This window comes from Dromaius novaehollandiae, chromosome W (genome assembly GCF_036370855.1).
Source record: "Dromaius novaehollandiae isolate bDroNov1 chromosome W, bDroNov1.hap1, whole genome shotgun sequence".
NCBI classification, from domain to species: Eukaryota; Metazoa; Chordata; class Aves; order Casuariiformes; family Dromaiidae; genus Dromaius; species Dromaius novaehollandiae.
The window spans coordinates 17,707,161-17,816,319 of record NC_088130.1 but is presented as its reverse complement, the minus strand read 5'-3'; the positions used below and the strand labels follow the sequence as shown (position 1 = coordinate 17,816,319).

Sequence of the window (109,159 nt, the reverse complement as noted above, 5' to 3'; positions counted from 1 at the left end):
ATGACTGGGAGAGACAGAGGAAAATAGAGTGCTTCGAATTCCTTAGATTCAAGAAAGGCATCTGATCAAAGGAAATCTGGAAGCCTCAACTCAGCAGTGAAAGTTCAGTGCTGAAACTGGAGGCTGCAGGAAAGAAGAGTCCATTTCGAGTGCACGGAGTTGCAGCGTGCAAAGGCAGGGCTTCTTGTAGGCAGGGGTATTGCGCATGCAGCAGCTAAGGATAAATATTAAATTTTGAGTCTGCCCGCTCTTGAACTCTGTCTACCTTCTCCCAGGGGTCGAGTCGCTATAAAGGCAGCTATGGAGGCACAAACATGGACAGTCCAGCGCCTTTTGCTTCAGTTTGCAGAACACACAACACAGTGCAGACACTTGGGAGCACGGGTGCCTTGCAGAAGGGGACTGAGCTTGCTCTGATAATAAGGATGTGGGCAAATAACTTCTTTTCATCTCTGCTCTTGCTTCCCAAAATTGCCTATACATTTATATATGCATTCCAGGCTAGGCTATTTAGTCAGAGCTTAGAATTTGTCATCATCAGATGTTTAACCAACAGTCTTTGGATACAATCCACCTCTTAATGAGTGGCTTTAATGAAAGACAGAGCATATGAGTATCTTGGACTCTAAGAACGGCTCAGCTTTAGGTAGCTAATACACTCACACAGGCTAGCCTGGCACTTCCAAAAAGTTTGAGAGTTGTCTCTTTTCTGCTTACAAAAACAGCAATGTTAACAAAACCCTTGGATCTCAAAGAGCATGTGTAATTATATTTTAAACAGCTGAACAGCTTAAAAATGCAGCATTACAGTGAGACATGTATGTTTTATAATTTAATTTGAACAGCTGCTATGTACAGCAAAAATACTGAATGAAACTTCTCAATTGTCCCTAAAATTTAGTCATGTAAAACTGCGCGTATGCAAGCAATCTTGTTTCCGAGTTTTATAAATACAGTCAACAAGGCAAACATTCCTGGAGACCGAATGCTGTGTATTCACTGGGAACAGATGACTGCACAGACAAAACATCCCTGCCCAGCCTTATCAGCAGTAATAACACATGCTATAAAAATCTCAGCCATTCTGACTCAATTGCCAAAAAAGTGCCAATTAGAGTAGTGATTTCTGTGACAAGATTATGTTTTTATTGTAATCCTTAGTGGCAAACATACTTCCTCTATTACTAGAAAACATGCTAGTTGATAACTTCACTGCACAACCCCACCTTGATTGGAAACTAATCTTATCCCTGGTGCAGGACCTTGAAACTAAATCAGACTTCCTCCAGTACTTCAACACATGGGACCCGAAACAAAGCAGATAACCGTTTCCTCCCTCTGTTTCAGAGCACAGATAGGTCTGGGCACACCACAGTAAAACAGCCCAAGAAGTCTGTCGTGCATTCATATATTAGTCCAAGCCCTGCAAAACAATTGCTGCATCTCCCCTAGCTTTCATGCAGGTCTACTTATGCATGGTATGTCACCTTACCTGTACTGTTTGCTATAGAATAAAATTAAGTAACTTAAAATACTGTGTGCCTTTTATAGCATCTTCCTCATTTAAGACAGCATCAATGGAAATAGTGACAGCAGCTAAGTAAGGGATATTATCTGCTCACAAACAGCTTCATAAAATCCTGGTAGTCCAGTCTGATCTCTTACATTCTGAGACACTTCAAAATGGAGCAGGAATTTTTGCTAACTCAGCAATATATTATCACTATTTCTGCACAATTTTTAAATTGTAAAAAAACAGCTAGCTATAATGTAATTAACAATAAAATGGAGGTTTCTAAAGATATTTCCACAAATATGATGCAGTAATAAAATACTGTATAAGAAACATTTATCTAGATAAACTGTGCTTGCCCCTGAATAGCTGCCTTGTGTTGTAAAAAGAGAGGTTTTCCATGAAAAGAAGGATTTGGAAAGCTACTTTGTCCTGTCCCTCTCTGGAGAAAGTACAACACATTAACTAAAACAACCAAGTCTTTTCCAGGCCTTACTTCAACATACATTTCAAACCCAAAACTGATTAAAAGTCTTGCATGGGCAGATATTCTTAAAGTGAACTTGTAATCTTTCCATTTGCACCTTTTTGCGACATTTAACATCTCTGCATGCTTCTTAAGTTACAGAAACAACTTACAAAACAGTAAAAAGAGATGGACAAAGAATACATGAATTTAACTTTTGGCATGAAATAGAACATTTTGCCTGAATTTGCACTTTGAATAAATAACAATGACAGGTTTGGTATGATTACAAATTTGCTGGGATTACTGGGAGTCTGAATAACACATTTGCAGTGCTCAGCACTGGTGCCTAACCTCTCTGACAGCAGATCACTCATCTTATTTCAGTCATGAAATACTCTACACAAGTACAGAAGGCCCAGCTTCCTGAGCATGTATAGGTTTGGAATATGGTGCTTTCACCAAATGACCCCTTGCTTCTTTTTTTTTGTTGTTTGTTTGTGGGTTGTTTCTTTTTTTTCTTTTTTTCTTTTTTTTTTTTTTTTTTGAAGTTCAAAGGTGCCTAATTACAGGAGGCAGTGAATCCCAAATGGAGGCTGATGTTCCTCTGACCTTTACAGCAAGGCATTTAACCACCAGTGAGGGGTATCCTGTCCTTCACCTTTCCTATGGCCACTCTCCTCCCCACCCCATCAATCTCATTCTCAAGTTCCTAACCGTCCCCTGCCCAGCATGGAAACCTCCCAAACCTACCTCAGGGCTCAAGGTCCTGCTCTGGGGCTGGGCACCTAAACAGGTAGAGAGTGTAACACTGTGTCACTTAGTGACATCAAGCCATTTCATAACTTTTCTAGCAATATACTATCACTGAACTCTAACTACATGAAGTTTTAGGCCACGCAATAAAGAGTGATGCCACTAAAGACGGACCTACTCACAGTAACTACTGTTCTTCCATTGCCTTCACAAAAAGAGATGGCAATACATCATCATTATGGCCATGCTCACCTCATTCTGTTTCCTCCCCTCTGGAGCATTTGTAGCTGGCCTCAGGTGAACTAATAACGCAACAACTGTATTGTCTTAAAAGCACAGCTGATTTGATATAAAGCAGAATGTGGAAAATGCAGTTATAAACACACAAATAGATATTATGACTATTACTAAGTTATTGCATAAACTCATATTACAAAATATAGTAAAGTTACTTGCAGTATGGTTAAGTATTTGTTTGTATCTACCCAAAGGCCATCATCATCTCAAAGCTTTCTGGTCAGAACTTATGAATATCACTAGAAATATTTGAAGCATGCCCAAGAGAGACAAAGTACCTTCTTTTCTCTTCATTTATTACATATATCTATTTTGTTTCACTTAAATTGATAAATACAGCTTTTAATGACCTAAGATAGAGCTTGTTGTCCAAATTTTTATTCTAAAAGAGTTTATTGTCCTTAAAGTCCTGAATTATAATACTCTTTTTGAGTCTAACTAGCCTGATAGAATGCAGGTGCTTTTCCTTGTTTTCTTTTGACTTCTTTCCCCCTATCCTTTCACTATTTCCCTGACTACTACCTCATGGGTAATAAAAGATATACTTTGTTGAAACATTAAATAGGATGTGATCTGATGGCAGTCTGTATAATATTTCATTACCTTGCTTCTCTGCTTCTTAGAGAGAACTCTTTCTTGTTTCTAACTATATACTTTTATACATTAACCTAAGAGTATATCATCAAAATAATATCTACAGTAAACATACCAAATGTGTTAAATACTATAGCTCATATAATTATTTGAAAACTGGTTTTACATAAAGTTAAATGATCTATTAAAACTTTATATATAATGATTGTGCATACTCAAAGGCAGTGCATTTTAAGTTCTTCATTCCATGCACATCCTGTATGCACGTTCTCTCTGTTTTTAACTCTTCCTATTACTGGCAGTAGGATTTGGACAAAGATGCCCCTTCTCTCACTTTGGTAATTGTTACAATTCCATGAAACACCATGGGCAGAGTAGTTACAGTATCAGAAGTGGCATCACATCACCTCTTCCTTCTCTTTGGCGGTTTCTATTAATTCTCATAACAAAGATCTATTATTTGGCATTAATTAGATATTTAAACAAGGAGAGCCATGTAACAAAGTTAATCTGCAGCCTGGTCTTTGAATGTCATTACAAAATTTAACATGTACATTGAGGTAGCATAGAATAATTACGGAGCTATTTAGTTACTCAGTACTGTCTTTACTGCCTTATATCAATTGACACTGTATACTATTATATGTACTGAACTCTAATGTTAATTCTATCAGTAACTGGAGTTCCTAAGCAAACACATGCTACTTGAAGCACCAACGGCTTTGGAAAATTATGAAGGGCTTTCACAGTTTGGTTTTGGGGTGCAATTATTTTAATAAACCAGCCATTTTTTTCCCCCAAATACATTTTACAATATCTCTCCTGTACAACCACTCCACTGCAACATTATTTTCTTACAGGAAGTTTCTTCTCCAGGTTATTTTTAGACCTGAAGCTTTTAAGTGTGACAGAGCCAAGTGTATGAAGACCTGTGTTGTCATTCTGGTAATGAAAGTTACAGGCTGTCATGTTTTCCGTCTGACCTGTTAAGTAATTGTTATAGTAGTAGTAGGACTGTCACAAGCAATACTGAGTTTCAGAAGCTGGGGATGGACAAGAATTTACCTAAGTAGTAATTAGTGTTTCTTTGTTTGTTTGTTTTGTAACAAAAGGGTAATTGTGTCAAACTGAACTGTCATTAATAACAAAAGGCTACCTATCTCTGGATAGGTACTGAGTATTGTAGCCCAATAGTAGGCTCTACATTTTAAGAGGATCAGATAGGGGTTTCCTATTTATCTGGAGGAGGTTTAGTTAGTAGTCACACACTGCAAGTTTGCTTCCCCTGCATTTTCTTGTTCCTGCCAACAGTGTGGTTGCTAACACTCTTACAGGGCAGCATCCTGCAGCATACAAACTGCAAAGAATAAATCCGAGCAGAGAAAGAAACTTTAATTAGTTTTACTTGGCTTCCTTACGCCTTTGATAGTGGAGTCAGAATTTAGCTACTAGTGTAAACAAATATGAGTTACTTCTTTCATAATTGGCAACTACTCAGTGCAACTCACTATGATGATAAGATGGTGAGAGAAAAAGTAGAATATTACTTTACTATTACTAGTTATCTTCATGTTAAAAGGCCTGAACCAAACACCAGGAGAAATGCCCTCCTGCATTATATTAATGAGGTCTACTGCTTAACAAAATGCATAAACGCAGCATAAGATAAATGAAGTGCAGCTGTATTTTATCATAAAGCCAGTGTATGTTTTTATTTCAAGTAATCAGACTGCAAAAGGATTTAGCAAATGAGGCACAACACCTAGCTTGAAATTCAAAAGCCAAACACATGACTGATCTTTCAGGTTTTTACCAGATAAAGCTAGATCAATGTATTCCACTGTATTACCATATTATTCCTCCTTATCACCAAATCTTTCAGTATTCGGCCACATTTCTTCTACTCACGTGGATCCAGTAAAAGCTGACACAGATCCCATCATCCTGTGCTTGCAGGAGCCTTGCATCCATGTGGAACTGCAGTCTCTGTTCCCAGCTGCAGCAGTTTGTGCTAACAGATGGGAGAGTTTGACTGGGTCTTAGTTTCAAAGGATGCAAGCTACAAATTTAGATTCACAAATACCATGTTAGTAACTACAGCACAAATAACTAGACAGCTGTATTAAACTGAAATATTAAAAAGACAGTAGTATGATATTAAAATTAGGAACTTTTAGAAAATTAGGATTAAATGTACTAGATACATTTCAAAAACTTCCTCATTCACACAGATTTATTGGAATTTATGAAGCAATGGAAATCCGGGGCTAACTCCATGCAGGTGCTTGCCACCCAGCTCCTACTGACTGCCTACACGTTTGGGACTCATGCCCCACTCAGTCCGCGGTAACATGTCGGTGTAGGTCAGGCTGTCTAGCGGGAAGCCTGTAAGGCAGTCCCGCCCGGACCGCGCACGGCCAACCACCGCGAAACAGCACCGCTCCCTGCACTGACAGCGTAGGACCCGCCAACTTGGACGCGGCTGGTGCAAATTACTTTAACGGAGCGGGGGGGGAAGGAGCAGCCGAGCCGCTGATGCAGCGCCGCGGCCTAACGCCGAGCCGGGCATTTCCCCCCGCGCCGCAGCCGCCCCCAGCGCCAGCTCCGCTCGGGGGGAGGCGGCACCCGCCGGCTCCCGCGCCGCAGCACCGCCTCACAGGGCGCGGCCGCGCGCTCGCGCCTCGCAACGGCCGCCGCGCGCCGCAACGGCCGCGCCGCTACCCCCCCCCCACCGCCGCGTGCGGCCCGCAGCCGCCCCCCGTCGCTGAGGACTGAGCCGCGGCAAGGGAAGGCCGCCCTCCGTGAAGGGCACAGACCCCGGCCCCACCCTGCCGCCGGCAGCGGGGCCCCACCGCCCAAAGCGCCTCTCCCCCCCACCCCCGCCACCAGCAGCGCCTCTTCTCGCCCCCTCCCGCCGCCGCAGCCGCCCCTTTAAACCCCGCACGTGACGCGCCGCGCCGCGCCCCGCCGCGAGCCGGGCGCGCCAGCGCCCGCGGCCGCCGCGATTGGCCCGGGAGGCGAAACAACAACAGCGCGCGCCAAGCTCGAGCGGGCGGGCCGGCTCCACCCCCTTCGCCGCGGCGGGCCAATCAGCGGCCAGGCAGCCCCCGCGGAGGGGAAGCGGGCGGGAGGCGGGAGAGGCGCCCACCCGCAGCCCGCGAGCCCAGTCAGTTTCGAATTCTGCCAATCGTGCGGGCGCCTGGCCAATAGGGCGGTAGGAGGGAGGGCGGGCTCCGCCCCCGCGGGCGTGGCCTTCCCGTCCTCCCCGCGCGGTTGGCTAGCGGGAACTGCCGCTCGGTGACGCCAGCGCCGGGTTCGGTGATTGGTGACGCCCAGGCGCGAAATGTAACGCGGGAAAAGCTGGGGCTCGGCCTGGGCTGTGGGCGCGGAGGGGTCGCGGCGGCGGCTCCTCCTCGGGCGTCGCCGGGACCAGGGGCGCGAGCGGGAGCCGGCGCCGCTTCGGAAAGGTGCGGGGAGGCTGCGGCGGCTTCGCCCCGGGCGTCGCTATGGCCGGTGGCCGCCGCTGACTCTGCGGATCGGCTCGGTGGTGGCCGGGGAGGGCGGGAGGCGCCGGGACCCCGCGCGGAGCCGCCGTCTCCGGCGATGAGCGGCTGAAGCGGCCCCGGTGGCACCCCCGCGCCTCGCCTCGCCGAGACGCGGAGAGCGGGGCTGAGCCGCTGCGGAGCTTTCCCCCCACCCCTTCCCGTGCCGGTGCCCGCGAGGGGGCGGCGATGGCGGAGCGGCCGCCGCCGGGCCCCCCGGTGATCTTCTGCCAGGACTCGCCGAAGCGCGTCCTGGTCTCCGTTATCAAAACCACCCCGATCAAGCCGTCCTCCGCCGGCGGCGGCGAGGAGCCGGCGCCCGTCCCGCCCGTCCCCACCAGCCCGGGCTTCAGCGACTTCATGGTGTACCCCTGGCGCTGGGGCGAGAACGCGCACAACGTCACCCTCAGCCCCGGCGGCCCCGCCGCCACCCTCGCCGCCTCCCCCGCCCCGCCGCCCCGGGGCGGCGCGGCCGGAGCCTCCGCCGGGGAGGACGAGGAGGCGGCCAGCCCGGACAGTAGTAGCAGCAGCAGCGGCGGCGGCGGCGGCAGCGGCCACCTGAAGGTGAGCGCGGCGGGGGCGCGGAGCGGGGGGGGGGGCCGCGGAGTTAAAGGGGGACTCGCCGCGCCCGCCCCTCCCCCTTCCCTCCCTGCCCTCCGCGCCTGGCTCCTCCCGGAGATTTAAAGTGAAGTCACTTCCGGGTGCGGCGCGCGCGCTGCGCTGGCGTCACGCGCGGGGGCCGGGCCCTGCCCGCGGGGCGGGGCGGGGCGCGCCTGGGCGGGGGCGGGGTCCTGCCGCGTGCCTGCGGCGGGGGGGGGAACGGAACGACTCCTAACGGCCTGCGCGCGGCGGGGGGCCGTAACCCGCCAACGGCCGCGCTGGGGCGGGGGGAGGGGGTCCCCCCTCGGCGGGCAGTGGCGCCCCTAGGCAAGGGCGAGAGCGACCGTTGGTGGTGCCGCCCGGGCTGTGTGGCTCGGCCCGGTTCGTGCTGGTTTTTCCGTCCGTGACCTCCCGGAGGCGGCTGCCTCAGTGCCTGCGGGCTGTACCGCTGCTTCTAGAAGCTACTGTAGCGGCTGCGGGAGGCACGCCAGGCGGAGCGGGACAGCTGCGGGCTGCCTCCGCGGGCACGTGTCGGGGGGAGAAGACTAAAAAACCTGCTGCTGCCATCTGGTGACTCCTCTGAGTCATAAGCTGTATTCTTAAGGGAGTTCAGGCTTCGGTTGCGCAGCTCTGCTGTATCACCCGTCTTTGGGCAGATCTACATGACGGCTGTACAAAAATATTTTTGGGAGAATGCTATATGTGTTATTCCTGCGCCGAGGTCTTCCGTGGAAAAAGCCTGTGCTCTCCCGTGTATTATTTTAGCAAGTCCTCCAATTATGTTGAGTTTATGCAAGAGTACCCGTATTGCTGTATATTTTCAAAAACTGCATTTAGGTTGTACCACTCTGAATTTTGCTTTTTGCTGTCTGTGGTAGACTAGTTCAGAAATACGTAATTGCTTGGGTCTCTAATCAGTTTGGTTTAAAAACTAAACTGGGAAAATTTTTACACCATTCTTCTGTTGAATCGGTAACTTATGTGTAAGTTCCTGCAGGGAAAGTTGTTCCTGCCTATAAAGGGTTGGATGGCTTGGGCGGGGGGGAGGCTAAATTGCTTACATGGAAAAGCATGGTACTTCAGTTTCTTAATTACTTTAACGCAGGATGGGATAAGACGTGGCCGACCAAGAGCAGACACAGTTCGTGACCTGATAAATGAAGGAGAGCATTCCTCTAGCAGAATACGTTGTAATATCTGCAACAGGGTGTTTCCACGAGAGAAATCGCTGCAGGCACACAAACGAACCCATACTGGTAAGTGAAGAGACTAAAAGGAAGATGTGACTAGCTGATATAAACAATTTACAAAGAGCCAAGGACACGGGGGGGAACCCTTAACCAGTTAATTTTTTAACATAACAGTTAAATTAATTGTACTCTCCTCCTAAGGCATGATAGTGTAATCGGGGAAAAATAAGTCTTTGTGTAACTTCTTTTGTCAACTGGGTAACTGTAGTAGCAATTTGGCAAATAGTGTAAATATTTTATCTGCTATTGTCAGAGATTTGCTTAGCAGGAGGAAAATTTTTCCAAAGCTTGGTGTTCTGCGCTTGACAATATTTTTCATTCTGACTGCCTGTTCTATGTAAGCGAGAGCCAGTTTCCTTTATGTTTGTGTAGTTTTCACATAGTAACTGAAGAGTATCTGTTAGAGGAGAACATATCTTAAAAAGAAACTGGCAATTTGGACAATGTAATACCTTAATTGTGTAGCTTAAATGTTGAGAAAAGACTTAAAATGCTTAAAATCACTGTTCTGTTGTCTTCCCTTACTATCTCCTTATTTAGAATTTATTTCCTGGGCTGGAAGTAGTCACTTTAATTTACCAAACTGTAAATATAAAGCATCTCTAGAAGGCAAATCACGGTTCAGTTAAAATGCAGTATCAGCTCACTCAATGCCCAGTTGAACTTGGACTGAATGGGAGATGTTTTTTACATTAAGTACAGGTTTTTTTCTTTACATTCTAACAAGACTCTGTGTTTTTGCAATAAAGTCTGATCTATCATAGACTTTTAAAAAGAACAACATAAAGCTCTTGGTTCTTGTCTTTTTTTTCTGACTAAAATAAGACAAGACTGTGTATGCTAATAATAAAGGCTAGTTTCTTCATGCTTTCTCATCAAAAGATGTCTTTATTTCGCTTGCTTGAGTTATGTGTCGAACTGGGAATTAAACGTGGACTACTTAACTGAGAATTCACCCTCGTGTTTCTCTGCTGACTTAGTAAGGCCGCATCACCTTCTAGTTGTCTTTCCTGAAGAGTGGTGGCATGGGACACTTTTGCAAGCATGCACCCAGTCATACTTTCTTGAGAGACAGGGAGGAGATACCTGCTATCTCTGTTCTTCCCATTCCTGTTGTTACAGTTTCCATATGAAAGTCCTCCTTCATGGTTGGCCTAAGAGAGCTTTCTTGACTGAAGTCTAGAAAAAGTTTGTCCCTCTGTTTATCCATTTCAGTTTTTTTAAAAAGTCCAATAATATTCTCTAAGATAATGCTTCTGCAATGTTATACATCCCTGTATTGTTGACCTCAATTATTGCCCTAGTTCAGCTTCCATTAATGATAAAACATACTTGGTTATAACTTGAATTACATTACTTGTTTGTAATTTTGTTCTGTCTATAACCTGCTCTACTGTAGGAAGCTATGTATACAATATACTGTGTGTGTTTCATTCCACACAAGTTTAATAACTGTATTATTTGTAGCTATACCAATGCTTTAGGAAAGATTTATGTCAAAAAACTTCTTAAACAAAAAGACCCCCCCCCCCCCCCAAAAAAAACCTAACTATCATGAAAGACTGAGGACTTAGACTCTGAAGAGCAAGATGCAATGCTCAGAGGGAAAAACATCACCAAATTCATCTCTTCTCTCAAATTGCCATTCCTTATACCAAAAGTGCTGAGATGCTGCCATGACTGTAGTTCTGCAGCCTTACAGGAAACCAGTACACTATTAAGTTTTCTTCCTTAGTAGTTTTCAAAGGTAGAGAACAGTGGTATGACTTGCCACTGCATCGCCTACTCAAATTGAACAGAAGTAAGGATGGCTCTATGATAGAGCACTACACCAACTGCAAATGCAATGTGCAATGGTTCTTTTTCTGCCTTACCCAAATTTCTACTGCACTCAAAAAAACCCCCAAACAAACAAAAAAACCCACCCAACTTGACAGTGGCATAGAAGGAAGTCCATTCTTTTCACAGAGGAAAAAAAGTGAGGCCTGCCATTTTCTGCATGGTCCTCAGCCCCTCCTTTTTATGCCTTTTAGGGTTATCTTCCACTTCAATCCATGTGAAGCTGACTTTCAGTGTGACTGGAAAAATCCAGTAGCATTTAATATGTACTTTGACATAAATATCTGTTTGGGGTAACAGTAGGTCTCTGGTGTCTGGTATACAAAGGCTTTTTGAGTAGGCACGAGTGTCTGAGGGAGTAAAAGGAGAGCCTGATTGTGTAAGTCTCAAGCCAAGGACCACTATGGGATACTATGATGACTCTTCTTTCACAAATCTGTTCTGTCATTGTTTTGAAGGTGAAAGGCCTTATTTGTGTGACTACCCAGATTGCGGGAAAGCCTTTGTTCAGAGTGGGCAGCTCAAAACTCACCAGCGTCTTCACACAGGGGAAAAGCCTTTCGTCTGCTCAGAGAATGGTGAGCCACCGGAGGGTAACTTGTGCGTTCAGAACTAGGGTCAATCTAGTACTGGGAATGTATGCATGCTCATGTGGCAGCACTCAGCTTTGGACCTTAACTTTGGAGGAACATCTAAGGAAGGGAGGAGCCACGCAAAATCTGTGCATAATCATGCAGACTTATATGTAAGAATTGCATATATTATACAAGCAGGTTGTCAGCAATTGCATCAGTTGATATGGATGTAAAAAATGCTTGGGCGTGGTGTGGGCATGCAAGTTGAGCTTGCTGTTCTCAGTAGAATGCAGGTTTTTGTGGAGTGTGGAAGGTTAGATTCAGCAGCATCTTCATCCCGCAGATGTTAGGCTTTTGTGTTGGTTGACTGCTTTCCTTAACATGCTGTCCATTGGTATTTTCTGTTTTTTAAGGCTGTTTAAGCAGATTCACACATGCAAACCGTCATTGCCCCAAGCATCCCTATGCCCGGCTGAAGAGGGAAGAACTCACAGACAGACTCGGTAAAAAACAGACAGCTGATAACAAAGCTGTGGCTGAGTGGCTAGCAAAGTAAGTTCTCCTTACGCTGTGATCTCTCTCTAAAGTCCTAACAGTGGCCTGAGAAAGTCACTCTGTGGCTTATTCTTAGGGGCAAAAAACCCTAACAATCCAAAACTGGCTATTCCTTAGCATGATTCAGCCCCGTCTTGCCTTTTCTTTGAGAAGTGTTGACTGCTGGTTAAGACAAAGTTCCTCGTGGGGCCTTTTCTCATCTGTTTTTGCTTCTTCACTTCTGTTTGTTTGAAGAGAACCTGCTAAAAATGCTGAGCAAAGGAGGCCTCTGACAGCTTAAATACCACCATAGAAGGGTTGAAAGATAAAACCAAATGCATTCATTAGTCTCAGTACTAGGGAGGTTTTTGTCAGCTTTGAATGGTAGTTGGTGCGTGAGTTCTACATAATTTAAAAGCATTCTCTGCCTTTGATTTTTAGATACTGGGAGACTAGAGAACAGCGTGCTCCTGCTTTGAAGAGTAAAGCAATCCAGAAAACGGATCAGGAACAGCAGGACCCAATGGAATATCTCCAGTCTGATGAAGAGGATGATGAAGACAAAAACGGCGCTCATTCAGCTGCTCACCGCCGCCGCCTTCAGGAACAGCGTGAACGCATGCATGGCGCATTGGCTCTCATTGAGCTTGCAAACCTAGCTGTGGCACCACTGCGACAGTAGTATAGGAACAGGGTCTGCCTATACAAAATGTACTTCCTGGTGGTACTTAACCAGTTAGATCCTGGGCATAAGCTAAGCACCTTATTTGCTTATCATAGGCTGCTATTCTGTAGAATTTATGAAGAATGTTGTTGCCTCATAACATGGGGTGAGAGAATTGCACTTTTTGTAAGGTAAAAGATAGATGTAAAGTTTTTAAGTATTTTGTAAATATGGGACTGCATAATGCAGGGTGGACAAATTACATGTTGTGAGAAGCTAGATTTTGCAAGGTTAACTCATTTATTTGAAGCAGTTTTCACAGGAAGCACTTTCTGAACCCAGTGTTTGTGGTTAGCAGAATGGTACGTGTGGCCAAAGAAGGCTGACAAAAGGAAAAGTATTTATCTGACTATTTAAGCAAAATTATATTAAGTGGCAGGTGTGAAAATACTGTAAGCAGCAATGGAACCATGTTTTCTAACGTCAGTATATTTTTACCTAGTATCACTAAGGCAGAAGGCAAAGCTTAGATATCTCAACTCGTAGAGGGGAAGAAACTGCTTCATGCAGGAAACTAAGATAGTTCAGGATCTTCACTGTGACTGCTCAAGGTATGAGACTTGACTTTGCTATTTTATGTTTTTTGATTTGATCTCAGCAGAATCTTTTGGTTTGAGTAGCACTTGTTATTCCTAACATATGATGTTAGGAACCTTTGCACATTGTTGGGTTTATCTGAAAATGATTAGTCTTGCAAAGTCTAGACAAAGGTAAACAATTGGTAATATTTTTTGAGATATTTTTGGACCCTGTAATGATTTGGCACTTGTTTTTGTTAATAAAGGGGGTATTTACAGGGTGGTATTGATTTGTAGTAAACTATTTTAGATCTCTTATTAGCAAACACTAAGTTTTAAAGTATTGCTTTTATATGATTATTAGCAAATAGAAGCCTCCATACTTCCTGTGCATAAAGCCACCTTATTGCTTTACTTCAGGATAACATGCTGATTTTGTGTTCACTAACTGTAGCACAGCTATCAATTAAACACTGCAGTTCACTATACAACTAGAAAATAGGCTTCCAAAGGTAGTTGCAGGTGTGCTAACTATGTGATTTCATATATTTCCCAAGTAAAGGACGTTGCAGAACACTGCCTAGTACTCTCAGATGCAGATAGAAAATGTTTAGCAGGACATCTTGTCACCTCATGAATACTATCTACTTTCAAATACCATTGTCTCACATTATTTTTTTTTCTGTATTTTGCTTGGAAGGCAACCAGAGATTCCTAATAGGCTAACAAAATTTTGTTTTCAAATTGGATGTGCTCTTTTTTTTTTTTTCCCCAGTGGAGCTACTGCTTTAGGGGTGTTAGTAATTCATATTTACTGACCTGCTTGCTCTTAATTCCTCCCTCTCATTGAAGGTCAGGAAATTCAGATGAGAAGGGAAGCCACTTTCCCTCTTGCTTTATCAAGAGGAAAAAATTGTTCAATTACTTGATATAGACTGACTAGATGCATACAGCTGTTTAAGAAATATAGTGTAATTTTACAGCAGAAACTGCAACTATTGGATTATGTTCTCTGATAATTGATACCTGCTGTGGTAGAAAATTGTATTAACCTCGTTTGTTTAAAATCATTTATTGATGCACTTAACTAGAGAATAATCAGATTTTTTTAAAAAAAAATCACCTTCATTGAATGTAATTAGTTTTTGCACCAATGATACGGTTTAATTTCTGTTTTCAGTTCCTAAACTTTGTCGACTTCAGGCTTATTTGTTTCTCTTTCGAGTCTTTTGGGCTTAAGGAAACAAAACACTTTGTAATCCTTCTGGGCTTCTTAGCCTATGTAAAACTGCCTGGCAATTGATGGGTGTCAGTTCAGAACTTTTAGAACCAATTAAGTCTTTTTGACCATTCAGTTGGTTGCATACAAATAGTCTGATCCTAATATAAGTCCTGAGTGTTAATCTTTTGTACTTGTGAATCTTGAAAATTGCTTCTGAGTACTATTTCACAGGGCACGAGATTGTGTAATCACCAGCCAGTTGCAGGTTGAAGTCGTAATTTATTTCAATAAATTGATCTTCCTAATCAGCTGTAATGCTTTGGACAACTTGCAGAATATTTGTCCAGCGTGACAGGTATACTGAATTCTACCTAGCTGTAGACAAAATCCAGACAGCTCAAGCATTTTTGTCTAAGTGACATGTAGGATGTAAAATACCAAGTAAAAAAACTGAGGTGTGGAAGACTGCTTTTTGTTTTATTAAAAAGTGATTGCATACAAGATACCTTGAAGTGTTCTATGCTTCATAAGATTAAGTTGTAGTTTGGCATGACTTAACAACAGAAGAGTAAATATGCTGTCATTTTAATAGGTGCTTTGAATAAAAGGCTGGTTTAATTTTCAAGTTTAGCATGTGTGTGGTATTTGGTAATTCTTAATACTTCTGCTCTTCCTTACTTCTATAATCTTATCAGTGTGACACATAACAGAACATAAAGGTATTCATTTTTCCTGTTTGCTGAAATTTCACACATTTATAAGTTAACCTTTTTAAAGTGTGTTCAGAGGCCAATTCTTTCGAGTTCTTTGACAAAATTTTGAAAATTAATTTGAAATAAAGAACAGGTCTGATGTGATGCAGCAACCAGAAGCTGGTAAGCAGGCAGGGGTTAGAACTTCTTGAAACCGCTTTAACCTAGAGATGGACAGCAGTACTTCAGCTGTCTTTTTTTTCTTTTTCTACCTCTTTTTCTACCTTTCTACCTCTTTTCTGCTTTTCAAGAATGCAAGTGTGTATAGATGCTGGATTTCCCACGTACTTATAGTTGAGAGCTTTTTTTCTGGTGAGAGTGGGGTGAGAGTAGACACAAGTGTAGTACTACTTTGACAGCTAACTCATCTTCCCCATCAGACCATGTATTACGCACTTTGAAACTACAGAATCAGCAGCATTTTGTCATGCTAGATTTTTATCATGCACAACCTTCCCAAAAGAACTGAGCCAGCGTCTGTGAGGAAATGCTTGGCAGCAGGGATTAAATCTTGATAGTTCTCACTGTGGCTTTTGCGATATTTTATACCTTCATGAATTGGAAAAAAATCTGTTTAAAAAGCAAACCATTGAGTTTGGGATTGCTAGCACTCTCGTTTCCTGTTTTCCTCTGGAATAAACCCATGCATAAAACTCAGGTTTTCTGTAACAGCCCACCGCCCCTGGGGGGGAAGAAGGTGAAGCCGTGTGTGTGTGTGTGTGTGTGTGTGTGTGTGTGTGTGTGTGTGTGTACATATGTATCTATACACGTACAGGCACTTGTTCCCCGAGCGGCCCCGCGGTGCAGCCCTGCGCACCGGCGGCGGGGGAGGAGGCTGCGCCCTGCAAATAGCGAATTAAAAGTTGGGAGACGAGGGAGAAAGGGGCGCGCTAGCCCCCAGGCTTGGCTTGGCGCGGCCACCCGGCCGCCTGTGAGGGAGCGTTTTAAACCCGCTTTTACCGCCACCGCCGCCTCCCCGGAGCGCCGCCCCGCGCCGCCAGGGGGAGCCCTGGGGCCGCGCGGGCGGGCGGGCGCCTTCCTGCCGCCCGGGCCGGGCCGGGCCGGGCCGAGCGGGACCGGGTCGGGGAGGAGGGGCCGGGCCGGGGCGGCTGTACTTGCGCTGCCCGCGGCGGGGCCCTGCCCGCCGCCGCCGCCGCCCGTGGTCCCGCGGCCGGTGGCCATGATCGCCGGGCAGGCCGCGGGGGAGCCGGCGGCCGCGGCGGCGCTGCCCAGGGTGCTCTCGGCGCTCTTCTACGGGACGTGCTCCTTCCTCATCGTGCTCGTCAACAAGGCCCTGCTCAGCGCCTACAGGTGAGCAGCGCCCCGGGGGGCGGGCTGGGCCCCCCCGCCGCCGCCGCCGCCGCCGCCGCCGCCGCCGCCGCCGCCCGGGGCACCAGGGCCGCTGAGCAGCCGGCCGGGAAGCGGCGTGTGCCGGGAAGCGTCGGCGTTTGCGCAGGGCGCTGCGGGGCGGCGGTTAACCGAGCTCCGTAAAACGGGTCGTTTCAAGAAGTTTCTGGAGACTGGGGTCAGTCTGCTCAGTTTAAGCTCTGATTTATGTCTAATAGGCAGCGCGCCTGAAAAGCAGGCTGGTAGCAGCGCCCTCCGCCACCGTATTTTTGAAATATGTAATCTTTTTCCCTTAAGATCTCTTGTTATTTTGAATGTCGAGACCGGTGTTTTGCTGACCGAACGCTTTAGCGGAGCGGGGGCTCCGCGAGCAATTCCTGACGAAATAACGTGCCTCAAGTGCCAGGAGAGAGCGTCTTGTCGGGGGGGAGCTCGCCTGCCCTCGGCGCCCCGACGTGCGGCCCAAGTCCTTGGCTGCCGAGCTCCCCGCGGTCCCCGTGAGGTAAATCCAGGCCGCGCTGGAGGTCCTGGTCCGAGGCAGAAGCTCAGTAACATAGACCCCAGGTGTACCGATTTATTTAGAAAGCAAGGTCAAATGTGGAAGTAAGTAGGTCTCACTTAAGTAAAATAATCTGATACAAAGTCAGTGAATTTGCCTGGACGTGGCCCCAGGCAGCCTGCTGCAGCTGACCCTGCTTTGAGCAGAGGGGCTGGACCGGGCAACCTCCGGAGGTGCCTCCCGACCTCGGCAGTGCCGTGCGGTTAGTGTATTTATTAGTGTAGTGATCTTGTCACCGGCCATAACACGGGAAGATCATCGAAGCTGTTACCTTCCTCCTTATACATGGAAAGGAAGGATTCGCTCCATGATTCAGAGCCTGCAGATCTCATGGGCAAAACCTCTGCTCAGTCAGATGCAAAAGTAGTGCTTTCCTAATAGGTACATGTTTGTTAAAAGCTAGTTAATGTTTATGTACTGATAGACTGGGTGGACAGTCACTTGCATAATAGGAATTTTTTCAATCATGAGTCACAACTATGTGCAAAAATCCAAGCAGTACATTCAAATTTTAAGCATGCTGCTGCACTCTAAAATAATTAGCCTGGGCTCAGTTGCAGTATGTGGCTTCCAATTCCACAGGGTCAGTCAGTGACAGCTTCAGGCTCACTCTGTGCTCCCCTGAAGAGCAGAGACCAGCATTTAGCTTGGCAGTTTCTAACTGTATTGGCTCGTGCTGCTGATGCTGACAATCTTGGTATCTTCTTGCAAGAACCTTTCTGTTCAAGGTAGCTGAAAAGTGAAATCGAGAAAACCTCTCCAATCATAAAAGCGCTACAGGTGCTACGTCATTGACTTGATGTGGAGTCCCTTGTGGAATCATAGCCCTGCAGCTGCGATCTCAGCATTTTTAAAGCTATGTTCTTGAGTTAAGGCTTCCTATGTTTTGCTGCATTTTAGTTCATTATGAGTTCCTAGTACTTAACAAAAGGAGGGGAAAAACAAAAAGGCAAACAAAAGCAAACTTTGCTGCTCTTTTCTAATATTCAGTGCTATTTGAACAAGTAAGTACTCTTTGTCAGCTGTCTCCTAAATATGATATATAAGGCAAGTTTTGTTTTTGTTTTATAATGGTTTTCATCTTATGATCCGCAAATCTCTGTAAGTCCCTGGCATACGTCTACCATGTCTGTGAAAGACAGTCAAGGAAAGCAAGACCATCAGTAAGCCTAAACTTTGTCTAAAGAGCCTACAACACTGTTGGGAAGTTTTAGGGATCTGCAAATCAAAAAAGTGTGGAAACAACTGTCTGGTATAGGTGAATAAAAACTCCATATGTTGCATAAGTACAAGCTAAAACACAGGTTAGGTGTAACATGATTATAAATGGAAGCTCTGCTTTTTCTGCTCTTCTTTTTTCTAATACCTCTATTTCCTGAAATCTTTTTTCTGCTGGCTTTTCCTAACCCCTTATCTATGTTATGGCTCCAGTGTCCTTATGACCTTCCTGCCGTGGTTTGGAGTGTTTCTTTCTTTTGCTAATACTACGTTCCCATTCCAGTGTCACTCGCTTCAGAAGTACAGTTCTCAGCACACCAAGCAGCCTTTTAGCAGTTCTTGGTGACCTCTGCAATACAGAGCCACAGCCTCAAGGAGTTTGTGGTAATGGAAAATTACAGTTTGTCAAGAAGGCAGGAACTTCTTAAGGCATTCCTTTTTACAGGCACAGGAGAATAAAAGATATTTTTATTTCAGATTCCCTGCATGTAAGTTCATGTGTGACCATCCACGAGAACGCGGTTCAGCAAAACACTACCTGATTTCTGGAAGGTAGCAACTGTCATGTTCAGGGAGCTCCTCGACATCTAAAGCTTTTGGTCAGAGAGGTTCTAAACTCGACTGGTTATCCATACTAAATAATTTCTTTGCTTGTATCTCAGTATGCACACAGAGAATTAGCACTTACTGCCACAGCTTTATTGTTGTTTTAACTTGATGCGGATTTAGGAAAAAAAGCCATCCTGGAGGCTCTCAGGTTCTTCCAGTGTCCTGCTAAAGCTTTTACTTTCTTAACATTCGAGCATCCATGCTTACAGCTGAAGCTAACTGAAAGGGTGAGGTAGGTGTTTGGCCTTTTTAGGAGCGAGTAAGTGTTTCTACAGCATTTGCATAGGTACTTTCCTTTTATGAAAACATACTGTTAACCTGGTCCAGCTGTGAAGACAAGCTTCCAAGTGAAGACAAGTGCAAGAGATTTAACTGATTGTGCAGTTTTAGGATATTTTATGTATGTGAGGCCTCTCAAAAATTATGCTTTTTTACAGTTCTCCAAGTATGAAACCTTTGCTTATAAATATACCAGAAACAGTTGACTCTCTTAAAATTGGTCAACAGTGTATATGCTGTATTATTTTAATGTGGCTTGTATCTTGCTGCAACAGTAAAATACTAGGACTCTAGTAAGTGTTGCAGTTCCTCAGCTTTTCTGAAATTCTGGCCAGTCATCCATATGTCCAGTTGCTCACTTTGGTGCTTCGGTGCTAATTTTGAGCTTGTCTTTTTTTTTTTTTTTTTTTTTTTTTTTCCTCTGTATTAAATGTCTGTTTATATTTTTCAGCTTCCCATCACCAATATTTCTTGGAATTGGACAGGTATGTTCCCAAATAAAGCATACTAAGTTTGTTGATTGTGTTGTAAATTAAATTCATTTAGCATAGAGATATATTTTAGAAGGATAAATCCCTGTTATAATACACTGCTACTCTTCTGAATTAGTCACGCTATAAGGAAGAGTGATTTGTTTTAGTGAGGTGGAGGAAACTTCAGTTCAAGTCAAAACTATTGCCTAGGAAAAGTCACGTAAAGGACTGGTAATGCCATTAATCTTCATTTGTAGGATTCAATAATTGAGAAATCTGGCCTTCAAAACTGTCAAGCTTCCCAGGAAGTGCACAGGTCTTGGGAGAATTCTTGAGCGTTTGTGAAATATATGAAGAGGCAGCGCCTCTGTATGTAGACAGACTGCCTATGTATTTCCTCATAAATCTTCTTCATTCCATTCCATTGCAGTTTTTTGTTAGGACTGGCACGCAGTTTTGGTTCTGTGTCGCCTTATTTGCCTGTAAGCAATTTACAGTGCTGCAACAGAAGTAAGATTTTTGTTGGTAGACGTCATTGTAAAACCAAGGTTCAAACACTTGTGCATATGGCCCATAAAAAAAAGAATGGGTCACTCTGCAAAGGGATGCCTAGGAAAGCTGGAGCCTTGAAGTAAATATCGTTCAGACAAATACATGTAAAAGAAAAGATTTATTTTCTGTCAAGGTTACATGGTAATGAGTAGGGAGGAAGAGGAGAAAACAGGTTGCTGCAGTTCTGGTATCTGCTGTATGGTGTTGAAGGCAATAAAATTCCTTATCTTTGCTGTGAAAGGTGGAGAGAAAGAGGGTTTGGTATATCAGGGTGTACTTTAGGATGACTCAGGGAGCCACACGTCCTTGGGAAGCTCATGTTTGAGTGGAAGGCAGAGTGGAAACTGTGGTAATACTTCATACCGAGGGCAATGATACAGCCTTGTTTCTTTACAGAACCTAAGACTCAATGGCATTTCCATGCTTTTTCACTGACCCATTCCCAGATTTCCCTAAACACTTCGAAAAGAGCATATGAGATGATTTAATCTCTAGATATAGTCTCTAGAGCACTGTTCTACCCCCTCCTTGCAGATTTACAGTTATTGTATTTTTATATAAGGAAAACGTAACTATTTTTTCCTCTTCGTGGCCAACATTAAACTCTGGTGGCATGTATTTGCTCAGATACTCTCCTTCATTCTGATTGTATGTCTGTTTTTTGCCCACTTGCCAACAGACTGATCCATGAGTGGCCCCCTCTCACATTACCGAAAAAGCCACAAGAGTGATTCCACAGACATGACATAACACTCTGTGTGAAAATAGCAAGATTATTCTGGGGTTGAGTCCTGTTTCATTTTCTCAGCTGCTTAATGAGCCTGTGTTGTTTCACAAGGTGCCACTTATTTTCTCAAGCCAGTAAAACATATCATATTTATATTGCACTTTTAAATAAATAACAGGCAAAATTGGTAAGACAAAAAGATTATCCCAGTTTATTCATTGCAGGCTGTGTCATTCTTTGAAACGTGTAATATCCAGTATTTGTCGGAAACATAATGATTTTGTCTTTGAAGCAATGCATTAGGATTTTGCTCTTACATGAGTTCTTTTTTCTTTTTGTTTAGATGGCAGCCACCATACTTATCTTGTATGTGTCAAAATTAAATAAGATTATTCATTTCCCTGATTTTGACAAAAGTATACCTGTAAAGGTAAGGATTACTTAGGTCTTCATGTTAATAAGAAAATGTTAGCTCTTATGACGGTGTTCTTTCTGCAGGCCTTTAAATTTTTTTCTAATGGAGACAGGATATAAAAGAAAAACAGAATATAATTTGTTTATCAAGTGTGATTGTCTATATCTTTGTTTCATTTCCATATTGGATTGAATCATTTTAATTTCACTGTAATATTCTTGCCATCTGCCTGTAGAGAAATCTAGTATCACTTGGTTATGTAGTACATGGAAAAAGATGCTTTAGAGACTATTTTCACGTAGCAGGATGAACTTTTTCAGATGGCGGAAGTATTTTTCAGCATTTGTACAGCTCCCTGTGGGGCTGATGTGAGATCTGTGTTTAAGAGAGAATTTTGGTCAAATGCGTAGGATGAAGAGAGAAGTGCTGCTTGGAAATGTGAATGGGCCTTGTGAAAAACCAATAGAAAAAGAATAAATCAGTGACTAAAATCCTAAGGCTCCATGTTTCGGCTCCATAGAAGGGGCTAAAATAATGCCTACTGAAAACACTGCAGGTAGGGGCTAGCTGCATTTTATAGAGAGAAAGGTATTCTATGTGGATATTACTGTCTGCAAGGACATCCAAACCAAAATCAGGATTCTAGTATGTTAGTTGCTTTACATTGCATATAGGCAGAAACAACCCTTGTTGCTAAGCATGTACGGTCTAACTGGGCAGGACTGAGAGAGTATGAGAGAGGATTTTTTAGTATCTCAGACTGGAGACAGGTCTGAATTGACTGCTGCCCTGTTCCTGCATGTAAGTAGATCTTTGCATCCCTGTGCGATGTTACTGAAGGTTTGCTGTGGTGCATAAGCCTGCATTTGTCTGTCTTGTTGCAGGATATTGGCCAGTGTTTTGCTCCAGGATATGGAGGGAGTTAGCTCCCAGCTCTGCTGCAGAGCTCAGGTTTCCCAGCATTTCAGGCCAGAATCTTCACTGCAGAATCTTTTTTTACTATCAGTGTGAGTTTTACTATGAGCAGGTCACAGCCTAGGTGCCTGATTCGGTGAATGCTGTATATTTTTAATGCATGTTGAAGTTCCTGGGATCTCTGCTTGTAGTAGTCTTGTAATTGTCAATAATAAGCATGGGCAAATCTTTTTTTTTTTTTTCCTCCCTTCCCCTTAATATGAATGAGGAAGTTGTCCCAGTTGGTAGTTTTGAATTCCACACTTAAAACAAACAAACAAAAAAACCCACCACTTGTCCAAGCCCTGAGAGATTTCCCCCGCACATCCTACCTAATCCTGTTACACTTCCTACTGGAGACTTTACCCTAACCTGTATACAAAGACATTAAAAAATGTGGTACCCATTTTGTTTTTCCTAATAATATCTATCCTTTGAAAGAATTTACAGGTTATGCTGGGAGCAATCAGCCCTGCAGCATTCAGCAATTGCGTATGGCTTGCAGTGCAGGATCTGGCTAGTCAGAGTAAATCAGCTTTGCTTTTTGATTTCTTTACTTTGTAAAGTACCCTTTCACCGTAATAAATAACTACAACGTCCTGCGTTCACTGGCATTATCATCCCTTTTGACTCCCAGACTGCTTTACGGCCTCAGTGGTTTCAACTAGAGTTTTAAAGCAGCAAAGTGCTTATTTTGGTGAAAAAGTTTCGGAGTTCTTGACCCTTTCAGAGTAAATATTTCACCGATCTCTGAGGTTGTGCTAGATGAAGGGAAGGTGATTGCAATTTTGCCTTTACAGCAGACGAATTTTAGAGGAAAGAGAATGTAATATCAGCTCTGTTTTCATCCTGTATATGAATACTATTTTAGTCTGCAGAAGAGGCAGTGTATTACTATGTTGTTGCAAGCTCATGCTTCTAGGCTGCATATTTGTTGCTGTTCCTTTTCCCTTCTCTCCTCTTTGCTGTTTAAAAAAAAAAAAAAAGGCATATTTTTTTTTCAGGTAGGTAGAAAGCAGCCCACTTCTCATAGTGCTTTTCCAGCACGCAAAGCTTTGAAACAGCACGGCCTCTAACAAGCACAGTGTCTCTTGAGGACGTCCAGGCACCGCAGCCGCAGCTATCGCACACGTTGGGGTATAGGGTGTGTTTTGTCTTTCTGCCAGCTCCACTGGCTGATATCGAAGGGGAATATATGCACGCACCACCTTTGTCCCTGTTACTTACCTTGGCTGATTTTAATCTTCTGTAGCTTTTGTGTAGTGCAAGATGATGTACTTACTTGGAACTGTAGCTGACTCTTGCGGGGGATCCCTGTCATCTTAGGTGTTTTCTTAACGCTGTGAAGTTCTGTTATCGTTTCTCTGTATTGTGCTAGGGCCCATATATTCCTGTGAAAGTCAGTGTCATGCTAGAAGCTGGGAATGATAAAGCTTTATCTAGCCCTAAGTATTTATCTGCCCTTTTGACTATCTTGGATAGCGTAATTCATTAGCTAGATTTAAAATGATATCTCTTCCAGGCATACTAATATATGTGGAGTACCCAGAGAAGCATAGCATACTTGCATCTTACTCATTCTTTTACTCTCCCTGTTCTCTTGCTTGTTTTATTACTGTTACTAATATTACTTTTAACCCTAAATCCAAACATTAGAAAGGGTATTAATCTGAGGGTTATAGTAATTAAAATAAAATCTATATAATTTAATCTAAATAGACTCTAAGTCTCATTAGAGGTGAATTGCTGTTGTTGCACTGGAATCAGTGAAGATAGGGTCATAAATGGCCCATGAACAAGGGCTGCAGATCAGTTTTCACCATAGTTTGTTTTTTTCTTTTAACACCTCCCCTTCTTCCTGCTAAAAGTACATCTGATATTACAGATGTCAAATTCTATCAAATAAAGTTTCTCAGCAGTGCTTCAAAACATAGATCTAATCTGAGTTGTGCTTTTAATTTTATCACAGTTGTTTCCTCTGCCTCTGATTTATGTTGGAAACCACATAAGTGGATTATCAAGTACCGGCAGACTCAGGTACAGTAAATAGAAGTTATAAGTAGACTCTTTGGCTTTCACCCTTTTTTGGGGAGGGGGAGTACAAAGTGAAAACTAAAAAGAAGCATCGCATAAGGACTTAGACACATATTCATTTCAGTGAATGATGTATGTCTAAACCCCTGGTATTACTATGAAACTCTTACCTAGACATTTGATCTGTTTACAAGTTATATGCTTCTGTTGAGGGGGCTGAGCATGGCCTGTACTGAGAGAAAATCAAAATTGTGCAGCGAAGGAAGTGCTTTCCATTTTTTCCAGCTTCTTTTGCCCTCTTATCCAAGTGCCCTGCTTTTCCTGGGTGAGCTAACCAGAGGGATGAAAGCTGTAAGAAAGACCTTTTTCTTTTTTTTTTCTTTTTTTTTCTTTTTTTTTTCCTTTTTTTCTTTTTTTTTCTTTTTTTCCCCCTTTTTTCTTTTTTTTTCTTTTTTTTTTCTTTTTTTTTTTCCCTTTGGAAGGAAGTAGAATATGTAAAATATTCATGCTGTGATATTAGCACAAGTTATTGAGGACAGTCCGAGTGATGGAAGAAGTCCTGTGCAGTGGCGTGGTGGCGGCAGCGTAGCTCTACCAGGGGCAAAGAGACTGCTGATGGGCTGGTGGGCTCCTCCCTGTAAGCCGCTCTCACACTGTAACTGCGCTGTAAATATATGCATTTCATAGAGACCCTGCTATAATTGATTGAATGACCAAATTTTCCATGGAGGAGGAATGCAGAAGCATGATGGCTGTAGCAGTATTGGAGGTTACAGCAATACCGTTGGGGCAATTTCTTTTATGTTATTACAGGCTCCTGAGGATTTGATAGTAAACTAAATCAAAATTGCAAATTTTGTAGGTTTTCGATACTTCATAACTTTGAGAGGCTGGAAGAGAAAATTCATTGCTTTTTATCTAACAAATGGATTTTCTCTGACTAGCAATGTGAGGCACCTAGTTCAGCACATCTTTGTCTTACACGTTCACAAATCACCGCACCGAAGTGACTTTTTAAGCAGATAAAAGGAGTTCAGCAGTATTGTTCCAAGTAGCGCTTTAGCCAATGTGAATATGGAGATATTTTCAATCCTGTAAAAGTGTAATTTATGGGCTCTTCTTAATTTATGCATTCTTCTTCCCCCTCTTCCCTAACTGTAACTTTAAAATAAAAAAATAGATTATTTTAAATATAAATGCTGAATCTCCTCCTATAATATAATTGTTAGATTTACTATTCATAACTGATTTTTGTAACAAAAAATAAGAATGGCTGCAGTGTTTCTATCATTAACATTTTGTTATGTTATATGATGATTGTTTACATTATGGAATTTTCCCCCTTGTTTGAAGTGTCTAGAAGGTGTAGATGAACTCTGCGTAATTTCAAAATGTCAATTTGTTGTAATATAATTAAACTCAATGTTATGATTTGTATCATATATTAATGCAGTTACTAATAGTTATCTTGTAATGGAGGATTAATTTTTCCAGCTGGCCATGCTGTCAGATTTCCAAAGTATCAGATGCAAGTGTTTTCTCAAATTGATCCAAAAGGTTTCCAACTGCATCACTTTGAGCAGACCAACAATATGTTGTTCAAATGTAGCCATTTGTTTGATAGTTGCAGTTGGCCCCTCCTTTCATGTATGCTCTTTATTTTCTTCTTGTGGATTTATTTTACATTTTTCTAAAGTACAACTTGTTTGCTAAGTATATTTGCTTTGTATTTTATTTCTGGTATATGTTTTCAGAGACGGGTTTATTGCTTGTCCTTTAAGTTTACAATAAAGATCTTTGTTACTTTGCATAGGATTTCTGCAGAAAGAATTATTTCACTGGGGCGTTGATAGGCAGAAAATAGCCTTTGTATTCCCTTTTTCTGATATAAAGGGAATTCTTAGGAGGTAGTCGGTTATGGTTGTTTTAAAAACTGGCAAATCTCATTATTTTCAATGATTTGTTTATCTAATCTGCCTCTAGTGTCAGACTGACATTTTTATGTATGCTAAGAGGCTGAGAATTTGTTTTGGTTGCTTATTGCTGGACTAATCTTTTCATCCTCTGCTTAGTAAAATTAGATAAGAATTAGAACATACAAGTGCCATTAATCTGACCCTGTGCTTGGATTTTTTTTTTTTTTTTTTTTGACAGTTTGCCGATGTTTACAGTGCTCAGGAAGTTTACCATTCCACTTACATTACTGCTGGAAATCATCATACTTGGGTGATTTTTTTTTCCATTTTAAGATACCTTTATTTTAGGTCATATCAAATTGTGTGCTTGTGGCATCTCATCAGGTTATTTGATGACTGACTTTTACTGTCAGATAGAGAGAAGCAAAGAAAGTGGTTTTATATAGCTTTTTGTTTGAAGGTACAAATGCATGTACTTTAGTGAATATAGGAAAAAAATTGTGCTTGCTCTCATTTACACAGATCAGTCTCTTGACTGTTGCACAGTAATAAGGTAAGCAGAATGTGACTCAGTCTTCTTTTAGGCATTGTCATTTGCTGTTTTAAATCTTGGAGGCCCCTGTGCTGCAAACTGCTTCAAGCAGCCAGATCCTTATGTCTCAAACCAATGATGATAGTATGGCAGTCTGCTTATACAGAGCAGCTTTCTGGGTCAAGGTCTTAACACGGGCCAATTTAATGAAGCAAAATGGTATCTAACAGTGTGCTTAGGTTCCTTCAGAAAAATCTTTAATTATAAATACATCAGTTTATATTTTACGAGAAATAAAATTTTAAAATATTGCCACTTGGGATCATTAGTTTCAGTTGTACTATGGCTTGGAAGAACAGATATATGAATATACAATAGTTTCTGTTACCAGCATAGTTCTATCCAGATGGCTTGTGCTTGGATAAAAATAGGTCACAAGGGGAAAAACAGCTTGCTGAAGCTGAACCCAAGCAAGATGAGGGCAATGGTCAGAGGAAAAGCTTTCTGAAAAGTGCCCATTAGATTGCCATCTCCTTTCGCTTGAAGCAGCAAATGGTCAATTTGATTCTTATTCCAGGATGTTCCTGGATTCTTTGCTGAGTATAAGTTCTCATAGGGAAAGCAGAAGTTGCCGTCTCCATCTGTTGGCCTGAGGACACCCTAGCAAGGGAGGAAAACATCTCTCAGCAAAGCTGTCTTCAGTTCTCAGCTGGGCTGCAGCAATGTGGTGTATGAGTGCAGACAACTTCCTAACCTAAGAGAGGTTTAAGAGCAGGATACCATGCTCGTGCAGAATGCCGCAGTGTATTTTCTCAGGGCTGGAAACAAGAGGACACTGGAGAGTCTCTACCAGCTTACCTCAGGATTTCAAAAGCAGTCATGGTTTGAGTTGTTACCTTCAAGGTTCATTAGGATCAAGCCTAGTATGTCTGAGGACTGCCCATAGCTTTGTTGTTGAGACAGTGGTCCACAGCTGTCCTCCTTTGATACACAGGATTTCTCTGAGAGCAGTACACACTCATTTTTGATGGATTTTTTTTTCTCTCAGGCCAGCCCAGAGCTATTGAATAAACTTGTTAAAGAACCAGGAGAATGCCTGTATGAACCATTGCAGTATGGTATAAAAATGCTAATGACATTTCTAAATAAAGTAGTGCAGGTATAAGAAGCAATACAAAGATATGCTTTGCCCTACTTTGTAGCAGGGCTAATGTAGACATACTGAAGAGCATCATAAATGTCAATGCTTTCCACTCCAAGCGCAGGGTTTCAATTTGACTTCAAAATAAGTGTATGTTTTAGAAATACCCCAGATGCTGTGCTATATAGCATCTTCCCCAGGAAAGGATGAGATGACAAACCACCCAAGAGATGTGTAGTGGTTTTCCTTTATTGAATTACTGGAAGACACTGAAATATGTCTGTTATGAGTACTAATATAGGGTAGGTGACAATTTGTTCCAGCACTCACATTTTAAACCTTTAATCTTTATTCTGAGAATTATCTCATAGCAGCATGTTTGTGGCGCTTTATCAGTCTCTGTTCTCAGGGCCAAAGTCTGACACTGTGAAAGAGACAGAGCTTCCCGTAGTCAATAATGTCGCTTCTGTAAGGCTATCAAGGCTGTGTCCTTCCATTAAATGTTCTGTGATTACTGATTGCATTGAAACTTTTCAAGCAGACCACCATTTAATCTCCTTTTTTAATAACAAAAATATGAACTGTCCAATTTTCGTCTACAGGAAACGATATCCACTAAGTATTATAGTCAGCGTATTTGCTATCATTCTCGGGGCCTTCATAGCAGCTGGGTAAGGCTTTCATTTGTTTCTACGAAGTATGATGGCAGGAGGGTTTTCTTCCTTGCTAAGGGCCAAGTGGCCCTAAACTGAGTTCGGTTACTCTGGGTGAAGCTGATTTGGAAAACCTGTTTACGCACATCACTGGGAGATACAGGTACACGAAGAGGAAAAAAATCAAACCCCAGCTGGAAATATTTGGGGGCTGCTTCCCCCACCCCCACCCCGATATTCCATGTTTGCAGAGATATAAATGAAGCAAGTCAAAACGGTGTGAGAACTACTGCTTTCCTTTCATAGTATCAGTATATTTTAATCTTAGAAAAAAATATTCTTGTTCTGGGTAGAAAGAGTGATCTTTTAGTTGTCAGATACTGTTTCGAGTTAGGCAATGTCTGCTTCATTATCACCTTGAAAAAGTTCAAATATGAGATAAGTTCACAAAATACTTATCTGTTAGTCTCTTCTGTTTTTTCTATTTGAGAATTCATTTGCTTAAATGGAAATGTAATGTTGTTTTTACATTTTTTGGCTTTGCTATGTGCAAAGGTAAATAATTTCCATGTGATGTGACTTGGATAGAGCCACTTCCTATTAAATAAATTACCCTATGTCCATGAGGTAACTAGTCAAAACAGAAAAGATGACAATATGTCTGGTCTGACTATGAAAAACAAGTAGTCAGATTTTTATTTCCTACTTCTTGTGTTAAAAGAAATAGATAAATACATTCAGTAATAACTGGACAAGTTGTCAGGATTGAGACAGATGAAAACTTTCACCAAATGAGAATCAGACTTTTCTTGTCACCATACTGAGTTCTGGGAAGTCTCTGATGACTTGTTTGTTATTTTGATGTGAAAGGAGAAATGTGAAGTGTCTTGATATACAAAGATGACTTCAGGCAAAGTCTGTAACTTGCTGGAGTTCTCAGGATTTGCTTTTCCTCATCTGTGATACTTCTGTAGGTAAACAAGGTAGTGAAATGTACTGTATACTGTTTGTTTATTTACAGTATATTTTTTATTTTCAAGGTCTGATCTAGCTTTTAATCTGGAGGGCTACACCTTTGTATTGCTAAATGATATCTTCACAGCAGCAAATGGAGTTTACACAAAGCAGAAAATTGACCCAAAGGTAACTGTGGAGTGATTGGGTTGAATTTAGCGTTATGAAAATATGGTAACAATGGTTACCTATTTTATGACTTTATGAATGTACTGCTATGACCTAATGAATAGTTTAATTTGCTTTCATATTTCACTTGATATATACATCATTAATATGGAACAGTCTGGGGAAAATGTCTTATGAGTATCTTGGGCTAGGCTTAGCGAACAATGTATTTTATTTTCTCCTGAGTCTTTCAGGCAGAGGTTATAGTGGCTTTAAATTGTTGCTTTTGTTAAAAATACATATATATATAGTGTGTGTATGTGTGTATATATATAGTGTGTATATATACACACACATACATACACACACATTATATATATATACATAGATATATATACTATCCCCAAAACAAAAGCACATTATTTACCTCTAAGCATGATATATATCTGAGAAGTGCAACTTTTTGACCAGAAATACACTTTAAGTGAGGTTTATGCAAAATAAACTTAAGATGAGGAATTGTGACCTCTCAAGTTTGAGTTAACAAGTATTAATACCATCGCAGCCACAACAACTGATACCTTTATTGACTGTCTAAAAGCAAATCTACACCATACACTGATATGCCAAAGAAATAGATGGTACCTTGATCCATTATAATTTAAATAAATGTTGAACAGGCTGCTTTTCAAATACAATGCCAAGAAAACATAGCAAGCTGTAGCAAAGAGCAGTCTCGGACCGAGGTTTTGTCACTGACTTTAGAGAGTCAGTCTGTACGGTGAAAATATATATCTTTTAATAATCTCAGAAATCACACTGAATCCAGACTCTGTATTTTGCTTTATGAGCAATACTTAATGGCCCCATAGGTTTCTGGAAAATAGAGGTTTTCATTTTAAAGGAAAAGCTGAGCCCCAGGGATTTGCTAAGTTGCATGGCTGAATCTGGAGGAAGGGAAGGCTGCTTTTGCACTCCCCTAATCCTCTTCTGCCTTTGCATCAAGCAAGTTAACCAACAGGGCGTAGAGAGTCCTTCAAGCTGCTTGAAGTGGCATCGGTTCCCGGTGACTCCAGATGCTCCGTTTAGGAGCCAGGCTTTATTCCTTTTCCCACTCCAGTGGCTCTAGGGAGCGCCCCCCTGCTCTACGCTTTTGGGGTGGAGATGAGGTATTTAGAACAGGTAATCCCTTGGCCGGGCTCTGCTGCGGTCTAATGCAGAGCAGTTCTGGACCTGTGCCTTGGGAAGTTTCTGACTCGCTGCTGCTGTATAGAAATTTGTGAAAGCAGAGCAGAGCAGTAATAATGTGCTGAGCATGCAGACAGAGTGACTGAAAAGGAAGCACGGTTCAGTGTTAAACACTGAACCCAATTGTCGCGAGCTTGTCTCTTAAATCGCAGTGCATTATGTTTTGCGGGCTCACTGACAAGAATGTCAGAAGGATTGCCAGAGCCGTGTTTGGTTTGTTGCTCTCAGATGGCTCATATTTCCAAACACTCTTTCGTGTCTTTTTTTTTTTTTTTTATACAGGAGTTGGGAAAATATGGCGTCCTTTTCTATAATGCTTGTTTTATGGTGGTTCCAACAGTTATTATTAGTTTTTCTACTGGAGACTTTCAACAGGTAAGGAGCAATATTTCATATCTCAGATTGATAGTGGTATTTTGTTGAGTTGTTTTGGGTTTTTGTTGTTGTTGTTGTCTGTGTTTTTTTTTTGTTTTTTTTTTTTTTTTTTTTTTTTTTTTTTTTTTAAGAGGTAATCCTACCTCCATCTTAGGGGCTACTATCTGTAATTATGTGACTTGGACTTTCCCTCCAAAGGAAGGAACCTGTAACTCTTTTCTCCAAGGAGAAGCTGGAGCTGTGTGATAGCCCTTACATCAGTCATGGTGCAGAATCAACAAATGAGTGGGGACTCTCAGCTAGAGTGAGTGGTTGAGAATCCAGCTGCACAATGAGATTTGCCACATGCTCCAAAATGAGGCTACAAATACCAAAAAACAGGCAGTTTGCAGTCCTGCTCTCATTCTGATACACAGAAGAGATTCCTATTTAGTCTTGGTCTAGTTTAGTAACCTACATTTCATGTTCTCGTACAACTGCCACATGACCCTCCATAGGTAATCATAGTAAGGTATAATAGTGTAAGTAGTATATTCTGGCAGATAAAGTATCAGACCAGGAGATTTGTGTTCTTTTGCTGGCCCCTCACAGACTTGCCGAGTCACCTTTTTCTTATCTCTAAAATGAGGCTAATGATTTTTATTCTTCCTTTGAAATACTTGATATTTGCTGCTGAAAATCACTGCAGAGCTTGTAGGTGTCATGAATCATTCCAGTGTCCTTTGCTGTATGTTGTTGTGCCCTCAATTCGCGTTATGCTTTGTTGTTGTGTTCTTAAAAGTCTATTTTACCTGGAAAAAATCATCAGTCCCTGAAAAAATGTGCTTTATGTATGGGAAATGCCTTCCTGTGACGTCAGTCCAGTATGACCTTGTGCCAGCTTAGGACAATGCAGCTGATGCCCTTGCTGGGACTCGGCGTAGGCCGAGTTTATATGGTCGTAAGGTTTCAACTGCTTTCCCACCAAACAGGATTGGAGGCATTTTGGGAAGACTGGACAAGGAAGTTTACTTTGTCGCTAGGTTTATTCTGTGGGAAAAAATAAAGATTGCATTGTGCCCACCTGTTGATTTGGCATAAACAATTTAATGCTCAATTACTTGAAAAGAAAGAATAAATAAATATCAAAGAAATGCATAGTGCCTGTTGTGTACGTGTATGGGCTCGCTTGCTTAATATCAAGAAGTCCAATTACATGATATGGATGACTGGTGTCGATGTGACGTATATTGATTCAATCACAGGAAAAAAAGGAGAAAACAGAAAAATGCTGATGAATAGTAAACAAATAATTTTAGATAACAGCTGTATTTAGCAAATTTTCAGGCCACAGGAGTTGGTTTGCTTCTAGCCTAGGAGAGCTTTTTGCCTTAAATCCATCACAGACAATGCACAGCATGTTCCAGTCAAAAAATATGTGTAGCCTGTCTATGCGATGGGAAGATTGTGGCTGCTCCTCTAGCTAGTTCTGGAGCAGTAGCTACTACTACTACATCTCGTAAAGGCTGCGGTTGTGAGCATCCCAGTTTTTCACTTGTCCTTTGCCAGCTGGCTGGCTAGGAGGACAGGAAAGCATGAGTAATGGAAGAGAAATGAAGCCCCACAGTGTCTCTCTGTAACACTTGGCAGTTTGTTGCCGCACGCCAGCGCAGCTCTAGCGGAGTGAGCAGGTCAGGGCTGCCCAGAGTACACCAGGTCTAATAGCTCAGGTGCTGGAGGCTGAGCTAGCTGCAGCTCAGCATGGACCAACAGCCTTAGCACTCACCCTGTTTCTTTTTGTTTGCTTTTATCTCTTCTCATGTCATGACTATTTGTAATAAAATATTAATTGCAGTGTTGATATCTCCATCAATAAATAAAAGGCACAAATCCCATATAAAATACATATTTGTATTCACTGCTTGCAGTGTGCAGTTTTACATCTGTCCTGCTATACCTGAGACAACTTAAAAATGTGTCTAGGTATCATGGGTGCTGTTATCCTGTTGTTTCTGAAGCTAAATGCATCAAACTGTTTCTAGTAGTAATATAATTCTAATAAGACTCTCATCTCTTTTGTAATTTTGCACACTTTCACTTTAGCTATGTATTCTCTTTGTACAGTTCATTATATAGCATATAATTCTTTCTATTGTTTTTTAATAGGCAACTGATTTCCAGCACTGGACAAATTTTTTGTTCATCTTTCAATTTCTTCTTTCTTGTTTTTTGGGGTAAGACACACAATGATCAAGTAAGAAGTTTCAATGATCGTATTTCAAATCTCAAATGTAAGACTTACTGACAAGTTGTGTGGGAATTCAAAGAAAGTGTATTTTTCTCCCAGGCTTCTGTCTTGCCTTTTAATGATTTCTAGTAATATAAGTAACTGTTCCACTCTATCTGTGTTGTTGATCACGGTACTTGTGAGGACAATGTGACATTTAGCTTTTCACCTTCTGTATTCAATGTGTCTGTCTCTGCTAGCTGTCTCTTCTGATCATCTGACTTTCTTTGCAGTTGAAAGAGTGTAAGGCTGTTAGTGTAGGAACTGTTCCAATGTATTTGTTCTTTAAAGTACCTGGAATAGTATGGGGGACATAAGTAATGAAACAATGCTTTGTTCCTGTTGGCACTGCAGTGCCAAAAGAAGAATAGAAAAGTGAACCGGTTCCTATTCTATTCTCTTTCACATGTTATCAACCAAGGGGTCAAACTATCTTCAAATGTGGATGTTTCTATTGCTAGCAGTGATTAAAGAAGTACAGAGAACACAGATAACTCTCTGCTAGAGCTCTAGCAACATACAGAAAGACTTTCTTTTTAGGCTGTGTTTTAAATAATCTGTACATGCACATCACTGACTTGAAATACAGGTCCACAATATCTTTTTTTTTTAGGGTTTGGAACAGGTAGGATTGAAGATCCCAGTAAAACATTGATCCTGAAAAATGTTGATTATTTCAAAGTGCTTATAAACTTGTTAGCTCCTATGGGAGGAACTTCAAAAATGTGTTGCTTTACTTTAGGTTTCTCCTGATGTATTCTACTGTCCTATGCAGTCATTACAATTCTGCACTTACAACAACAGTGGTTGGTGCCATCAAGGTAAGTTACAGAGTGGAAGAAGAACACTGAAATGGGCAGGAAAAAGCATGGCCTCAGCAAGCATCCTGACTATGTTTTGAGCTGGAAACTCAAAAGGAGGGCTGATCCTGTGACACTGCTTATGCCATAGTTGCGTTTTGCACTGTGAAGATCTACACTACAAAATGATTTTGTTTTCTTCTCTTTGAAACTCAGGTGTACTCTAGAAAGAAATGAGACTGTTAGGGTTTTTCTGTTTGTTTGCTTTTTCCTGCAAGAGGCACTTGTACGAGTTTAATTAAACTTGTACATTCAACCACATTTATCTCTATCATACTGTCACCTTCTTTAACAAGTTACTGTCAGTTAACTGAGTTAGCCTAGGCAAATGCATGGCAAACTGATGCAGATTAACCCTCTTTCACTGTGGCCTAAACTTATTTTCATTGCTGCTGATCAAGAGGGCATTAATCAATACTAAATAATGGCTAAACTGTAGTAGGAAGTTTATTGCTTTGTGGTAACTTGCTTCTGCCTCTGTGTGGGAACTTGCATTTTAGCTGAATGTACTATTTCATTTTCATTTATATCAATTCTGGTCAATTTGATGAACAGTAAAACAAGCCTCTGTTAAAAACTGAAGCTATTGCCCTCGCAGTCTGTTTTCTGTAGCCCAACTTAAAGTAAAACCAGTGCAACTTCCTTTGTGTTGATGAGGCCAGAGCTTCCAAGCTGGGAGGATCACTGACTGCACAAGCACCTTTTTGTAGGCCAGTCTGGGGAGAAGCACAGAGCTGGAAGCATTTTACTGAAAGATTTATCTTTTGCTGCTGTGGATGCTGACAGTTGTGTCATCCAGACTAGCTCAGGTACAGGAATAAGAGTCCTCAGGGTGCTCCCTTGCGTAGATGACAGGAAAGCAGTACCTCCACATGGCAAAACCTGCAGAAGTAAGACAGCAGTTCTCTCTTCACAGTTGTCTCTTTGCAAGCTAGCAAGATTGATGTAGTAGCCTTTCTTCTGTGGCAGAACACCTGAAGGTGTTCTTTTAAATTTTGTGTGTCTGCATTGAACCATTAAGATAGAGCAATGCTATTTCTATTTTTCTGAACAATAATTACTTTTTGAGAAGTTTTGGATTGCTTTAAAGTTGAGAAGCACTTTATGACTCAGTAGTCCCCAAAGAAATTATGTCATTGACCATTTCTAGCTGCTAAAACATATGAAGTCAAAGTGTTGGTAAAATGAGCACGCAGTTCTATAGCTTTCAGTCTGTCTATAGGGGGCAATTTTCATTTTCTGAAACTTGATGGCAGGGGGGAAAAAAAAAAAGAAAACAACCCTTTGACTCAAAACTGTGCCGGCATTGAACTTGAGCCAAGTGCTTTCCCTGCACTTTTAGGTGTCAAAGCAAGGAGGTGACCCTTTTAGAGCAGCAATAAAGAGCTTTTATTATAACTTTACAACACACTCTTTTATGCTTGGAGAAACCAAAGCCTGCTTTTAGGAAATGGGATTTGAAATGAGTTTTCCAAAGTCTTGAAAAGAAATACATTTTCAGAAGGTGGCCTTAGTTCCTTTTGTGCCTAATGCCAAATAGCTAATTTTTTTCTTTGTTTCTTCAAAAAGTAACTCTCAGTGCCTTGCTCATGTTTAGAAAACACATTGATTTTATTTTGCTGTTGCATTACCCACTAAGTTGACATGCCATGAAACTAATTCAAATGCTAATTTTAGAGAGGCCAACAACTGAGTATAGCTGTTTGCTTAGAAAAGTGAATTAATTGGTATCATTTATATTCTTGGAGATGAAAACTGACTTTAATAACTGCATGACTTTTTGCTTTCTTTTCAGAATATATCCATTGCTTACATTGGAATGTTGGTTGGCGGAGATTACATATTCTCTGTGCTAAACTTTATAGGGCTTAATATTTGGTGAGTGGAACTCAAACTTGGCCTTTATTTGTTAAAGCTGAAGATTTCTCAGTGAGATATAGTTTTATCTTTTGTTTAATTTGGCCCATTTGGCTGTTGCAGTTTTGAAACTCTTAGCCTGAGGAGGCACTGTATACTGCCTCAGGATGTAAAATTCATTACAATTAGTTATGCTTTTCATGTCTGTTTACATATATTGAGTCCTATCCTGGTAGGATCTTAACTATGGAATTATGCCTGTGGATGTACTATTTGGGGCTGTGAGTTCATCCTTTTTTTTTTTTTTTTTTTTTTTTGAATTTTTTTTTATTAGCAGTGTTGGATCTGATTAGTTCTCAACTCAGAGGCTTCCTAGGAAAAGCCAAGTGGTGTGGGAAGTGAGAACACTGATTCAATGAATTATGCTCTTCCATACGAGTTATTACTTCTGAACTGTTGTATTTTGTGTTTGGATGAACTGTTGCATCTGCTCGTATGAATCCATTGGAGCAACTGGTTATCGATCGTGGTGCACTCAGGGCTAGTTTCTCAGATGGCTTACATCTACACAGCTCTGAGACGCTCTAATTTATGCTGGCTGGCATTCCTTGATCCTTTGGAAGGGAAGTTACGTACCCATGAAATGACCATGGGTATACTATAGCAGGTGTATCTGACATCTGTGTTAATTCTCTTTTCTTTAGTATGGCAGGAGGACTGAGATACTCATTTTTAACCTTAAGAGGAAGCAACAAGCCTAAGCAACCTGGAGATGAAGAGAATGCACTTCTTGAGTCAAAGAGTTAGCAAAAATGCCTGCCTTGAAAAAGACTGAAGATGCAAGTTTGTTTAGCGCTGCTGAGAACTTAAACAAGTGTATGCTGGAACATATTTGAAGCAAGAAAAAAAATCTACCTCAGTTGCCATAGATGTGAACACATCAATTCAGAAATATTTTTACACACTGTGGTTTTTTTACCTGTGGACAAGTTTCATTTTAGCTGTTTTTACACCACAAGCTGATTTACAGGAAAGAATGCCATGAGCAATTCTCAAGTTGTGAATTTCTTTATTCTTCTAGACTTTGGAGCTATTTATACTCAACAAAATAGTTCTGTTTCTGTCGGTACTCTTTGAGGCAAAACTCTCTGTAAAGATCATGAGGCTTGATTCGTCATTGCCTTATACCATATGTGGTCTTTGATATCAGTGAAGGGATGAAAGACGCTAGTGACTCGGAATGATTTCACATACACATTTGCCTGTGTGCAAGTGACTGTAGACTGCATAGGTGAAAGAGGAGCTGCACTGAGATTGTTCCCTGTGTATGTTTTGACTGAAGAACACGGGATATGGCCTCGTGTGTGTTGTATGTATTGGGTAGTCATTCTCTCAATCCTTTTGGTATCCTCAGTAACGTCATGGTCTTCTGCTGCAATTGTCACTGTTGTTGTAAGTGGATCCTTATAACTTTGCTGCAATATCAAAGGAAGAAAGAGACAGAGAGGCATTTTAATGTTTAAAAAGTTTTTTTGTTTGTTTTGTTTTTTTGTCTGAGCCAGTACCATACGGGTAGTTAGGAGAGATAACAAAGGTAAATTTATTTCTGTTCAGGTACATTCACCTTTTGATATCAGTCCCCTCCTCTGACGTTTTGTCTATAATTATTCTTTTAATACTGCACAGAAATTACACTACGATGTACAAATTACAAGAGGGGAAGTGACTGGTGTGTGGAAGACTGACTGTTGTGTTTTGTTGAGGAAAAAGGGTCAGTGCCCTGTTGTGTCTTATATATGTAGTGAAAGCTGATCTGGCACTATTTTATGTGCTGAATTCAGAACAAGGAGCCATTACAAGCCCAAGGGGTTGCTACAGTGGGCAAGGCTAATCTCATGGTTAAAAAACAAGATCTGAAATCTGGTGGGCTGGGTTATTTTGGGGACAATAGTGGTACTGTGCTGTAGCTTTATTTCCTTTGCTGCAGATACAGCTGATTGATACGTACCTGCATCCCTGAGGATAAAGCATTAGTCTTTGAAAGCACCCTAGAAACATTGCATTGCTGGAGGACAGCAGAGTAATTCATCTTGCTGGAGTTTTTAATTCCAGGCAGGCATGAGCCAAGATTTTTTTTTTTTTCCCCCCTTAATAAATTAAAAGAAGAATGAGATTTTGGAAGACTTTGACATGGAACTGGGTGCATGTCATGACTTGTTTTGTCTGAGTTGGGTTAAAATACAGCAAAACCTGAAAAGTGTTATTCTGTGCATAATGTATGAACAGCCAGACTGGATAAAATCTAAGAAGCATGTGAGTAGCTCATACCAGAAGCTTCACTGGAATAACCAGTTTCCAGCAGACTGAAGTTCTTGGTTTCATGGCCTCCTGTGGCAGTGATTTCACAGTACAATCATGTATGCAAAAAGATTTCATATAGTGTTGCTGCATTTCCTTCTCTTTTTTAGCATTCTTACAGCATTGCTTTCTTCTGTTGTTACTGAGAAAGGACAGAAACTCCTGATCTACTTAGGTATACCACTGTTTCATGCCTCCTATTCATCTCCTCTCTAAAATCTGCATAGTTTGTAAAACCTTGTAAAATGAAACCACTGTGTTTTGAGAAGTACTAGGAGCTACCTTTTTTAAACAGGATTTTTATCAGCTTAGCTATACTGGAATAATTTTATAGGCATACATCTGTTGAGGTGAATGTCTTCATATTGGCAAGACCTGATACAGAAGTCAGCATGTGGCTTCCATCTATTCCCTGCTACAAACCATTAAAAACTCTTTGGGAAAATAGGTACAGTTGCATCATTATGATGCTCAAACACCCCATTTGTCTCATGCTTTTAGAAACAATTCCTCTTTTGGAACCGAATGCCGAAATTTTAGACTCTGGGAGATGATGTGGCTGCTTCAGCCCAGAAGGAGAACAATGGAAGCTGTTTGCAATCCAGGTTTGGATTTCAAGAGCCCTTCTATAGACTAGGCGTGTTGTTCAAGCTCAGATATGCTACCTACATTATATTACATAATTTTAAAAACCTCAAACCGGGTTGCTTGTTTGTGATGTGCATTTAAGCCACTGATCATTAGTTTCTATCTACAATTGACAGTAGTCAGTGTTAGTAGATGCTTGCACTGATTTTGATGGATTTGCATCTGGCCCTGTAGCAGTAATACCCTGATGTCTCCATAACCATATCCTGGCTCTTTACTGTTTGTACAAGCTGCATTCCTTAAGGAAAAAGAAGATTTTGGGGTTGCTTCTGCTTCTTGCCACTAGAAGTCAGAGCTCTGACCAACCTCAGAGGAAGGACTGGGTTCTGGTGGACTGCTGGGCTGTCCGTGGATTTGAATGGCAAAAGGAGGAGTGATTGCAGATTATTAGAAGTGGCAGATCCTAGAAATGGAAACAAAAGTCTGGATTTTCCAGTTGCCCAGAGCTGGATAAGAGATGTGACTTTCATTTTTTTTTAACTATTAGGGGGATGGGAGGGTGAGGGCCTGTAAATATTTTGGAGAGATCTTTGGTTTTAAAATATGTCCTATGTACTTAAAAAGCTTTCAGTATGTTTGAGTATTCTTTTGTAGGACTCCTCTTTCTCCCAGTCACCTCTACCTCCAAAAGCTTAAATACTGAGCCTCAACTCTCAGTCGTGGGACAAGGCAATAAGAAAGTTTTCATCAATTACTAAAAGATTATCAAAGCGATTTGATTGCAATACTAATGAACAACCTAATGGCACCTACTAATTAAGAAAGATGTAGTTCCTACAAAGGAACAACTACCAAATGCATTTTAATTGATTATGATTTTGCTATACCTTTTATAAATAAACAGATACAAAGTATGTTTTTTAACTTGCTTTTTATTTCTGTGGTATGGACAAGGAAAAATGCTTTCAAGCGCACCTGTGTACACAACACATTTATGCTATAATTAGCTTCTCTACTATAGTTGAAGTAGTTTTGTTCATTCTGTATTTTAGTAGGAGTGATTTGATTTAATTTGTTGTTCATATCATGTTTCTGAAGCCCTTCTGGCTTGGACTTCTTCGCTAAAATACAGACCTCATTCTGACAGTCTTTATGATAATATTACTCAGAATGGTTTAGCAGATAATTTAGAAATAACCAAAAATCAGTACTAACTAAAAGAGCTTTCAAGTGAACTTGATGTCGAGTGTGAAAATGAGCCAAGGAAGGAAAAAAATTTCCTGTCATTCCTTTCAAAGAGCAACTTGACTTCAATCCCTTAGTATTCTTCCTCCTTATCTGCAGAGAAAATATTCATTCTTCTGAATTAGCTGGTTGAAACTCTGATTATATGGACTCATTTGGACCTAATTCTCGTGTTAGAATTTAAGCAACGATTGAAATGTCCACTTCATCCAGAACCTCTAGTTGACTAATTGTGTCTTTCAGCAAATAAAGTAGTAATTTAAAACTGATTCATCTTAGGAAATATCTGTTGATAGTCCTGATCTTAGTTTCCTACAGACTTCATGTTAGCGTAATCAAATACTAAATTAATTGTAAAATCGCATGACTTAATTGCTGTGTAAAGCTTCATTTTCCTTTCTTTTTGAATGGAGGAAAAGATGGTTACAAAGAAGCATTAGCCTTCAGAATGCATATTTAGGCATTAATAAGTGCCCTACTTTTAAAAATATTGGATTGACTTTTGAAAATCATGTTCCCTGCAAACAGGTTCCAGTTAAACAGTAATCAGTTTGGAAAGGAATATTAATCTGTACAAACTGTAATATTATAGGGGTTGCTTAGCAGCAGACTAGCAGTAGTGGGAGGGAATTAAGAGAAAAATACAGCAACTATCACAAGCAGCTTTCTAGCCGTGCAATGTGTAAAGTTCTTGAAATGATTCCTGTGAAAGAGAAGCAATAAATACCTCAGGGGAAAACTTGGACTGGGCTCAAGAAATAATACCTCACATTCGTAAGCATTTATTTATTTATTTATTTTGGTATCTCAGCCTGTTTTGCGAATATTAGGCACATGAAGTATTGGAAGACCAAAGTCTCTGGAAAAGCAGATGGCCAGGGTGGCTTGGGAGCATGGGCAGAGGTAAAAATGCAGCAGAGGATGCTGACAATTGCAGAAGTTTGGGCTGTGGCTCCATAGTCAAACAGAAGGGATTTCTTTTCAATTAAAGGAGGTATTCAGCATCCTCGTTGCATGTGAAAAGTACAGTGCCTCTTATCCAAAGCTAAAATATTCCCTGAATAGCAAATGATTCTCTAGAGAATTTGTGATTGTTTGTAAATACTTTGGGAAATTTAATATTCAGACCTTTTTTTTATGTTCTGACTGACCTTACAGAGTAAAACGAGCTGCTAGGGTATAGAAATTTGTAAGTATACTGAAATCTTGTGTGTGAAGAAACTGAATTCTTGTTAAGCTAAATAGTACTGGTTTTTATATCTTGTTACAGACAGACTTAGTGCTACATTCCTTGTGGCTCAGGCATGACATTTTCTCTGCAGTGCATCTGCGTGTTGTGGTTTTCTGGCTGAAGGTGACATGTGACATGTGCTGCTTCTCTTCAGGTGAAGGTTACTGGGTGTCAGAAGTTGAGATTAAATTTTAAAGATGCCCCATGTGTTAAAGATAGAAGACTATCATTAGAGCATACACACTACTTTTATCTTGCTTCATATTAAGTGCATATATAAGCAGCAGTATTTTTCTGCTCTGGTTTAAACTGATCTTTGAAGAATGAAAAATCTTTCAGATTACTACAGGGAAGAGTTTAGGTTGTCTCTGTGCCTTACCTGAGAATTTCTATATGTTAACTCTTTTGATCTTTTTTTTTTAATTCACTCTTTTTCTAAGTTTCATTAATTTCAGACTATTTTTCTTGCAGTAAGCATTCTTGTAAATGTTTGTTTCCCCTTAGGATTTTGGTACCTGTCCTCATTAATACTAGTTCAAACAAATTTTTTCAAAAGAGTTGAAAGTCCTATTCCTCTTTAAATATATTATTATACCTCTTCACGCCATAACTTCCCCCTTTGTAAAATTGGTGTAATGATATTAATCTCTTTTGGAAAAGCTCTTTGAAAAGTTATATGATATTGCTTTCTCTCTATAGAAAGAATTAGTTATTGTTATTACCCTTGAAATTTGAAGATAAATCCCTTTTTTTGGCCTTAGCACAAGTTCAGTGTGAACTTGCCCTGGAAGTATCTGGACTAGGGAGTTTAACTTCTCAGCACTGTAATACGTCGTGCTGATGTGTATTAACCCCAAGGTTTGGAGTATTCTTATCCGGGGTTTTGGTTTAGACCTGTCTTTAGCCTCTCTGGATCTTAAACAGTGACAATAAAAATATTTTTCTTCTTTTTGTTCTTGGGTAGTTTCCAGAAAAGGAGCAAAACCTTGCCTCAGAAGCAAGCACCAGAAATCATTGTTTAGTGTGGATTTTTTCAGTAGCTTACAAATTTGGGTGTATTGTACAGATGTTATTCTAATCTAAACTCCGGACACTCCTTGAGAAGAAGAAGAAAAAAAAAGTCACGTGATTTGATTAGACGCCTCACTTCTAGGCCGGCGCTCGGAGACTAGCAGTGCACTAGGAGGCATTTCTCAGGGAGATAGGGACTGTTTCATCCCAGCTCCCTGACTTTGCCTTCGCCATGGAGGAGTTCCAGCGTCAGCTGCTCACTGTTTTTGGGGCTCTGATCTGTTTCCGTACTCTGGTAAAATGCATCCGATTTCTGAAATATATTTTCCCACATACTTGGAATGCTTTGCCTCAGGGTTTCTTTCAGTCGCTGGGAGAATGGGCAGGTAAAGGAAACTTCCTCACGTTTTTCTTCTTGTAACTGAGTGATGAACTGTTACATTACTAATTGGGAGAGGTTTTCCTTGCTTTTCCTTATGCTGTCCCTTCAGCACAGAACACACCTTCCAGTAAGTGTGGTTTGCTTCATTTCTTTTTTCTTTTTTTTTTCTTGTCTCTTATAGTAACTTTGGTTTAAGAACCAGAAGGTTCTGCATACTTAGAGTAAGTAAATAACCAAGCTGATAAAAGCTCACGCACCTGCTGAATAGATGCAAATTCCTCCCCCAACTTCTGATGTTTTTTCTCTACTGCAAACGTTTTAGTTTTAATAATATTGCCTATATCCTCGGTTTCCTGGTATGTGAAGCAACTAGTTTATGTTTAGCATATGGCTCCGCTCTTCAAAGCAACTTTTCTTTGTTCCTGGCGACTTTGCTCCAGTCCGGTTTTCCTGAATTGGTGGCCTGTCCTTAATTGTATCATTAATGAGGCAAATCTATTTTTGCCTAAAAACTTCAAAGACTGCCACTTGGCAGTTCTATTTTAGAGATATTACAAGTTCTCATAAAAATAACAGAAATGTTTAATAAACACCTTCTTCCTACTGAATGTTGATATTTTTCTTAGGATTGTTAGATTATTGGACTGAAGTAGGAATGAAAAACTACTGCATTTTCTGCCACCATCAATGGTGGCATCTTGCTAACAAGGGACCTCTATCAGTACTTTTGTACTTCCCCTCTTGCCCCCACATTAGAGCATTGAATTCACTGGATTTAATAAGCATTTCATAAGCACATTTCACAGTGGAATAATGTAGAGTGAAATTCGCTGCTTTGCAGAAGAGGTGCCTAAGGACCAAATATTTCAGAAATAACATGTAGGCCCTATTTGGATTTAAGTGAGGCATGGGCCTCAGACCTGTGCATGAAGAGAGGGTCACTGAGTGGAAGTTTCTGTACAGAAATCTTGTTTCCACTGAAGTTTGAGAGACTGTTGCTTCTCTCAGTGGACTCACCTTTTATGCTCTGTCCTTTTAAAAATGTATAGTCTTCTGGACACAGTGAAATTCATAGGTTTGAATGATTTGCTGTATCACATGGCACATGAGATGCTGAGAATCACGATAATTAAAGTTGGCAGGTGGAAACTTGTTTCCCAATAGACATTTGCTTTGTATCTGCTAGTCTACTAGGAACATAAAAAACCATCTGCAGCACAGAAGCATTTTCAGGTACTGACTAATAATCCGTTTTGCTCTGAAAACTTACCAGGTTTACCTTGGAATTGTGTAGTGTTTTTCTACTGTATTTCTTCCTTATGGTGATAAATAATGCTTTCTTTCTGTATTTCGTCTTTGGTGTTTGTTTGCGTAACTTCTAAAGTTCAGGGTGCTTTACATATGCCAATACTTGGTTACTTTCTAAGTATCACTTTCCCAGTGATATGAAATCCAGAAGTAGACTGTGAGTAGGAAAACTCTGGAAGAAGAGCACTTCGCAGATGGTGGTAAACTTGCTGTGGTGTTTCCTTACAGACAGATTTCTTGTGAAGGAAAGATGTTACATCAGCTTCAGGGGACCAATTAGTACTTACCTCCTGCCATTCTATCACCAAAATATAAGTAAAAAACTTGCAAAGCAAAACTTGTAAAAACATGCATATGGAAGAAATTTCTACCACCCTGTAGTCAATTGGTTTGTGGCTGTGTTTCTCCTTATTGAAAATGAGAAAAATAATTACCTAGTGTACAAGTTGGGTTACAGTGGGGAGGGATTTGCTAATATCAGTAAAATGCTTTGAAGAGGAAAAGTGCTAAATTACATGACAAGAATTGTTAGATGAAAAAGTCACAAGGAAATAAATTTTAAGAAAAGGTTGATTCTGTGCTTTAGAAGTATCATTTAGGTAGTAATGGTCAAGAAACTCAGAAGATGAAGATTAAAGAATCCAGGAAAGAACAAGCTAAAGCAGAGCAACAAATGTAATCCCTCTTTTTCTTTTTCTTTTTTCTTTTTTTTTTCCTTTCTACTTTCTGCAGTGGTCACAGGAGCAGGAGATGGGCTTGGAAAAGCATATTCCTTTGAGGTAAGATAGATTACTTACCTTTTGATTTTATTTTAACTAAATGGCAATTACTACCCCTCCACCAAACTCTGAAAGTTAGTAAGGTTATTCTAGGATTAAGAGCAGGTATGAAAAACATGGTACTAATCCTTCTCCTCTGCATGTGCAGAGTAACACTAATCAACTTCTGAAAGGAAAGCAGTATTGCTTTTCAGAGGAAAATCATTTATGCCCCAACGCTCGCGTCAGACCAGGAAAATCAAATGGAAACACTGAGTACTCCAAAAGATTTTGTGTTGTCTGTCCAGAGCAGGAAGTGTCCCGAGTTGGCTTTTTTTCCTAGTTTTGCCGCTGCTTTGCTACATGTCTTTCAATGGGGCTGTCTAGCATTAAACATACAGAACATGGAGTCATTTTGCAGCCCTCACAGTTGCAAAGAAAAGCTTGGCCCATGTGTCTGAAACCACAAATAAAAGAGAAATCTATGTAAATGAAAAGCAACTACAGGTTAGGAAAATCATAACAAAAGCTAAAAGTGTAAGGAAGAATCAGCAGCTCTAAGAGTGAGAGGAGAGTGAAGGGAGGAAGGGTGAAGCTGAGAGCTGCCGTTGGCTCCGTGGTGATCAGTCACTGCTGCTGTGCAGAGTCACTAGGGCAGCCCCTTTCTATACCCCTAATCAACATCCAGGGCAGGGCGGCCTCTTGGATCATCCCTGCTACTAGTGATAGCAACTGAGTGGTAGATTTTCTCTTTGATGTCTTCATTCAAGAGTGGCTTTCTGTCTAGAAGCTGCACGTCAACAAAACACAAGTTACTGCCTTCAGGGCTGAGATGACCAGGTGAAAATTAGCAGCCTCTAATATGTCAGCATTTAGATTAGATGTGATCCCTTCTGATCATAAATTATATATATATATAACATATATCTCAGAAGAAAGGAAAATGAGTTTACTTTTGAATTAATTGATGAGAATTTTAAAGCCAATCTTTTAAAGCATATGCATTATTTACTTTAAGCACCTACCTCATGATTTTGATTTCTGGGAGTGGCAATATAATAAGCACTTTTGGAAGTGCGTTGAATGTAGGAAGCACAAGGACAAATGCCAGGTATTATAGTTTAACATTCAACATTCATCATAGTTGTGATAAAGATCACAAGCTCTTCTGTGGGAGAAAAGGGAAAATACTGCCTTCTGTTTTCTCACTGAATTGCCCCAGCGATCAGCAAATGGAAAGGACTTGAGGAATGAATAGGTTGGGGAAGGATGGGATGGGTGAGAGAAGGAGAGAGGATTTAGCATAAGTGCTTAATTGTACCTTTAAAACCACACCTCTGGGTGTAGCCACCTGCACATGCAGGTTGCTGAACTAACCTTTTAAGTAAGCACCTGGTGATATTTCACGCAGGTGAAGTCTGCAGGCACCTATGAATGTCTAGATCAGGATCTTTGTCGCTCTCGGTTTCCTTCATGCTATTTGGGTGATGCAACAGTAAGTCCCACTAAAAGTCAGTTATTGCAGAATGGCTGCCTTACACCATGAGAAAGAATAAGACAACTACTATGTTTTCTTGAAAAACTTGGCTGGAACAGGCAAGTTTTTGTGGAACATTTGTTAATTATTTTTGGCTTTGCAGGATGATGGAGAGCCATCCTTTATCTATGCTGAGATGTACCTTCCTCCCCAGGTGGTCTCTTTGATCTAAATTTTGCTCAGCTACTGCACTGTGGGGTAGATCCCAAGCCCACACCACATGAGCTCATAGCTTGGCACCTTCATCTTGCTGGCGGAGGTCAAAGCACGCACTTGTGTGTGGCTTGTGGATAAATAAATCTGACCCTGCTGTTTTAATGTCTGTGTGCCTTTGGAGTTTCTGGCTCAGCTCTGCTCTCTTGCTGGTCTGATGTCAGGGCACAAAATGCTCTGATGTTCTTCTGGCGTAGGTCCCTCTGGTGTCAGGGGCTGCCGTGAAGGCAGACCTTGTGATGTGCGCCCTCCCCACAGGTCTTGTTTGTTGGCCACAAGATGATTGCTGATGCCAGTTCCTCTGGAGTCTGTGCTCTGACGCTAAGCGATGGATTTCTGTGATATCCTGAGCTCAGAAAAGGGCTGATAATTCACAGACTAATGTAGGGGCTCCATGCTTGTTGGCAGTATATGGGACTTCAGACTAAGGAGAACAGTTTTTGGCTTTTGGAAGGCCAGTGCAATGTGGCTTTGTCTGTTCAGTGTTTTATGTGGAAATCCCAGTAGGTGGCTCATTAGGTAGAGCTGGCAGAGGTCCAGGCAAAGAACATTACAATATTTACTGGTTCCGTACCCTTTCTAAGGTTTATAGCTAATACAGGTTGCTGCAAAACTTATCAAGCTCAGTAGCTGGCTGAGCTTGTGCGAAGAGCCAGATAGCTGTGAGGTGTTCCAGACAATATATGCACACTGCTTGGTTGCTTTCAGGACACAGATTTTTCAGAGCAAATTATTGTCCCTCTAGTTTCCCGAGCTTCTGTTGACAGGCAAGCACACAAACACCTTGAGCTTATTCTCTTCTGAATGAAAGTCCAGGCTTCCACGAAGGCAGTGTCAGTATTTCTAGCACATCAGGGTGATTTTAAAGGCCTGGCCTTCTTGAGCACATAGACCCAGTTCCTTAAACCAGCTGTGATCTCAGGGTACTGGGATGTTGGCTCTAATTTTCTATACCTATTTCAAAAGACAGGTTTCTGTTAGATTTGGTCCATCAGTTCTTGGGCTGATGGGATTCAAACTCACCAGACTTCTAACAAGGCAAAAAAATGTCATCTGCGAGTGTGCTGCTAGGCTGTCACGTCTCAGAGCTCTTTGACATCTCCCCTTGCTGTTAGCCTTTCATGGTAGTGCTGCAGTCTCGATGGTTCTGTTTTTTCCTGAGGTAATAACCACAGATCTGCTTCAGTGACTATCACTGACTTGGCACCTCAAGCTTAATGGGTTTATGGAAGAGGCTATACCATACTCCGAGATTTACAATTTATCGCCTGCAGACTTCTCATTTGATGTCGAGACGCAAGCAGAATATCGGTCACTCACGTCCTCACCTAGCTGGCTGGTTTAATGAATATTTGGGTCACTGTTATTGTTAATAGTGCATAACTTTCTTACAAATCAGGCCACTGCTTATGTTAAAATCAATGTTTCAGCAGGCCTTTTTGAGGCATGCACTGCATTCATTTATTAATACATTTTCTCAAATCTCAAAACTTTGTCTCATTTTCTGAAATTGTGCACAGTATTACCAGCAGTCTAATGCAAGCTAAATGTGATTTGGGTTATCCTGCTCCAGTTGCATCCATATTATAATTTATCCATTTGATCCTGGATTTATTCTTGCAGATATCGCTATCCTAGTACTGTTACGCAGGTGCAGGGCTAGCACAAAGTGTGCAGCATCCTGCTGCTCTGCGGTCTCAGTCCTGGTCTGCTGGACCAGAAAGATTTCAGAGGTTTGAATCACAGAGACCCGGCAGGTCTGAACCCCAGGGAAAGAAAATGAAAGAAGCACTGAGATGATATCAGTGCAATTCAGGAGAAGAGAGAAAAGCCTTACTTAAGAGAGGTAGAAATGTAAAACTACAGCTTCCATAAAACATTATTAGGGGTTTTAAGTTATTAAATCTAATGGTCTGTGTAGAGTACCAGCAATCTGTGAGTGAAACTGCAGTAGTTACGTGCATGGTTTGAATCCAAAAATCCGTGTCTTGTCTTGTGTGTAACTTTTGTTGTTTGAAAATTTGTCTCAGACTGAGCTGCAAAAACGCACTAGAAGGTGTACAGTGGGGTTTTTTTTTTTTCATTAGTTTAATCTGGATTTAAGTTTTTAAATAGTGGCTTTGCGAGATTCTAGAAAGTAGATTCTGCTTGACCTTTTTTCATTAACCCAGTTTCTAAATGCTAAGTTATCATTATTTGTTATGACTGGAGGCAGTAATAATCTTACATTTTAGTCTCAGAAATTCAGAAGCATTATAATCCTTTGCCACTGGGAGTCAGGATTTCCTAATACATGTGGGTTCACACTGCACACTTCTGGGAGCCAGTGCTCACTCTTATCTGTGATGGGAAATTCCATCCTCTAATGTGGAAGCTTTTGTGTGGTAGCAAAATGCTTTGTGCTAAAGACATCTACACTAAAAGTTACTTTTATCTAGAATGCAGTGGTGTTAAAGCTGATTTAGCCATTAGTGTGGATGGCCAGGAAATCACAATGCTTTTTGCTTGCCTTGAAGATGCATTTGAATCTCCTGGTAGTTAAAATGTCCTGTGAAATCTGTTTCTGAAAAGGAATGCTTGTTTTCTATGTGGGTGAGCAAGCAAAAGAGTAGTCAAGTGCAGCTTCTTTTGCCCTAAGAAATGGCTGCTGCAGCCTTATAGTTCTGGTTAGTCTGGTACACAGCAGCAAAGGAAAGTCCACTTCTCTCACCTGACAGTTAACAATTTTATAAAATTGCCACAAATATTTGTCTTTAGCTAAGAAACAACTCATTAGGTCTTAGTAGTAGGAAATTTACTTAGTTTTTTAGAAGGAGATTTTTCTACCAAATGACACAAAAGTATACTTGAAATCATATTAAGAAGCCCAGGAAAATAGATTGTTGCTTTTGTTTTGCTTTTTGACATGGCTGATATTTGGTCTTGGGTCTGCACGCTAAAAAATTAAAATAATCCCCATCTGAACATCCTTAAATTACAAATAGGAATAAGTGACCATGGAAACAGAGACCATGTCTCCATTGCTTTCCAAATGGATTGGAAACAGCTTGAGTCAAGCTCATTGTGGACAAAGGGAAATTTGCCAGTATGTAGACAATTAGAGTTCTCTTCCTGAGTACTTCAAATGCAGCCCTTCAAATGGGCTTGCGAAACTCCAGAGTGTCTAAGTGTTTGCATGTCTCTTTGGAGCACCGGACAATTATGTAAGAGGGTCTCCAAAAGCAGCGGATTGTGAGCGTGGTCTTTGTGCTGAAAATGCAAATGGTTGTGGCTGATACATTTAATAGACAGTCTGCCCCTCATACTCTCGATATAGCGAATTTTTAAACAAAGCTCCTTATTTCTTAACATTCTTTTCATTGTTTCAGAAGAGCTCAATGGGACAAACTGTTTCCCTCAAATAGGTTTAAGGAGAAAGCATTGCAGGGAGTCAGCGACAGCAATGAATGGGTGTTCAGTGTGTGGGCTTCGCCAATTCGTTTCTTGTTCTAAGCAAACCTGGTACTTTCAGATGAAGTTGGCTTTCTCTTTTGTGCTAACTAATTTAACTCTCTTTCTCTTTGCTCCCACGGACATTTTTCTAGTTTCAGCTCTATCTTTCTTTTCTTTGTGCGCGCAACTCAGTCCGGCTGCTGCTTGTTAATAACCTAGTTTCACAAGTTGGAGGCATATTTCTGTCTCAAGCCCTGCCTAAAACTCAAACTGACGGGAATGGAAGGAGAAAGGGAGAATACCCCTCTCTGTTTGTGCTGCATTTGTTCTGCACATGGTAATACGAAAGTGACTATAAATGGACTGTTGTGTTAAATAGTGTTCACAGCTGTAAACTGCAGCTCTTGCCAACGTCTTTGTGGATGCATCTTTGTGTGACTGTATTTTGAATTTTTATGCACGGACTTCTTCATCTTTTTTCCTTTTTTTTTTTTTTTTTTTTTTAACTTTGCCTCTAATGAAACAAACACTTAAAATATAGCTATCTGACCTGCATGAGATTTTATTTCTATAAAACACATGAGTAAAGTCCAAACCCCTTCAAACTCTTTTGAAACTTCAGTTCAATGTGTTTAATCTACTTCTCAGAGGAAAAAAAAAGAAAAAAGAAAAAAAGAAGAAAAATAAGTGTGGAGAGAACTCATGTAAAATGACTAGGAAGACATTAACATATTTGGCTTTCCTTTTCCAAGTAAAAATCCTTTTTCTGGGAAATGTCAGATTGTCTTCACTCCCTGTAGACATTCATTCATTTGCAAAGTGTTTATTATTTATTTGGGGTCATATTTTGGGGGGTTTGGACAACAGTCAAGTATACTTTTCTTGTGAAGGTCCAAGACTGTATGGTGAAGGAGATGTTTAGGCATACTGTAAGAACTCTGATTAATGTTTGGCCTGGTTTTAACATTTGTTGTTTGCCCATTAGGCAGGTGATGGGTGAATGAAAGCAATTACAAAAAATCCATAATTGTTTTTGTTGTAAAACTGGGAAAATTTATAAAGATTCTTGTCACCTCACTGTTTTCTCTAACAACTTTTATGTTCCTCTATTGTAGCTGGCAAAACGTGGACTAAATATAGTTATGATAAGCAGAACTCTTGAAAAACTTCAGAGAGTAGCCACTGAAGTTGGTAAGTGCTTGTCTCAAACTTATCTTTGGGTTTAGCAGGCTGGCTTCACAGGGATCTGGAGCTGATTTCCTAGGTTCGCTGGCACAGTATCTAGCACAGGGTGGCCCCAGATTATAGCTACAGGTATAGCCCCAGGTATGACTGCAATGCTACAGATTATCTGTGGTAATGCTCCCTTGCTTGAACCTTTCCAAACGAGTCATGGATAGCTTTGAAAATACATGCTGCAATTCAAACAGTGGCATGGGTTAGATGCAAAAATAGATGCAAGTTCTCTACGGGCTTCACCTGACCTTAAAAACTGTAAATGCAGGCCAATGAGATGTAATACTAGGTTTGTCTAAAGAATCTACTAATCAGTTTGTGACTGGGAAAGAAAGGTTGTCTTTAGGCTAGTTTTTTTTTTACTCTGAAAAGAAGTAACTCACCTAAGAAAATTAACATAAATGGAACACAGAAAAGTAGGAGTAAAAATCAAATGAATGTACTTGCTTGCTTTTTCTCTATAAGGTGTACAAGTTATATTTAGCTTTTGGTAAAGCAGTTAAATAGTATATCTTTAGAATTAACATTCCCTTTCTTTTCTTCAAAGGAGATTAGTTTAGGGAATGGCTTGTTTAAAGACATTGAGATCCAAGGCTGGGATTTCTATAGGAGTCAAAGGAGTTTATATCCTCCACTGACTTTAAAGATTGCTGTAATCAAGGTTATTCTTCCCACTGTCTCTCTTTCTATCCATGCAGAGTGTTTGATTTACAGATTCCTGTGTTAAGTGTGTGTCACTCCAAGATCATACCTCTGTCAGAAAGACTCTCCTTTAAACAGGCTTGGCAGCTGGCTCCAACAGAGTATCAGGTCAAGGAACTCATCTGCAGAGAGAGCAGTGCATCTCTCAGAGATATGACAGACTTCAAGTGGGTCAAGAAATCTGTAACTGAACCTGAAGCTACTGAAGTCAAGGACTGAGCTCCTAAATTTTCTGCCCGTTTCCCTCCCTCAGTGCTAGGGATAGACCTGCTTTCCCTCAAGAAGCAAGGAGTTTCAGTGGAGGAAAGCACCAGCTCCCTGTGAACAGTCTCTGTAAGCAGCCACACCCATGAGGCCAATGTGACTGTAGCCTACATTAGCTCCTCTTAAGTAAACGGTCATAAAAAATGAACTTCCATGGGAATTAGGCCAGCTCCGCTGTCATTGTTGCATTTCTTTGCAGCTAGATATTAAAGAATTAAAATAACAGAATCCTTAAAAAAGGCTAAGGAGTTCTTATAGTTTCTTTGTGTTATAAATTATAATCAGAACCAAAGAATGAAAACAAGAAGATTCATGAGACTTACATAGCTAAGAAGAGAAGTAGTGGTGGAGGGCTGGAAAGATAACATACTGTAAATTCCTCTGTACTCTGATTTATTTAAGGCCAGCCACTGCCCCCCTTCCTAACTGAGGCCCTGCTGTGCTGAGTTCTGTAGAAACACGTAACAGGAGCCTGGCCCTGTCCTGAAAGGTATCGCTCAAATGGCCTGTCCTGCAAATGCTCCTGCATCTCCTGCAAGAGCAGCCTATGACTTTTTGCATGTGAGGAAACCTCGTTGACTTCAGCAGCGTTATTCATGTAATCTCTGGTGCGGGGAGGCGGACAGTTTGACCCCAGGAGCTCAGGCTATGCTGATTAGGTATCTGCGCTATATTCAGCTGGGTTGTGGGCACACAGAGTTTTCCCCAAAGTCTGCTGAAATTGGTGGCGAGTCCCAGCAAGAGCTTTCCATTGTTTTCTGTGGGTTTTGGCTGAAGCCCAGAGTGACTCATGTGTTATTTATTGTGTCAGGTTAGAAATGAGTACATAACAACAAGTAGATGGCACAAACAAAAGGAAGGGGAGGAAGACAAAGTGAAGAAAAGCACAGAGTGTATGATCTGGAGGCCATTAAATCAGCAGGGAGCTCTGGATCAGGCCTCTAAATGCATGCTTATGTTAAAGCTTTGGAAATGTTCCCTCTATTTTCAGCTTGCAAACTTCATCATAGTTAAGCTAAGCAGTCATCAGAAAAGAAGAAGGGTTAAACTTACTGTGATTTTATGTGAGTAAATAAACAATGGAAACCAAAGCTGAAGCGGAAATTTAACCGGAATGATTTTACTGTTTGCTAAATTTTCTAACTCTTACTGATTTTTTTTTTCTTTCTAAACTGCTTAAACAAGCAGTGTCTCAGCCTGAGCAGTTATCATTATCCCTAACTGACATGCAAGGAGATTAAGGCATAGAGAGGTCTAGACAGAAAGTTTGCTTTAGGCTACATAAATAAGTTTTAGGACTGGGCAGTTATTCACATTTCCTCTTCCTTAACTGCTACACCATGTATCTTTTTTCAATGGGTTGGACATCGTAATTAAGAGAGTTGCCTCCCTCTTCAACCTGACAGTATTATTTGCCTAATCATAGGGTTACATTCAATTTTGATACTGAAGAGTATAAATGAAAGGAGATTAAAGTGTGGATAAGTCCAGAGATCTCAGTATTTGGCTTTCAAACAGTCCTGTGAATCAGAGGTGTGCCAGAGAACGTCTCTCAGAACTGGAATTTGGAGCAGGCAGAAATCCACAATAAGAAAAACACTTCTCTAAAGAAGTGTTGGAATTGAAAGCAAGATTTCCACCCATTGAGACAGGAAGACTTTTTCAGAAGGTGAGATAAAAGGTAACAAAACAAGTCCTGTGGTGAGCAGACAAACAGAACAGTTGCATCTGGTATACTGCTCATTTAACACATTTTGTATTCTGGTGAAACATTGATCAAGCCATAAAAACAGGTGATTAGCAATGGAGGCATGCTATTAACTGCACTCCTTCAATTTCTTCTGCCTACACCTCCTAAGCAAGCTATATGGAGGGGGTTGATCCTGATTGAAAAGTTGCATGCTAGGATGTGTTGATGTAATCAAGGTCTGTACGTTTAGCTGTTACATTATTCCACCAAACAGATGACAAAATGCCACTTCTGTAAGACACTGAAGTTATTCACAGTGAGCTTTTTGCTTCTAAGAAGAACGAAACCTGTATTTAAGGAAGGGTAAGGTGTTTGATCCTCACAAAGTAGTAGAAATAGTGCAGATACTTTGGTTTAGACTAGCTGAGTGGCTCATGAATTTGGGTTTGGTAATACAATAACTAGTTTATCAACCTTTGCTGCTGAAATCACGTCCATTAATATGAAACGATAGAATGAATACAAAAATCACTCTACAGAGTGGTCTAGAATCAAATGTGGTTTATTCCCACTAAGACCTGTAAAGGTGCTAATTCATTTAGCTGCCCATGCTCCTAGAACTTCAGTTTTCAGTCTGTTTTACTTTTTCTTCCATCCCTCGTCCCCCCAGAAGAGCTAGCTCTCAGAGCTGAGCAAGTAACAAGCTGAGATGGCTGCACAACTTAACACTTGACACAGCCATCCTTTTCCCTCCGAGGCTGTTAAGTTACCTGTTGTTAAATGGGAGCTGCTGCGTATTGCTGATGCCAGTTGGGGAGGCAGTATTGCTCGGGGTTGTTTTTCCCATATACACAACTATAGAACCAAGAGGTTTAGAGCCTTGACCAATGTTCCCGGGTGTTCTAGTGGTTAACAGTATTTCCCATGGTTTTTTTCTCACGGAGTTTGTGTTATCTGATATTTTCGAACATTTTTTTCTGTTTTATGTTTTAACCATCTTTCTTTAGTTCTTCTCTATTTTCCTGTTATTTCTGAAGTGTTTTTACTCTGTATTTCTGAGGGAATATATTTCTTGAAAAGCTAAAGCCAGAACTTGTGCTTTATAGTATTACAGAATTTTTTACATGTATCCCCAGTCTTAAATCTTCTTTTTACCACTTTCTGTTGTTGAAATAACTTACTCAGGTTCTTATTTTGCCCTGCTCTCTGTGAATTTCCTCTGAATACAAATGCCATCTTAGTCTGAGTGCTTTTCTCTTCATATTCAAATTCCGCTATAGTTATTTCAGAAGGGTCTCTTCTTGCTACAAAGATCAGTTCTTGTGCCACTCAGGCCTTCGTTATTTTGCTACCTCAAGTTTTTGGATGACCTTCGTAGCTCTCTAAGCCTAAAGGAAGAGTTTCTGGCAGAGAATATGTTCTAGCCAACTCCGTGCTTCAGCCTGATTTATTTTCTTCTTGGTAAATTTCAAAAGGCAGCATATTATCCTGTCTGACAAGCACCATTCCCAAGTGGCCCGAGGTCAGGAGGAGTTAGATGTATCCTTCTTAATGATGCATTTTATAACACATCAGATTAAACACCTCAATTTGAGTTTTCAATTTTCATTAGATTAATCTTCCCTTCATTAAAAAGAAGTGTATAACCTGTGCTCATGTTTGAAAACCTAGGCCCTTTGCCTCTGGCACACTTAGGACTTTTTTAAAAGGTTGGAATGGCTTGTGTCTTCAAAGGCTGTCATAAATCTCTGTCACAGAGAGGGAAACACTGGAAAGGGTTTTTTTGGCTCTCTCCTTTATGGAATTATTATCATTTTCTAAAGAGCTATCCCGGGATAATTCATTTATCAGCATGATAGTTTTATTGTTTTTTAATACATTGTTTCATTCTTAAATGAGACAGAGTAAAGCCATCTGGAGTACTTGTTTGTTGGCTGCCAGCGCTGGTTGCAGCAGTACAGTTCTGTGCAGACAAGGGGACGCAGAGGAAGGCCAAATGGTTTGTTTGATCCTAATTTTTATGTTATTGTAGTTTTGGCTGCCCTTCTGATTGCCCGCAAGAAAGATGGCCACAACATCACTACACTTTTTAAGACCATTTCATTTTGTTTATAGAGCTCTTTGAATGCGAAGGTCACTGTAGGCGTCTGCTCCAGCTGTTGCTCTGTTCTTCTCCTTCCCTGCATTTACACTCACAATGTCCTTATTCTTTGTAGTGATACCATTCCCCCAGTCTGGGACCACTAGGGGGTCATTTGCCACTAGAGTTGCTTTTATAGGTTGAAGGTTCAAAGGGTACGTTTCGTCCCTTTCATACACACAACCGCAGCCTGGAAAGAGGCAAGAAAAAGGGCATTTCTTCCCCCTCACCCCTGTCATGGAGACAGATGTCCTCTAAAATTGCACATAAGATGCAGCCCACTTTTCAGACCTGGAGCCAGGGAGTCTGCCGTTCCTCAGGCTGCTTGTGTTACTTGACTAGTGTGAGGCAGTGGGGACTCGCGGTGTATTGTGCGGCAAGGAGGGAACAGCTCGGAGATCTGCCCCTCTCGTCCTCCAGCGTGGGCCCTGTTTTGGTGCAAACTGGCCCGCTGGACCCGAAACTGCAGCTGGTTTCCTGCCAGCCTTGCCGTCATGTGGGAGTTGACGCAAGGAATAACTGGCCTCTTCCTAAATCTGAATGTACACCAGGAGGCATGAGACAAGGTTTCTGGATAGAAATCAGTGTGTCTGATTCACATCTGGGGCAATGTGCTCTCCTGCCTCTAGGAAATTAGATATAAAATCAAGCTCTGAACAACCACAGGCAGTTTCCCAAGTGGGACTCAAAGGCAGACTTTCTGCCATCCGTGTGTGCCTGAACTCCTGCCACTTCCAGTCAGTTTGCGTTCAGATCCTCTGTTGATGCTTCCGAGCTTCCCTTTGTCACTTTTTCAGCAAACTTCATCTGGATTTCAGGTTGCCCATAAAACTTGAAAGCAGGTTTAGTAGCAGGAATTTACAACATGAACCTCTAGTTAGAGGAGATCTCACTGGGCCCCTTTAAAGGAGAACCTCACCTTTAAAAATGAATAAATTAGAGTCTCTTCCACTTTTTCTCATGAAACCTCATTGAAAATATGGACAGCAATAAACCAACTGCTGGTAAAAATGGTAATGGACAGCTGGGCTCCGCTCCTGCACAGCAATAACGGTGGAAAAACCATCCATGTTTCCCTTTCCCTTCTGTGTAAATTACCTTGTAAAATTTAACTTATGTCCTCCCTTAAATGCCTTCTAGTCCTGCAGAAGCCTAGGGAAGGTCCAGTCTACAGGAGTTCAAATGTAAAAGCAGGAGAGGAGTAGTTTGAAAAGGAGACAGAAAATACTGCTTCACAATGCCTGTTTTCCCCTCCTCCTACATGAAAAGATAAGCTCTGCGTATTAAAATGGTCATCTTGTACAGGAAAACACTTTGAAACAACTCTGCAAAATGGAGCTTATGTAGAAGATCTGGCACACACATTCACTTGTCTAACATATGCTGATAGTGCTCTTTTGTAAATATTATGATAACCAGGGGAAGAAGTTCTGTATTGTTTGTTTCTGTTTTTTTCTGACTTGAGGACCAAATGTTCAGGTTTTGTGAGGGAATTTCCATTGATTTCAGGGCATAAATTGATCCTATATTTGTCAGGCCATTTTCCTGAAAGCAACTGGTCACAATGAGAGTATTTTGCTTGTGTTGTGATCCTTCTGAAAGCCAGAAAGTGGAAAGAGTTACATATTCTACAGTGGACATTATTGCATGGGACATCTGATTATTTCACTCATTACTCAGCTGCAGTTCTCCCTCCCTCTGTGTAGATGCAAAGGGATTTTCTCCTTTTTCTTAATTACAGAGCAGGCCACAGGTCAAAAGGTGAAGATTATACAAGCTGATTTCACTGAAGATTCAGTATATGAGAATATTGAAGAAAGTCTTGAAGGCTTGGAAATTGGTGTTTTGGGTGAGTCACTAAAGCCTGTTAGCTGAAGGGTGTTTTGTGGCTGCAGTGTGTTATACAGAGAACTGTATAAAATGATGCATGTCATAACAATTTGTTATACTTAGCAGACACTGCTAAAACCAAGCATGTCTAGTGCATTTGAGCATTAGTTATTATGAACAAGTTTTAAAAGTGAATTAAAATTCTCCAGCGGCTCCCCATTTCTCTGCCCTGTACAGTGATTTCTTTCCTGTGAAAGCTCCTCTGCCACTTTATAGGCAGCATCCAGCTTGTGGGGTGACTTCTTCCCCTGCCTAGCCTCAGGGAATTGATTTTCACTATTGGTTGTTTTACAGCTGTGTGCAATTCTTATATTCAGTCTGAAACGAGCCTGTGGCTAACCCTAATTGGTATGAGCCGCATAGGAACAATGAAAACGTTGTTGTTGTTGGTAAAGAAAACCGTCCTTTCAATAGTGAAACAAACAAACAAAAAAACCCCAATCAAACAAAAACCCCAAACCCAAACTGTAGAAATGAACCGTTTTTCCATTCTCTGAGGTCAGTGCAGATGACTTCAGTAAGAGCAAGACTCAATGCTGGATGGCATCTCTCTTCACATGCAGCTTAAAAACGTCTGAGTCTTACGGAGAACCCGTTTGTTTAGCTAGCTGAACTATGTACTTTGCCTAGATGTGGTTCTTATCATGTTTCCTTTGATTAGTTAACAATGTTGGAATGCTTCATAATCCTCTTCCGTGCCGTTTCCTTAATGGACCAGACATAGACGAGGTAGGATTACTGTGCGGTTTTCTCCTTGCGCTACAACAATTAGGAACTGTAATTCCACTTAACAAGGGACAGATTCTGCCCTTACTACAATCAGCACATATTTAACTGTTCAATTGAGTGGGAAAAGAAGTGGGCCTGAAGGGGCATAGTTTGTGTTGTTTCATTTTTAATGTTCAGACGAGCTTGCAAGAGAAAAAGAATGGTAGATTTCAGCTAAATTGGTGCAGACACTTAGCAACAGATCAGAGAATGCAGTTGGCCCGGGTGTAGCAGAGATCAGCAGCCTCTCTGGCTCACTGATCATATGTAATGTAATGGGTTCCAGCCTGGTCACAGCCGCAGCTGAAGTGTTGGGTTCTTATTAATATTATTAGAACTGCCTTTCTTTGAAACACCATTACTTAAATATGTGACAACTGAAAAAATAAGATGAGTTTAAATGAAGTTTACTATTTTGGGAAGTAGATTACGCATGTAGAATAGTTTTAGAGGATTAAGGACCTGATCAAGATTCTCTTTGCCTTATTGTTGTTTACTTATACAATATCAATTGTGGAAAAAGTAGATTTTCTGAACATCTTTCTTGCTGGCACCTGCCATGGGATCCCTGCCATCTATACACCATAATCTGGTACAAATTAGAGGTCCTTGAGCAGGCTGCTTCCTTTAGAGCTGCAGCCCCAGAAACAATATAATGCTGTGAGAGAGGGGCTCTGCCCAGACTAATTGCCATGGGTACAGTGCCATATGATGGCAGCTATGATTGGGTCCACTTGCTGGTCTGAAGAGGGTATCTCTACACAGCTGCTTGTGCTGCATCAGGACGCTATAAAAGATGTTGCGGCCTCCATCGCTGGGAGTCATCCAGTGTCAGCCGGGCACCTTATAGTTTGTTCTCTGTATCCATCTGGCTTCATTCACTGCTGCCTGCACTGCTTGGCCACCAGGCTTCCAGGTTTTGCCACGTGCAAAGACTTGGCTGGGCCAGACTGTGCGCCCAGAATCAAAGGAATAGAAAATGGGGAGTTTGAATGTCATGGCTAGAAAAAATGAATCCAGGGCTAACCTACCTTTGAGTACCTTAAATTTTAGGCACAGTTAGTGAAAATCCGAGGTAAACTTAGCAGCTAAAAAAGCAACTGCTTTGCTAGATACATTTTTTTTCAGTTGGAATTTCCATGTATGTTATCTAGATAACCTATACACTCTTAAGTTAACTATGTACTTATTCTTTCCTTCCTTCCTTCAGAGCCTCATCAATTGCAACATTATTTCTGTTACAAAGGTATGTGCCACACACACATCTAATCCACAATATTTTTATTGGAAAAAAATGTAGCTCCATGCAAGAGTGACCAATTAGCTTTCCTGTGTATTTTCATTTCATTTATTCCCAGATAGTCATTTACGACAGGAGTGTCAGGATTATTTTAGGGACTGACTTGGTAGGTTTGATTCTGTCCCCTGTAAACCATTTTGATCAGCACTGACTGGAAACTGTTTAACACAGTTGCTTTGTCAAGATACGTTGTTACACTGCAGCTGAAACATTTTGGAAAAACATGCTGATTTCAGTAAACAGGAAGATCTGTTACAGAATCAAAATCTATAGGAGTAAAAGATGCTCAGTCTGACGTTTCGTACTGGAAGAGCACTTTTTGGCACAATTCTGTTCTGCAAAAATGTTTTTGCATCAATGCAGGACAGAAACCGAAGGAGCTGAATCCCAGTTCTCTGTTGTTACCCCTCAGTGTTCATTTTGGTTGGCTACTTGCTTGCAAGAACAGTTAATGTTTCATGGTTTCCACCTCTGATTAAGATTTGTATTGCTCTACTGTTTGCAAGCAGCCTGTTAACAAGAGCAGAACACTTTATAGTTCATCTCAACCTTGGCTAATGTCTTTCTAAACACGGCATAAAAATGATCAACAGATGTTCCTCTTTCCTTGGCTAGTGAACTTTACCTCCCAAATTTGTACTGCTGCTTAATAACTTCAGATAATAAATCACAGAATACCTGTCAATTAAAACATATTCTTTTATAGAGTGGTTTTTGGTGAACTTTCTGCTCCCAGGTTTTATTCTATTAATATATCAAAAGAACAGAAACATCTGCAATACTTAAGTACTCAATATACATATCCCACACAAACAGGCCTGTAACAAGCACTTTGTACCAACACAGTCTGGATACAAAAGGATTCTCCATTTATCATTTCATACTTTACACATGCCACAAAATCAGCCCCTTCCAATTCACTGTGATCTAGGGCTTCCTTTCCCTTGTTATTACAACAACTTCGTTTTTGGCCTTTTACAATATTCACTTTCCTCCAAAATACTGAGATGAAATCATGCTCCTAGCCAGCATTTCTAATGGCTACCTCCAAGTTATCTTGAAATCTTTTGTTGGCTTCCTCTTCCTGGCCTTATTCCTGGAAAGATTCTGCCCAGTGCTCCCTGCTCCATCCAGATGTCTGACCACCAGGTATTTTTGGCTCTTATGGAAGTCAGTGGGACTTTCAGCATTTTGGTTAGCAGAGGCAGAACCTTTTCCCATGTTTACCACCACTCTGTTAATTCCCCTCTACCCAAGCTAGCACGACCCACCTCCATCCTCTCTTTTTTTTAGTGTCCTTTCTGAAAATGAAGCTTGTGAACCCCACCTTGCTCCTACTCATCCCTTGCGCACAATCACACTTCTAAAAAATCCCCGGGGAATTAACAAGAGTTGAATTAAGCTGCATCATTCATTTGCACTGCTTTTCATTACTGCCCTTTACAATTTAGGTCATACTCCTATTCTGCAGAGATTTATATACTATGTGTTTATAACAAGTCAGTAGTCTGAGTATAAATTCCCAAAGGGCTTAGGCTTAATGTCAAGAATACTCCTCAAGTAAAACAACCAGCAGCAGACCTTGTACCTAAAAATGGATTTAATTATGCTCTAAAGATTATAAACATGATTACGTCCATCGTTAAGGTAAGAATGGATGATTAAATAATTAGCAAATATGATCCTAAAGCTATTTTGCTAGCAGAAAAAAAAAGTTGTCTTTTCATGATTTTCTGCTATTTCTGATCCAGGTAGAGCTAGAGGTGAAAACACAAAAACACTGTGAAACCTACTTTCTCATTAGGTTTCTGATCAAATATTCAAGATTCAGGAAATTCAGCTACTGTTGAAAAGCTTTTGGATAAGCATAAGACTTTCACTGCTTAGCAGATTAACCTTTGGAACTTTTGACAACAATTCAGCCAATTGGCAGGCCATGAGTATTTCTAAATCTTTCCCAAAAGTTTCAAGGTGTCATATTTTAGTTGTTTGAGTTGCATACATACGGCTGGGCCTTGAGCAAATGTAAAATCTTGTGGGGAAAAAAATCATGATGAGTCAAAAAATACAGTCAGAAGCAGGGAGATTGGATATAATTCTTAACTTACTTGTCTTACAGATGACACAAATAATTTTGAAACAAATGGAGCCACGGTAAAAATCTCTCTCTCTCTCTCTTTTTTTTTTTTTTTTTTTTTTTTTTCCCTCTCTCCTATAACTTTCAATAGGTTTTAGCTGCTACCTTTAGTTTGTTCAGTGGTAGCTATGCTTTTTCATGATTAACTTCTCCACTTTATGGTATGTCACTTGGTGAGATTTATTCCTGTTGATGTTAGTGCTGTGTGAATCAATGATAGGAACTGCCACAAACCTTCAGTCAACTGTAGAACAAGACAGAAAATATAAAATACTGGAGCCTGTTTCCAGGAAAAACATGCATGTGTTGCAGAAATAAAATTGCATGTGATGGGCCTAGTTAGGCAAGCAATTGCATTTGAAAATATTGTAATATTTTGTGGTAGCCGTGCTCAGAGTAATACTGTTCAAGTACTGGAGATACCTGTACTTTCTCAGAGACATTAGTTCAGCTATGTAAATACAGATTTTTTTCCCTCTGTTTAATACAATGTGTATTTTAGACTTGGGGGTTATTAAACCAGAAGTTAAGGTCTTCAGATGGAGTTTCTAGAAAACATTGTTACTAGTGCACATTAGAGGACAGTATATGCTTTTTGTCTGGGCAATAAAATACGCTTCTACTGTTTGTTTGTTTATTTTTTCCTGGTTGTTGCTGAATGAATTGTTTTTACTGATTTGTAGGGAGAGTTGTGAATAGGGAAACTGAAGCAACAGATGCAAGAAGCAGGAAAAAGAATGTGCTGGTTAATGAGCAAAGGAGACCTACCAATTACTCAGCAGCAGAGACTCTTTCCTCTGATGGCAGCTTTTGCTCTGTTAGATGTACAATAGCATGTACAATGTTCCCTTGGTTCTGGCTGCACTAGGCATTTAAATTTCAGTTATGACATTATTCCAAGCTGTTTTGGACTTAATTGCACTTAACTAAATTATAAAGATTAGGTCCTTTGAGAATGTACTCTACTATATAATAAGAGAGCTCTGTCTTCTGGGGGAAAAAGTTTTCAACTTGCACAGGTTTTTACTGTAATGCCATCAAGTATAATTGAATGTAACCATATTTAAATTAAATTTCAGACAGAAAGGTCTTATTCTGAATCTGTCCTCTGGTCTGGGTACTTTCCCTTGTCCATTATACACAATGTACTCAGCTTCTAAGGTAAGTCTTTCATGTTGCTTTATAAAGAAATGTCAATCAAACGTTCACTAAAATGTTTATATCAGCAGCATAGGGCCAGGTTCTCAGATGGCACAAATCAATGTTGCTCCATTATTTCAATATTGTGAATTCAATAGGTGAATTTGCACTAGCTGAGGATCAGGAATCAGTGAAGCTATACCACTGAAATCCAACTGAAGGTATGGCCCATAATGAGAAGATTTTTGCCTGTAACTTAACAGTATTGTACCAATGCTCATAATATATCTTGACTCAGGGCAGTGATGACTTTTACTGGGCTGGCTTATCTGGTTTACTCAAAACTGTAGGTGCACAAGACTGTTGATAAATTTTAGTTATGGAATGAAGAGAAGAATCACTGCTTGGTGGGTGGTGAGTTGTCTGACTTCAAAGATTTCATTTTGAGATACTGTTCTGAATTAAAACTCAAGAACTTATCAAAATAAGGAGTTACTGCCTTTCACTGAAACTCTCGAAACGTTCCACTCAGCTCAGATTTGTTTCAAATGAAAAACTCTTAAGGAATGATATTTGTTTGAACATAGCTAGATCTCAGCTTGGTTAAAAAAAAGAAAAAAGAATAAAAAGAGAAAGCTAAAAATTTTAGTTTTCCATTTCCCTTTTTTCTTTTTAAAATAAGTTTCTCATAGTACTCAAAACTACATTCAAACCATATAATTTTAGTTCCTTAATTTCAAAGTGATACGGTATATTGGTTGTCGTCTTCTGACTTTTCTTTTTCTTGGGTATCTGTTTCTGAGCACTTTTTTAATGTACTTCTTTTTACAATGCCCTGAAAGGAAGCTATTTAAGTTATCAGCATATTATTGTTTCATGTCATATCATGAGACTATTGGTGTTTAAAATTGTAAGACCTGCCAAATGATGGCTATGAAATGCCATCAGGTTTTCTCCTTAATATGGCTTTTGTACATATGATTACTGAGGTTTGATTCAAGGCTGTCAAGTTCCTGAATATTTCTCAAAGGTCCAGCATCTAAAACAACTCATTATACCAAAAAGTCAACTTTTACACAAAAAAATTAGTATATGTCGCTCTTCATGGTGTGGAGAAAAAACCCGGAAACATGAGCCTTAAAGGCTGAAGCTGCAGAAAGCAAACAAGCTCCTTATGGTGTTTCTACTCCAATGACAATGTACCAAAATCCTCAAATACACTACTTTAAAAATCTTATTTGTAGGCTATGCTAATAGGTATACACTTAAGGCATGAGCTGGATTTCACTCTTTTCTACTGCAAGAGACAACAGCAGCATAAACCTTGGACTGGGAGGGTATGTTTCAGCCAAAGAAGAGAGCTGCATGCAACAGTGCCAAGAACTAGTATAAAGGGGACTCTGGTATTTATATTTCTGCATTTTCATGAAATGTGACAAAGCTTTCAGTACAACCTGCATAGTACTTGTTTCAAGTCTGCCTTGAGCTAGTGTTGGGCCACGTCTTTTCTAGTGCAGATAGAGTCAATCCTGCCACTGCTAATGCAGGACAGCAGAGATGTATCTTGAAAAGATCATTTATAGGTTTTTCACCACTGCACTGTGACTTAGGTTGTATGATGCTTGGTCATTTTTGATAGGGACCACGTATGCACATACTTGTGACTACATGTACAAGTACTTACAGGTTCCTGTGCTAATGCAATTCCTTTTTTTTTTTTTTTTTCCCCCCCCTCTTCTAGGCTTTTATATGCACTTTTTCCAAAGCACTACGAGCAGAATATAAGGAAAAGGGAATTATCATACAGGTGATACTATGTCTTACCCTATTTGCCTTCATTTTAATGAATCCTTGAATATGGTCTGGGATGCTCAAACCTGTAGTGTGTAGCCACCCTCAGTGAAGGGTGCCCCTGCCAAAGCTTTCTCTTCTCCCTGTGTGGAACTCTAGGCTTTTTTCCTTATTCTACTGCAGTACCATTTCACTGCAAGTACCTCTTATAATTTGTCAGATGCTGGGGTATTCTGCACAGTGAAATGAAAGCCCTTATGAAAATGTTTGATCCCATTACGCTATTCTTTCAATTTCTTATTTTAGGTGGTGGCTCCTTATGGTGTTTCTACTCCAATGACAATGCACCAAAAACCTAGTCTTATCACAAAGACAGCAGAAGAGTTTGTTAGTGAATCACTGGATTATGTCACCTCTGGAGATGAGATTTTTGGATGCTTAGCCCATGAAATATTGGTAATTGAATTTGATATTTTGTAAATGGGTTCCAAAGGCTGTATCAAGGCTGACTGGCAGCAGGGGTCTTTCCACTGACTTTAAAGACCTTAAGATTAGGCTTCAAATGAGAAATGGTGAATAAATTGTTAAGGCTAATAAGGCACCGAGAAACTATGAAGGGAGGAAGATGCAAGTAACATGCGTTGGCCCTCAGTGAAGTGTGGCTTTCTATGCTTTTGTATCTTGAGCTGAGCTCAAGTCTGTTCTCCAGCTGCCTGTTTTCATGACCCTGTTAGGAAATACATTTGAGACCCCTGCTCCTTTACAGAAATTGGCCAGCAGATTCAAGCCATTAGTGAGGGAAAGTTAGCGGAGAAAGGAAAGGACAAAAAAGACGGACTGTGCTATAACATGAACTTCATTTTCTTAGGAAACCAAGCTAAGAAAATAGAATAAATATTTATATCTGGCAGCTGTAATGATGAGCACTAAATAAAAGTACTGGGAAGAGAACAAATCTGCTGAAAACAGAAGAATGAACATTTCCCTCTAAGAGAAACATCCATACTAAAAGTATAAAGTAGAAGCTTTTGCATTTACTATTTTCTACAACCTTGTGAACACTGAGTTAATTCCTTTCAAGAGGCTTCTGTAACCTTTTGTCTTTGTATTGTTTTTGCTTGATTGTTTTGAAGGCGTGCATCCTGCAGCTCATCCCTTTATGGGTATTCCACAGTGACAGACTTCAAGAAACAGTCCTGCATGTATTTACCAGGTATCTGAAGAAGAGGTGGAGGAACCCCTAAGAGAGTGATTTTTGGGGAAGACGTGCAAGTGACAATCCCCGTGGGATGCATTTTGCAATGCCTGTGTGTGTTTGTGTGAGGAATCAAATCAGTTTGAGACATAACTCTGTCCAGATCACTTACCAAGGATAATTTGATCCAGTGAATTTATTGAGTACATTCATTAGCATCCCTCTCCAAAGACCATAAAATTTGCAAGTGATGTTCCAGTGACTTCTATGGGCTCTAGATAGGTTGTAAGAAATGCCGCTGCTGTTACTATTCTAACATAAGCGTGGAGGCCACAGATACCTGCACTTATTTGATGTTCACAAATAAAACAACCATTTGCTTTATTTCCAGACTTGTTCATAGTGTATTTTTATTTTCAGAAAGTGTTTTGTCTTTGGTTTCTTCTGAAAAGACAAGGAGATTTACAAGAAAGAAAAGGAAAAAAAAGAAAAAGGAAATTTTCAGGGGGGAATGTATGTTAGGAGGTTTTAGAAGTCTGCAGCCATAAAAAATGTATTACTGTCAAGATCCTATGATTGCCTTCTTCCTCTACAACATATGATATGAGCTGGAGGAGGCAGGAGAATCAGCAAAAGGTAGGCAGTAATTCTCTTTTCCTGGATGAAACCAGAAGGCAATGGTAGATAACTATTCAGCTGTACTTCAGTTTGTTACAAATTAGGCAGTTTCATGTATCTAATTTTAATGTAAGCATTTTACAGGCTTATTTTATTTCTGCATTCCAAAAAGCGTTTTTGTAAAGCTGCATTAAGATAGCAAAGGCCTTATTCAAAAAGTAAGTATTTGTGTTTGTTGGCCAGATGTGATGGGGTAAAGTCTCCGTAATATTTGCTAGATGGAATTGGATGCAAATCACTAAATATAGTCTACTGACTCCAGAAATTCCTGTGTGCTGTATTGAATCTAGTGACAAATATAAATGAAACCACATAGACTTATAACAGGATCATAGGTCCCAGCTTTCCTCAGATGCCTCTTATACTTATTATTGTAATTCCTACAAGGAACAATTAAGGACTGTGCTGAGATCTCTGAACTAAAATCATAAAAATGATCGTAAAATAATATGTACTTTTCCTATTATACCAGCAGATTCGGTCCAGGTCTGCAGACAATCATAAAAAATCACCTTAAACACATGGGCCACCCAGTCCTTCCACTGAATGCAGTGAGGCTGCTCATAAACTTGCATTTATTCATGTCAGAATTGGGGATGAAGGGAAAAATAGGTCACTTGCAGGCAAGCACTGCTAAACCCCAGCATTAAAAAGGCCTGCCTCACCCCTAAAATTGTGAGATTTTAATATAAAGCAAGTACTTTTTTGTTTGTTTGTTTTTTGAACCTTAGAAATGTGCATGTTCAATGCTTTCTCTATAGGCACAAAAATCTAGCATTTATTTTATAAATATTTAACAGCATAAGCTCCAATTCTTACATAATGACAAGATTCTAGAATTTGGTGTTTTAGGGTAAACAAAAACAAATATGGACCTTGGTACAATTATGTCACTAGCAGCATTATCATTTCTCTCTCAAGATGGGATTTTATTTGTGCCTTTTAACTGCTAAAAAATGAAATACTGTCTTTGAAGAAAAATAATATCAGAGCCAGACTCCCGAAGGGTGGTAGCAAAAGCATTGAGAGGTGGGAACACTGCAGTGCAGCACTGGCAGCGTGCGCATGGGAGGCAAGCCCTGTTCAGGACCTTTCTCCAAAATTCCCCTCAGATCATCCCCTGCAATTACATCTGCAGAAGGAGATGAAGCTTAATAAACATCACTTCTGGCACCCAGAATAAATTTAGTTTTAACAGTCTGTAAGTGGAAGTTTTAACATCCGCTTTGTGCATGTGGAAGTGTGTGTATTTCAAGATCATTCTGCTGTTTTTTAAGGAAGAAGCAAGGAAGATATGGATGTTCTTAATCATCATTAGAAATAAAAGCAGTGGGTAAAGTTCCCTGGTTCAGGAGCAAAATTATCATTGACTCCTGGAGTATGAAATCAGTTCATTCCTTTCAAAATGCTGTCTAATTAGTTTGTCTTACGTTGTGCCTAGTCATAAAACCATTGCATTCTCCGCTTTGGAACAGGAAAATATTTCTTTCCACACTTGTGAAAGTACCTGAAAAACTCTCTTGTGCTATATGCTCATTGCATCTCATAGCCTTTTTAATTAAATGGCCTCTGCATATCGCTTGTATTTCATAGCCTTATATAAAATAGCTTTAAAATAAAACTACTACTGATTATTACCACCCGATGTAGAAAACATCTGGAAGTGAAAATGAGACATCTGTGCTGGACATTTTAACACTGTTGATTTGGAAAACAAGGAATAGGAATGGTTCGTTGATCATTTCGTAAAGACTGTGTTTTCGAGTGATTATATTCTCTTAAATGTGGTATTTGCACAGCTGTTCAACAAATAACTAGGGATATAATATATGACAAATACTACACGTGGGCCAAAAGCTGAAGTCCATGGGGGAAAAACTCATTCAATAGCAGGCCTAGGTGTGGCAGGCAGGGTTCGTGTTTGCGGGTGGTGTAACTGCACATTTCTCCCTGGACGTGTATTTTCAAGCAGTACCTTTGCAGCTATGACATTAGGTGCAGCATGCTTCTCCCTCCCTTGCCCTTCCCCTCCAAACACATGCCCAGGAGCAGCTCTTCATGTGTTTGATTTAGATGTGTGAGTATTTGCAGCTGGGTGAAGCGACTGTCTTGGTGGCAGCAGCAACAACCCCAGAGGCCTCTCCTCTCTGCAACTTGCTCTCACCTTATAGCTACCTGCTCTCTTGCTTTCTCTTGGATTTTCACCTGAGTTACCTACCTCAGGTTAAAGAGCACCTTTTTGCCCTCTCTGCGATGATAAAGTATTTAAATGTTTGCTGCCAGAGATAAACACTGGCTTACCTGATATGCGGGACCCCAGGCATACAGACGTCGTGTTGGCACGAGCAGAGGTTAGTGAGCGAGGGAGACCCTGTTTCCAATGTTTGAAAGTCACATAATCTATGACAAGTGACATTTCCATATTTCTTGTCTCACATTTGTTTATGCTTGGGCATGTGGTGTGAGCCTTGCAGGCTGTTCCTGAAGTTGAGCAATTGGCTCAGCGCAGATTTGTTTCTCTTGAAGAACAGCAGGATCTTGTTACTTGCTGCTCCGGCCTGGTCACCCCGTTAGAGGAGCCATGTTTTGACCTTGGGGCTCGTTATTTTGCTCGGCGTTGGGACGGGATCGCGCTGACTTGCAATCTTTGTGCGGCGTTCCCCGACTGCGTATAAAAATTAGCTCGTGGAAGGAGTTTTCTCCCGCTTTGGCAGGCCCTTTGGAGGAGCGCGGCAGAGACCCCACGCCAGGGATGCGCGGCCGGGGCAGCCGTGATCGTGCCCTCCTCTTCGCTTTGGAGGCTGCATGTCCACCCAGTTCCCACCAAATAACACCACGTCGTATCCTCTGCCCCTGCTGCTGAGCTCGGGCCTGGCCGATGTGGAGAAATAGGGAAAAAAGGCAGAGTTTCTCCTCGCTCCGCCCGTGTGGGAGAATGCGGACAGACGCAGCGGCAGGCCAGGGCCCCTCTTCCTCCTCAGCACCTGGCGCTGCCGATGCTGCATTTTCTTACAGCGTTAAAACATTGCTAGTAACAACGAAAACGTCCCGCGCTTTGCACAGCCGGGGGCTCCCCGAGGACCTCGCAGAAGGATTCAGCCTGAGCCCTGCTTTACGGACAGGGAAGCTGAGGTGAAATGCCTGGCCTGAGCTGCTGAGAGGAAAACCGGCCGGGCTCTAGCTCTCTTGACCCCCTCAGCGCGCCTCCGGGCTGGTGAAGCTGCATTACCGCCACATCAGCTCCCCAGAATAACTGCTAACCGCCCCCAGAGAAATCCCCTACGGTTCCCATATTTAACCCCCACTGCAGCCGGGACAGACAGAGCGAAAACCGCCCCCCTTCCAGCTCCTAAACACGGGGAAGCGCCTTCGGGCAGGAACCCTCGGCGTGCGGCTGCGGCCCCTCTCGGCGGCAGTGCTCCTCCTAGCGAGGCCCGCAGCACGCCCCAGCCGCCATGCAGGGTGAGCAGCCGCCATTTTGTGTGCGGTAGCTGCGCGACCCACCCGGCGCTGGGGCGTCGAGGAGAGGCCGCGACACGGCGGGCCCCTCGCGTGCGCGTTGTGGCGCGCGTTGTCCCCAGCAAGGACTTATCCGGGGGATTTCGCCTGAAAGGCTTCAGGGAACTACACGGCCCCCTGTTTTTCAGGAGGATCCGCGTGTGGAACGGGCATTAGAAAGAAAAGCACTGGGCTGGGTGTCGTGTCTGTGGAAAGCCACAAATGGGATCTCAAAGTGGGCTGCTCCGAGTGGTGTAAATACAGCAGAGTGCACAGAGCAACGCATTTGAACAGTCTCATTTTCTCCTTTTCACACACTCACTTGGATTTTGTTTCCTTGCTTTGCCACTCTACGTGCAAACACAGTCACTCACGTGTGGCGTTAAGGGGATGGTTATTTGGACTACCTGAAAACGCTGCCTGAACGATTTGAGATTCAGTAAAGGGCCCCAGTTTACAGAAAATTACTTCAGGCCTTTTTTAGGTATGTCAGTATGACACTTGCTAAGGGCTTTGGAACAGGTAGGCCAGGATATAGCTGTGTTTTTTTTTTTTATTATTATGACTCTTCACTTTTTTTAATATTACTGCTTACTAGATAAACAGATTCTGAGCTAAAACAATTTACAGTCTTGAAATGCGAACAGCAGATTTTTGATTTACACAAATTTCAGTTATTGAACTAGTCTCATGCTTAGGCAAAGGAGACAGTCTTTCAGGAAGAAATGCAGTTAGTCTGTCTGCAAGACTACCAGATTAAGGAAAATGGGAACTCTGCAGTGCAAGACTGCTTTTTACAATATGATGTACTCCATCAGTGGATTACATCAGTAATTGAGTCATAGTCTTACTTTTAAAAAGATTGGAGCTGCAAATCTGTCTAGACAAGCAATTTACAGCATGGAAAAAAAAAAACCCTAAACCCTTGAATCCTAATGTTGTAAACAGTCTGTTATCAAGACTGGTAATACAGACAGGGCCCTACTGTTCTCAAGGACCACCCACAAGAGAAAGAATTTGATGTGGCAGCTTGCCTGAAAAATTTATTTGCGATATACTGGTATGTGGTAACAGCGTGAAGGAGCTGTAGGAATGAGGAGTGCTCTGCTGGGGGAGCAGCTGATGGGATTGGCCTTGACGGAGACTGCAGTACGCACTTCAGAAAATGTCAGTCCTCTAAAACACAGTGGAAAGGCAGCGAGACTGCAAATGGTCTCTCAAGATATTCTGCTGTGTCCTCATGTCTTCCCATTTCGAGGATCATAGGTGAACCATAATCTGTGTGCAAAGGGCCAACTGTCTCTGGGGTTTTTTTGCAAGGAACTTTCTTGGTTATGAACATTCTTGCAGAGCCTATGCCTGGTCCTTAAGTCATGATAGTGTATTTCTTCATACATTTGGGTTTCTGGTGGTGAAGGCAGACTTCAATATTACACCTAGGAGTTTTCAAAAATGAGGCAGACTATCAGTCACTGTCTGTGGCTGCAGCAGAAGCATGGCAGCCATCTGGAATAAGCTGCCCCTTGACATCTCCCTGCATCTCCAGGGACAGCCGTGAGACAATGAGAGCTTTCTAAACCCCATTTTCAGTCTTGGATATTAAAGCTAAGTACCTAAATCCACACTTACACACTTATGTACCCATTTTAGAACAGTATGTGTGATTTACAGTCTAATCACTGGCCAGCTTACTCAGCAACTTGAGAAAGGAGAGTGATAATAATCAAAATTTCCTGCTTTGATCTGGGTGCATTTTAGCCTTCAGAAATTAACAAAAACAAGAGTAACTGTACTGTATATACATACACATATGTATTTGTGTATATATATATATATATATATATATAGTATTTCAAACCAAAACTATCTAAACTTCTGACGTTTCAAATCTGAGGGAATTTGGACATTTGTCATGAAAAACTATAGCAAATGGACCAAAAAAGAAACAACCTGTGAAATAGTTCTGCTTCTCCAAAACATTATTTTTTGGTTGCCAAGAAAGAATGCTGAATGAAAACATTTTTGGCTAGTGTTACTGCCTACTCGCACAGTGAAAGAAAGCACAGGAAAGGCAGCTGGCCCAGGAGGACTATTACATTCCTCTTGCTCCTTCTCTTCCCTCTGCCATTCCGCACACTTCAGAGGTGAATGGTACAGAGAGAAGGCATGGGGGGCAAGGTCAAACATGGCTTTACACACCAAGATCCCAACTGCATAGCCTTGCTAGCACAAGGGGAGAGTGTAAAATCTAGTGGAGGTAGACCTAGTGCAGTTTGTACCTCCCTGAAGTACCAAGGGAACTAGGGTTGTTACTCCCTGTGAACTTCTTAAAGATCTACTGGGCTTTCCCAGGGAGCCTTTCTGCATGTTGAGGGTGGCAAAATAATGTGGGGCCCAATAATGACTCTTTCCATTGTCAGAGATGATAAGGGCAGACCTGTTTCAGTGCAAACAGAGGCTTTGCTGAAATGCTGCTCTGACGTAGAAGGAGACATTTTCCTGATGCAAAACCTCGCTGCGTTGCGAGCACAGCATGAGGTTGTGGTGGGGAAATGTCAGTGAATAGCTACATGAAAATCAAATAAATGGCTGTCAGTGCTCTGTTCACTGTCTTCGAATGAACGGGTGGCCTGGGGGAAGAAAAAACGGTGAAAGCCTATTCATGCAAAAATGCTTGTTAAAAGGAGCAGTCAAAAAGCAGAATTGCCTGAGATAGACAAAATAATACTTAAGGGTGAGCAAGAGGGACTGGTGCCTGAGCTGGATGACTGGGAGTGAAGTGATCTAGGCTGCATTCTGATGCTGCACAGATTCTTTATGTGATCAGAGGTGATCATGTAGGTCTGTGGGGATCTGTGTCCATCTGTACAGATAAGAATATTCACCCCACATCAGAGATACTAAGATGTGAAGCCTCTTTCTTGGAAGGCTTATTAACACAAGTGTAGAGAATGCTGGTTAGCATTATCACTACTGAGTAACTTAGGATATGGTAACACTGCAAGTGCTGGAAAACGTAATTCTTGCCCTCAAGGATGTACAGCCTAAAATAATTGCTTGAAAAAGAAAGATGCAGCATAAAGTAGTATTGAAACTGAAGCAGTTTCCTTGAGCAGGTTAATCTGAGTTCTGCTAGTGTGCTGTAAAAAGTAATGAACTATCAGCATGGAAAGCAAGAGAGGGGAAAGATTCCCATGGACTTCAGTGGGCTTTGGTTCAATCCATGGTGAAACAGAATGACTGTTTGCAGAAAAAGAGACATCTTTTGCCAAGTTGGATTTCAAACAAAAGTACAGCATGATAATGCAGGTTACTTAGTTACTCAGTGTTAGCAGGGTATTTAAGATAGCACGAATTTCTGGTAGGGAAGTGAATGAAAGCATTATTCAGACCAACTGATGTTTCTGGGTGTATATTGAACTGCTGTTACTGAAACTAAGAGAACAAAACATAAAATCTTAAATGCTACTGTAGGCCAAAGCTGCTGATCCATTTTGAGATCCATGGGAGCGAGGTATAGATTGGCCTCCCCCTTAGGACGGACCTGAGCATGTCAGGGATGTGTTCTGCCAGATACCCAGCAGGTGAAGTTGATGAGTGCTGCAGGGAAGTCTTTGTGCAGGTGTTTCAAGGTGCGCTCCTTTTACTGTGTCATACTGTAAAATAGAAACATTGTCTGGTGACTGAAAATCCGTCTTGTGCAGCCATAAATCAAGAGGTGGTTTCACCACTAAGGGGTGCTACAAGAGCATGTAATTGAAACACATGCGGCAACATAACTGCAGCTTGTGTGCAGAAAATACAAAGTGCATTGTTTTTAAAATCTGCAGAAACTAAAGTTATTAAGGAGCACGTCGAAAACCTGACAATCCCATAAAAAGCAGAACAAGTCAGGGTTAGGAGGACAAGTTAGATCTTTAGGTTTTATGTGCACTACTGTATAAATAAAACCGTTAAAAAGTTATGGTGAGCCATGCAGGTGTCTGAACACACGCTACCGCAGGGGGGCACCATGTCCTCAAAATAAATCCCTGCCAGATTTCCCTGTAATTTATCCTTTTTTGCTATCATCCTGGTATGTCATAGTAAGCTTCATGCATTCATTTAACTTCTCGCTCCAAGAGTAAATATAATTTATAAAAATAAAAAAATAAAAACAAATCCTGAGTGTTTTGCTCGGGCAAGAGCTGAGTTAAGCCCAGGTGTAAGGACATAAGAATTTGTGATCTTTGTTCCGAACCCAGCTGTACACAGAACATAGCAAATTTCAGCTCCATGCTGAGCTGGAAAGTCCAAAAATCCAGCAAAAAGTCCTGCCTTTCATACACCTCTCAACAGCTGCTGTGCACATTGATAACTTCCGAAAGAGCCAACTGGGCATGCTCACACAAAAAGCCCACTGATGTCAACACAGTATTGAAGAAGGATCAACACTACAGGAGATCAGCCCATAGGGGCACACCTGGTTCTGGTTTATATCTGCTCTGCTTGCAGACTTTGGTCTAAATCCCCTATGTTGTTCTGTTCCTATCTACAGGCTAACATATGGCTAGGAGACAGATCATCTGACTGTTTTACAGGCTCTTATCTTTCACTGTGCTCCACACAAGCAGAAATGCTTCTAGATCTTGCTCTGGGAGAGCAAACAATGGTATAAGTGACGTTAGGTAAATAAAATATCTTTTTGCCTTTGAAGAACATGAAAGAAAGTTGTATAGCATCTTGCTGATCAAAGGTGGTTATACTGCCCTTTTTGTTACAGATACAGAGTTATTGCTGTATTTGTCTAATACCTACAGCATGTAAGGCTACTTTAATCTGTCTCTCAAATTTCCTATTTTGTCTGGCTATGGTTTAACTTCTGCCTTGACCAGTAAAGTTTAGTGTGAAAGTGTAACTGAATGTTTACTCTCCTTTTTTAGTCTAGTCTGGGGTTTCACCTGCATCTCCTTTCTAATCCATTCCATTCCGTACCCACCAGCCTGTGGATATCAGTGGAGAAACACTGATTTCCAATTATATTAAATGTTTCACTTGAAACAGAATAGAAGTCCCTCAGATGCTATCAGAATGGCATTCGTCCTTCTGCACTGGGGGACAGCACCAAAGGAATCCAAGTGCGAGTGGGAGAAAGAGAAGTAGAGACAAGAAGCAGGTTGAAAAAGGAATTGAACTTTGCATAAGCAGCCAGAGGGAGAGTGGAATTCCCGAGGCATACCTGCAGCTGCAAAGTTGCCTGGAGGCTTTTCTAGGCAAAGGCAGAGCAACAAAAGCCTTGGAGCAAGGTTTCATGCTGCCCTCACCAGCAAAGCTGAACAGTCACACATAAACCTCTCAGCATCAGTTTTAAAGCACGTGATCCTAAATAACCTTGAACCGAAAAGCCCAGGGCTGACTTTCTAAAAATGTAAATGGAGTCCTGAGTCCCTGTGAGAGTTACAAGACAAGCAAAGCTTGTAACATGAGTTGGTTTAAGTCATTTGAAGATGTATTATCTGTTTTAAATGTGTAAGACTTGGTTCCCTAGTATTTTGGTGTAAAACATCCAAGTCAGTTTATCCAACTAGGATCACATCCCAGTGGACCTAGAGGCAGGGAAGGTTTGTTGCAGCTAGGGCTATGCCCGCTTCTTCTCTTGTGCTTCCTTGAACTGGAGTGAATCATTCTGGGAAGTGGCTTCTTGACTTCCAGAATTTGTCTTGGTCCTTGGACCAATATCTTGGAAAATTAAAGCCCCTTTGAGATGAAGTTAAACAAAATCTTTTTTGCTGACATGAGCCCAACGCTTCTTACCTCTAACTGAGGTCCTGTGTTTAGTTAGTTTCTCTCTTCTCTCCTGCATTTTCCAACAGCTAAATGTCTTGGTTATCTAGATAAGGGGCCTTCTGCTAAAGAAAGGTGTGCATGGTAGGAAGGCATCCAGTAGAGAGGGAGGGAATCTGAAGGCAAGAGGTGGTTGGGGAGAGGGATGAGAGACTTAAAGTAGGAGAGGAATAAGGAGTGGACCTGGGTGCAAAGGAGGCTTGGAAAGGCGCATGGAAGATGAGAGCTGTGGACAGAGCCTAAGATGGGATAACTTAAGGTTGAGGGCTATGGACAGAAGGATGGGGAATGTGTCACAGCTGAGGGAGTAGAACAAGGAGATAAAGAGAGGAAAAGAAATAGGCATGAAGATGGGAAATAGCTTCATTCGTTTGCATCAATGTTAATGCCCAAGGGCAAATGGATGGAGTTTCTCCTAGAGGAGAGGTTGGAGAAGCAGCAGCAAGCAAGAACATTTGTTTCTGGCTCCTATGCTTTAAGAGCAAACAAAAATCTGTAAACATTTCAGTTATTGCTGTCTGTCCTGTAGCCTCTCTTTATTTTGTTCACTTACTGCATTTTTCAGTGCCATACTTTTGCAAAGCCCCCATGGCTCAGAGCAGGATGCAGGCTGGTTGAGTTCTTCTAGCAGCCCACTCCTGGGCACTCTTTTTCCCTAGGGTCCTGAAGCTCCTCCCTGTTGCATGGTTTAAAATGTGTGTCCATCAGGTGGCCAAAACACAGGCCCATCCCCTTTCTTCTTTCCCCTTTTCTGCAGTTTCGGTGTATGTCACAAACATGACTTCAGTCACATGGTGGAAAAGGATTGGAGGCATGTGGCCCGTGTTGCTCTCTGCAAGAAGCTGTGTGGCTTGTCCCACTCAGCAGGTTCTTCCATGGCATGACAACTGCTGTGATGATGCACATTTGAGAAATACTTCCTGCTTTGAGAGCTTTTTCCTTTTAAAATAAGTCTATTCATCTGAGCCACTGAATTCAGAGCTATTTGGATGTACAGCTCTGATAGCATTAGGGCAGTTTCATGTTTAATTCTGTCTTCTAATTTTGATAGTTTGTGGTAACCCCACCTTGCTTCTAAATGTATTTCTTTCCGTCACTTTTCAGGGGCTATTTTCCTCCAGGACAATGTAGCACAGCCTTGTTTTTAAATAAAAGTCATAATTTCTCGGTAAGGAAGTTCTCCAGACTGCTGATTAGAAGCTTCTGAAGATGTTTTATGTATATCACTCTTAACTGCTTGCACCCCAATACAGTATGTGAGTTGCTCAGAATGGGTAAACAAAGCACATTCTGCTGTATTTCCAGAGCAGCAACAATTTTGAAAAAGGCAGTGTTTAAGGACATATTACGCACAAAGAAACAGCAGAAGCTCTTGCTGTCTGACACAAATGTTCGCAGAACAGTGTCTAACTATCCTCACATGTTGATTTTATAGACTCAGGCTTTAAAAGACAGTTTTCTTCCCCTAAGGCCCCACCCACATCATAAATCAATAAATAGATCAATAAATAAAGTGACAAAATATCTCCGCTGCTGGTACACAGTAGATGCCAGTTCCTCTTCCTGTTCTGTTTGGCAGAGCCAAATGAATGGCACCGAGTGGGTGGCCTGTACGTTGATAATCACCTTGATTTCCAGAGCTGCCTCTGTTATTAAACCATGTCACTGATCCCATCTGGATTACAGAAACCCATCTTACTGATGAAATCACGGAGGATTTCAGTAAAAGTTGAATAATATTCTTTTAATATTGAATAACTGCGTGCAGACCTGGCAGTGCTTGCAGCATAGGCATATGGCAAGCACATGAACAACATGTTGTACTCTGAATCTATTGTTTCAGTTTGTTTCCAGCACAGTTTCAGTCCAGACAAATCCATTGCTAATAAATGACTTGTGATGGTTTGTTGGGAGAGAAAGACATTATAGTAGAGGAGCCTCTCCATTCCCTCCCACCCCAGGATAATATTAAGGCAATTTTAAATAGATGTTGTACACAAACAATAGTTTATTTTAGTATAAGAGTGCCTGGCAGAAAGAAAAAAAACTGTATACTGTAATGAAAATGAAGCAAAGTTTGTCAGAAGAGGTAAAGTCTTTTACTAGCTTCACTGTTATACTTGGAAAAAAACAGGCAGTCTTTCAGGCACATATGCACTTCTTCATGTCTTAATGTAATAAGACATATTGCCTCTTCTGACAAACCTTGACTGCTTTTATCCTTATATCATCACAGCTACATCAACACAACCATTAGTATAATGAATTCATATGCCTGTAGCCAAGAGATGCAGATACACATTTGTTAGTTGAAAAGCTCAGATTTTACTTTCAGTTTTCCTAAAGATACATTCTCAATGAAAAGGTTTCCTCAGCCATCTCTTACTTTTATTCTTTTGATCCCCTGCTATATTATCGGCTTTACAGTAAAAATTAAAGCCAATGTATTTTTAATTTTTTTTATTTCTACACTTCTGGATATTTTCCAGTGGAGGTGCAGACCTTTGCTTAACACTGCAATAGGTTTGCTTTTCTTAACTGCTTCTTCAGGCCTCTGTAGAGACAGCTTTTGGCTCTCTCATGTGCTCTGAGTCCTTTCAGTGGGCATATTCTTAACCCAGGTTAAATGTGAGGTAACTTACTACCTTTTTGCTGAGGGAAAGGCAAAAAGCCACCGAGAAGTCTCTGATAGGATGGGGGCGTTCACAAATGCAGCAAGGGATCAACTGCTAGTCAGTGTGTTTTCACAGCCTTTGATTACTTTTGACATACAGCTGGTGCACCCATGCCTACACTGAAGGTGACCGATGCCTGCTCCAAAGCTGGTCCTGCATGTGGATTTGGCCTTTTTCTCTTTTCCTGCCCTCCACATCCTTCTGCAACCTTCCTTTCTGTCATAGTATGTGTCTTCCCTCTACAGGGAAGCAATGCAGAGAGCACGTATGGCCCCTTGCAGGATCTGAGGTGCTGCCCTCTGGGCCTGGGGAGCCTCGCATCCCTGCCGCTGCTCCTGAGGCCGGCATCCACTCAGGGCTCCTCTGCTCTGTTGTGAGAGCTGCTCTCAAGACCTGGTGCTCAGAAATTGTGCTGCTGGCCCTGGCCCTGGGCTGTGTAATTTGATGTTAAGGCGATGGGTGCTCTGGGGACAAGAGCTCCAGCAGTGAGTGAGCTGCGGTGGCTGAGCCTGGTGAGAGAGAGAGAGAGAGAGAGAGAGAGAGAGAGACCGTCTGTGTACGTAAAAGTGGAATTCAGCTTTATTTCACCTTCAGAAACTACTTTCTCTGCTGATTGTGGTGGTATAATTTGGAAGGCAGGCAGAGTCCTCCCTAGGCACTGGTATGCAAGGGGTAACTTGCTTTCACCTGGCTGGGTGACCGTCGTGTTGGGTCCAGCAGCCCCACACGCAGCGTCAATGCAGGGCCAAAGCTGAGCCTCAGCTTGGAGGTCACTGTAACACCTGGCTAAGCCTGAGCAGTTTCAGGGCCATGTGAGTCCTTTTCCTCTCCTGAACATACACATAGGCACACGTGTTGCTGGGGGATTAGACCTTTTAGCATTGACAGGAGTAAAGTATGTGTGAAACATATGTCATATCCCCCCCACACGCACACACACATGCATGATGTGAATGCTCTGAGACTGTCAGGTCATTTATAATGCTGTTTGGTTTTTATTACTAAGCAGACACAAAATTATTCATGTACACATCTTGCATATTCACAAATTATTTTCAGCTGTTATAAAGTAATAAATACTCTCATGCACCTGGCCGTAATGGCACTGCAATTCTTATACCTCCCATTTACCTTCTTCCCATCATTTCCTTTAGAAGTACAATATTGATCCATAAGGTTTTACAAGCGTGACAATTATTTCCTCTGATGGAAGAAAATGTTGTAGTGGTTGGGCTGCTACTCTGTGAAATTCAGCTCTTTTCTGTAGCTGCTGTAATCATACCTTTGATTTGAAAATAAGCTTCAGGGACCCTATATCTCTTTTGTTTGTGTGGCACCATTCACATTCCTGGCACTCCACTCCGTAAGTGGTAAAACCCATACCTGTTACTAGTGAGACAAGAGAAGCTAGGGAGGGCTGTCACAGCACAGACTATATAGGAGGGAGAAAGTGTTTTAAAGTGAAATTCTGGCAAAAATGAAGGCATAAGTGACCCAAATGAGGCAGGATTCCACTAAAGTGACGTGGCGCTGTGGCAGCCCCGAGTTGTTTTGTTTGAAGCGCCCAGCGCTTGTGCTGCTGGCTCCCGAGGAGGAGCCTCTTCCCTTTAAGACCACACATAGAGCACAGTAACCACGGCAGCACTTACCAAATCCAGAATTCAAAATGACTGGGGCTGCAGCTGCAGTTCTGGTGTGAGTGTGCGGGGAAGCTGCTGTAGCTGCAGCTGCTCCCCATGCAGCAGGACTAGGGAGCCTCCCTGCACAGCACAGTGCCAGGGAATTACAGGTGGTTTTGTCTGAGGTTTCAGCTCTGCTGGTAAAGCACAGAGCTTCAAATGCTGCTAGCTGGCTGGTCCAGGGAAGGGAAATAACTCGCGTTGTTTTCGGCAAATACTTTCCATGGTGCTATTCCAAATACGTGTGAGGTTTGCAAACAAGAACAACAGCAGACCTGCTATTTCATTGCCCAGTAAATACAGCTTTTTGCACAGCGTTTCACCAACAAAATGACTGATAAATGCTGTTTCTCCTTGAGGTGTGTTTCTAACCGCTTCCCCCCTACAGCCGGCTGTGTGGTGCACTGACATCAATTTGTAGTTGTGGGAGTTCACTACCACATAGGGAGCAATTGTTGTCTTTCAGGACTCAGCTCTTTTTCTTTTGAGACTATTAGCCTTTCCTATCAAGTCCAAACGCTGGAAAAAATGGAGAGAATAAATCCTACAATGATGCAATTTACAAAGCGTGAAGCTTTAGGATATTAAGGTATATTGAGAAGGGTCTTCACTTTGTTAGGCTCGCTCATGTCCTCTGCTTTGACCTTGGCTTATGCTAATCAACATGAAGTTTCCTCGACATAGGGGGAAAAAAACAACAGTGTGAAGCATAAAGGACACATGATCAGGAAAATACTGTCTCTGGTACCCGGGGAAATAAGACAGCATTAAGAAAAATATGTCCCACTTGATCATGGTAGCTTAGAATATTTTTATGCTTGTAGAAGCAGGAAAGTCTTTTAGTCTCCATTCAGATATATTTCAAAGGTATATTAAAAAGTTACACTTCAGTTTCTTAGATTGTGTCCCTTGTGGTCCGGACACAGATCAGCATTTTAGAAATGTCATTTAAAATCTAATGTGAGATGAAACATAATTCTTCAGATTTATGGGCATGGTTTATAAAGACAGTGAGTGATGGTCTGGCAGAAAGGTCCTGGCAGGGAGGATTACAGCGGATTTTAATAAGACTTTGGAATGTAATGAGGGTACTTTTGATGTCTGCATATTTTGGTATCTCCTCCTCTTCCCATGTGTTCCAGGACTCACGCTGCAGCGTAAGAACTGCTGAATGGCCACTGCTTTGCATACATTACTCCAGCGTTATTACTACTAGATTGTCCCCTGGGGCCAGAAATGCAGTTTTACCAGATGGCCCTCACCATCTTAAGGACAAGCTATGGAAAAGATGTTTTAAGGGATGCATGGCAGAGAAATCACTACTCCAGTTGCTCTTTCAGAAGTGCACAAGATATTGTTGCCTTGGGGAGACGTTGGTGATCTTCTGCCTGTGCTGTTTCCGTCAGGTAGATGGGAGATCTGAGTCTCCACGGATGCTGTCTGACATCTTTGGCCATCTTGAATTTCTTTTTGAAAGTGGTTAGGAAAAGAATAGAAATGAAAGCAAAAGTATAGAGGATTGCTGGTTTGCCCTGTTTTTCTCTGACAAAGACTCTGTAGTGTCATTAGCAGCTTGCACCATACAGACAGTGGTTTCCTAGTCTTATCCTTTAAATATGAGTTAGCTATAGACAGTCCATCTAGAAAGGCATTTTCACAGCCCACAGTAGTGGTCAGGGATAAGTAGAACTTCCTCCAAGCACAATTTTTTTGCTGCTATTCCAAATTTCAACTCAAGCACAGGACTCATGTCTCACTGCTAAAAGCCACTGAAGGCAGCCCTGCTCCAAACAGAATATAGTCTCCTCGCAGCAAGGGAATGAGTGATGAAGGGAACATACATACCCAGAGTATATTTGACAGTGTATTTTAGTCAGCAGTCTTCTCACTTTTTTGCGTCTGATGAGAGATCCCCTACCTCCAGATCATTGAATGCCATTCGGGATAAGACCCCCAGGTGACACGCTGGTGAAAGCATTAGTTGTCCCTACTGCCCTCCCACTGCTGTTGGTACTGCTACCGCGACAGCACAGGGGTGAGGAGCAACTTGAAGCCTTTCTTGCTGGCAAATGCCCAGGCCAACACAGAAGGGATTCCTGGTAATGTAACTACTAGCCAGAGAAGGAGATACCCTGGTCATCACCGGGGGCTCCTCTGAAAACCATTACAACATTAATCATAATTAAACTGAAAAATTCTTCTTCCTTTTTTTTTTGGGGGGGGGGGGGGATTGATTTGTGATGAGGGGGTTGCACTGCTAAACCCAGGCTGCGCCTTTTGTTTTTCCAGTAGATGAAAGAGGAGAAAGCTTCTTAGAACAGAGCTTAATCTGTGGAGAAATGGGGAACTCAGCTCACCCACTTCATAAAGAAACCTCGAAGGAAACTTTCCTTGTTAAAATTCCTCTTGTTAAAAAGCTGTGAAGTCATAAAATTTTACCGAACAATGGCTTTCCATACAAAAGGGCTCTTCAGTCAATAGTTCCCCCCTAAGCTGTTCCAAATCACCCTGGCTTCAATAAGCTCAGCTCCTCAAACAATCAGTGCAGGAAACACTGTGGCTTCTATAGGTTTAGCAGCTGTTGGATGTGCTCTGTTGTGGGTCTGTCTGTCTTGTGTGCAATTTTGTCATGTTTTTCACAGACTTTCGTTATTGTGGCTATTAGATGGGACGCAGAAGAGATCGATTTTTAAAATAGTTTGCGGGGGGGCATTGCCTACCTCTCCCTTTCTTTTTCATTGTGATATAAACAGGACTCCCAGTTACTGAGGCTGGAAAGGGTCTTTCAGTAAAGTGGTGATTTAAAAAAGTACTATCTGAGCTCCATGAAGCAGGCAAGTGATTTGCAGTCCCATCTGACTATTTAGGTCAGCTTTATTTATTTATCTAATGAACACCTAGGATGAATTCTAAAAATGTAGCCCAAGATTTTCTGCAGAAGGTGCTGCTCTTGAATTTCTTTCAACACAAAAGAAAAAGAATATAATGGCTCACAGTCTCGATCCTGTTCTCCTTTATCAGAGGGTCAATGAAGTAGAAGTACAGTAGAAATGAAATGTATTACCGCTTCATACAGTCCAAGCCTTGCTTTCTCGAATAGAAAGCACGTGTATGGTGCATTGGGTGCCATACATCCCTGCTGTCTTGCTAAGAGCATAGCTGGACATTCATCTGCCTGCAGTTTTCTTTCCTAAAGTACTGATGTGTTCTGGCAGGATTTGGTCTTGTCGTTTCAAGAGCTTTCATGAAAAATCTGCATATTCCTGTAGTCCAGCTGTAGGAGCAATTGAGTTCTCAAGTCCCAGGCAAACTGAGAAGTTGGAAAAGCATTGTTGAGGAGGAAAGACAAGGCATTTTGTTTAATCCCCGAAACAAAGTTTGATTTACATCTTTCATTGCAAAGATATATATATATATATTTAATTAGAGCTGGGTAAATTTCTAAATAGAATGTCTCTTCAGAATGACAAAATGAAGTTCTGGGATTTAGAAAATAAAAAGGGACTTCTGGCTTTTCTCTGTGTGGCTAAAACAGCTTGATAAACATCATGAATTCCAGCTTACTTGTTACAAAGTAAACATCAGCAAAAAAGAACTTCACCAAAAATGTGGTTCATCCTCACTCTCTAACTACATTTATTTCTAGATTTATTTAGGTTTAATGGATTTTAAGGCCCAGAGGGACTGTTATTATCATTTATTTTGACCTTCTGTGTAACTGAGGCCATATAATTCCCTGCAAAGAATCCTGCATCACTTCCAATACTCTGTTTCCCCATTTGGAGAATTTTTATATACATAGAATTGCTATGAGAATTTTGGTGAATTTGATGATGCCCAGTCTCTGCCAAGAATGTGTGCATGGCTTAGCAAACAACAAGCTGCTTTCTGATAGCTGCAGTGGGTGGACTGTATCTGTGACTGCCAGCGCCTGAAAAAATGGTACACATTTGCTAGTACCATAAATCCATAATAGAGATATCAGTAGTATAACACTGGCGAGCTCAGATGATTGAGATTTAAGGTAACCAAATTTCAGATTACCCAGATGTCAGACACATCCTTCAGTTCCAGAACTCATGTGGAATTCGATTTCATTTGAAATTATGACTCTTGGATTGTCCTGGAGGTACTTGGACAGCTGGAATTTATCGGCATTCCACATAGAGTTCAGCAGACTTTCCACCACATTAAAATCTTCAGAGTGAGACCTGACAGCTCATTTTTACAATCACATATTCTCGTGCTTGAGTGGCAGTTTGTGTATTAACATGATGTAGCTTCATTTTGTTCTAAATATTTTAGGATTAAGGAATTAAGGATCTTCTTATTACATGGGAGAGCTGTTCATCATCTCTGTCAGTATCTGCTCTACTGTTTTTTAGTAAGATTTTCCACTCTCGCTCCAGAGCGAGTTGTCAGGGTTAGATACTTTGGCCAGCATGCTATCTAACACATTTTTGAGAGGCACAGTGGCCAAAACACCAGGAGACTGTCTGCAGAGGTCCACTGATGGATCGGCACTGTGAAGTGTGCAGTGATACACTGGATGCCAGCACTTGTCTCCCGATCACACTTTCCGTGATAATCTGTCACTCTTGGCAACATGGGCTTGTTGTAGGTAGAAGACAATAGTTTATTGGAGTGGAAATGAATTTTGAGCATTGGTTGCCTACCTCTTTCTTCCATGAGGAGAGGTGTTGATAAAGGGCTCCAGGCACAAGTGAAATGTGTGCCACTGGCTATGCTAACTTAGAGGTTTGTTATTCACTTGAGGTTTGTGGACAACAGGGTTGCTGCTGTTTTTCATATGATCACTTTGAAATGGATCAGAATTTACCAACTAAAACATGTGTCAATTGGCAATTGTTCAGATTCAGTCATTGCTTGTCAAATACTATGAGTGTCTTCTCTGAGGAGACACTCGGTCTCCTCAGTAGAAATGCAGTAGAAATGTCCATTTAAAAATCTGGACTAGCTTCTCCTTCTCCGTCCCTCAGGGATAATCTGATACTCTGATTAAAATTTTACTGAGGAATGATTACCTACATTTTATTAATGAAACCTAGAAGTGCTTATTTGCTGTAGTTCAAGTACCTGACCACTGAAGTGTAATAGTGTAATGTTCAGAGCAAATGTATGCCAGGGCCCAAAGCAGGGCAGAAATGATTATAAATGCCATTTGTCCTTTTTTTCTGAGAGCATTTAGCATAGCTTGGTGCTTCTGTGATGCAGTGTGAGTTGTTATCCATAGCACAGCAAACAGCAACTGAAGAAAGAGAAACTGGAGTAACAGTGCAATACCCCCAAAAATGCTCTATTGGTAGCATTCATCTCTCAGTGCATAGCGTTAAATCCTGCCTGCACGGATGGATGCAGGGTTATGTCTCCAGGCAGACACTTCGCTATGCATATGATCAGCCTGGAGACTACAGAATAGGAAAGTTTGTTGATGGTAAAACCAGGCAGCACTTGTCAACTGTAGGACAGACGGTAACAAGCAAATGGTGTTCAGCCAAGGCAGTCAAGAGAAACTGTCTCCTGGTAAATCTCATTTCTGAGAAAAGAGGCAAGCTATCTTTATGGTTTACATGGAACGGAATGATGCTGTTTATTTTGAGGCCAATTCTGGAAGAGCCAGATGAAAGAAGTAGTAGTATACTGCATTTTGATCAACTTCATGCAACAGGTATTCTTTTGTGAATGTGTGGTTAATCTGTGTGTGTATGTAGGTATTTGTATACTTTTAACATTTATACTGGCTTAATTTATGAAGGTGTCAGCTCAGCTGTGCCCTCATTGTCCCATGGTGCCGTATGGAGAAGGGAGTCCTGACAGAGTCTGGGAAGGATCCATATCCTTCTGCCTGATACTGTAAAACGGTAGAAGTGAACTACTGTCAGACAGACAGTAGTATTTATGAAGTAGATATTTTATAAACACAGGGCTATATGTTTTCGTGGCCTGGGTGCAGTGCAGAGAATCAGCTCTTTCTGTCCCCAGTTCTGCCACTTATTTTTCCCATTCATTCAGATGGTCCCATTCATTCCATTTAAAGTTGTGGTACTCATTTGTAAAGAAATAGGTGTGCAATTGCAGGTTCATTTACATGCACAGAAATCAGTGCCTTCCTTGCTCCAAATACATCATCCTCTGTAGCTTAGGATCCCCCTATTAAACGGTGAAGGTGAGGTTGTGAGCATTACATGGGTAATCCGTTAAGCCCTAGGGCACTGCAGAGGTACCAGGTATTCGCTAGCTTGCCACACTGTTCTGTGGGAAAGGCGGAGTGAGAAGTGCCCTTCTCAGAGAACAGTGGTTGAGTTCCACTCTGATGCCACATGCAAAACTTGCTGTCACTGGGCCCCTGGAAAACACAGGGTGCATGTGGGGGCTGGTTCTGTTCTAGCTGCATTTCAACACCTCCTGAGAATGTCTGCTTTGAGAATGAGCTTTAGTTTCTCTACTTCTCACAGGGATAAGGAACAGAAGGGGATCTTTGCATATGGTTTGCTATTATGCCAAGGCTAACCAGGCAAGAGTGACTTAGACTGTGGGTAAGGTAGTAGAGTAGTAGAGCTCAGATCCCCAGAGCTATCTGGGTGCCCCATGGGCATAGGCCAACTAACCACTGGTATTGATCTCAACATAAGAGTTGAGGATGGAAAGAACAGTGTGAGCAAACAAGCATGAGCATTTGGGGACAGAAGAGGAACCAGAGAAAGGTATTTCAGTTAAAAGGGAAAGGTGAAAAAGACCATTTTGATGTGATCCCCTGACTGAGATTCATCTTTTCAAATTTATTTAGATAACTGCATTGCAGACGCATCTGAATATTGACTGACACTTTCTTTGGCCAGTGAAGAGCAAAAAGAAGTTCTAGGGCATGGATCATCTTATCTTCTTGGAGTTGTCTAGATAAGTCACAAAAATTTCTCCCAGGAAGAAGGAAGACCCAGGGTTTGTGTCAGCTCTTGCTGGCAAGAAGGATGGATTTTCTACCTCCTGTTCCCATATGCTTTGGGATGTTTTCACTGGAGAAGTGGCTGACTCACGACCCGGTGTTTCCTGTCAGGAATATTCAGCTGTAACCTATGATTGTGTTTCACAGGGAGCATTCTGCAGGAGGTTACCAGGAATTACCTGAAACATCTCCTTGGTTCCCTGATCTCTGTCCTCTTTTGAGGGTGCATCAGGCATGTGATAGGACCCAGAAAAAATGGCCTGCTCTTTCGCAGCATGCTTGGGGGTCGGAGGAATATTTTGGCCTGGATCTGGAGAAGCTTATGCCACCCATTAAGGGTCCTTAACAAGAAAATGCTCCCACCACTCTTTTCTTCTTAACTTAGCATCTGGAGCACCTCTGCTGGTCACAGCTAGCAGAAGAAGAAAAGCTTTCAAGTAGGAAAGTCCCAAGCCATTTAGGGCTGCGTAGGTCAAAACCAACACCTTCGCTTCAATCTGGAAAAGCAGCAGGCGAGCAGCAGAGATCACAGAGCACTAGTGTCACACGTTGCCATGCTGAGGAGCTGTCAGCAGAAATCCAAGTAAAGGCTCGCTAGACAAACAACAGATACTAAAAAGTTTGTTTTGCTTCATTTCAGCTGGGTTCTGAGGTTACCAGCCTTTGCAGAATGACAACGACAATGTACATTTTTATAGTCCAGCAGAGTTCAGAGCCCTGGTAAGAAAGCAAAGCACTGCTTGGTCAGCTCCACACAGGCACAACAGTTCAAGGGTTCGTGTTTATTCCCCTCTCAGTTAAGCTGTTTTCCCAAGAATGTCTTTGTTACTTTTTGCCATAAAACAAAAGGTCAGGTTTGATGTTGCTCCTAGAAATGTTCTTGTTGTTCTGTTTGTTTGTATAACCTCCTTCTCCTTCCATCCGATGGAGAGTGAGCTGTGCTGCTTAGTGCCAGCTGTACACAGGATGGTGAGAAGAATGACAGCCCCCCAAAAGGGGGGCCAGGGGAGCAGAGGGGCGAAGGAAATAAAGGGAAAATGAACAGAGTTTTGCCTCTGGCCATTTGCAAACAGCTTGTGAGATCCCCGCATCACACACATTGTTGGGTAGCCTGTGACGTTTCTGAACACACAAGCTGTCATTTCCTCACAAGGAGTCAGCACTGCTAAACCCTTTCAGTCGACGTGGGTGGGCGCTTTAGAAGACATACTGTCTCATCCCATTCAGGAACTGCCCTCTGTCACTGCACTCATGGCACGCTGGATGTTTGTTGTTTAAGTAAATAAACTGGCCGATGTCTCAGGCTAGCTGTGAATGCTGTGTCCTCCCACCACCACCCTTTCCCGGCCACTCCAGGGAACAGGAAAAAAAAAAAAAAAAAAGAAGCCAAAAGCAACAACAAGATGAAAAAGTTCACAGAGAGCTCCAATGCCACCCACTAAGCCCCAACCTACAAATAATCGGCGACCAAATGGTGTCATTAGAGGCCCCAGCATCCTGTCAGCACTCGGCCTTCTGATGAGAAGTCCGTCGTGGAGGTGATTTTGAAGCTATCTTTCCTGTCTGTTTCAAAAAGAAGATTCTGAGAAACTGCCGTCACAGGATACTTTGGTTTTCCTTGTTTCTTCCAAATGAACCTTTCACATTCCAAGTCAGTGCTCAGCTTCAGCAGCACTGAAGGACTATTGTTTGCTGCCCTGTTGCCAGCCTTATCCCCTTTCTAGACTAGAGGCTCTGTGTGGTGTGGAAGGGAGAGGCAAAACCTTGAATCTGCACCTGTTTTGTCAAGGGTGCACAAGTTGGACTGTAAACCAGTTGAATTTGTATTTTACTTCCTCCCCACTTCCTCTTTTTCCTATTTCCATGTCAATCTCCAGCAGCGAGAAGGGATGCCTTACAACAGAGATCCTCTCTAGAGTTAACGGGAACTTTTCTTTTCACATTGGCTAGCAGGGCACATCAAGCATATAGTTCTTCATACATGTGTTGAGGAATCCGTGAGTATTCACATCACCCAAATTTAGACACCTGATTAACTGAATCAGCTGCCTAGCCACCCTCAACTCCATATATAGTCAGTGAGAAAAAAGAAATAATCTACAAGGCTGTTCAAAATGTTTCCAGTATCTCCTCTCTGAAATCACCATCTACATGATTTTCTCTCTCTCTCGCGTGCGCGCGCTCTCTCCGCCCCCCCCCCCCCCCATCTCCACTGCCTATAGTCGGAGCCTAGGAAAGTTGGCTGAGTCTACAAGTGCCAATGATTTAAAAAAATGAAATAACTTTTTCTCACATTAATCCTTGTGCCCATCTGCTACCTGAGGACAGAGTTTCTAGCTGAAACACTGCATCTGGTGAAATTGCTGCTATTCATTGCTCAAGCACAGTTCATCAAGGGAAAAATACTGCAGGGTGGCAGAGACCTCACAGTTTTGCTCTGGTGGTTCTTCTCCGTTCCCCAAACATATCAACCTATTTTGAGAGTGAGTTGATGAACCTCAGTCATAGTGGGAGATAAGGCATAGATGGACTCTGGCACTAGGTGCAGCCTGCGGATAGGGACCATGGCTAAGCTGAATTTTTCTGTAGGGTGCCTAGCCTAAGTGGCTATCAGAAGTGCTTGCTTCATTGAAGATGTTATAAATCCTCAGTTAGCTACAGTGAGGAAGATGGTTAATTTGGCCCCATGATTTTCCAAGTCTCAGTTGAGACTCGTTATGAACAATTGTTCATAAATAATTTGAAGAAGACACTTCTTGGGGTTAACAGCATCTCTCTCAAAAAGGCAAGCAGGGCAGTCAGGGTAAGCCCACAGGCTGGGGGGGCTCAACACCTGGGGTATATCAAGAAAGCCATTGGCAAACACAGGTTCCTGGAAATGTCCTCTCTGGACCCCAGGTCCATGCAAGTCACACTGTGCCTTATCATACCACTTGCCTCTCCTATTCTCAAAAGGCTCAAGATTCAAAACTCAGAGACAGAAACTCAGACCTGAGTTTCACCTGGGTTCAGCAGTGTTTGGCACCATATGAACTCCATCAGTTTGCAGCTGAAACTCTTACAAATAAAAAACAAACTGACAACCCTTATGTCTAAGATGCACTTCTATCCTTCCATTCAACTTTTTTATTCTCCTACATTCTTCAACAGGGGTTTTGCCACCACTGAGGTGTTTTTCACTTCTACAGGTAGGCAATATAAAAGAAAATCAGTTCACTCCATGGGAGAGCACAGAGAGTGACAGCAGAGTCACGAGTGCTCACTAGCAGCATCTTTAATGGCATTCCTGAAGGCCTGCTTTTGCAAGATCTGAGTTGTATATTTCATTACGAAAGCAAAGCACATCCTGCATTTGCCAAGGAGTCCAGTAAATCTTAGACAAGCTTTGAAATCACAAGAAGCAAAGGCCTGTTGCTCTCAGGGAGAAATGAAGTGGTTTCATGAGATCACATTTCTCCTTCCTGCCTCCCTTCAAATCAAGCAAAGTTTAATATTTCAGTTGCCTTGACCTTGATTGAAACGAAAAATCAAAGCAAAAAAGATCCACGAAAAAAGGTTTCATTTAATGTCTCAAACTGCCAGCACAACTTCCCAACTTTAACAAAGGCACAAAGCAAATCTCAGCGCTCAGGTTCCCTCATGCAGAAAAAATCCTCAGGTGGTAGGTTAAGCCACTACTGCACTACTGGCATAATTAAATGAGTGTAAATAAGTGAGAGCATACCGAATAATGTGGCCCAAAGTGCTTTAAAGTCTTTTGGAATAACACTGGCTATGGGAGTCAGTCCGCTTTCACAGCTGTGATTACAAATAACTGGATTAAACATCCCTCCCATTGGAAGAAGCAACCACTTGGTTTGGTTTCAAGGTAGCCACAGTCCTTCCTTCTAAGAAATTCTCCATATATGTCATTTATCAAGCTCTGAATGCTCAGTGTCTTTAGAAAGACACCGTGTGTGAATAGATGTGTCTGCAAGTGGTTGAGTGAAACGCCATCTCGGATGAAGCACGCCAAGTTCTGCCGCCAGTTTATATTTTGAATTTTGTTCTAAGCCTCAGCTGGCAGTCACCCTGGGAATGGCAGGCTGCTGGGAGCACAGCTCATCAGTCATCCGCTCGCTCCTGAGCCTCGTCGGGGCGGGGAGACCCTGCTGTTCGCAGAGGCCGCATCCTCGCTATGGAAATGGCGAGCGCTTCTGGTCCCTGTCCCCTGCCAAGTTCCTGTCTTGGTGGAGCTGGGGATTTCCTCTCCCAAGCAAGCACAGCAGCTGCTCTTCCCTCCACCTGATGTCAAGGCTCAGGAGGAGGCAGAAGCCCTTGACCCTTCCCAGAGGTCAGAACCTGCCGCGTCTCCCAGCTCCACCTGGCCTCAGGGTGCGGCGGGAGCTACAGCGCAGCCTGGCAGCTCCCCTGCCCTGGCTGATGAGCCCTAGCCATGTCGTGACCTAGGTAAATGCGATCTTTCTGCTTACTTGGGCAACATATTTCTTTTCCTTCCTCCCTTTCCCTTTCCCTTTCTCTTGCCTTTCCCTTCCCTTTTCTGTAGTGCTTTTCTATTAGGTGCAGCTCTGCTTTGGAGAAAGACTTAAAAATGGAACTGTGGGTATCGCCTGTCTCCCAGATTCAAGTCCAGTGTGCCGAGGATGTCCCCTGGCCTTGCAAGCACAGACAGAGCAGGCAGCCAGAAAGCATGTTCCGGGTGTGCACCAACTGAACAGACATGATATGGATTGACTGAGAAACGCAGAGCCTGTTCAATGCTGTGTTCACGCAGCCACTTTTTGGGGCAAAGCTGCAACTGAAGGCAGTGGTAATGATGGTGAATACTGAGGAGATAACATGTAGTTTCCTCCCAGCTGAATTTTGGGGTTGTCATTCTTAGGAACCCTACGTTTTCATGTAGTTAAACCCCAAGCTATATTCATACTGTAAATATCTTACGTTACTCCTTGCACAGTTTCTGGTGAAAAAGCAAGGCTACACTGTATGCTGCTCTAAGAAGTATAGTAATATTCTGGACTGGGAATTACCTTTTTGTGATTTTCACCATGCATGCGGAGGAAGCCTGAGTATTCAGTAGCTGCACTTAAATTGTCGCGCGCGCGCACACACACACACAAAAGAAATGTCTCTCCTCTTCCCTTTACATTGCCTGAAACAAAGTTTTATAGAAAAACAAATCAGCACAGAAAGTATGTCTGTGAATCCATTTCAGTTTAATTAACACTACACTAGTTACAAATGCAAACAGGTTCCCAAGCACGCAGTTTGGCTGCCCTCCGCTCCGCGGATTCAAGTTTGACTCTTTGCTTTGTTCTAACAGAACAAAGACAGCAAAGAACAATGTGACCCTGACCCTTCTTTACCCCTTCACACACAAATGATCCCTTTTAATATTCAGACGAGCTGTGACATGAAGAGGGCCCGTGAGAACAAACACCTGTCATTTCTCTGGACAGCACTTTGACCAGACGTTGCCTATCTAGTTTTTAAACAACTTTTATATTCCTGTGGCTGTTTTGTGAAGAAGATGCCAACACTTTCGTTCTCATGGTCCGTAGCTCAATGCGGACGCGCACAATGCACATTCCCTTCCCACCATACCACACAAATACACTCCACCTGCAACCTCACAGCAATTTTCCTGCCCAGGGGACCAACGAGATGGCCTTAGAGACAGGGATAGTCCAATATCTCAGCTGCAAACTTCCCTTGAGCGTGTTGGCATACGTGTGTTTGGACTGAGGATATGAATGCACAGGCTCCCCGTGCATCTCGCCCTGTCCACAGCAAGAGCGTGGCTGGACACAGGCGAGGAGAAGAGTGTTAGGAAGGTGTGGGGACTGTCTAGCCCTGACAGGTGGTGAGAGAATACCTTAGAGACGTGGGCCAGGGTGGCCTTTCAGCTTTTTCCAGGTGCTTATGTGCATAATGGTAACTATGGGGACAGCGTTAGGGCTCGCTCTTGTGAGAGCTCTGGCAATGGCCCTGCAGATGCATGTGGGCACTACGAAGGGTTGATTTCCCTTCCTTACATTGCAGCAGTTTTGCTTCTCCATGTGCTTTGGCAATGCTGAGAGTGAGGTGAAGGCAGCGCCTAAAACAGACAGTAGCAGGGTTTGGGAGCAATGTAGCCTGAATGAGCCAGACTCCTCCACAGTTCTGCTCCTCTTGCTGAGGACTAAGCAGGGCAGGGCAGCAGCAGCAGAGCATGCTTCTGCCTGCCCGTGAAAGCAGTGGTGAGTAGGCACTGAAGTATCTTTGAGATTTGTCAAGCAGTCTCAGCTCTGGATTTCTGCTAACCGTTGCGGGAACACTCCCAGCACTTGCTGAGAGCAGCAGCAAAAGAGCCAAACAAAGTGACTACGTCAAAACAGTTATTGGTGCTTAGTATCCTGTCAAAGGCTCAAGCTACAGAAAAGATAGGCCAGCTCTTCAAGAAAATTCAAGAGTCGAATTCCCACAGAAACTAGTCATGTCATTGAGATCAATGGGAATTTGGTACTAAGCACTTACGAGCAGCTGAGCACCAGTTAGCAGTCTTCCCAGCCACAATCTCAGTGTGGCAATTTTTACTTTGTTTTTCTACTTGAAACAATAACTTTTTGACATTTTTCCCACTGCCTTGGTTCTCAACAAGAGGCGCAAACTTTTCCAGGTTAGGTAATGCAACAACCAAATATTTATTGCATTGCATAAGCCAAGTTAAAGCTTTTCCTTTCAAGTAAACAAAGGCATTTTCAGAACATTTAGATGCAGCTCACCACTCACCCTGTCATCAGAACTGAGCTCTCACCCACAATGTAGCAGTGGAAAAAGATTTCTTTCACAGCTTAAAGTGACAGCCTTATCCTCTTTCCCACTGCAAATAAGCAAGTTCCTGGCAGCCAGGGGCCTGGCTCGGGCTCTGTATTGAAGTGAGTTCTCCAGGCATATTGAAGGCAGGAGGAGAGCAAATATCCATCCAAGCACTGTACCTGGCTCTGCGCAGGAAATGTGGAGAGAAAGCTGTTTGTTCAGTGGTGGTAGGGACTGCTCTCAAGCCACTTGCCCTCATGCCGGAGCCAAAACGCAAATATTTCATAATGTTTGACAATATTGCATGACCCTGAGGAAAATCCATATGTCTCTGGTGAGAGTTGCTGCCCCTCTAACAAGGGTATTCCTACATTCGCATTTAAAAATCAGAATTTGAGATTTGTTAATACTTGTTGCTCCAATTAAGTTTTCACTAAAAAACTCATTCTCCAGAATGTTTACTGCAAGTCATTATAAATGTGCTGCCAATTGTTTATAAATTAAAAAGGAGGGTAGCAGCTTTGGCAGTCTTTACCCCAGTTCTGGCTTTGGTTGGTATTTTCTGCTTCCAGGGAAATTAGAAGCTGCATAGGAGAGTGTTTATGTTCCAACCAAGTTTTCTAAGCCTCAGCGCAGATATCAGTAACATTGAAGAGTTTTAAAACTGTGCATTATATTAACATTGCCATGTAATTCACACACCCATACGGGTGGCAGTCGGTGGGACCCCTTTCTTCATGTTGCACTTCAGAGAGCTGGAAAATGGGTGGTACTGATGGCTGCGTCTTCAAGGGCTGAGCTTCTGAAGCTGAGAGGGTATGTGCATCTTTGGTTATGCAGAGATGTGCAGAAACCTGGCTCCTTAGCTGGCTTCTGAAGTGATGCTTGACCACTGCACATTGCAAAGTGCAGTGTGTGACTGGCATAGCTGTGTAAGAGACCAAATTAAAGTTAGGAGCTTCTGATTCTCATTATTCCTCACTTAAAAAAGATTTGGAGAAGACTTTCTGTGAGCTTTGAACAGAGGTTGAGACTTGACACTGTTCTTTTGTTTGAAAGGAGATGGTCTTCTGAGCATTAAAAGGCAGGCGTTGAGGAGCTTGGGGCTCAAAAGGTATCACAGATACTCCTGGCCTGTGTTTTCAAATGTCCCCTAAAATATGGCTGAGTGACATCCAGCGTTCCTGGGGATAATGAGCAACAGATCCTGGGTGGTGGTAAGAGCAATATATACATTCCCTCAGAAATCTAAAACATGTAAACAGACAGACAGGAATTGTCAGAGGGATGTGAGAAACTTGAAAATTAACAACAAATGCAGGGAGAGGAAGTCCAGAACAAATGCACTGATGTTTTTCACAACCATGGAGGAGTTTAATCCACTGGTTTAAAAAACATATGGTACACTAAACATTAGATGGGTAACAGCCTGAGAGATACTTGGCAGTGGCCCACAGAAATATAAACACAAAGCATTTTGTTTCATTGTGTTTCTTTTTCTTTAAATATTTACTTTCTGTGTTTTTCCAGGATACAGTTTTTCATCCCATGTGCATAACAAGCTACCTTTCCAAGAACAGGCTCGGGAGGCATCACAGTGAGGGTCAACAGTTTTGTCCCAGTGGCTCCTTGTTAGGATTTAGCCTCTTTCCTGAAGGAAAGATAGCCATAATTGTTTTCCTCCCGCCCCCCCACCCCACCACAGAAAAGTCCCCAAATGCCACCACTAGATTTCATAGCTTTATTGGTAAAGACTGTCAAGATTGAAGACTGAATGGATCTGGAAAACAGCAGCTGCTTACTCCTCGCTTTTTACATGGGTTGGGACATCTAGAAAGCAGATAGGCTTAAACTCCATGGCTGTATGGAGTGGGAAAGTAGATACATATCCTGTTCTCACTTCACTGTAGTATTGCCCCTTGGGTCCTGGAGACAGCTCAAATGGTGCTCAGCCCTGTGAAACACATGGAGAGGGACTGGGAAATTGGAAGAGGCAAAAAAGTTACAGACACCTCTGCCAGCACATTCATTTCTGATTTGGGGCACACTGTAATTTGTAGGTCCCGCTGTGTGGATTTTCCGTTCTGGGCAGGAAGACCAGATGGATGTCTGTGTATGTGCAGGGAGAGAGTGCTGGATATGTCATGAAGCATGAGATAGGGGTGGGTAGGGTGAGGGGGGAGCTGGGGCGGGAGGATGGGTTAGGAGACCATGACAGGTGACAACACTACCGAGAAGGTCAGGAATCCACGTAAGGTCCCTCTTTGTAGTCCTGAGACTCCGTAGCTTTTGTTACCCATTCGCTTTCCCAAAACGCTTCACATGTGGTGGAATTCATCACTTGGCACATGACTGGCCATGACTGCTTTCCTCTTGGCTCCCCTGCCTCCCCCAAAATATCAGGCAGGAATTGGAGCATTTACTTTTCAGGATGTTCTCATATTGAGGCGGGTTGCCATGAGTCATGGTTAAGGCAGAAGTCTGGGGCAGAGAAAGGGAAATTATTTTGCTGTGCTTTGCATGGTTTTTTTGGGGTTTTTTTGTTTTTTCTTGTGACTAGTGCAGGGCTCCATTCTCCCTCTGCACTAAGGAGGTGCCCTGTGGCTGCACCGAAGTGCTTACCTTCCAGATTCCTCGGCAGAGACCCTGAGTGTGTGGCCTTGGAAAGAGGTATTTCTGACAGACCAACCAACCAGAAATGTCTGTTGGGGGCAGGGGGGTGAAAGAGGTCTGCTGATAAGCTGTTTTTTGGTCAAAATTCAGCCAGCTTACAACCCTCGTATTTTCTTTGAGATTGGTCCGTGCTATATCCAGGACAGAACGATCGTGAGACACACCTGAGTCAGCCTGAGACAAGCTAGCTCTGATACTGCTGACGGTGCAACACAAGCAGCATCGTGGTCAGTGATGCCAAACCGCTTTAGCAGAAAACTACAGATGCCCTAGGCAAGGACCAGGTCCTTGCCTTTGTTCCCACAGACTTCCACGTAGCAATGTAAATGTATCTCTTAAGACTCTGGGCCTGCCAGCAAAAGTGTTAAATTCAAGACATGGTATGAATGTGAATGTAAGAGACATGACAGTTCTGAAGGCTCCTTGTTAATGTAACAAAGAGAGGCAAGTCTGGGCTGAGCGTAGGTATGGGAAATGGTGAGATGAAGAACATTCATTTTGTCCACCAAATGATTCCCTGCAGGTTGGTAAACTTTTTTTGGTTAAGCACATTCCTCTGCATGGCTAGCTGGCATTTTTCAGTGCAACACAAATTTCCTTTGTATATATATTTTCTTCTATATTTTACTTTTAGGGAGGTTCAGACAACATTTAACAAATTTAGATATTACTCTGTTAGTTGAGCAAGAAAACACTGCTTGTGCCAAGACTGGAAAATAAGTGAATGACAAAGAAACGTAGAAGAAGTATATTTGTTAATATTTATTCCAGTATTCTTCATCCATCTCACACCTTGCAGAGGGGAAAAAAGTTAATTAAAAAAAAGGACTACAGAAAATATTTAACTCCACAAGGGGATTTCTTCTTCTCCATTCTCCGCTTCATCTGTATCTCATAAAGTGGCAAGATAATCTAGTCCTTTCTTCTATTAAATTTATAGACAATTGCAGAAGGCATAGTGAAAGTGGTTAAGCTGATGGAAAACTAAACACTGTAATGTTCAGAGGCAGATGGAAGAAGCAGGAGGAAATATTCCTCAGCAACACCCATTGAATACCCATTTAGCAGCACTTTACTGTCTTACCTTGATTTTATGACCATCTTCCTCTCAGATCCTTTCTTCATTTCCAAAGCATGTCTTCTTTCGTAACAATTATTTATGACAGGAGGAAAAATATTCTAATACATTGCAATGTTTTGCTTTTAAAATTGCATTTGAGATAGTAAAACGTTTTGACACTGAATAAAATAAAAAATATTTTTAATACTAACAATGATAAAGGAAAAGTGACTGTGTCTCTATTAGCGACATGTACCAATTATTTTGCTTCTGACCAGGATACTTACCATATTCCAAATTTTAGGTATGCTGTAGGAATATGTCTTATCATGGCTTAGGCTTTTTAGTTTACATTGTTACTGGCAATGTTCTCAAACTTTTTTATTTTAATATGTTTTTAAAAGCAGAAAAATAACTCTTATGAGGGTTAACCATAAGTAGCCAAATGAATTCTCCAAAGGTCACCTCTTTCGCTGGTAACATCAAAGAGAATTAGGAGAATGGTTTGAAATATGAAAGAGACCTCATGTGTCTGGGACCTCAGCAAGGTCTAGGCAAATCTGGTGCTTGGTCCAGATGCATATCAGTGTCTGTCATTTCATCAGAGACATGGCAAACTGCCTGGTTCACGCCAGCCCTTCTTGGTGAGGGATTGTGCCAGTCCAGTCTCTGCTGAGTCCACATCACCACAGCTGGCAGGATTTGCTACCACCACAGCTGGACATCTCGGCAGTGTGGTGAGGGAATGACTGCGCAGAGGCACAAGCAACTCTCTCATCTCTCAAGGTCAAGCCTTCAGAGCAGGGCCGGGCCATTTTGTGGCTGTGGGTCATTGGACTACCACCCAGATTCATAGGCCGATCGTTTACTGAAACACCCGTTTGTAGCAGATAAACCCCTTGCTCTGCAGCCCCTGCTAGAGACATACAAACAAGTTTAGCATTCAGTGTCTAGGCACATAATGCATCACCGTGCTACCAAATGACAGGTTTTTTCTTTTATCATACCATGCTCACCAAAATGATGCCAAATCTATATCCTGGTAAGATAGGTAATGAAACAGTGTTGGAGAAGGCATTCAAAGCTAGGTTAAAATTTGGCTGTCGTTTGGGGAGGTACAGTGATATGAATAAACGCTAAATTCTCTTTTCTTAAAAAGAAAAGTGTAAACTATTTACTCAGAGCTTATTCTGAGCACATCTCTACAGGACTGAGTCATTATTTATACATCTATGGATGTTGGAACTGTAAATCCAAACCAAAACCCAGTTTTATTCCATGTGCAAATGATGCAACTTTTAGCACAAATTAAATGCTTTTTTTCCCCTTTGATTGTTGCTGGAATGCATTTGGGCCATATGTAGGGAGCCTAGTGCATCCTAAATATAAACCCTATAGGCACTGAAATGAGGAAGGATTGAAGAATGTGCCAATAAGTATGAGCAGACTAATCACTCTCAGAAGGACAAGGAATAGCAGAAAAGTTTACAGAACCAGCCTCATCTACTTTTTCCCATAATAAATTGAGTCAGTTCTCCCAGGCTGCCATCCACTTCTTCCATCCTTCTCCATGGGAAACTGTCTCTGGGAAATGGATTTCTCTTAAAGCAAGTTATAAAAGCCATCAAGAAAATCATTTCACTCTTAGCCATCATTCACTGGCAGTTGCTTTTCTCTGGGTAGCTCCTGCAGCATTTGTAGATGCTGTTTGCATGCTGGTGTTGCCAAACCATCTGCATTCTGATACAGGCAGCTTGTGAATGTCAGACTAATTAGCCAAGGCTAATGTCTGGTTTCCTGTAGAGAGCTTTTGTGGAGTAATTACCTTCCTCGAGGTCAAACTGCTGTAATTACAGGTCTTTAACTAATCGAGATAAACAGCCTTTGAATTCTTGCAGTGACTCAGCCAATCACTCTAAGGAACTTTTATCTTGACCTACAACAATATAGGGTATTATGACAGGTGATAGCAGTGCTTTTTATTTATATGAGATCTAAACAATCACAGCTTTCACTAAAACCATATAAATTATTAACCTCTATTAAATGCTCTGCCTAAGAGCCAAGTCATTGTTAGGTGCTTTTCAGAGTAGACATTCATATTTAAATAAACCAGAAAGTAGTTTTTTTCATAGAATTATATGAGACAAAGAAATAAGAGCAACTATTCTCACTCTAATTTCTTCCTTTTGTCTGTTCTGATTCCTTTCCCTTAATTGTAACATTGAATTGTTCTTTGCAGCAGAGCATTGAGGCCTTCTTAAAAAAATAGCCTTCCAAACAGCTTATTTCCCCTGCTTACACGTTTTCCTTCCTCTATGTTATCTTTCCTCCTTGCATCTTTACCTGACGCTCAGATATTTTGTGCTATTACAGGAACCTTGGCAAATGCTTCTTCATCTAATTCCACTATTTCTAAGGCTGATTCTCTGCAAGATTTCCTCTTCAGACACTGTTATTTGCCACATTTCCCCTTCCACTTTCACTTCGGTGAATAAGAACTCTAATATAAAATCCCCTTTTATCAAAAGAAAAAAAAAATCACTTCTAATATACCTAGGGCCTGGACTGATGAAGAAAGGGAAACTGAGTGGAGAAGGAAATTAATGGAGGCTTGACCCACATCATCTTCTGTAGGCTTCAGCTCAGCTTTGGAGTGTATAACAAGTTTGGGTAACATATTTCACTTATATTAGTAATTGCCACACTACGAGAAACACATGTAAGTTTAGTTTGGATTCCTGCCACAGATCAAAACCAATGTTTGGGAATGGCCTTCATAGCAATCCAATCTATCAGCCAACTGCCCTGCAAGGAAGAAAAGAATATCCACCATGCTGCTACCACTTAATTGATTTTTTGGATCTGATCATTAAAATTTGCACATTCCTGTATTGATTTTTTGCAAGAGTAAAACATAATTAAAACATTACAGTAAATCAACAAATGCCTAAAGTACAGGATTACCAACTCTAGATTGGTAACTTATGACCAGACAATATTCAATGTCATATTATGCCACAAGTAAGAACTGAAATTAGCAGAAGTTCTGTAGTCATGTATGTAAAGCGACAAGAAACAGCACTTTTTAAAATTAATTTTGCATACATGACACTCGGTTTGAATCTACTGTTCTTGCTTCTGGTACCCTCGGTTTCATACTGGGTCCATGTGTAATCATGCTATGCTGACACTGTGACATCTCCGCTGACATAATGACACCAGTAAGACATACAAGACCAGTAAGGGATAGATAAGCTCTTACTAATCAAGAAGCTACTCATTTACAACCCTTTTTTCAAACTAAGAACCAAAATCTGACTTTTCATCTACACGTTCATATATATGTATGTGTGTGTGTGTATGTGTATTTTATATATATATATATATATATATATGTATGTATGTGTGTATGTATATATGTGTATATATATATGTATAGGAATATTTTTTTATTCAATCTATTCCGCTTGACTCTCTGTTCATGAGGAGCTATGGAAGGGTCATGGAACTCAACTCAAACACCCAAGCAATAAAAGTTACCAGTTGCCATGCTGGCATCAAACCAAGGCCTTCCTCTGGCACCACCACAAGAAAGCTTGGTGAGGTCAAGGGATATACGAAGCAATGCTGAAAGGTGTCCTTGCAGTGCCGAGTTATTTTGGGTGGGATTTTATTTGACCAGCTAGAGAAGGTCTACAATGTGGGCATCTGCTTATGAGCTACTCACTCCAGCCTCTTTTTATAGTCAATAGCTATCAAGTCATTGTGTAGTAGGGAATAATTAATTCCATTGAAGGCAGATTCTGAAATAGGTGTGATTTTCTACCAGAGTGCCTGTATCTCTCCATCAGCTCTAAAAGGATTGTAGAGATTACACTGTCAACATATACAGGGCGGTAGTGGTGGTGGAAGAGAAAAATTCCCCCTTTGTGAGCCCTGCCCATCCCATATGTGCAACAACAAAAAAAATCCTCTGTGCCTGTTTTTCGTAGCTTGCACGTTCAGTGAGATACTGGGGGCTTTCCTGCATTTACTCACTGGCTCCATTGCAGTACTCTGGCACAGCATTGGAGCCTCACATTGGGGACATATTATAATCACATCACTTTAAAGCTCCCTGAACTTGCCAGCACAGGCTCTGCGTCTTTTTAATGTACATTGTTCAACAGCAGCCGTCCTGTTCCAGCCTTTCACAAGCTATGTCATGCGGTGACTTTTCTGCTCTCTTTCCCCTTCCTACCCCATATACGCTCTCAGTCACTGACATTATATTCAAAACAAAAGTATTCAAGAAATTAAAACCAGAAGGAAATCCTCAAGGCCAGGATTCAGAACCCAGCTGTAAACGAAACATCTAGTTGCCTTTATACCACTAAATCAGTGTAATGGTAAATAACAATGCTTATTTACAGGGTGATCCATGTGCCAGGGTAGGCTGGGGGCACATGCACAATAATCCAGTTTGCGTAGGCTATAAAGTGCTAAAATCTTCCAGCCTTAGACACTCGCAGGAGTTAGAGCCCCTGGGACAAGTTACTTGGGACTCTTAAAAAGGCAGGGATCCAAGGGAGCCGGCAGAGCAGAGGGAACAATGCTGCGGCATCCACGCTAGTGGGAAATGGGCTTGATTATGAAGATCTGCCCAGAGCAAGATTTTCGCGCATGATAAATCTGAGTCATCCACAGCAGAAAGTTTCTCTTGTCCTTTGGTGACCATGGTTAGTGCAATTGTAAGAGCAAAATTAATTCCAGCATTTTCCAGAGTAAAGGCAAATTCCCAGAGAATTTAGTCTGGAAACAGCCACAAAGCTCATGCAGTGACTGAATATGGTCTTTGATTTCTACCCGTCCGCCTGCTGGCAAAACCAAGAGCCCCACAAAATGTACCAAATGTACCAATGAATATCACACAGTATTTGGGATTTCTTCTTTTAATCTGCCTGTGCCAATGCCAAAGAAAACCTATGAGCCTATTGTTCTCTGGAGAGGCCTGGGAAAACATAGCAAAAGCATATTCCCAAGTAGCTCCAGTAGCAGGGTGGGTAATTCTCTTCCGAGTGACTCTTGTTAATATGAGCAGCACAAGGTTTAATAGTTGCAGCAGCACGTTAGCAGTGAGATGAACTGGAATTGATTCCTTACATCTGCTCCGACTCTCCTGGGGTCTTTGGGAACCTAACAAACAGCTCTGTTTCTCCCTTCCCACTTCTCCATCCCTCAAAGGGATAGGGAGACTTTGGCCACTTCTGGAAATTTAGATGGAAATTGTTATTTGTGCCAAGTATTATTTATAGAAGAAAAAGATAGTCATTTGCTTTCTGGAAGCAGCAAGAAGTGTTTTTGTTTGGCACTGGAGCAGGTGTCCAAGCAGTTGATTTATAGACTGATGCGCACACTTATTGACAGTTCATAGTTGAAGAAAACACTGGAAAAAACAAATCATTCCAACTGATGGATGTGAAAATTTAAAGTTCCGTTTAGAAGGTGAATATAGCTATCTGACCTTTCTGTTTATGCAGTGCATTTGAAATTGTTACTTTCAGTCATATTTGCATTTAGTTTTGTATTGTACCAAATATTTTTCTTTTAGCAAGAATGGGTGTAAGGGTGCAACTCTTCAAGTTTGGGACTTTTTTAAAGCCACTCGAAATTAGTTATTTTTCTTCTCAGTGAAAAGATGGCTATGTCATATGCCTCTTCCTGCTAATAAGCTACTCCTTGAGGATATTTTTGAGTTAACAGGGTATCTTCCTGCATACCATACTAAAATATTACTTTAAATATATAGCTTGTTTTTTTAAAAGCTCTGAAATAGAAACATAAATTCGCAGTGTTGGGCGGGAAGCATTTATTTGTGGACGAAAGGAGTAAATGAGTTACCTTAATGCCCAGCGCCTAGTGAACTGTAAAATTCTCAGTCTTTCCTGAGTATCTTTAAGCTCTAAGATGATTTGCTTTGCTCAGAGCTAGTGAGTTGTGAAAATGATGCTTGCTGTCTTCCAGAGCCAGTACTTACTTGAGGAGCTAACGCTTAATACGTGTAGAGTCACACCTGCCGGGATGACCCTCTGAACCTCACACCACCCCAGGACAGAGCGTGCTTGAAAGCCTTCCAGAGTTTGGCCAAGGATCCCCTCAATTATGGGAATGACAGTGTATTTGGATAAGAGAGCCGACGGTCTTGCTCACCCCTTCTGATCTTCCCTCCCTTTTCTCATCTTAAACCTATGTCCTTGTAAAAGCACCAGCTGTTGTAGGGGAGTGGGACCTGACAGGCATTTTCTGACTGTTATTTCTGGGTGGGGTAGAGATTTAAAAGCCATCGTCACTAAAGAAATATACGGAACGTGGCCCTGTTTCTATCAAAATGAAAGGAAAAAAGGCCAGCTATTGAGGACATGATAATTAAAAATAAAAGGTGAAACAATAGCTTTGGACAAATATGATGCTGTGACTGAACATCGTGCTTTACAGACAATCCATCGTGAATGGGAGAGTAATGAAAGGTCCCAAATCAGGGACAACTCTGAGCAAAAGGTGCCACTCCGTCTGGGATAGTCCGAGTCTGCCTCCAGCGGGCAGGCTGGAGTGAGGAAGGGAAGGAAAACGGTGTTGACACAAGGATCCTACCATAGCATTTTCACAGTAGCTTAGCATAGGGAAGTGGAAGACAGCTTCCAAGAAATATCTCGCTCTCTGGGTGGGCCAGCCCAGCACCACACATAACTTTATTGCGTAGGGCTGCAAAGTTCAAAGGAAGCTCTGGGAAAGGGGAACTGTGGCTCACAGTGCTGAGCCCAATCTGCTGCACCACACATGGCTAAAGTACACACTATCAGTAATCAAGGGAAGGACCTCCCTGAAGCACAAATGGCAGTGGGGGTACCCTTCTATAAATATCCTGAGAAATAGCAGAGTTTCCCTTTCCAGTTGCCTGAGTTACTCCACCTCCTTTGATAGCTTGCAAATGTTCCCTTGGTTTTAGTAGTTACCACCGTCGCGTGCGCTGTAGATCAAAAACAAGTGCATGGGAAAAGGGAGCTAAGCACAATAGGCATGGGTTGAATTGCATGCCGTAGGAGCTGTTTTGGGGTTGTGGCTGTGTCCCTTTTTTCCATCCTCCCAATCCCTTTCCTGTTTCAGTTACGTTCTGATTTCCTACACTTAGTCAGAGCAACCCAATGCCAACTCCGGCTCTCAGCCTCAAGGAATTAAAACCATACCCAGAAGCTGATAAAGGGCAGTTTTAATCTGGCTCTTTTGCTGCAGACAGCAGGGAAGCAGAATCCTGCAGGAGCTCCCAAGCTGACTTGATACCACCCCAAAACCTTGCTGGTGTTCTAGGGACCTTCGCAAGGTCGTGATGACCACAGTCATGGGAGAATTTGGCTCGATACCTTTCCAGTGATCATTACAAAATCTGGTTTAGAGTTCAGCAGCATTCAGTGAATTCAGATGTATTTAAAATGATGCAAAGCACCAATAGAGCGTGAAGTAAAACACAGGTTTGGCTAAAGACATACTTGAGTTCTTTAGGCAAAGAAACAATCCCGAGTTCCACTGGAACGAGCATCTTTGTTCCATTATTTAAAGCCAGCAAGGAAAAATGAGTAACTGTATTGCATCTACAGTATCAAATTTAAATCAGACAGCTCACATGATAGAAAAATGAAAAAAAAAACCCACAGCAGATTATCTGTGGTCTATTGATAGATCAGTTTATGATTCGTTCCTTGAATGAGACTACAGGCTAGGAGAAGCACTGCTAAACATTTTAATTTGCCATTCCAAATGTTCTTTCTGCCTGTGTGCAAACCACACGCGCTACTTCCCTGGCAGAACAGCTCTAGGTAGCTCCCTGTCTACCATGAAGAAGGCAAGAGGGAATGAGGAATCACACAGGCTGTGTGATCTTGGGCAAGTCACCTACCCTTTTTGGATGTCAGTCTTCCGATATGTAAAATGATTCTAATGAAATCTATCCCTTCTGTGAAGACTGGTCATCTGACAGATAGTGAAGTGCAAGCCCTAAATGCAATTTTTCAATGATTCTTCCATTTCTTTCTCACTAGTGCCCTTTGCTTCTGCTGTCTCTGGGGGCATGCTAATTCACAGTGTCTTACCAGCTATCCTGACATTGGGCTAAACTTACAAATAGCAATAGGAGCTGATAGATACAGCATGAATGTTGGCATTTCCTTAGCAGTGTGACTATCTGAAGGCTCACTTCTAGAAGTGGACTTCTGGTCTTCTGCAGTGCTAAGAATCTACATCTACCTGAATCAGAAAGGGAGCCAGTTAGTGCTGCAAGGGGCCTTAGTCTCCTGTGACATGGATTTAAGCCATTTAAAAGCCCTGTGATGGTTATGTGGAAAGGCTGCATTTTGGGAAACGTCTGTCTCCTGCCTCCCATTCTGGGTCAGATTTAAATGACGGTACCATGGACTGCTTCAAGTCATGTGACCCAGGCCAGTTTAAAAAGTTTGCCTGCTATTAGGGATGGACTTAGTCTGGAGTCATAGGCCATTTCTGTGAGGGAAAGGAGGGGAGGGATCCCATCCTTACAGAAAGCTCCTGTAAAACGTAATAGAGGCTTCCTGAATAATCCTCTAGTAATAGGAGATTATATCCTTGTAACAGAATAGGAGGGTTCAGGAAACTTATGAAAGGATAACAACCTGTTCTGTATAATCATCTCACATTGCTACAGAGCCCAGGTCCTACTCAGCACAACAGATCATTTCCACCGTGGGGCATTAGGTGGGAGGGTTGGATGGTTTCTTAGATCAGAAACTCCTCCACAGGTTTGGATCACTCCTGAAATGTGAAAGGGCCTGTTTTTCTGCATGGGACAGAGATGCAAATAAAATTTAATGAAGTCAGATTTACTTCTGAAGTTTTGGGGGCAAGCGGTGGACACTCACAAGGACAACTGTTGACAAATGGTTTCCTATATGAATAACTTGCAAGAACAGTTTTCTCACGTTTTCCGCCAGCCTCACTGAGGTGAAACTCTACAACAGCAGTGATTTCAGGCTGACCTTGAATCTACTTCTGAATCCAAGCTTTGATTTTGTCTATAATATTACCTGAACCTACTCCAAGTCTGGCTATTTGGGCCCTGTATCTTCTACGTGATATACATGTGTGGTAAATTGTGAGGTAGAGGCAGTGATAAAAAAATGCCTGTTAAATACCCCGTTCTTTAGGTACGTCCTACCAAACCATCACATGGATGTATTAAAATTATTACAGAAGATATTATATGCTTGCACAATAAATACTACTTACACAAAGTATAAGTTAAATACTCTTTATTATTAATGTTTGAGTAAGCTTTCTAACAAAGCCAAAGCCTTCTCAGTTCTCATACCAACCATCCTTCTTTCTGATTTAGTGAGAAAACAATAAATGACAGATGCCAGAGATCTCTTCCTAGGAAAACAGTTCTCATTATCTTTGTTTTTACCCGCAAGCTATAATATCTAGATACACATTTATAAACGCTATCAATTGCCATACTAGATAAAGTGCCAGCATTATCTGTGCTAAAATTGTAATTTAATCAGGGTTACATGGTTGCCAGGGTTATATGGAAGCCACATAGCCTGGCTTCACTAATGGGTTACAAGGGCACTAGCTGCTCAGATGTTAACCTAGTTTAGAAAAATTTCAAGCTAGCGCAAATATGCATTGAAGGACTAACTGCTTTTATTCCTCCGTTAACAAGGGTACGATCCTCCTCATATTAGAGCAAACCTTTATATATCTATTCCATTCATATGTCCAGGGTACAAATTGTCTTATGTCCGTTACAGACACTAACACAACTTTTAGGTAGGCTTCTCAAAGCGTAACTGGCTTCGATCTATATACCCACTGCTGAACAAAGCTGTAGGAGAGACAAAGAATATCTTTAAATAGCCAGCAGTGCTTGAAATCACGCACTAGGTTAGTCTTACTGGACTTTATGGAATACTCTCAAAGTAAGGTTAAGGCAATGTGTAAATGTTTGTTGGACTGTGAACTTACACTTTATACTTAAACATGGTGTGGCCCTCCAAGGCTTTGGTTGCATTTATATTTGTCAAAGAAGATTGGCCAAGGTTATTTTCAGTATAGTTCTACTTGACCCATGGCCTTGAAGGAAACACTGTAAAGGAACTGAAATTCTGTAATCATTTCCCCCTGCTTTTATATCACTTTAGTACGTAAATAAGATAGAGTTGATAAAAACATGGAGACCTTCTAAGATTTCCTGCACACATACTTTACAGGTTGGATCATGATATATTTTTCAGGTATAGTTACTTTTTTCCTCAATGACTCTGATGTTATCTTCATCCTGTTACGGACTCTTATCGCTGGGGGATGAAATATCTGTTGATCTCCTTGCAAGAATTACATGCTCTGTCTTTCAAATAGAGTGAACCCGGCTATGACTTATAGTTTGTGAATGACCTTCTAACATGGAAACAGCATGTGGGAAGCAAGTTGAATTACAAGGGTTATCTTCAATTAATGCTAATAAAATAAATTAGATGTACCAACTGCTGCAGTTTGGGTTTTACAAACCTGCTTTAACTCTAACTTAACCATGTCGTAGGCCTTTTTTTGAAGAAGTCTTTCTGGTTGGAAAATCTTTCTAATCTCATTTTGAATAAAAATGGAAA

The 109,159-nt window shown here is 41.6% G+C and overlaps 2 protein-coding genes across 4 annotated transcripts; both read left to right on the top strand.

The window, feature by feature from the left end:
• The first annotated feature begins 6,924 nt into the window (after positions 1 to 6,924).
• On the top strand, positions 6,925 to 15,055 carry LOC135324137 (zinc finger protein 367-like). Its single transcript, XM_064499716.1, has 5 exons — positions 6,925 to 7,732; positions 8,874 to 9,024; positions 11,316 to 11,435; positions 11,846 to 11,984; positions 12,408 to 15,055. The coding sequence occupies exons 1-5, from the start codon at positions 7,358 to 7,360 to the stop codon at positions 12,646 to 12,648; spliced, it is 1,026 nt and encodes a 341-aa protein (XP_064355786.1). The 5' UTR covers positions 6,925 to 7,357; the 3' UTR covers positions 12,649 to 15,055.
• Positions 15,056 to 16,156: 1,101 nt separating this feature from the next.
• Positions 16,157 to 67,019, top strand: LOC112978782 (nucleotide sugar transporter SLC35D2). 3 transcript variants are annotated; one of them, XM_064500661.1, is made up of 19 exons: positions 16,158 to 16,493; positions 19,646 to 19,679; positions 21,290 to 21,376; positions 24,285 to 24,352; positions 26,504 to 26,575; positions 28,541 to 28,609; positions 29,632 to 29,734; positions 31,244 to 31,336; positions 33,482 to 33,549; positions 34,345 to 34,423; positions 51,498 to 51,573; positions 58,156 to 58,263; positions 58,966 to 59,033; positions 60,283 to 60,318; positions 62,492 to 62,526; positions 63,589 to 63,670; positions 65,391 to 65,456; positions 65,747 to 65,896; positions 66,574 to 67,019. In XM_064500661.1, exons 1-19 carry the CDS (start codon positions 16,363 to 16,365, stop codon positions 66,682 to 66,684), a joined length of 1,536 nt encoding a protein of 511 aa, XP_064356731.1. In that variant the 5' UTR covers positions 16,158 to 16,362; the 3' UTR covers positions 66,685 to 67,019. The 3 variants fall into 3 exon arrangements, with proteins under 3 accessions (XP_064356734.1, XP_064356731.1, XP_064356732.1); XM_064500664.1 differs by lacking the exon at positions 28,541 to 28,609 and having other exon boundaries at positions 16,157 to 16,493; XM_064500662.1 differs by lacking the exon at positions 65,391 to 65,456.
• Positions 67,020 to 109,159: the final 42,140 nt, after the last annotated feature.

Excerpts from the sequence above, each read along its gene's own strand:
- LOC135324137 (XM_064499716.1), top strand. The coding sequence starts at position 7,358 with ATGGCGGAGCGGCCGCCGCCGGGCCCCCCGGTGATCTTCTGCCAGGAC. Across the intron at positions 7,733-8,873 it reads GCGGCAGCGGCCACCTGAAG|GATGGGATAAGACGTGGCCG; the intron begins GTGAGCGCGGCG and ends ACTTTAACGCAG. Across the intron at positions 9,025-11,315 it reads ACACAAACGAACCCATACTG|GTGAAAGGCCTTATTTGTGT; the intron begins GTAAGTGAAGAG and ends ATTGTTTTGAAG.
- LOC112978782 (XM_064500661.1), top strand. The coding sequence starts at position 16,363 with ATGATCGCCGGGCAGGCCGCGGGGGAGCCGGCGGCCGCGGCGGCGCTG. Across the intron at positions 28,610-29,631 it reads GGGGCCTTCATAGCAGCTGG|GTCTGATCTAGCTTTTAATC; the intron begins GTAAGGCTTTCA and ends TTTATTTTCAAG. Across the intron at positions 59,034-60,282 it reads ATGGACCAGACATAGACGAG|AGCCTCATCAATTGCAACAT; the intron begins GTAGGATTACTG and ends TCCTTCCTTCAG.